Here is a 144,179-nt window from a genome sequence, read left to right as displayed (position 1 = left end):
AGTTTTTTAAAGCTGAAAATGGGGTGAAAGAGTGGTTGAAAATGGAGTTTCAGGAAGTCAGGTTAGCAGAGCCATGACTTACCTTATCACTTTTTTGAATTTTCTTTTCCTTTGTTCTATTTTGGTTTATTTGCAGATTAAAAAGTCAATTATTTATGTCATTTTGTTACTATAAATAAGTTAAAAAATTTTGAATTCTGAACGCTACTGTGGCGTCTGCTGCCCGTGGGGGTTAGGTGTCTCTTCCTACGTGTTTGGCCACCAGGGCACTTGTAAGGGAGACTGTCTTGGGCTTCAGCCCAGTGGGGCAGTGGAAGGTGAGCGTTGGTCTGGGCCAAGCTGTTTCTGTAACTTGTCTTCTCTTTCCTTTGGGAGTTTCACTTTCCCAGTGCACTCCCGTCACCTAGTTACCTCTGTGTCTCCCAATCTGGACCACAGGGACAGGCCATTCCACTTTTGAACTCTACCCCAACCTTGGCCAAAATCATCTCTCTTTGGCTCCCCAGGGCATTCATTCATTCATTTGATGATAATTACTTCAGCACATTTGCTGTGCTGGATCCTCTCCTAGGTCCTGAGTGGCAGAGATGAATGAAGCAGAGTCTCTCCCTAATGGAGCTGTCGTTTTAGCAGGAGAAGATACAATAAGCATATAAATAGAAAAGATGGTTATTGTTAGTGATAAGTACCGTGGAGAGACTGTTCAGTGGTTACAAGAAGAACTTGCATATGTTAAGGAAGAATAAGAAGAAAAAATTAAAGAAAATACAAACAACAAGGTATTTACGTATGAAGTTTTACAAAGCACAAGTCTTTTATTTTAAAATGACCATCCTTGGGGCGCCTGGGTGGCTCAGTCGATTAAGGGTCTGCCTTCGGCTCAGGTCATGATCTCAGGGTCCTGGGATTGAGTCGGGCATCAGGCTCCTGGCTCAGCGGGGAGTCTGCTTGTCCCTCTCTCTTTCCTTCTGTCCCTCTCCCCCACTCCTGCTCTCTCTCTCTCTCTCAAATACGTCTTAAAAAAAACATAAAATGGCCATCCTCTAGCTTCAAAGAGCTAACACTTTGCCACCAACCTGTCTTTCTAGTATTTGGTCTTAGCCACCTTGTTAGTTTAACCCTCAAAAGTTGTTCTAATGCTTGTTTTGTCTCCTAGACTCAACATTTTTCTCTTTTCAAACATCAAGAAGGCAAGAAGCCCTCGATTTCAAATAGGTCAATGACCCAGTAAATTACCTAATGCCGTCTAAAGCTCCCCCAATCACTGGTACAGTTTCAGAATGCCCAAGTGGAAAATGTTACGTGAGGCATGTCACCACCAAGGACTCAGAAATGAGGAGAATAGCAAATGAGGGAAAGAAAAAAAACTTCCAAGGGCCTGGCATAGAGATAGGCAAATCTCTTTGATGACCCTCAGGCTGTTAAAGACTCTAATAATACAATAGAAGATGTATTTGTTTGCTTCTCTAAACAATGTGTCACTCTACTGGAGGGGTTCGTTAGTAGAGAGGCCCAGAAAACAGCGGGCAGAAAGGCTGGTGCTGGCAGTGCTGTCCGTGGACAGGATGCAGAGTTTTGACCTGGCAGGTGTACCAATCAGTTATAAAAATGAAGGAACCAGGAATTAAATCCTTACATTTATTAAACATTGGAATCATAATCTCCCTGCCTCTGAATCTATGCTCAACAAAAAATATTCTGTGATTTGTTTTCCCAGATCCACAGAGGAAGTAAGATCTACGTGTACTCTGGGCCCACTTGTCAGTCATATTTCTTATTGAAATGAATAAATTGGAATTTTGGTTAACATAATTTAATGCCCTGTCAGTTTTCCCCCCAAGTCTGATCAAATTTGGACCACTGACCAAGTCTAGTGTCTAAGTTCCAAAGAGCTCTGGGCTGCACTGGAAATTCATTTGATCATTCCTTCATTCATCTGAATATTTTTGAAAGCTTCTTATAGCCCAAGCACTGAGTTTAGGAATATAGTGTTGAGCAAAAAATCGATGTGATCCTGACGGTCAGAGAGCTTTTAAGCCAATGGGGACAATAAAATATGACAAGGGTTTCTTGGCCATCGGTGTTTGGAAAAAAGAAAACTTTTGAGTCTAGAAGAAATGACTGGGTTCAGGGTGCTTTCTGGAGCCCACAGTATTTAAACAGAGACTGGAACCAGGAGTTTGGGCAGTGCACAGGGCAGGAAGGGGAAGAAGATAGCCAAAGAAGTGCAGGGCAGGAGGAGAGGCAGGACAGGATGAGGGCAACAGAGAGAAGCTCAGTTGGGCTGGCATTTTAAATGCTGGGAGGCTAACCCAGCGGGCAGACAAAGGGCCTTGTGTTCAAGGTTTAAGGGGTTTGGGCTTTACCCGTAAGGCAATAGGGAGCCATCGTGTACCTTAGCAGTGAGTCATAATCAGACTCGCGTTTTGGAAAAATCTCTGGCCATGTAGCAACTGAATTAGGGAAGAGCAAGGGGTGAGAGTAGACAAACCGAGTCAGGGAAGCCAATCTGAAGTCAACTGTTGTCATTTGTGTGAGAAAAGATGGTGGTCCAAGGTTAGAAACAGGGGCACCGAGGGAGAGGCACATGGATTTGGAAGACATTTCAGAAGTAGAGCTGAGCGGGCTGGGGGATGGATTGGCTGGGTGGGTGGGGAAGGAGATGGCGGAGCTGAGTCTGGGCAGGCTGCTGGCCTGGACAGCTGAGGGGATGGTAAGGGAACCCCCTGGCCTGGATGCTGGTCTTTTGTTTAGATTTTTTCTTTTTAAGATTTTATTTATTTATTTGACAGAGAGAGACACAGCGAGAGAGGGAACACAAGCAGGGGGAGAGGGAGAGGGAGAAGCAGGCTTCCCGGTGAGGAGGGAGCCCGATGCGGGGCTCAATCCCAGGACTCCGGGATCATGATCTGAGCTGAAGGTAGACACTTAACGACTGAGCCACCCAGGTGCCCCTGTTGAGACTTTTTTTGAACAAACACACAAGGACAAAGATGTGCACATCCGAAGAGAAGGGTCATCTCCCAGTAGAGAACACAGAGGGAGGAACAAAACTCAAGATGGAAATGACCAGCCCGTGGTAGGACTTGCCTAACCATAAACACAAAAGCCATTGATAAGCCACTGTTCAGAATGGAAGCATCTGGAAAAAGAGCACTTGCTGCTTCTCTCCCCGGGACTCCAGGAGACAGAAACTTCCTAAAAGTGAGAGGCCGGATGGTAAAATCAATGTTGGTACATTGAAGATATTTAATTTCTTAAACCTACTATCTTAATGTCTTCATTCATATTTTAAGATCTTCATTAATATAAGATATTGGTAAATATAAGATATTTAAGAAATTAAAGATCTTCAATGTACCTTTATTCCTTTATATTCCTATTCCTCCCAGAATGTTTGTCTTCAGCATTCACCATCTTCTCTCCTTGAGGATTTCGTTGCCTTTCTTACCATTCTCAGCCTTTGCCTGGCCTCCTACTGCCCTTTATTGTGTGTCTCATACAATCCTATTCAAGGTGACATAGCTACTTGGCTTTTGGACACTCAAATTCCTGGGTTTATTTAGTTTACTGAGCTTGGTTTTGCATACTATTTCCTTAATTTCATCTTAATAACCTCCTTTACTCCTCATGACTTAATGAATTCTGCGCATCCTTCACCACCCCCTCCACCCCAGCCCATCCTGCAAGGCCACTGTTTTCAGGCTACCATTATACATGTCCCCTCACCAGCATTCCAAATGCTAATTCTGAGATTAGTATCTCTGCTGGCTTCAAGGATTAGCTTTTCAGCCACTCTGGTATAAGTAGTTTTAAGTGTCAAGAAAAAAAATAATAATTAGATTCCGTTACTTCCACTCTTCCTCGTGGATTTGAACTTGATGTTGGAGAGTGATGAAAGAGAAATATAGACAATAAAATGTGGCTGGAAGAAAACAATTGATATGACGCTTTTGTCAAAAGTAATTGTCAAGAAGATGCCAACATTATTCACTAAACTTTTGGCAGTCTTTCCATTAGGGCGGCGAAAAGGGGTATTTCTAAACTAATGTCGCTGACTTCTCACAGACTCTCAGCACTGCCTGGAGGTCTTAATGACTCCGGGTTTGCTCCCTTTCCCTCTCCACTCAGCGATGGCTTTGAAATTTCCCACTTTCCTCAAACCTCTCATCCCTACATCTCCTTTCTTCACCTCAGCTTCTTCGAGTAAATTGAAGTCATCTGCCAAGACCTCTCTCAACTTGCTGTAAATTAATTACCTGGCACCGGAATGGAGCCTCTCGTAGCTTCTGTTACATAGGAGGTGTGCTTCCTTCCCGACCTGCAGACCTCCACCCCTACCACTTTCCCAATGATCCCTTTGCTCTTCTGTGGCTTCAACCTTCCCCTTTCAACTGGATTCTTCCCATGACACCCTTTCCCATCTTAAAGCATAACCAGAAAAAAACTATGCCTTGATCAGCCTTCCCTCCAACAACCACAATGTTCCTCTTCTCTCTTTTATAACCAAATTTTGATACATGTGTAGAGACTTGTTTTCTATTTCTTCGCCTCTCATCACTCAGCCTGCTCCCAGCACATCCGGGAAGGGCTCCAGTGCCCTTGGTATCAGTCCATGCTTGTTTGACCTGGTCACTGAGTACAGTAGCCATTTATTTTCCTTCTTGAAACTTTCATCCTTTGGCCTCTAAATATCAGGATTCTTTAGTGCTTTGTCCTAAACTCTGTTCCTCTTCTGTACCCTCCTTGGTAAACCTCCGCTCTGCCCATAGCGCCAATGACTATCTGTACACTAAGGGCTTCCAGGTTGACGTCTCCAAACTTCTCTTCTCTATTCTAGATCTTCCCTACTTTACTTCTCCACTTGAATGTTTCAAAAATTAGACAAGCTCAACATGTCCAAGACTGAATGTATTATCTTCTTGCTCAAAGCTGGCCCTGTTCCATTGTTCCTTAGCTCACTGACTGGAGCCATCAGGCCGGTGCAGAAGTGGGAACCTAGGTGTCAACCCCAATCTATTGCTTGTCTTCATCTTCCAAATTTAATACAACACAATTCTGCTGACTTAACCTCCTACGTAGGTTTTGATTTTTTCTCCATTGTCACATGTTAGTCTAAACAAATTCTTTTTTTTTTTTTTTTAAGATTTTATTTATTTATTTAAGATAGAGAGTGAGAGAGAGAGAGCACAGGCCGGGGGACAGAGGGAGAGGGAGAAGCAGACTCCCCACTGAGCAGGGACCTGGGATCATGACCTGAGCCGAAGACAGATGCTTAACCAACTGAACCACTCAGGCGCCCCTAGTCTAAACAAATTCTAAGGACTTCAATGAAACCAGGGTAGCATGTAGGTTTTCTGAGGCCCCCTTCTCTTGAAACTATCCTGCTACCCTCATATTTAGCTAGTACAAGTACCAGCAGTCATGGGTTTCCATAGCATCTAATAATGAGCCATGGGAAAACAGTAAAGTTAAGTGCCTCATGACTTTACATTATAAGCAAAAGGAATATTTATAAAAGTACAATACCTAATTCTTGTATTATTCATTGATTATGTTTTACTTAAATTGTATTCTGAATAAGGCTGACATTTAAAAAAATTCGTTGTGTATTTGACGGCAATTAATTATGTAGTGGCAGAATGAGGGCTGTAGAAGATTAAAAGATTAAAATAGGCTGAAAATTGTACGCAGAGCAGATTGTTAAAAAGAGAATGCACCAATAAACAAAGCATGAATGCAAAATCCTATCTTACCTAGTCTTAATTTAAAGCTAAGAGAAAAGTAAATAGTAAATCTACTGCAAAGGAGGAAAACCTAAAACAAAGCAGGTCCTCAAATGAAGAAATATGTACTATCAAAGGGGTCTTATCAAGCAATGCAGTCACAAATACAAGTAACACATAAAGTTGAATAGTCTTTTCATAGCTTCAAGTGCTCTCTTGGAGAGAGGTCATCAAGTGAGTAGGAGTGGTTTTAACATGAAAAAACTCTCTCTCCCAGCAGTACAGCCGGGCAGCCAAAAGCTCTTCATTATCACAACGAATGCCCAACTCCGAGTAACCATGACAACAGCCTGTACAATGGTTAGCAGTATGCCTATTAGAAAAAGAGAGGGTTCAAGGTCAAACTGCATTTGTGAAGAAGCCTCACCCTGTTTCTCTGCACAAACTTGTCGTTGAACAGCGGCCACAGTTTGAGGCTCCCTAAACTTTGAGTGTTGGTCAAATAGCCCTGCTAGCTTGCCTCCTGTGGGTCCTACCAGGACTTCCTGCTTCTGTCCTTTCTCTCTTGGACCATTGGGGTGCCTCCGTTTCCTGGAAAGTACTCTGTTGGGGCCAGAGTTGGGATGGCAGCCATGAAATCCACTCACTTAGTCTCTGCATCATTGAGCCCGTTGTGCCTGGTGGCTCCCGGTGTGGGACTCAGCCGGGAACAAGGCCTTGGTTGGATCCCCTCTTCCCAGAGCTGGGATCATGCTTACCAGGCACTGAGGAGGAATGACACCTTGGGATCCTTCCAGTTCATCTTCTATATCCGTGATCCCTAAATGTGTTGGACTGCACATCCCTATCAGTAAGCATTTGTGAGCATGTACCCCCAGTATAAAGATGAAGTCCAAGTTTCTTGACATGGGTTTTAAAGTCAGACTGGCTCTGAACTCACCATATTACCATCCCATAATTTAGAATCCTAGTGCTTGCATTCTCGCTATGCCATACATCTCCCTTCTAGGACTTTGCATACACTTTCTTTCTCTGTTGAAATCATTTCTCCCCATGCAGTCTTCCCCACTGCTATTTCCAGAAAATTCCCCAGGATCCATGCCTCCCGTAACTCCCACTTCATCAGGATTTGGAACCTGTCCATGCTTCTTCAACACAACACGGTTTATTTGACCTACATCATAGCCTATTGCATTTATGACCTTACTAGTGAGCTTAATAAAGGTTGAGATAGGTTTTTAACTAAAAGGCATGGGTTTAGCCAGGTGAAGAAAGTGACAAATCTCTTGGTTTGAGGTGGTGCTTCACACCAGCCCGGGGCTGGTTTTGAAAGATGGCCCCATCCTCATTCTTCACCAAACAGGTATTAGCTCTGGCCCCAAAACTGAAGGGAAAAAAGGATGTTCCTCCTCCTCTTCTCTTTGCCTTTTTCCTTCCCGTTATGTCTGGACCACACTGTGGCTAGCGACAGTGTTTTTTAGATTTCATGATTCATGGTTAGAAATTAATTTTATAGTAGACTTAGTGTACACACACACATATGCCTAAGTATGCACTTAAATATGCACATGTATTATTTATTTGTCACTTTCTCAAGGATGCCTAGTTCCCTTAATTACAATTGCAACTAAGCCCCCCATTTTGAACCCCTTTATGTTGCTCTACTTTTCCTTTTTCTATCAAACCTTGGAACATACCAAATAATTACTTTTATTATGTTTATTTTTATGGTCTGAATCTTTCCACTAAAGTGTAAGCTCCTAGAGCACATGATCTTTCTTTTGTTCACTTATGGATGCCAAATGTCTAAAATGGTGCCTGGCATACTGGAGGTCTTCAATAAATATTTAGGTGAATGAAGAAAGAATTGAGAGAAATATTTCATGAAACTTATCCTTACTATGTGGAATACATGTATATATTTTCTTATCTCATCTATTTGTAAAAAAAAAACTGGCCAAGATCCCCTAATGGGTCAAAAGCTGAAGTTTTGAAAGCAGTGGTTTAGATTGTTGGAAGGGTCTGTGTCAGGAGACCCTCATATGGCTGGAGGGAAAATACCGTTTGAGGCAGGAACCGCTTGGAGGTGATGTTGCAGAACTTCTCAGGAGATGGTGGGTGTGAAAGAGTCGGGAGCAGCCCCTGAAGAGGAGTATAGCCCACATATGTTGTAGTGGTTTTAAAATGTATCCTTCAGGGCACCTGGGTGGCCCAGTCATTAAGCGTCTGCCTTCAGCTCAGGTGATGATCCCAGAGTCCTGGGATCGAGCCCCACATCGGGCTCCCTGCTCAGCGGGAAGCCTGCTTCTTCCTCTCCCACTCCCCCTGCTTGTGTTCCCTCTCTCGCTGTGTCTCTCTCTGTCAAATAAATAAAATCTTTAAAAAAATAAAATAGAATAAAATGTATCCTTCAATTCTTTGACACGTGTTCCTTCAAGAGGTGGAGTCTAAGTTTCCTCTCCTTGAGTGTGGAGTGGGGCCGGACTTAATGACTCACTTCTAATGAGTAGAGTATGGTAAAACTGACTGGGTGGGGCTTCCAAGACTAGGTTAAAAAAGGTATTGTGGTTTTCTCCTTGCTGTCTTTTGGATCACTCAGTAGGGAGGAAGCCAACAGCCAAGTCTTGGAGGCACCCAAGCTTCCTGAAGGAGAGTGGCATTATTCCATAGTCTTCAGAGCTTGGTAGACTGTTGTCGTCAGACTGTTACTGCCGGCAGCTTGGGTAGGTTGAATTTAATTAGCACACATACTTTCTTGACCTCAGGTTGGAATTGCAGGGTCTTTCCATGTTCTCAGGCAATGATCTGACGTGGTGCCCCACTCTTCCTTCAAGAGGGGTGAATGTCTTTTCCTCCATCTCAGTGGACGGGAATCCAGGCATGCAATGCAGCCTGTAAAACACGATTGTTGGAGACCAGTGGGGTACACATAGGTGGCACAGAAGTGATGGGGGGTGGGCAGCAGGAGGAGGGGGTGGTTTTGAATTTAATATAACTAAAAGAGATGAACCGACCTCTATGAGGGTACCTCTGTGCATTGTAACTTTCCAGGTAGAGCTTGGTTCTTACCCAGAGTGTGGGCTCTGTAACATTATTATTGTTGTTGTTGTTATTTTTTATTTTTTATTTTTAATTATTATTTATTTATTTATTTATTTTTTAAGTAGGCTCCATGTCCAGCATGGAGCCCAATGTGGGGCTTGAACCCATGACTCTGAGATCAAGACCTGAGCTGAGATCAAGAGTCCCACACTCAACCAACTGAGACACTCAGGCGTCCCTTGTAATGTTATTAAACTGTGCAACTTGGGGAATCGTTTTGGTCTGGTTCTCTTTTAAAAACTGTCAGGCTATGGCTGGGAGCCCGCAGAAGGAGCTGTGCAAGCGTTGGTGGGTGTCGCACGGGGAGGGAGACTGAAGCACCACGTGGTCAGGGTTGTGACAGGCAGAGGGTTGCTCACACGGCTGCACGTGTGCCAACATGACCTTGTCTGGGGAGGAGCGGCACCCCCAAAGCCTCCAGGACTAGTGAACCACAGCCCTGACGGCCAAAGAAGACAGACCACCCCCAGGATGTCAACCTGAGGACCTTGAAGATGAGAGATAAATCTCTCACCCTTTCCACCAGAAGCTTCTCAGCTGGAACCAGGAGGACTCAAGGTTGTTTCAGGGTCTTTGGAGAAAGCTTTGCCTCTTTTCACTCTCCCCCAGATTCCTCTTTCACGATGGCCTCGTGTGAGCCGCCTCAAAGGCGTGTGTGGAGAGGCAGAGGGTGGTGGAGAAAGAGAAGGGACTCCTTGGCAGTCAGCAGCATTTGTGACAGAGCCCTCGAGTTCTCACTGAGATGTGTGTGAGGAATGTAGGAATGGGGACAGGCCATGGAAAGGGGTCTGTGAGCATGGAAACAGGACAATTTGGAGATGGGACCCACGGAGCTTACTTGAACAAAGACAATGAGAAACCAGCCTCCATGATGGTCTTGTCTCTCAAGCGACACTCCAACTTTCCATTTCTGACAAAAATACGGATTCCTGTAGAGCTAGCAGAGAAGATAAGGGTTCCGGTGCCGGCCTTGTCACCGCCTCTGTGACCACGTGGTCAAGTCACTTTCTGTCATGTTTGGCTCTCCTTCCTTTGCTGGACTATATTCTTAATAAAGTGAAGCCCAAACCTTAAGAAAAAAAAAGAGAAACAATTGTCTAGCGATTACTAATTCTTTTTCTGCTTACACATCACATATTTACCATGACTCACATTTCCAAGCCTGTATGAACAGGTTTCATCACTTCTGTGGTTATTCAGACTCAATGCACTGTCCTCAGACCAAAGAGAAGAAGGTTTAGCTCGCTTCTAGAGGCTGCCAGCTCATCTCACTATCCACAAGACAAAAGTATTCACTTGGGTTCACGTAAGAATTTAATATTGAACATTTTTCCCTCCTAATAAAAATATTTCATTTGTACTTGCGTATTGCTGAAGGCTCTCTAGTTGGTATCTATACAATTCCACCCTCAATCCTTTAGAACTGCGCTGTCCAATATGGTAGCCTAAGTAGCTTCATGTGGCTGTTGAGCAGTGGTAATGTGGCTGGTGAGTATGTGAGATGTGCTGAGAGTATAAATACACATCAGATTCTGGAGACTTAGTATTAAAAAAATGTTTTTTATATTGATTACATGAAGATTAAATATGTTGGATTAAATAAAATACATTATTAAAATTAATTTTACTTATTTCAACATGAAGCAGTGATATTTTGGATATACTGGATTACATAAAATATTTTATTAAAATTAATTTTACTTATTTCTTTGTATTTTTTCTTTTCTTTTTTTTTTAAAGATTTTATTTATTTATTTGACAGAGACAGACACAGCGAGAGAGGGAACACAAGCAGGGGGAGTGAGAGAGGGAGAAGCAGGCTTCCCACCGAGCAGGGAGCCCAATGCGGGGCTCAATCCCAGGACCCCGGGACCATGACCTGAGTTGAAGGCAGATGCCCAACGACTGAGCCACCCAGGCGCCCCTCTTTGTATTTTTTCAAATGTGGCTACCAGAAAATTTAAAATGACATTTGTGGCTCCCGTATACTTATGACACAGCACTGATCTAGAGGGCCGGCTTAGAGTCTCTTAGCACTAATTCCGTGCCCAGTTGCTTCAATTAGCACACTTGATGTCGTCCGCACTTGTGTGAGTCCTTCCACGTGGCTTAACCACCTCCCTTAAGCAGCATCCAAGCAAGCAATTGGGTGTTAGTAAGGATTATAGGGCTGGCTTCAGATTACAGCCTACCCTGGCATGGGAAGTCAGCTGCAAAGAGGTTATTGGACATACTGCAAGTTATTTGCTCCCTACCAGGGGAACGGAATTAAATTCCACAGCCTGTGCACATCGGAGGTCAAGGCCATAGACTGTACTCAATGAAATTATAACTCCTGCCTTGAACAGAAAATGTCTTTGTCTGAAGTAGCAGGATGAGGGGATCGACAGTGAAAAAAATCAACTAAAAACATTTTAATTTTCTGATTCCAGGGTTAAAGTTATATTTCCCTTGTCCCCATTTGGCTATGCAGTTGGTGTTCTCTGGGCTCTCAGTTATGACTTCTTTTGCCTGGCTTGATCCCTGGGAGTTTCTCTATACGTTGCCTTCCATTTAATCAGAGGGAATTTTGTTTTACTTTAGTCTTTTGGTGACTTGCAGAGTCATGAGTTCCTATCATATTTAAATCAGTTCGTTAGGGGCGCCTGGGTGGCTCAGTCAGTTAAGTGTCTGCCTTCGGCTCAGGTCATGATCCCAGGGTCCTGGGATCGAGCATCGGGCTCCCTGCTCGGCGGGAAGCCTGCTTCTCCCTCTCCCACTCCCCCTGCTTGTGTTCCCTCTCTCGCTGTGTCTCTCTCTGTCTAATAAATAAATAAAATCTTTAAAAAAAGCCAGTTCGTTAGCATCAAACTATCTCCCAAAGCAATGCAAAAGAATAATGTATAGGGAAATTTATGCTATTCCCCCCCATTCACTTTTTTTCCGTAATAAACCATGTACTTTTAAATTTTAATCTACCTCTATTTCCAAGGAAAGAAGTTTATTTTATTATTTAGCTTATTTATTATGGAAACATTCAAACATATGCAACAGAAAGGAGAATAGTATAATGAGTCCACATGTAGCCATCATGCAGTTTCAACGATTGTCAAAATAATCCCCATCTTATGTCACTTATTTCCCCAATATATGTCCTTCCTTCTTTTTTCTTGAGCATTTTGAAGCAAATCTCAGATAACAGGTCTCTTATAAACACTTCAGTGTGCATCTCTGAGTGATAATTAATAAGGGCTTTTTAAAAACATAACCACTCTGACCTTTATCACTTAAGAAGATTAATAACCACTTCTTAGGGAAAAAAATTCCATAACTGCATGTGGTGACAGATGTTAACTAGACTTAATGCGGTGATCACTTCACAATATATACAAGTATTGAATTCATACGTTGCATACCTGAAACTCTATAAGGCTGTATGTTGATTATATCTCAATTAAAAACCCATTCCTTAGTATAATCTAATATCCAGAGCATATTTGAAATGCCCCACTTTATCTGAAAAATGCCTTTCTTGCAGGTTATTTGTTTGAATCACGATCCAAACAAGTATCACAAATTACACTGGGTTGCCATGTCTCTTAAATATCCTTTATTCCCGAACGATCCCTTTTCTACATGCGACCGTTGTCTGTAGACTCTCCCACATCTGTATTGCTGATTGTGTCCTTGTGGTATTTATTCAACTTACTCTGCAAACTCCCTGTCTTTCTTGTAATTTGATAGTTAGACCTAGAGATCTAAATGACAAGCTCAGGTTCACTTTTAGGGTCAAAAATCTCTCCCATGAGGGGCTGTGTACTTCTGTTGGCATCACGTCATGTGATACCTAGTGGCTTATTGTCCTGCTTTTACAAAGTCCAGATTGACCAGTACGTACCACACGTGGTACATTATCGCCTCCATTATCAAGTTTCCCGCCAACCTTTCATCTAGCGGTTTCGGTCTTCATCAAAGAAAGATTATTTTATACTCAGGCTATGAGGACAGGCAGGGCCAGGAGTTTTGGCACAGAGCTACTTGAAGAAGTATAAAGGTGGCTACTGGAACATTCTCGGCTCAGACTTAGGCAACATCCCTTTCTCATGGCGCTGTTCATTCATACACCTCTAGGGGAGTATGCTTGTCAGAGAAGGCCACTTGCCTGTGAGAGTATCAGCAACGTTATTCCAGTGTAAGTCCTCACCAGAGGTCTTACAGGATTTTCAGTAAGGACAATGATGGTAGCACATGTGAGTGCTGTTGTGTGTGCAGGTAAAATGGGAAAAGACTCTTTTAGCCTGAGACGGGTCTTCCACTGTTTTGAGGGTTAAATATTCTTTATTTGATGAAATTATGTTTATCCCAATTGGTAAGTGGCCAAATACAAACTTAGCAACTGTATTTTCCTGCTCTGTAAAATCAGAAAGCTTCAGATAATTGGTTAAGATGATTCTCAACCGGGCGCCTGGGTGGCTCAGTTGGTTGAGCGACTGCCTTCGGCTCGGGTCATGATCCTGGAGTCCCAGGATCGAGTCCCATATCAGGCTCCCTGCTCAGCAGGGAGTCTGCTTCTCCCTCTGACCCTCCTCCCTCTCATGCTCTCTGTCTCTCATTCTCTCTCTCGCAAATAAATAAAATCTTAAAAAAAAAAAAAAAAAAAAAGATGATTCTCCACCTAGGAGGTATGTGAGAACTTCAGGATATCGTGAGTTTTCAATATTTCTCCAAGTGGAACATATTTTGGGGGAAAAAAAAGATTGAGAAATGTTCATCTTAAAAGACAATGGAATCAGCGTGGGGAACATCAGGTCTATCAGATGACAAAGGTAACCATAATAGGCCAAGTCTTCTTTTTTACCTATAATGGTCCACTTACTTTCAACAACTCATTAAAAATAGTCACAATCAGATACTGCCTCGTACCTACTGGGATGGCTATCATGCAAAAGAAATAGTACCAAGCGTTGGCAAAGAGGGAGAAAATTGGAGCCCTCCCACAACTACTGGAGGGAATGTAAAATGGCGCAGCCACCATGGAACACAGACTGGCAGGTCTTCAAAAGGTAAACAGAAAGGTACCATATGACCCAGCAATTCTGCTCTAAGGTATGGTAGTGCCCCCTTTTCCACGCTTTCAGTTACGCAAGGTCACTAGCGGTCTGGAAGGACATGATCTGCCTTCTGACCAAGGGTCAGGACGTGGACACTACCTTAGCGCTAGGTCACAACATCTACGTCATTCACCTCACTTCATCTTTTTTTTTTTTTTGACCATGGAATCTTTTTTTTTTAATTTTAATTTTTTTATTGTTATGTTAATCACCATACAGTACATCATTAGTTTTAGATGTAGTGTTCCATGATTCATTGTTTGTGCATAACACCCAGTGCTCCATGCAGAACATGCCCTCTCTAATACCCATCACCAGGCTAACCCATCCTCCCACCCCCCTCCCCTCTAGAACCCTCAGTTTGTTTTTCAGAATCCATAGTCTCTCATGGTTCTTCTCCCCCTCTGATTTCCCCCACTTCATTCTTCCATTCCTGCTATCTTCTTCTTCTTTTTTTTTTTTCTTAACATATATTGCATTATTTGTTTTAGAGGTACAGATCTGAGATTCAACAGTCTTGCACAATTCACAGCGCTTACCAGAGCACACACCCTCCCCAGTGTCTATCACCCAGCCACCCCATCCCTCCCACCCCACCCCCACTCCAGCAACCCTCAGTTTGTTTCCTGAGATTAAGAATTCCTCATCTCAGTGTCACCTCACTTCATCTTATAACGTAAGCATTTTATCATCTTAGGTCATCACAGAAAAAGAAGGGCGAGTACAGGATAAGGTATTTTGAGATAATTATTATAAGATTTTATAAGCGTGCATGAGAGACCACATTCACATAACTTTTATTACAATATATTGCTATAATTGTTCTATTTTATTATTAGTTGTTGTGAATCTCTTACTGTGCCAGATTTATAAAGTAAACTTTATCATAGTATGTATGTAAAAAAGAGAGCATATACAGAGTTGGTACTATCTACGGTTTCAGGCATCCACTGGGGTCTTGGAACGAATCTCGGGTGGGTAAGGGGAGACTACTGTATATACCCAAGAGAACTGTTCACACAAAAATTTGTACACAAATGTTCATAGCAGCATAATAATAAGAGCCAGAGAGTTTTAACACCCCAATGTCTATCAATTGGCAAATAGATTAATAAAATGTGGTATGTCCATACAATGGAATATGATTCAGGAATAAAAAGAAATAAAGTACTGACACATGCTGCAACATGAATGAACCTAGAAAACATTATGCTCAGTGAAAGAAATCTGTCACAAAGGAGCACATATTAAATTATTCCATTTAAGTGAAATGTCCAGAATAGTCAAATCCATTGAGAGACCAAGTCGATTGATGTCTGGAGCTGGGAGTGGGGGTCCTAGGGGTTAGGGAATGGGGAATGATGGCTAATGTATATGGGGTTTCTTTTGGGATGGTGAAATTTTCAAAAATTATTTAGTGATGGTTGCACAACTCTGTGCATATATGAAAAACCACTAAATCATATACTTTAAATGGGTGAATTACACAGACTATGAAATATATTTTAATTATTATTTAAAAACCCAGCTTTTTGAATAAGAGTTGCTTTAAAAACATGGCACATTCCACTCACCTCCTCTATAGAATCTTAAGGAATTAGAGAATGTCCAAGTCAGAATTGATTTTTTTAGTCATCTGGTCTTTTTATCTCGTTATTGTCCTTCTCATCTTCTTTATCTATTTCTTAAATTTTAATTAAAATTAGACAGCCCATTTATTAACTAACAAGGAAAAATGAATCTACTAATGAATCTACTAATGTACCTGGTATGAATAGATCCACCAAAATGATCAAATTAGATTAGAAGGTTGTTTAATGAGTCAAGGTTTAGAATAAATGGTGTTAGATCAACCCATTTCCTGAATTAAGAATAGAGAACATAAGATCTCCTAGGGCATAGAACAGTGAGTTATATTTTTAATTTTATGACCAGTTTTAAAAAAAAAAGAGTCAGAAGACGAGAAGGAGAGGCTGTGAACAGGAGGAAACAGAGAGACCCAGAGAAGTCTAGGGTCCTTTGAATCTTGGAGACCCAGTGTTACTTGGGCCTGAAAACACTCCTTAAAATATAATCAAGTCAGGGTGGAAGGAACACAAATCTGTGAAGAACAGCTCTCTTGAATTTCTAATCAGAGGTAGTGTATAAAGAAGGGAGACTATTCCACTAAATGACTCTATCCAGTGATTGATAACATAGGACCATGAGCATTTTAAACTACAGAAGGTGAGAATTTGAAATACAGAATATCAAATACTAAGACCTATGTCATGAATTCACAATGCAGAAGGATTGCTTGGATAAAAATAGACCTTAGGTCATTATTCAAAACACCAGCTGATTCAGAGGGAAAAATAAATAGGCAGAAGGTTCCACGCAGGCCCTTTCTGATTTAGGCAGCGTTCCTGGTGTTCCTATGACTCCTGAGTGTCATGAGGGGAAGCAGGGTAGCAGGATGAGGTACAAAGTCATTCTAAAGAGAGAACAAAAGTCCTCCCAAAAGTGAACCAAAACAAACAAACAAAAAAGACGGGAGGATGTTGGCTCTTCACTAATCTTGAATGGCTCATCACATAGAGAGCTCATGCCCTATTGACCTTGGATCAGGAGTCAAACACTGCTTGGAAAATAGCGATTCCTGAAAGATGGTTGGAGCTCCAGCTACTTCAAGAAGCAATTTCAAATGCTGCAATTTCCATTAGAGAAACACAAGAAAAAACTAGAGCTATTGAGAAAGACATTCACTAGCAATATTCTTTTTTTTTTTCTGCAGTGCTATTACAATACCATTGACTATATTCCCTATGCTGTACTTTTTATCCCCATGACTTATTCATTCCATAGCTGGAAGCCTGTACCTCCCACTCTGCTTCACTCACTAGCAATATTCTTAAAAAAAAAAAAAAAATTATTTATTTATTTTAGAGAGAGAGAGCAAGCGGGAGAGGGGAGGGGCAGCGGGAGAGGGAGAGAGGGAGAATCTCAGGCAGACTCCCCGCTGAGTGTGGAGCCTGACACAGGGCTCGATCTCACCACCCTGAGATCACGACCTAAGCCAAAATCAAGAGTTGGAGACTCAAACGACTGAGCCATTCGCACGCCCCACTAGGAATATTCTTAATTTGTGACCTTTTAAGATTATGCTCAAAAGATTTAAAAGCCCCATCGTGCTTTCATAAGTAAAGGCCTGTAATGCTTTGTACATGTCCTAAATGCTTAAATGAAGTTAAATTTAAGGCCCCAAATTCCCACCACTTTCTTACGGACTGCATGAGCTAATTTGTTCAAATCTCTTCCCTTGTTTTGGCTGAAGGCATGTGTTGGAGAACCTCTTCCGTCTCTCCTGCTAGCTGGTGCGAGACCATTTTGTACAGCCTCTGAAAGGCCTCTGTCCAGTCACTGGAGACTCCATTTAAATTTAACACGCTGCAATTAATTCTCCCAAAAGTTTGTGCCTGGCAGTTTAAACAGTGTTACGTAAGAAGATGGCGCTCAATTTGGTGTTGTATCAATTTACAGTTGAGTTAGCATATTTTCACATGGGCCATAAATCTTGTGGATCTGCCAGCTTTCAGCTGGATTTCTAAGCTTGTTTCCAGGCACATGGCCCACCACCCAAGCTTCACCTTTCCCCGGTGCTCTAATAGCTTCCCTCAGAGCCTCACTTCAGAATTTGACAACTCGTCAGGGAAGAGCAGTAGTAACTTATTAAAGGAGCATGAGAAGCAGGCTATTTATAACCTTGCCCTTCTTAATTGTTGCGTTCAGTATTGCAAGCATGGTCTTAACCTAAAGTTATTGATCTAAATGACCCAGTTCTGAAGTGAGAGTCTTCTGATTTTTAGAGTTAAATTATAATCTATAATAAGCCATGACTGCTTTAAAACCCAAATATGAAAAACTTTTCTGTCTCTCTTGATATGACTCACATATCATACAATCCATCCATTTAAAGTCTACGATTCAATGTTTTTTTCATACGTTAACCAGGTTGTGCAACCATCACCATAATCTGATTTTGATATGTTTTCGTCCTTTCTAAAAGGAAGCTTGTACTCATTAGATGTTGCTCCCCATTCACCCCATCCCATCCCCACTCCCCCACTTAAGCCCCCAGCGACCATAAGTCTACTTTCTGTCGATATAAATTTGTCCTTCTGAACATTTCATAGAAATGAAATCATACAATATGTGATCTTTTATGACTGACTTCTTTCACTGAATATAATGTTTTCAAGGTTCATCTACCTCATAGTAGGAATCAGTATTTCATTCATTTTTATTGCCAAGTGGATACCATTCCATTGTGTGAATAGACACATTGTATTTATCAATTCACCAGCTGGTGGACACTCAATACAAGACATTTATATAAGAAAAAGTCGTGTGTCCTCCATAACCATGGGAATTTATCTTGGTTGTTTGCTACACGTGTTCTGCAAGAATTTCTAAATTCTAGTTAAAGTGTAATTTACCTGGAAGACTGGCTATGAATTATGACACAGAGGATGAATTATAGAATGGGTAGTGTTTTATTCAGACCTTTCTGGATTAGTAGAGAGCCTTTCATCTGACGTTTGCGCACCACACTTCCAACAGTCTCTGGTCTGACTTTATACCCTGGATGAGCATGTCCTACAGAGCACTGCCATGGGGTTGACAAGCCTGTTTGTGATTCTTCAGCTAAGTCTGGGCAATTTTTACCTGGTGGTGCTTCAACAAGGGTGTTCTAAGTTTCCAGGAACTTCCAGACTATCCAAAAAGAAATCCACTCTCTAGACTCAGCTCTGAGGCTGACAAGGGGAGATGTGCCTGGAGTCTCAGGCTGCAGAGAGACGCAGGGTCTGAATTGGGCTCTTCCAGAAGCAATGACTCACTGTCTATAAAGGACACTTTGGGGCTCATTTGCAAACATAACCTCAACCAATTTTTGCAGGGTTGTGTAGCTTACCTGCCAGTAATCATTTTCACAAATGATGTTATTTCATCGCCTGAAGATTAGTACTTAGACTACTGGCTGTCGTGGCAACGGGAACAACGGAATAGCCACCATTCTGATCCCCAGGTGGATGGCATCGGCTGCTGCATGAAAGCAATGTGGTGAGAGACTGCCTGGACCAATTTGAGGGACTTATGAATAAAATATAATAGCCTAGGAGACGGAGGCAAGGGTGGGGGCAGCGCCGGGCCCCTCAGACCCAGGCAACGGATGCCCTGGAAACTCAAGCGTTCTCTTTCTATGCTTGTCCTGCTAATGACATGGTGACACAAAGCTGTCATGTCTGTTTACTCCCCTGTAAATGCAGATGGTGTGATGATCGTCAGCATGGCGGACTGAAGTAATGTATGTAAGAGTGCCTGAAATCTGGCAGGCGTTCTATAAACCATTAATGGGATCTGAGAAGAGCTCCGTGAGTCCAATTTGTTTCATGCCGAACGCCAGTAAGGCGTTCTCTATTTTACAAAATCATTTCTAAGTCCTGATTATGGCAACAGCTTTCAACAGAACAATTTCTGTACAACCCATCCTTGAGAGAGACCCGTGAACGTCACTAGATGATGATATGTATAGGACGGTGGGTTCAAATCAATGTGGTACTAGGGATACAGAGTAAACAATGCAGACACAATTCCTGTTCTCTAGAAGCTTCTAGTCTCATGGGAGGTCAGTGTTACCCCTACTATGTATGAGTTCTGGGCAAATATTTTTTTGCAAGTCCCTTGTCTATATAAACAATTTGATTGAAAGAATGTCTTTAAAAATTGAGGGAGGGCGCCTGGGTGGCTCAGTTGGTTAAGCGACTGCCTTCGGCTCAGGTCATGATCCTGGAGTCCCTGGATCGAGTCCCGCATCGGGCTCCCTGCTCAGCGGGGAGTCTGCTTCTCCCTCTGACCCTCCCCCCTCTCATGTGCTTGCTCTCTCTCATTCTCTCTCAAATAAATAAATAAATAAATCTTTAAAAAAAAAATTGAGGGAGCCACCTGAGGTACAGTGATTTGTTAATAAAAAATTAGAATAATGGTTAGGGAGGAGATATGGAAGCATGTGTTCATTGTTCAATCAGTGCATGTAAGGATTCATCTTGGTGTTCATGCACCGTCTCTTTTTGTTCATGCCCACGAATCATCTCTTTGTGTTCTTTATCGTCGATGCCCCGTTCCTGACTACACTGACTTCTCCCAACATAAGAGGTAGCAGCGCTGTTTACACGTGCAAAGCCATGGCTCGTCAGACCTTGTATGTGTATTGAAACAACGTAGATCTTGTCTCTGCAAATCCCCACGTCATTTATTTAATGCTGGTTGCATTGTTATTCATGACGCTGTATCATTCGCCGGGCTGCCCACAAACACTGGCTTCCAGGGACTCAAAGGTTGGTACCATGCTTCCTTGACCATGACCACAAATGCAAGTCTTACGCAAACTATGCAGGAAAATGTGAACAATAATTTCTTTTTTTTTTTTTTTAACAATAATTTCTTTTCTGGTCAGGTAAGCTTTTCTATTTGGAATGTTATGACTTAAACACAGAACAACACATCATCCAACTATGTCTTCTCTTCATTCTTTAGACGGCAATCGCTGCACCGTTAGAATGTGATCTCTTTGAATGTTGTCACACCCTTATCTTCCAGAAGCTGCCACCAGCAGGGAGCATAGAGGGGTATGAGTAGGAAGAGAAGAGCGGTCCAATTCGTGTAAGGAATGCCACTCCTTTATCTGGCAAAACAGGCTGCATATTGATTGGAAGCGTGAGAGGGCATTGATCAGAAGGGTTCACGGATTGGAAGGGCTCCTTGGCATTGCAGAGTAATAGTTCTGAAAGCCTGTGGAAGAGAGAGGCACAGCCATTTCTGGGGGGAAGACCGCCTGACGTGTGTCAGGCAGGAACCTATGGAGGAGGGGTGACGGTTCTAAGCAACAACCAGGGTGAGAGGGGGAGCCGAGGTACACTGGGCCAAGGATGCCTGCACCATCCCCAGTGGCCCTTGGGTGCTGTTGATGGGACGTGGCACTCCACTGGGACACGGGCAAGGGCAAGTGAAAGCCAGGGCTGGCTTCTCGAGCTTGTGACTTGGTTTCATAGGAATGAAATCACATGACAAGTGGTCTTTCGTGACTGGTTTCTTTCATGTAGCATGGGTGGTTTCACGCTCTGCTGTCCCCATCTTGAAATTCTTCATCATTTTATTTGTGAATTTGGGTCTTGTAAGTGAAGTCCTATGGAGTATGCATGTGAGCAGCAGAAATATGCCAGGGCCCAGGTGCCGAGTTTTTATGTGATGGCCAGGTACACACATGCGTATGCCTTGGGGACAGTCGGGGCCCTGTGGGGGGTCTCCAGGGGGCCAGGCCCTGGGCCTTGATCGGTAGTGATAATACTAGTAGCAGCTGCAGTCATGGGAGAAGAGTGTCTCCGTGTGGGGGTCGTGCCAGGCCCTGTCTCCAGAGCCCATCCCTGCAGTGTGTGCACAAATATTAACTCTCCGGCCTGAGCACCAGGACAGGAACTGCGGGTGCTTGGGCAGTAATGTCAGTAAATTACTACCAAAGAAAAGCATAAACATGGGAATTGCAATAAAGCCTATCAGGAAGTTACTAGAATTCTCAAAGAGTTTCGGATCTCCCATTTATAAAACTGTTGGAACACTGCAAAGCAGAGCAAATATCCGCAGGCTTGGAAATTAAATTTAAAGGTCATTGCTTTCAACCAAAAAGAACACTACTTTCATAAGAAGCTTCAAATGAACGAGTTATTAATGAGGGAGAAAATTTTTAAATTAAATTTTCCTTGTAATTGAAGATACAATTATTGAGTGCATAAACAAGTGTTTTAAGTTGTATAAAAATCATGAAGCCAATTTCAAACACCTCCACAAGTTAGAGGAAATGCCAGAGAAAACCTTTAAATGCCAGTGTGTAAATTTAATATTTAAGACTGAATCCAGATTTATACAAAATAGATTTGTATGAAGAATTAAGTCTTTTTTAGAAAAAATATTCCATGAGAATCATCTCTAGATGTGCTAAACTTTATATGTCAAAATAATTTGTCGGAAAGTTATCCCAACATTGTTTACAGACTGTAAATGCTCTTAAGAACTCTCAAAATTAAAAATTACCAAAAACTATGTGTGATCTTGCGTTTGCCAAGAGCGCCTGATGCTGCCTTTTCGATTATATCGATTGAAAATGAAATTGCTACAAGTATAATTTCTGATGATTCCATCAGAGGATATACAGAAAAGCAAGCGAGAAAAATCTTACGTTATGTCAAGATTTGGCGTATTACATAAAATTACGTCAGACAATGCGATGTTACTCAGCAGTGAAAATAAATGAGCCATTAAGCCATGAAAAGACATTGAGGAAACTTAAATGCATATTTACTAAATGAAAGAGGCCGATCTGAGAGGCTGCGTACATCCTGTGAACCTGAAACTGCCTAAAAAATAAAGTCTCTTTAAAAGAGGGGAAAATGGGCAGGGGCGCCTGGGTGGCTCAGTGGGTTAAGCATCTGCCTTCGGCTCAGGTCATGATCCCAGGGTCCTCCCTGATCTGCGGGGAGCCTGCTTCTCCCTCTCCCTCTCCCCACCCCCCCACCCCCGCTCGTTCTCTCTCTCTCTCTCTAATAAATAAATAAACAATCTTTAAAAAATATAAAAGAGGGGAAAATGGGCAAAAGATCTGAACACTTCACGGAAGACCTACAGATAGTGAATAAGCCTATGGAAAGGTAACCCTCATCAGGGCACATGCCTCATCAGGGAGATGCAAAATAAAACAGCGCTGAGATCCCAGCACCGGCCCATCAGAACGGTGACAGCCCAGAAGCCAGCAGGGACGTGGGGCACCAGGACCTCTCAGTCACTGCTGGTGCTGGGGCAAAATGGTGCAGCCACTCTGGAGACACTTCGGCAGTTTCTCACAAAGCCGGCCACCCTCTTACCCCGGGATCCAGCAGTCACGTTCCTCGGGATATACTCCAAGGACCTGAAGACGTCCGTCCACCCACAGATCTGCACTCGGTTGTGTATGCAGCTTTATTCGCAATTATTCAGAGTCACCCATGGTCCTCTAGGTTTTCTCTCATAGGATCTTCTAGAAGTTTATAGTTGTACATTTTACATGTAGGTCTTGCTCCATTTTGAATTTTTTGCGAAGGGTGTAAGGTCTGTGTCTAGAATCGTTTTTTTGGCACGTGGGTGTCTCCTTGTTCCCTCACTGTTTGTTGAAAGATACTCTGACAATTTTCACTGGTTGTCTCATTGCTTTTATAAAAGAAATCATTTTCAGAGGACTTGCTTTATTGTCTTTCTGAGGTCAACGCCCCGTAAAGAAGCACTGTTTTAGACGTCATCATATTCGCCCCTCGTTCGTGTTCATGTCAATGGTTTTAACATTTTGCATTAAGACCGTTCTGCTTTCCGGAAGCTTCCGTGGAGACCTCGAGCCCTGTGCCTCTGGCAACACGTTCAACACACTCGCCGCACGCATCTGGGAGCAAGCTCTTCGGGTTTCTTTTGGAAACTCCGGGCTGTAAAGCATCTTGGGGACAGCAGTCTGTCTTTAAGGGACCAAAACAAATCAATAAAAAAGCAAAATGATCTCTCAGCAGCTTTAATTAATTTTGTTTCATTAGTTCTGCACTGTTCATGCTCCTTCCTTTCACGTAATTATTTGTAAATTACAGTCATAACAGCTTCTTAATTTGTAGTAATTTTATCACTCAGAGGATAATTATTAATTATTTTCCCTATGATTATCAAGGAAGAAAAGCAAGACTTCTAAAAACTGTGAAATTAAATTGGATGAGAATTTCAAACAGGCACATTCCCCTTTGCTCTGACATCCCAGATGGTGTCTGTGGTTTGTATTCATAGTTATGCAAAATGACAGATGTCAGGAGCAAATATTTTCAGCATATTAATAAGTGCAATGCACTGGGCCCTTCTCTATTAGCAGGTATGGCAATGATCAAGAATGCAGAGGGGGACCTGGGAGGCTCAACTGGTTAAGCATCTGACTCTTGATCTCAACTCAGGTCTTGATCTCAAGGTCGTGAGTTTAGGCCCCGCATTGGGCTTCACGCTGGGCTTGGAGCCTACTTAAAGAAAAAAAAAAGGTTGTGGAGAACTCTCAGATACAGCAGGGAAAAAAAGGCTCATGCACCGTCTTTAACTTAGTGCCTGGATCAGTAAATGGACAATCAAAAAATTGAGGCAATGACCTCTACTCCCCAAATATTTCCTGTGTGACTCTGGCTATGTTCCTTTTGGAATGAGAGAGGGTTTTGAATTAATAAGTGGACCAGTAAGTCTAATAATAAGCAGATAGTAACAACTTGTTGTTACATTCAGCATTATAATCAGGGAATGAGATAGTGCACGTACTTTCCCAAATAACTGAAGTTTATTTCTTTAAGTTCTGAAATGTTGATTGTATCAATTTTTAAGGAAATTCCAGGAAAGCTTATGGTGCAGGTGAGGTCTGAAGGCAGTTTGCTGGATAATTCTTTTACTCGGGAGAAGGTTGATCTTTTTACTCTATCCAGACCTTCAAGTGATTGGACAAGGCCCACCCACATTGTGGGGGAAATCTGCTTTATTCTATCAATGAATATGTTATTCTCATTCAGAAACACCCTTGCAGAAACACCCAGAATAATGTTTGACCCAATATCTGGGTACCCCATGGCCCAGCCAATTGACATAAAATTAACCATCACAAAAATATATGAAACAGATGGGACAAATAGAAAGGTAGATTTAACCCCCGATATATCAGGAATTACATTACCCATAAATGGACTCTATGTTGTAGTGAAAGGAGATCCAGGTGGCCTGGAACTCCCTTCCTCACCTGACCACTTCCGAGGAGGCCTGCAAATGTTGGAGGTGGTAAACATGCACAGAGCCCTCCAGCCCCCTTGTCTCCCCCAGGATGAGATTCAGTAGGAAGAGTCGGAGTGCTGTTCCCGCAAGTGCCTTCCAGAATGTGCTGTTGCATGAGTTAGGCTCTCTCAACACACAAAAGCGATGCTTCAGCTCCAGCACCTTGTTTTAACTACTGCGACTCCCCGCTCCTGTTTCTGGTAGAATGGAAAACACATGATTGGTTTTCACGTATTTTGTGCCTCGGAAGCATTGGACAATAGCATCAGTCTCAGTTTGTTCAGTTTAGCTCCCTCTGCTGTTTCAGCAACATAGATCATTAAAAAAAGAAAATAACACACACACACACACACACCACATACACACACACAAAACCTAAGAACTCTTATGGAGAGGAAAGGAACAGAAATGGATTTGGGGACTGCTTTGGTCTGAATGTGCCCTCCCCTCACATCCATATGTTTGAATCCGAACCCCCAAGGTGATGATACTCGGAGGTGGGCCTTTGAGAGTGGTCAGGTCATGCGGGCAGGTGACCTCTGTTCTCATGGTGGGATTAGCGCCTTTATAAAAGAGGCCCGAGAGAGACCCTTCACCCCTTCCACCAGGTGAAGACATAGCAGATCCTCACCAGATACCCAGATTGGCTGGAACCATGATCTTGGACTTCCAGCCTCCAGAACTATGAGAAAGTAAATTTCTGTCGTCTATAAGCCCCTCAGCCAATGGGATTTTTTTTTTTTTATAGCCATCTGGACAGACGAAGACAGGGATGGTAAGGAATATTTCTTAGATTTAGATTTTATTTTTTTAAAGATTTTATTTATTTATTTGACAGAGAGAGACACAGCGAGAGAGGGAACACAAGCAGGGGGAGTGGGAGAGGGAGAAGCAGGCTCCCAGATGAGCAGGGAGCCCGGTGCGGGGCTCGATCCCAGGACCCCAGGATCATGACCTGAGCCGAAAGCAGACGCTTAACCACTGAGCCACCCAGGCGGTCCCCTTAGATTTAGATTTTAAAAAGAAGCAATCTTCATGTGAAAAAGTAAACAAAAAGTTACAGAATGTACTTTTTTTCCCCCTTTCCTAGTAATTTTTATTTGTCCGTATTTTCCTCAAAAGAAAATAAAGGCAAGCGGGTTGTAAAAATAGATACTTGGCTCTGTTAAGGTAGAAACTATTGTTTTTTTAATTTAATTTAATTTTATTATGTTATGTTAGTCACCATACATTACATCATTATTTTTTGATTTAGTGTTCCATGATTCATTGTTTGCGTAATGTACTTTTTAAAAATAGCTACTTTTTTCTCCCACTACTTCTTCCTTTCCATCATAACTAAAAATTTTGTTAGGAGCAATCAATATTGCCAATTTGGTCATCTTAATTTGTGGCTTGGAGTTATTTATTCTTCAACAAATATCACTGAATTCCCATTAGGCACGTGGTGCTGGCTGTCGAGGAAACAGTGGTGAGGAAGAGAGTTGTTTGTATCATGCTCTTTTATCTTCTAAATCTTCAAGGCTTTGTTCCTAATACCTCTCATTGTCATACCCATTCCCTGGATAATATAGGAAATCATTAATGAATATTAATGCCATTTACTGGATTTAGTTTTAAAACTAAGGCCCTCTAAAAGTCTTGTCTCCATCTGATCTTCAAACCCATCATTATGGGCAGTAGTGAGCAGCTTAAGAGCCCAGTTTTGGGCAAGGGACTTAAACTTTCTCTGCCTCAGTTTCCCCACAGTGTAATTGAGGTGATGATAAGCATAACACTACTTCAAATAGGATTGTTGGAAATAATAAATGAGTTCATATAAATAAAGTGCTTAGCATAGTGCCTGGTGTAGAGAAAACACAAAATAAATGTGAGCTATTATTTTCATTTGTGTGCAAGTTACCTGAGCACCTACCATGCATGTCTTTGTTTCCCTATGAACAAACATACAAACAAAGGCTTTATACTTTGCTGATAACTTATTGTTTCCATCCTGTAGGAGTGCTGACTCCATCTTTGGCCTGCCATCTTGATCCTGTCTGCGAGGTGACCCCGCCTCAGGGCTACTATATGTTGCGCGCCCCTTGGGGGTTAATGCATGCCCTGACAGGAATGTGGGAAGGCCTGTTCTGATCTTTCCTAAAGTTGTTTACATAACGAATAGAGATAACATCTTTTCTACCCCCACCACTGCGGGGCACACATGGCGCCATGAGGTCTGTTAAATATTAGACCCTTTGTCCTCACCACAGTGACCTCTGCTCATCCCCTCGCTCTGCAAAATCTGTGGACTAAGGTCCTGCTCTGTTTTTGGGTCTCAAAGTGCCTTCTCAGTTTGGAGGGTACTTTACTGCTGTCCCTCTTCTACCTTTTAACACTCTACCCCTTTCTCATTCTTTTCCACAGCAAACCGTCTGAAAGACAAGTCTTCCCATCATTGCCGTCTCTATTCCCTCACTGGTGGTCACACCCGAATCCTCTGCACTGTGGATCTTGACTCTGGTTCTCTTCAGATTTGTACTTCTGAAAGTCACTATATCCCTGAAGTCCAGTAAAAGATTTCCATGGAGCTTCTCCTTCTTGAAGTCTTGGAGGCATCTGGCCCCTGCTGTGTGTTGTTCCTGTGGTTTCTCTGACCCTGTGGTGCAGAGTTCTCCAATCTCTTCGGCCTTTTCTCTGTCTCTTTCGCCCTTTGTTTAGTCCCAAGTATGAAGATTCTTCAAAGTTCTGTACTTAACTAACTTCTCTTCTTCTTTACCTCTTCCTTGGGAGATGTCAGCCATTTTCCCAGGGTCAACCATGACTGCTGGGAGAGGAGTAAGAGAAGCTGAGAGCACCAACAACCCATTCTCTAGACACCAACCGGGGATCCAACAATTCAATTCAAGCTGGACACTAACTACCTGGAGTTAGTACCAGATTCACAGATTTAAGGATTCAGTCCTATAAGACTGCTCTCCCCTTAGCTGCCAGTCATAGCTCCTGGCTACCCATACTTCTGACCAACCACTATAAACCAGGGGTTCCTGTGACTCCCTTTTTGGGTTCAACAATTTGTTATAACAGTTCACAGAACTCAGAAAAACACTTCACTTAGGTCTACTGCTTTATTATAAAGGATATAACTCAGAACAGCAGACGAAAGACATGCAGAAGGCAAGGTGTGGGGGTTGGGGCCCAGAGTTTCTGGGCCACCTCTGGGCCACCATCCTCCCAGCATCAACCAGGAAGTATAACAAACCTTGTTATTTAAGAGTTTTTATAGACCTTAGTCTCTAGCCACCCTTCCCTTCCTAGAGAGGTGGGTGGATGGGACCCAAAGTTCCAACTTTCTATTAACTTGTTCTTTCTGGTGATCGGCCCCACCTGAGGCTCTGTAGGGGCTCTACCCTAAGTCGCCTCATTAGCATAAACTCAGATGTGGTCAAAAGAGGTTCATGATGAGTAACAAAAGACATCCCTATCACTCCGGAAATTCCAAGGGTTTTAGGAGCTCTGCGCCAGGAACCAGGGACAAAGGCCAAATATATTTCTTATGACACCACATCTTTAGAGCCAGACTGCCTGGGTTGAACCCAGGCACCATGATTTGTGAGCTATGTGACTTGGATGCATTAAGTAATCTCCATGTACTCCACTTTGTTCATTTGTTTTGTGGGGATAATCATAATAGAACCTAGCTCGTGGATTCATTGTGAGGTTTAAATGAGTTAACAAAAGCACTTAGAACAGTAGCTGATGCCCAGGAAGCAATCTGAAAGTGTTCAACCGCTATTCACTCCCAGGCTCACCCTGTGGTAAGATCAAATTCTAAGTCCTCTGTTACCTATAGGTTAGATTCCAAAGGGCATTCAAGGCTACCTATTTTGTAAAAGCATCAATGCTGTATTATCCACAGCACATAGTTTTAGTAAGTGTTAGACAGCGGTGAGTTTGGTTAGCAGTGTCCTTTATTCTAAACGGGGACCTTGGGGAGTGTTGCCTTTGCTTGTGTGTGTGCGTGCGTGTGTGTGTGTGTGTGTGTTTATGCAAGTGCACGAGTGACATTTAGAGAACTCCACCCTCTGGAATGCAAATATTTAGAAAAAGTACATCCAAGATTTCAGTTACACCTATCAGATAAGTTTCAAACCACTGCTCTTGATAAGAATGAAGCCAAAATATCTTTCCAAAGCAGAAGGTGAGGAGTGATTTTTGACTAAGATATTTTTAAAAATTATGGAAGAATGTCAGTTATTTCTGTTATAAAATGTTGATTCAAATCCAGGTACGACAGGGTGGCGCTCACTGTGTTGCATTAAAACCTTTGAATTCAAGGGTGCACGTGCCCTGATTCCTCCCAGGGATATTACACAATTTTCATTAAAACATGGATGAAAGGGGTTGATTCACTAAACCGATCATGAAATGACAGCATACAATAAATTCAATGACAAATCCATATGGCAAAGTCAGGTTGCAAAGCCAACTTACTCACCCATTTATCTTTCCTTTGCAGCTATTTCTGGGTGCACACTGCAGTTTAATCTATGAGGACTCATAGAATCTTTAAAAATCTGCTTGGAATTCGCTCTTTCGTGCCAACAAAATTGTATGCCTCCTCCAAGACCAGTTCAAGTCACACCTATGACAAATCTTCTCCAACTTTATTTAGCACAGCCCCACTATTCCTACTGGTTCATCACCATAATCACCTAATGACTTTTTTGGGGAAAAAAAAGCCCTAGGCCATACTTGTTGAGATTCCCATTGGGTAAATTTGGGGTGGGACCCAGCAATCTACAATTTTATAAGTTTCCTAGGGGATTATGATGATCAGACAGAATTAGAAGCCACAGGTCTATCTCAATGACCTGCTACTTGACCGAAGTGCAGTAGATGAGGTTTGGAATATCCAGGCTCCTTGAGACCGCCCTTTTGTGAGACCTTTCCCCTTTCCACAAGGGGTGGGTCCGGACAGTGCCTGGCTTTCTCCTAAGCCATAGTGATCTGACCAAGGGAAGGCATCTGGCATCAACTGGCCAGATTGTTTTTCTCTCGCTTTATTTCAACTGAGAGACACTGAGAATGCCAGAGATGAGGCTGCAGGACACAGAGGAGCACAACATTGAAGGTCCACACACTTGCAGCCAAGTCCCTGGGGCTTCCCCAGTTCCCACCTTTCCTGAGGCCCACAGTGTTCGTTCAACTTCTTGAATTCTGCAGAACACTCTGTATTCGTTTCCTAGGACTGCCATCATAAACTACCACCAACTGGGGAGCTTCGAAGGAGAGAAATCTATTCTCTCACAGTTCTGAAGTCCAGAAGTCGAAAATCAGGTGTCAGCAGGGTTGGTGTCTTCTGGAGGCTCTGAGGGAGAAACCATCCCCAGCGTCTCCTTGCTGCTGGTGGCTGCTGGCGATCCTTGGTGCTCCCTGCACGTAGATGGGTTGTTCCGGTGTCTGCCTCCATCCTGACACCGCCTTCTCCGTGTCTCTGTGTCTTCTCCTCTTCCTATTAGGACACTGACCACTGGATTTAGGGCCCACCCTAAACCCAGGGGGATTTCATCTCAAGATTTTTAACCAGTTGTACCTGCAAAGACCCTACTTCCAATTAAGGTTGCATTCTGAGGTTCCGGGTGGACATGAATTTGGGGGTAGAGGGGACACTATTCAACTCATGGCACAACTCATTTGCTAAGAAGCCAACGACAATATGCTCACAGTCCCAAAGAAGAGAGAGGACCTGTCTTCCTCAGCATTTATATCAGCGCCATAGAAGCGCTCAGGAGTCAGCTTAGGTCACATGACCTCTCCTGGACGAGTCACTGGGTCAAGGAAGGTGGGCATTCTGATTGGCCAGCCTGGGCCACACACCTGCCTGCACTGGAGAAAGAGGGTCCACGTGATTGACAGCCTCACACTCGGGTGGAGTCCACACACTCGGAATGGAAGGAAAGATCCCAACAGAGAGAGATGCTGGATAGATTATATATCTGCCATGTAACTCCAGCCACTCAACATCACTACCGTCCTTTGTGGTTCCAAATTTGAAAGAAAAATAAAAATTTAAATCAACGTTTCCATAGTTCATAAAATTTAGAGCCGAGTGGCTCCAAAAGCTATCTCTTTCCAGAGGCTTAGCAAGTTTTACTTAGAATTTCCACTGCCTATTAATTAAAGATAAAAAATGATCAGGTAGGTGATAGAAACCTTAGTTTCCCAATTGCAATGTTATCTTATTCATAAAACAACTGTCTCTATCCAAAGAACAATAGTTATTTGCATTTACATGGCACTTTGCACATTTATATATATTATCAAAATTAATAAGCACAATCATTCTGGGATGTAGGCATGTATTATTAACTCCATCTCAAGGATTTGGAAAACTGAGGGGAAGAACACTGAAGCAATTTGCTGGAGGTCACATGATCAGTTAGTGGCAGAACCAGAATTAGAATCCAGATGTACCTGATTCCTGATCCAGCGGTTTCTTTACTTATTATAATGGCCCAATTCTGGTGTCCCCTTGAAAGCTAGGACAGTGCTCTGGCAAACATTACACCTTCCCTTCAACCAGCCTCTCCATGATATATAATTACTTTTCTGCTGGGACGCTCTCTATTACACACTTTTAAGCTCACAAATGCATTTTTTTTCTTCCCCAGAGGCATGTATTTTCATTCAGAAGAAATGTAAAGCTCAGAGGTTGGTGGAGAGATCAATCTTTGTTCTCTCCTCCGGAAAAGGAAAAATAGAAAGCTTTGATATTTTCTTTTCTTCTTTTTAAAAAAAGATTTATTTATTTGAGAGAGAGAGAGAGAGAGACTGCAGGGGGAGGGGCAGAAGGAGAGGGTAAGAGAGAATCTCAAGCAGACTCCATGCTGAGCGCGGGAGTCCGATGTGGGGCTGGATCTCACGACCCTGAGAACACGACCTGAACTGAAATCAAGAGTCAGATGCTTAACCGACTGAGCCACCCAGGCGCCCCTCTTTTCTTCTTGCAAGAAGAACCACTGCAACAAAATAAAGAATGGCCCCTTTCTCCTTTGGAAGTGTGAGAACTGAGGCTTGAGGGTGACAGAGGGATTTGTCAGGAATCTGAACAGCATCTGAGTATAGACTGCCCTACTGGGCATATGGAATGAAGTAATAATGTTAATTTTTTCACAACATGATGGGTTCCCAATGCTTATGCTAATGCCGATTTTCCTCAGACCCAGGCAATGATGACCGAAACCAAATGGGATTTCTTCACTGCCCGGAACCACAGGAAATCCAGCCCTCCTCATCATCCCAGACCTCCTGACCAGCTGAGGAAGAACTCAGGAGAAAGCTGGATATGATGGTTGGTTTTACGTGTCAACTTCGCTAGGTCACGGTATTCAGATATTCAAAAACTGGTCTAGATGTCACTGTGAAGGTATTTTTTAGATGACATTAACATTTAACTCAGTAGGGGCTCCTGAGTGGTTCAGTTGGTTAAGTGTCTGACTCTTGATCTCAACTCGGGTCGTGATTCTAGGGTCTTGGGAGCTCACATCAGGCTCCACGCTGGGTGTGGAACCTACTTAAAAACAAAACAAAACAAAAAATATTTAACTCAGTAGATTTTGAGTAAAGCACATTAACTCTCCACAATGTGGTGGGCCTTGTCCAATCAGTTGAAGGCTTTAGGAGTAAACAGACTGAGATCCCCTAAAGAAGAAAGAATTCTGCCAGCAGTCTACCTACCTCTGGACTGGAGCTGCAACATCAACTCTACTCTGGGTCTCCAGACTGCTGGGTTATCCTTGATTCTCCACAATAGGGTGAATCAAGTCCTTGAAGTAAATCTGCTTGTATCTATCTCTCTGCACATGCCCTTGGTTCTGTTTCCCTGGAGAGCCTGATGAATGCAGTGAGGGTGGGGTAGCCTCAGTTTCCTACTGCAGGCACTTGCACACAGTCTTCTGGTAGCTCCCCCACCCTGCTCCTCACAACTGCTCCTGCTTTTGTTTCTCCTACCCCTCCCTGCCCCCCCGAGATGCACGGGGCCCGCAATGCTTCTCGATCCCTGTGTGGGTTGGGCCTGCGAGACATACAGGTCACTCTTGCATGTCTCTCTGTCCTCTGCTCTGACATGTTCTGCCCCTGGACCTGCGTCCCTTGTCCTGACCACCACCCAGCAGTGCTGACTTACCCTAGTCTTTTAGGGACTTTGGCATCATAGCCCCATTGGGGTTCCTGTCTCCTCTTCCAGGGCTTTGGAACACATTTCTAGGGGAAGCCATTGTTTCTAATTACTTTCAGAGGTATCAGAAAGATCTCCTTTTTGAAAAAAAAAATGGTGCATTTATATATTCAAATAAATTCCCTAAGACGCAGATTTGAAGACTCCATGGTGTAAATTCTCCTCAAGTCATTTCCCGAACACCTGGCTTTCAGTCATGTACCTTAGTTTTAATTTTTGATATTCTAATCCTGATGTCAAATTCAACATCATTTGTAAATTTAAGCAGTGAATCCTCTATCAGCAGCCCAGGGATGTTCGCATTTAATTAAAAATGACTGGGGAAGACATTTCTTTAATAACTTATTAGTCTATTATTAGCCACTTAAACATATAGGAGCGCTAGCCTTCAGGAATAAATGACTTTTATCTTCCTTCTTTTCTGAAAAATCCACAAATTTTCATTAGCTCTTCTTGGTATTTGAACTACTTTCCTTTGGTGGCGGGTGGAGGACATTCTATTCTTTTACTCCTCGACTTGAAAGCTTACCCTTGACAATGACCCCAGAGACCGGTGGGAAATGCGGAGCGAGCTTCCTCTGCAGAGGACACAGTTACTACTTGTCTTTATCTCCCCTCCCTCTCTCCTAAAATCCAATTAAAATGATACATAATATATTTCTTAAAAGAATAAATCTATAACTGAGCTGGAAAAGAATAAATCTATAACTGAGCTGGAAAAGAATCAGAATGTTTAGCGGTGGGGGGGTGCGGGTTCTGGAATATTGAAAGCAAAGGGCATCAGATTTAGGAAGAAGGCAGAGATACACCACTCAACACAGGTGCATGAGACGACTGTTGGCAAGGAAGCTGTTCTCCCAAGGGAGCCCCAGAGAAACTCTAAGCTTAGGATCCACGGTAACAAATGCAGACATCAGCTTAAAGACTGCAGGATAGAAAGACTGTAGATTGTCCTATCTCTCTGCCATTTAACACATAAAAACCTCCTGCATAGGGGTGCCTGGGTGGCTCAGTTGATTAAGCATCTGCCTTCCGCTCAGGTCAGGATCCTGGGGGGAGGGGGGATCCTGGGATCGAGCCCCGCATCTGGCTCCCTGCTCAGCGAGGAGCCTGCTTCTCCCTCTGCCCCTCTCCCCTGCTCGTGCTCTCTCTCAAATAAATAAATAAATAAAATCTTAAAAAAAATAAAAACCACCTCCTGCATATCAACAGGAAGAGGATACAAATCAAGTAAAAATATGTGCAAAAGGATACTAATATTCAAAAGAAATATAAATGGCCTTGAACTACATGAAGAGGTGCTCAAATTCACTAGGAGTCTGGTAAATGCAGACTCATTTAAAATTACTCATTTAAAAGCTGACACTTCTGCTTATGTAAGTGCGTGGGTGAATGGGTTCTGAACTCTGTTGGAAGGACTTTGAAGGTACAGTCTTGGGATAGCAATTTGTCAGCATCTAACAAAATGCCCCCCCCCCCTCCCCAGTACAGCAATTCCTCTTCTAGGGCTCTCTTACAGAAATACTGACACATGGGGGAAGATATACTATGAGATTATACCAGGCAATATCACTTGCAAGGGCTAATAATTAGAAACGATCAATAGGGGAGTGGATCAGTTGTGGTTTCTTCATACTCTGAAATACTCTGTTTACCAGAACTGACATGGAAAGATCCTTAAGACATATTATTAAATAAAAAATTTTGAAAAGCAATATGCAGAACAATATGCATACTATGATCCATTTATCTTTTTAAAACCCACATGTGTATAAATACATATATAAATGCATAGGAATGCCTCAGCTGCAAATAACTAGAAACTTGGCCACAGAGGCTGAAACCGAAAGGGGCTTACAGTTCTCACATGGCAAGCGCACAGAGGCGAGTGGTCCAGAGCTGGTCGGGCCGTTCAGTGTGGCCATCGGGAGGGACCCATAGTTCTCCTCTGTCGCCCTGGAGTGTTGGCTTTCATCCTCATTGCCTCATCATCACAAGAGGAAGGCTACTCTACCAACCTCATTTCCACCACTCAGGCTGGAAGAAAAGTAAGGGTAACAGTTGGAGGTGTCACTTGACAAGAAAGCAAAAGCTTTCCCACAAACTGTCAGCTTCCATCTGATTGCCCAGAACCGAATACCCTGCCGCAGCGGAGCCTGGGCTGGGTAAACACAGCCAGGGTTCTGTTGGGAAGAAAGAGCGGGGAAACAAACACGGCTGGGGGGTGCGTGGGTGGGGGAGCGTGTTATCTCCGGGGGAGGGAGTCCATTGCCCTCTTATTTGACATACTTCTTTTGTTGTTGATTTTGAAATAATTTCAAACATATGGAAACGTTTCAAGAACAGAAGATACTGTCCTGAACCATTTGAGAGTAAGTTGCTGCCCTGAGCTCTTCAGTTTGTAATTCCTACAAACGAGGACGTTCTCCTGCCTAAGCAAAACGAGCACCATCAAAATCAGGAAATTAACAATGACATCTTCTTACCATGGAATCCACAGTGATCTCAAAAGTGATTTTCTTTATGATAATACATTGAGTTCTCATGGATGATTTTCCTTGATGTCAGCTATTTGGGAGAAAATATAGATTGTTTTTATTAAAACTGTGTCCTTCGAAGGGCTTGAGCAAACAACGGTGAGAGTCAGGGCAGAACAGCACGGAAAAGCAGAGGCTGAGCAGACGCACCGTGTCCGATCTCAGCACCGTGTGGGTGGACGCGGGGCGAGGCCGCTGGGATTAATGTGGATCCGGACTCCAGAAGGACTCAGTCCCCCACCCCCACTCAGTTGCTTTCCCTTTTTAAAGAGTAAGCATGACAGTGGCCTTGCCAACTGGGACACGATGTCTGCTTGGGCATCGGGCAGCCTGCGGTTGGGTGGAAGCCGTACAGGGCGTCAGCTGCCGCGAGCACCTGTTGGCCTTGCAGGAAGTTGCCTTTGGGCACAGCCCCTCCTGCCGGGAGAGGAGGCTCGGGGCTCATCAGATTGTTGCCAGGCAACCGAAGTCTTCCGGGTCAGGCAACCCTGTTTGTCTTTCCACAAAGTATATAAACAATTCATAAATAAAGCATACTTAAGGAAAATTTAGACTGTTGAGGAAACAGAAAGTAAGATTTCTTTTTTTTTTTTTACCTCCCTCCTTCCATCAGTACCCCCCACCCCCTCACCCCCAGATACTACTGATTTGAAGTAACTTTTTGGTGATGTGGATGCACGGTCTCTATACCAAAGAACACGGGGACAAATATCCCATGGGCTGATGCTTTGATGATTTGTCTCAAATTAGGAGTTGCCTCAGTAAAGCATCGTGATTTTACAATCTACAATTTAAATAATGCATAAATACAACTGTTCTCAAGTTCTGAGTTCAATACCTCCAGAAAATTCTTTAATTGTTTAATCATTTAGTGCTGTGTTTTATCATTCTCCTCTAGTATATATATGTGTGTATATTTATGTGTATGTGTGTGTGTATATATATATACAGTTTAAAGATTTTATTTATTTATTTGAGAGAGAGACACAGAGAGAGCGCAAGCATGAGCGGAGGGTGGGGGAGGAGAGGAGCAGAGGGAGAGGGCGAAGCAGACTCCCTGCTGAGCAGGGAGCACAACACGGGGCTTGATCCCAGGACTCCAGGATCCTGATCTGAGCCGAAGGCAGATGCTTAACCGACTGAGCCACCCAGGCGCCCCTTCCCTCTAGTATATTTAAATCCATCCTCTATCAATGCCATAGGAAACCTTCCCTCTAGACTTGTGTCCAATATGGTAGCCACTAGCCACATGTGGTTATATAAATTAAAATTACAATGAACTGATTTATTTTTTTATTTTAAAAGATTTTTTATTTTACTTTTTATTTATTTATTTTTTTATATGTATTTTATTTTATTTTTTTATTTAAATTCAATTAATTAACATAGAGCGTATTATTAGTTTCAGAGGTAGAGGTCAGTGATTCATCAGTCTTAAATAATACTCAGTGCTCATTCCATCACATGCCCTCCTTAATGTCCATCACCCAGCTACCCCATCCCCCCACCCCTCCCCTCCAGCAACCCTGTTTTTTCCTATGCTTAAGAGACTCTTATGGTTTGTCTCCCTTTCTGATTTCGTCTTGTTTTATTTTTTCCTCTCTTCCCCTATGATCCTCTGTTTTGTTTCTTAAATTCCACATATGAGTGGAGATCATATGATAATTGTCTCTCTCTGACTGACGTATTTCACTTAGCATAATACCCTCTAGTTCCATTCATGTTGTTGCAAATGGCAAGATTTCATTTTTTTGATGGTTGAGTTGTATTCCATTGTGTATATATACCACATCTTCTTTATCCATTCATCTGTCGATGGACATCTGGGCTCTTCCCATAGTTTGGTTATTGTGGACATACACAATGAACAGATTTAAATGAAGAATTTAGTTTCTCGGTCACACTAGCCACATTTCAAGGCTCAGTAGCCACACATGGCTAGTGGCTACCTTCTTGGATAATGCAGATATGGGACATTTCCATCACTGCAGAAAGTTATATTGGACAGTGCTGCTGACCTTTGCCAGAAAACAAAATCTTGGATTGTCTGATGTCCAACTCTTATCAAAAGCCAGTTTAGAAGAAGCAGTATTTATAGGAGATGGGTGGTGGAGTGCCCATTCCTCTGGTTTCTTTGAGTTTTAGCCTGGAATCAAGCAAGACCATCAATAACGTTTTTGGATCACAGCAGCTTGGCTCTCTACAGAACTGCTTTCATTGAGCCACATTTTGGGATTTTGTCCAAGAACTCATTAAGAAATAACCTCGTGAATATCGCTGTGCCAGAAAATGAAGAATTGCTGGAGAATAATGGGGACCTGTCAAAAGGAGAGAGGTGCCAGTTTGGTGGGGTGTTCCCTGGGCAAATCTGAGAGTAATTGAGTAGTACAATAAATAATGATAAAATGGATTACAGAATAAATCCAGTATGGAAATGAGTCGGTGCTGATGTAAGTTAATGTGTGCAGGAGAATGCTGGGCCGTTAGAATGCCAACACAGAAATGCAGAAGGCATGATACAATTAGAACATCACCACTGGGACTTCTCCACAGTCAGTTATTTCGAGCAAGAATCAGCAATAGGATCTCTGGGTAAAACCTGGATATGGGACAAACCACTTGCACAATATCAAAGTATCTCCTTACAAAATTTTTGTGAATTATAAAGGTAAAAAAAGTTGTAACTTCACAGTGGAGAAACCTGGCAGACACTACCTTCGCCCAGTGTTCAAAGTTGACGTCACCAGGCACGAGGAGAGTAGCCGGCATGTGCCTCCTGATGGGACACACTGAGGACACAATATTACTCCTGAGACATTCTTGCCAAAACACGTGACCGGAGGCTAATCATGAGGAAACTATGGACAACCCCAGATTGAGGGACATCGTACAAATCTCTGGCCCGCACTGTTACAAAAAATGTCAAGGTCTTGCAAGGCAAAAAAAAAAAAAAAAAAAAAAGACTACGGAAGCATTCCAGATTAAAGAGCAAAGAGACATGACAACAAAGTGCAAGTGTAATTCTAGACTGGATCCTGGAAGAGAAAAAAAGGTTTTTGTTTTGGTTTGTTTTTTTGTTTGGGGGTTGGTTTGGTTTTGCTTTAAAGGACATTTGAGAAAAATGATAAAATCTGAAAGGGGATTAATTAGCATGTAGAAGTATATAATATTTTAGCAAATTTTAGCAAAACAAAGGGTAGTTTCCCTGAAATTTTTATAGAAATAGTTCAGACAGGAATGCCTGGGTGGCTCAGTTGGTTAAACGTCTGCCTTTTGGGTCAGGTCATGATCCTGGTGTCCTGGGACCGAGTTCTGCATCGGGCTCCTTGCTCAGCAGGGAGTCTGCTTCTCCCTCTGCCTGCCGCTCCCCCTGCTTGGGGTTTCTCTCTCTCTGTCTCTCTGTCTCTGACAAGTAAATAAAATCTTTTTTAAAAAAAGAAATATTTCAGACCAATTAGATTCATTTTTTTTTTTAAAAGATTTTATTTACTTGAGAGAGAGAGAGCACAGAGAGGGAGGAAGAAGCAGACCCCCGCCGAGCAGGGAGTCTGAGGCAGGGCTTGATCCCAGGAACCTGGGATCCTGACCTGAGCCACACAGGGGCCCCACCAATTACATTCATTGATGATACTTTCCTGTATGATGTTAGAGAAGAACTAGAAGGCTAGAAAAAAATTGCTAGAGAGTCACCAATATGTCAACGTATGTCACCGTGGGAGAACGGGTGGTCTGAAATTTTTAGCCCTTATTGTTGTTTGGGGGGAAAAAAGACTGATGACTTAAAACTATCTATCTGTAAGGCGAGAGGCTAAGGAGAGAACTGTGGTCTTTGGGCCAACCATTAGTACCTGCCAATGATAATTGAAAACGCAGGTGTATTTACTGGCCCCAGGCTATCCTACAGAGGAAGCTGCCTTCCCAGAACAAGGGTGGGTTGGGTGATCCAAGGGCTGCCTAAATGTACCTGGTTCTCTCTTCCAGGAATGCGGTTTCCCCACTGCCTGTCACCAAACTAGAGCGGGTCCCCCAAGGTCAACCTATCTCATAAAACCCTGTTTTTTTTCCCTTCATAAGATTTACTGTAAAAGTACTTCCATGTAACTTTCAACGTAAAAGTTGCACAGATGTAAATCAAGCTATGCTCAGAACCCCAGAAAATAACACCACGAGCAGAGACTGGGTACCATCACATAGAAGGCCACCAACGTGTGACTCCGGTTCTATTGCTGAAGGTCCCGCACAAGGAAGCCCTGCGGCAGCTTTACCATGATGCTGTTCATCTCTGCTGCACGTTCCCTGTTGGGACAAAGGGGCACTTCATGCAAATTAGGAAAGGGCACTCTTCCTTTAGGCAGACCAAGGAGGAAAGGGTTTGCCTTCTTCCCACTGAGGCGGTCTCCCGCCTGGGCATGCAGCTTGGTGAGTCGTGTGTGACACGGATTTTAGTCTACACTCGGGGCCCCTGTGCAAGGCACAAACACACATGATGGCCATGCTTCGCTGGGGGCACAAACTCATGACCCAGGGGCCTAGTCCACGGCTAGGTTTATTTGGCCTATTGTTTTTTTTTTAGATTTTATTTATTTATTAGATTGAGAGAGAGAGAGAGAGAGCACAAGCAGGGGCAGAGGGAGAGGGAGAAGCAGGCTCCCCGCTGAGCGGAATCCCGACGTGGGGCTCGATCCCAGAGTCCTGGGATCGTGACCTGAGCCGAAGGCAGACGCTTAACCGACTGAGCCACCTAGGCGTCCCTGAAGAGAGGCATTTAATCAGAGGCATGAACATGAGTTTTCATGGGGGCAGGGGACATGGAAGTTGGATATGATCGAGAGGGCCACTGGGGAAGAGGATGGGGCCAGGAAGCGGCCACTTTGGGGTTTCATGACAGCGTGTGGACTCTGTGTCTGTGGAACAGAAGAGCAGAGAACGGGAGAGAGGAATACCAGCAGAGAGGTGGGAAATGCAGTTCTCACTCTGGTGGTCTCACTGAGGCTGTCTACGGCCGTGCTCCACGGTTTCAGCAAATGAAGTTTCACCAGGATCTTTTCCCTAAGTGCCAACAAATTGTCTCTTCCTGATAGAAATTAGAAATCCTTGCAGCTACCAAATTCTGTCAAGTTAATTAATGAAGATCCAAAAAGTGTAGTACTCCAAAGAGACACCCAGATGGCCAACGGGTTCATGAAAAGTGCTCAAGATCACTCATTATCAGGGAAATGCAAGTTAAAACACCACGGAGCTATCACCTCGCCCGGGTGAGCCTGGCTTTCATCCAGGAGACAAGAGATAAGAGTCATCGAGGGTGCGGGAAGGGGAAGCCTGTGCACTGTGAGCGAGGATGTCCTCTGGTGGAGCCACCGTAGGAAACAGTACGAAACGTCCTCAGAAATTAAAAAATTAAACTACCATAAGATCCAGCAATCCCGCTTCTGGGATCTATCCAAAGGAAATTAAAATAGGATATCAAGAATAGGGTACTTGTCCTCCCATGTCTATTGTAGCATTATTCACAATAGCCAGGATATGGAAACAACATAAATGTCTGTCAATGGGTGAGTGGATAAAGAAGATGGTGTGTGGGGGTGCATATATATATATATATGAATATTATTCAGCCATGAGAAAGAGGGAGATCCGATCTTGCCGTTGTGACAAGATGAATGGATATTGAGGACATTATGCTTAGTGAGATAAGCCAGACAGAGAAAAACAAATAGCGTATGATATTACTTACATATGGAGTCTAAAAAAAGCCAGGGGCACCTGGGTGGCTCAGTCGTTAAGCGTCTGCCTTCAGCTCAGGTCATGATCCCAGGGTCCTGGGATCGAGTCCCGTATCGGGCTCCTGGCTCAGTGGGGAGTCTGCTTCTCTTTCTCCCACTCCCCCCGCTTGTGTTCCCTCTCTCGCTATGTTTCTGTCAAATAAATAAATAAAAATAAAATTTAAAAAAAATTTAAAAAAAAGCCAAACTGGTAGAGACAGAGTAGAACAGTGGTTACCAGGGGCTGGGGGAAATGGGGAGATGCTGTTAAAGGGTACAAACTTGCAACCAGAAAATGAATACGTTTTGGAAATCTAACACACGGCGCGGTGATTATAGTCAACCATACTGCATTCCATACTTCAAAACTGCTAATAGGAGACTAGACCTTAATTGTTCTCACTACAAAAAAAGAAGTGATAGGGGCGCCTGGGTGGCTCAGTCGGTTAAGCGTCTGCCTTCTGCTCAGGTCATGATCCCGGGGTCCTGGGATCGAGTCCCGCATTGGGCTTCCTGCTCAGCAGGGAGTCTGCTTCTCCCTCTGCCCCTCCCCCTGCTTGTGCTCTCTGGCTCTCTCTCTCTCTCTCAAGTAAATAAAATCTTTTTTTTTTTAAAGATTTTATTTATTTATTTAAGAGAGAGAGAGAATGAGATAGAGAGAGCATGAGGGGGGGAGGGTCAGAGGGAGAAGCAGACTCCCCGCTGAGCAGGGAGCCTGATGCGGGACTCGATCCCAGGACTCCAGGATCATGACCTGAGCCGAAGGCAGTCGCTTAACCAACTGAGCCACCCAGGTGCCCCTCAAGTAAATAAAATCTTAACAAGAGAGAGAGGGGAATGATAATTGTATGGCAATGATGGAGGTGTTAGCTGACACAACGGTGGTAATATTCCCGTATATAAATTTGTCAAATCAGCACTTTAAAACCTGTGCAATGTTATATGTCAATTATATCTCAATAAACATTTTTTTTAAAGCTCTAATAATTTTTTAAAAAGAAAAAAAGTGGAGTACTCACCAGGGAGAGCGGTAAGGAAATTGCTAGGGAAGGGGCCTTGGCCCAATGGCCTCAGCAGGGGGCGGGCGGGAGTCTGTGGGGCCAGATGCGGACACAGGTTCAAGTGCTTTGCAGCCAGACCTGGGCCCACCGTCTACGTGGAGATGCCCAACAGGTCTTTCCTACTAAGACACTGTCACTCAGCATTTCTTTCAATAATAAATAAAGTCACTGAATATGGAAAAGGGAACTTAGGTAAGGATCAAGTGGAGAAAGATGGAGAAAGAATTTTTAAGCTAATTATCAATCACTTCAGAAGGATATTCTCCTCGTGCTGAAAGAATCACAAGGTAGGTGTCAAAATTGGAGTATGTTTCCGTTTTAAATCACTGACTCAGCACAGTAGTAAAGTAGAAGTCTTGCCATAAAGCATGATCTGTTCGCATGACTCACAGGTACAGCTCAGGTGGGAAATAAACTAGTTCTGCAGCTTATAAAAAAAATGGGAGGTTTAAGGAAAATGAATGATTCTGCTCTAAATTAGAAGAAAACTAAAATTTTTAAAGCAAGAATCCATTTGCTGACGATAAATGTGTAGATTTTGTTTCTTGCAGTCTCTCCAAGTGAACTCCGGAGTGCTCAACATGTTAGATGGGCTGGTGTCAGGGATAATCCGTTCTGGACGCTCTCTGGTTGACTGGCTTTTAGAATTCACTCCTACTGACTTCCTGGCATCTTTGGTCCCATCGAAGGGCTTGTTCTGGTTACATACAAGATCAATTTGATCTGATTCCACTGAAACCCTCACAAATGTTCAAGCCAAGCAGCAGTTTAGAATTTAGAAAAGGAGTTTTCAATTTTCTAAAAAAAAAAATAGAACACACAGTCCCTTTGATACCTCACCTGCGTATGTAAACATACTGGTTCTAACAAACAAGCTGAAAACACTTCACAGGATGGTATCTACTCTGGAACTTACATTGTATTCTGATCTCTTATTCTACTCTGTTCATTTTTTCAAAAATGCCGCTAAAAGCCCACTAAATTGAATTTATATCCACTAATAGGTTACAAACCAGTTTGAAAAACACAGGTTTAGAAAATGTATTTTTCTCTAGTTATTTATAGTGGAATGATAGATAGCCAGGATTATAAACTAAAAAGCAGTTGCTGTTTGATATTCAGGGACATCTGATTTGAGGAACAAAGGTGACAAAGAAATTTATTAAAAAAATAGTCACTACCGGGAGCCTGGGTGGCTCAGTTGGTTGAGCAACTGCCTTCGGCTCAGGTCATGATCCTGGAGTCCCGGGATCGAGTCCCGCATTGGGCTCCCAGCTCAGTGGGGAGTCTGCTTCTCCCTCTGACCCTCCCCCCTCTCATGCTCTCTCTCTCTTTCTTTCTCTCAGATAAATAAATAAAATCTTTAAAAAAAAATAGTCACTACCACTTACTTCTTGCTCTGTACCCATTACAGCATTAGGCGCTTCACAAACATATTCTCTCATTTTCCTAACAACCTGGTGATTCAAGGTACTATTATTCTTTTTTTAAAAAAATATTTTTTTTATTTAGAGAGTGAGCGTGTGCAGTGTGGGGAGGGGCAGAGGGAGAGGGAGAGAGAATCTTGAGCAGACTCCGCACTGAGCACTGAGCCCTACACGGGGCTCGATCTCACGACCCTGAGATCATGACCTGAGCTGAAATCAACAGTCAGATGCTTTGCTGACTGAGCCACCCAGGCGCCCCTCAAGGTACTGTCATTCTTGCCAAGGGAAGAGCCCCAACCTCACAGAGGATGGCGAGAAGTAACAACATCCTGGAAGAGATGACCATGCAAGTGAGTTAATCAACCTGCCATGTTCTGTTGTTGCAGGAAGCAACCAAGACTGAATGGAATGGGCCAGAGTGACACCATTTGTTCCTCTCAGAGCCTCAAATGGAAGCAGCTCAACTTTCCCTGAGCCCACGTCCCATGGGCTGGGCTGGATGGCCCCTGGGTCCATGCTGGGTTGTGTGGTAGCTGAGGAACCCGGGCCAAGGGCTCAGTGCCCTTCATAGCAGGATCCTTCTGCTGGGGGCACAGCAGTCCTTAAGTGTTGAATTTCCTTAAATTCACACAAACAACGCCGAAGGGTATACATTCGAACACATCTGCCCGATTCCGATACAGAGGCTCTTTTCACTCTCCAACACAGCCTCTGACTGAGCCCAGACCCACCCCGCTGCCTTGCACTCAGGGAACATCTAAAGATACTGAAACTGGCTGGGAGTGAGTAATAATACAGGACATTGTCCCTGCACACGGGTCCTTTCGCACACGGACAAGTCTAGGAGGGGGAACAAGTTCTAGAAGTGGAATTTCTGCGCCAAACGCTTTTGTGATTTTGACAGATGTTGCTGAATTGTCTTCCATAAAGGTTGTATCAATTTACTCAAAAGAAGGTTGGAAGAGAGAACCTGTTTCCTCACACCTTCAGAAACGGTGTTACCAAACGTTTTGGTCTTTGCCAACCTCATGCAAGAATAGAATCTCACTGCAGTTTTAATGTCTCTTATTCTAGACTTCATATCTTTTTCACAGTCACTGATAGGTCCTTTTCTCAAACTGTCATATTCTTTGCTCGTTTTTCTGTTATTTTTCTTCTTGATAACTTCTAACAGCTTTTGATACATATGTATGTATATTGAAAGTAATCTCTTTTGAAAATTAAACTTTCTTTCAAAAGAAAGATGAAGTTATCTTTTTTTTTTTTTTAAAGGCTTATATATTTGTCAGAGAGAGAGACTGACCACAAGCAGGGGGAGCTGCAGAGGCAGAGGGAGAAGCAGGCTCCCAACTGAGCAGGGAGCCCGATGAGGGGCTCGATCCCAGGACCCTGAGATCATGACCTGAGCTGAAGGCAGACGCTTAACCGACTGAGCCACCCAGGTGCCCCAAAGTTAGTTATCTTCTTTATGGGAATTTTTCCATGCAGAACATTTTCACTTTTATGTCATCACACTTAGCATTTTCTTATGACTTTGGAGTTTTGTGTCCTACTTAAGGAACGTCATCTCATCCTGAAATGATGCATTCAAGAATCTCCAACATTTTCTTTTCTTTTGATGTATCTGGAAGTTACTAAGATGTGAAATGTGAGATAGGAATGCTTTTCCTTTTCTTCCCTATTGCTGGTTGTCTAGTTGTCCTCATGCCATCTATTGAAGAAATTACATTTTCTACAGATCTGTCATACATTGAATTCTTCTACACGTGTAGGTCTATTTCTGGGGTCTGTTTTATGTCACTGACAGAGGCAGGTGGTGCCGTTCCTTACCACTTGAATTCCTGTTGTTTGAAAGATGTTTTACTAACTGGTAGAACTAATCTCACTTTATTACCCTTCTTTTTCAGTATTTCTTCTGACTACCCTAGTATGTTAGTTTTCTGTAAGGACTTCACAATAAGCTTGTTTCTTTCTTTTAAAAATCCAGTTGCAATATCACTGAGATTACCTTAAATTTACAGAATTTAAGGAGAATTAACATCTGTATCAATGGATTTTTTTGCAACTGCTCAGGCCAAAAACTTAGAGGACTCGTGTTTGGTGCACGTCTATCTCTCCCACATCCTTCATCGATCTACCAGCAAATCCTGGTAGCAGTTCCTTCAATATATATCCAGAAACTGACCACTTCTCACCCACACACCCCCTAGTTCATGCAACCACCATTTTCCACCCACATTTCTGTGATAGTTTCCAAACTGGTCTCCCCGCCTTCCCTCTTGCTTCAGTCTATTCTCAACCCAGAAGCCAGAACAAACCATTCAAACCTAAGGCAGATCACCCCAATCCTCTGCTCCAAACCCTCGACACAATGGAATACTATGCAGCCACGAAAAAGGAAATCCTGCTGTTTGGGACAACATGAATTGACCCGGAGGGCATTATGCTAAGTGAGATAAGTCAGACAAAGAAAAGCAAATACTGTGTGATCTCACTTGCATGTAGACTCTGAGAGAGCTGACTTCACAGAAAGAAGCAGATTGGTGGTTGCCAGGGGCTTGGGGTGGGGGTGGGGGGATGCAGAGCTGCTGGTCAAAGGACACAAACTTCCAGCCATACGATGAGTGGGTTCTGGGGACCTGACGTACAGCCTGGTGACTATGGTTAACAATACTGTGTTATATACTTGAACGTTGCTAAATGAGTAGATCCTAAATATTCCCACCACACACACACACAAATAATGACGTGAGTTGGTGGAGGTGTTAACTGATCATATTGCGGTAATCATTTTGCAGTAGATAAGTGTCTCAAATCATCATGTTGTGCACTTAAAACTTCCACAATGTTATATGTCAATTATATCTCAATAAGGCTGGGGCTGGTGGTGGGGGGACCCTCTAGAGGCTTTCTACTTCACTCAAAGCAAAAAAAACAAACAACAAAAAAAAACCAGACTTGGAGCACAGATCCGAAGGTGAATGAGTTAACCACGTAACTATTTGAGGGAGAGAGTCCCAGGCAGAGGCAAGGGCCAGAGCAGGGGTTCCAAGGCAGGAATATGGCAGACAGTCTTGGAGCTGAGGTTACAGAGAGCAGGAGACCACCGACTGGGGTCCTGTGGGCCAGTTTAAGCTAAAAATTGTTGAAAGCAGTTACTTACAGGGGGTGGGAATTGGGATAGCAGGGGTGTGGCAGGGAGAATTACCTTTTACATTAAAAGCCTTGTGGAACTATTTGACTTCTTGAAGTATATGTATGACTTTGATAAAAATAAAGAATTAATAAAGAATTTTAAAACACTGACATACAAAAGAAAAATATAGAAACTAAGGGAAAATCTTAACAGATGGGATTTGTCAGCATGTAGTGGGAGTTATACTTTTCTTTTAGCAGATGGATGGACATTCTTATAACCAAACTCTGTGATTTCTCAGTTATCATGATTCTAAATAACACCCATCGATTTAAATTTTTATCTTTGAGCAGCCCCTGGAAGGTAAGGAATATTTAGTCAGTGTATTCGGTATTCAGCAAGTAAAATGGCAACCTGACAAATTCTAGATTTTGTGATCTTCAGAGACATAGAAACGGAAAGGGGGAGAAAGGTTTCAACAGCATTTCATTTCTTGCACTTTCGTGTTTAAAAAAATCATATTATTGGATAGAAGTGGAAAAAGTGTAATTTTATTTTATTTTATTTATTTGAGAGAGAGAGAATGGGGGGGGAGGGTCAGAGGGAGAAGCAGACTCCCCGCTGAGCAGGGAGCCCGATGCGGGACTCGATCCCCGAACCCTGGGATCATGACCTGAGCCGAAGGCAGATGCTTAACCCACTGAGCCACCCAGGCACCCAACTAGTGTGATTTTTAAGAATACAAAAACAGACCGTGAAAAGAATGTAGGAATTGATGAAGTGTTTGCTTCCACTGAAACCTCAGAGGGATTTACATCTCCCAGGACCCGGAGTCCAAGCCCGAGAATTTTCCTTCACAAACGGGGTGGGTTGTCAAGTGACTCAGAAGAGCGCTGTCCTCGGGAGAAACACGGAGTCTCACCTTGCATGCAATTCCATGCGTTAAATGCAAACCTCTCTCCTCACCTTTCTGTACTTGAAAAACTATCATCATAGGATGATGTTCAAGGTTAATTTCTAGCCACTTAATTACGAAGCAAAAAATGTTTTCATGTGCATTTTTTCCCCTGTGTGAAGTTTCCTTTTCCAAATTGCATTCTCTTTTGTTAACTAACGAAAGGACAGAACTGGACACGGAGATGGCTTGTTACCTAAAATACCAAGAATAGTGTCCCAACAGGCCAAAGCTTTGTGGGAGCCACGGGAAAGAAATGCTCCAGAAGGCCACAGAGAGACACGGGAGGTTACTTCCAACTTCCCACGTGCCACCGGCCAAAATAGGGGAGAACGGGCGAAGGTGCCAGTGTTTCCCGTCTGTTTTCTTACCACCACCAGCCCATGACAACAATTTTAGTGACTAGATTTATACAGGAAGCCTGGGAAGAAAATGATTCTTCCTTGAGAAATGGTGGGAGAATAGGACGCATTTTCTTACGTTGGGTTCTTATGAGTAAGAAGCTAAAACTGTTAAAGTTATTTACCATTGATTCAGGCATTAGTACTTGCAGTTCCTCATGCAAGGTGCTCAGTTCAAAAGCTGTCATGCGGATGGCAGGTGTCTTTGTGGTGAGCCCGCACAGCACGAAGGAGGATCACCACGCTGACCGCCTGCAAATAATGTCACATTGTGTGTCACCTGGATGCAGAGTTTTAAAAAAATTATTAAAATTTTTCAAAAAAAATTTTTTTTAAAGATTTTATTTATTTGAGAGAGAGAAATAGAGAGAGAGGGAGAACACAGAAGGAGAGTGAGAAGGAGAAGCAGACTCCCCGTGGAGCAGAGAGACCGATGTGGGACTTGATCCCAGGACCTTGAGATCATGACCTGAGCCAAAGGCAGACGCTTAACCAACCGAGCCACCCAGGCGGGGAAGCTGTTAGAACTCTCTCAGGGTGGGAGGGACTGGCACGCACCATAATAAATATATTTTTGAATCTGAAACTAATTTTAGACTTAAAAAAAATGTGCTGATATTATAGGTAAGTCCTACATACCTCTCACCCAGTTTCCCCTACTAACATCTTAACTTTATTATAATACATTTGTCAAAACTAAGAAAGCAGTATTGATACATTACTATTATCTAAAAACAAAAAAACAACCCTGTCATGCAAGAATTTTCATTATTATGAATTTACAAAGTCGGGGCGCCTGGGTGGCTCAGTCATTAAGCGTCTGCCTTCGGCTCAGGTCGTGATCCCAGGGTCCTGGGATCAAGCCCCACATCAGGCTCCCCGCTCCGCGGGAAGCCTGCTTCTCCCTCTCCCCCTCCCCCTGCTTGTGTTCCCTCTCTCACTGTGTCTCTCTCTGCCAAATAAATAAATAAAATCTTAAAAAAAAAAAAATTTACAAAGTCATTCAAAGATCCTACCCTAAATTAACATTTTGCTCCTCTTGCATTATACTATGCAATGCAGCTTTACTTCATCAGTCTTTTTTTTTTTTTAAATAATGCAAAATCAATGATAAATGTGTTTAGCACTTTGAGAGGCACATTTTTAAATTTTATTTATTTATTTATTAGACAGAGAGAGAGAGCGCACGAGACAGAGCACAAGCATGGGGAGGGGTGGAGGGAGAGAGAGAAGCAGACTCCCTGCAGAGCAGGGAGCCTGATGCCGGGTTCGATCCCAGGACCCTGGGATCATGACCTGAGCCGAAGGCAGACGCTGAACAGACTGAGCCACCCAGGCGCCCCCATTTTGTGCTTTTAAAAATGAAATCTTTATATGTAAAATTTGTCCCACATTTTGTATGCTCTGATCAGTGCCTTTCAAACTTTTTCGCCGTGATGCACTTTAAGAAATAAATTTTATACAGTACCGGCACATACATACCCCAAACCAAAACAACAGTCACACGCACTCAAAGACCCTTACAACATGTGATACACACCGGTATTTTCTGTTGAATTCTGTTCTCTTCCATTCCATTAGGAAAATTGCTGGTAAAGACCTTCGATGAGTTTCTTCATTAATGGATCACACACACAAAAACACTTCAGATCATTGATCAATTCCTGATTATTTTGTCACATAATAGAAACACAGAAATTTAGAATCATAGATTACCAGATAATTCCTACCAGGTAATGCCTTTTGTTCTGTTTTTATTCTGTGGACTATCCAATGACAAAACCTTATTACAGAGCGTAATTTCTAAATTTATTCTTTTTAAAGTTATCACAGACAACCCTCTGGAAACACTGGCCAAATCCTTGTCCTAACTGGTCTCTTCTGAAACAAGGTCCGGGGAGGTACACGTGCAGTTATCAAGCAGAACTTTTGGAAAGCTCAAATCATCCAGCTGACCTAAAATGGTGGGGCCTGTGAAGAAATAATGCAGAAAGATTCTAAGGTTGGGGTGCCTGGGTAGCTTGGTGGGTTGAGCATCTGCCTTCGGCTCAGGTCGTGATCCCAGGGTCCTGGGAACGAGCCCCGCATCTGGCTCCCTGCTCTGCGGATAGTCTGCTTCTCTCTCTCCCTCCGCCCCTCCGCGTGCTTGTGCTCTCTCTCGTGCGCTCTCTCTCTCTCCAATAAATAATCTAAAAAAAAGAAAGAAAGATTCTAAGGTTACAATCGAAAAAAGAAAATCCCAAAGTGCAAATTTAGTTCCGCCTTCATTCCACGGGATATTTATACTTCAGATTTGCCAAAGCACACGTGTCTTCATCTGTAACTTTAATTTCAATTATTTTACTTTTCAAGTTCTATTTGGTTCTTTTCCAAATCTGCTTGATGCATCTTAATAATTTCTTGTTCCTTACTCAATTTCTCTTAACATCTAAGAGTCTGTGTCGTAAGAATACATCCTTGAAGTGCTTCTTCCCCTAAGCTTCCCTGCAGGAGGCTGTCACAAGGTCCCGCTTCCGTGGACCGTGGCTTTGACCGTGAGTGCGCATTCCGAGCACTCTACGTGTGGGGCTTTCTTTGGAGGTCTGGCTTGAAGGTGGGTTCTTCCAGGGTCGATATGTGGTCATTTCTACTAGTTGCCCAGAGGCTCTACCCGGTTGGCACCACTTTTTAATTTTTATTTTTAAAATACTCTGTACACCCAACCTGGGACTTGAATTCACAATCCCTGAGATCAAGAGTCACCTACTCTACCGACTGAGCCGGCCAGGTGCCCGGATGGTACCACTTTAAACTAAAATCCTGGCTTGAGGGGTTGTTGTTTTTTAAGATCACTCATATGGGGCAGAATTTGGGCTGAAATCCAAGTGTGAGGAACCCTGTTGTAAGTCATCAGGAGAGTCCATGTCCGTCTGTTTACATTTTGCCCTTCCACGGAGAACCCAAGTTTAAGACAGGAATTTTCCCTCAGGGTCCCCCCGGGGGATAGGTCTCAGCGTCATGCATGCTCTGTGTACCTGTGTGTGACTCCTTAACCTGGGCTGATCCCAGACTTCATCTGTCTTCTGGCCCCTTGACGCTGTAAAAACTGAAGCTGTCCTTAACCTCAAGCTTCCAACTTTTGTTTAAATGTTTTAGACTCTGGGGGATGCCTGGGTGGCTCAGTGGTTAAGCGTCTGCCTTCGGCTCAGGCCAGAATCCCAGGGTCCTGGGATCGAGCCCCGCCTCGGGCTCCTTGCTCAGCAGGGAGTCTGCTTCTCCCTCTGCCTCCCCCAGCTTGTGCTGGTGCTCTCTCTCTTTCACTTTTAAACAGTTTCTAGTAGGAGGGTACATCTTACACCCTAAGTCTGTGCAAATTTGTAAAATCAACAATTCTCTCTCCATCGACTTGAAATAAAACACAGGGAAAACCACTGTGTGTAATTCTGGTTTTATTGCTTATTAAGGATGTCATTCCATACAGTTTCAGGGAGACAGACTTTGAGCAAATGTACGGGGGTGTTGAACAGCTGACGGCAATCCGGACGAGAATGTTTCGGTGTTTTACAGAAGGTGGTCAGAGGCGCCACGGCCACCATGACCCCCTACATGTGTACATTTCATATAAAAAGAGTAAAAACAGCTCATTGGCATTTAACTAGCATTATTCTTTGTCATCTCTGAACCACAAGAAGCCTGAACAATTTCAGAATCTTCAGAGCGAAACATGGTTTGTTCCACGAGCAGATGTTGTAGTTTCAGTTTCTTTAAAAACAAGCAAACAAATCAACACAACGAAAACCATGTACACACAACCCCCAGGACAAAAGTTGGCCGCATTCCGGTGGTCTTGAATTTTAATGATTCTGTTCTATTAGTTCAAGATATCAAATGTGATTCAGCTTTTGAAAATCAGATTACACTTCTTCACCATAATTGTATTTACTGTGTAATTCAAACGATTTAACTGAGCCTAATGTTAGCCCAGTAAAAGCCACGGACATAATTTAAACTGCTCGTATGCTAAGGACGTGTCTTTACAAGTTCATTATTCTTTAAAAACTCAGACCCGAGCTGCACAGCTGTCACTGGAGGAACACAGCCTCCCCTTCTAGAAATATTTATTTGTAGAAGGTTTTTCTAGGGTTTTCCAGCCGGGAAGCAAATGCAGTCACTGGAAATCACACAGACACATCAGTAACTTCCTGGTTACACGACACTAATAGGTACGGTACTCGTGATTAAAAAAAATAATCAAGCCTGTACTATGATTCAGCATTTGAAACACTTCTATGTCTATAACTAGGAAGATGCTCAGGCTGAGAAATCCATGTGGATACTTGAAAAGAAACAAGACTTGAGAGGTGGTTTTATGTTAAACCATTTAGGAGACCTGTTACCACACAACCAAAACCACACAGTAGCAGATAAACAGGAATTTATTAAAACCATTGTCTCCAACAATACAAAAATTAAATATTAAGGCATCTTTTACTCCCATCTTGGTATATGCAGCAAAGAGAAATGTTTTCAGTGGGAACCAGCACTTCTATTCAAATGCTTTTGAATGTATTTGGCAGATTTATTTTTATATTCTCCTATTCCACATACGGCTGAAAACTCTCACGGTCAAATATCATGACCCAAAGGAAGAGTATGAACAGATACTCATTTACTAAAAAGAAGCGGTTCACCCTTGAAAAATAAAAAGGAACTACAAAGAATATTATGTAAAAGTTCAAATATTAGTATTTAAATTTCTCTGGAGCAATTTATGCTTCAGTAATTAAGAGAAGGAAGAGATGAAGACTTTATTAAGACGAGAAGTCTATAATATGGATCATGCCACAGAGTAACTGTTTACTCAGTATTCTGATCCACTGGGATGAGAGTTTCAAAAGGGCTTCCTACTCCTTTAAAAAATATCACATCCACTAGAATAAGATCATATAAATTCACATTGATTATTTATTATTTCCCATTTTGTCCATTTACAAAGCTCAACCATCTTCATAAAGTATACTAAACAGTAACATTTCACCTTTTATTAAGGCAAGTTTGTGAAAATAATTTAATACAACCAGATCTCTTCATGAACTTTCAGCTTAAAATGTTTTTTACATAAGAAACATACAAAAAAATTCTGTTTTATAAAAAGCCACCTCAATACCAGAAAAGAGTAATGAAGGATTTTGAACCCAGTTTACTTCTTAAAGGATGTTCTTCCCTTGTCTTCAATTCCAAGTACTATTCATCATCTTTAGAGCCAGTTTTGCTTAACTATAAAAGACAAAAAAGGACATCATCAACAAGATTAAGCTATCACATTACTTGAGTTCACTGTTTCCATTTATTACCAGAAATAAATATTTATAATTGATAGAACAACAGACAACAAGGTTCATGTAACTTAATACCAGCTACAGCGTTCAACGTATTTAACTACTTTTCAACTTCAGGCTCAGCTACTTTAAACACGATTCTTTAAAAATACAACCTCAATAGAGAAGGGGGGAAAAAAAATCCCTTGAAGCTTTCCAAGAAATAAATTGGAACCAAGAACATACAAAAGGTGCCACTTATAAAATGAATGACATTCTTCTATTATTTTCACAATAAAGACTTCAAAAATTTTAAACATTGTGGTAAAAAAAACACATAAATTAAGTACAGTTTTAAAAATACGATAAAAATCTTAAATTGCAAGTCTTTTCTGATAAAAATCTATAGAATTTAGCAAATGGGGGAGAGGGTGGGGAGTTCCCAAAGAATACACAGACAATTCTGACCAGAATAAAGACCCAGCCACCAAGAAATCCCCAGTGAACCCAAACCCTGAGAACCCCAGAGAATGTGGGAAGCTGTGAAAAGCAGAAACTGTTAAGGGTAGCAGTTCTCAAACATTCTGGCCCCAGCTCCTCTTCCCACTTTGAGGATCTTAAAAGAGCTTTCTTTTAAATGTATATTAAACCTACAGTATTTGAAATTAAAACTGAGGAATTGAGTTCATGTAAAAATAACAACAGACTCACTCCATGATCACCGAATAACATTTCTTAAATGAAAAGCTGTGTCTTCTAAAACAAATAAAACTTAATGCGAAGAATAGTGTTGTTTTACATTTTTGTGAATTTCTTTATTACTGAGCTCAACAGAAGACAGCTGGGTTTTCACAAATCTGCTTCCACAGTAAGGCAGGTAAAATAGAAAACAGTGAACAGAAACACAGTACAAGTAACTAAGAACAAACTGAGTTTTTGTTTTGTTTTGTTTTTTTTGAAGATTTTATTTATTTATTTGAGAGAGAGAAGGAGAAACAGTGAGAGAGCACAAGCGGGGAGGAGAGGGAGAAGCAGGCTTCCCGCTGAGCAGGGAGCCCAATGCGGGGCTTGATCCCAGGACCCCGGGATCATGACCTGAGCCGAAGGTAGATGCTTAGCCGACTGAGCCACCCAGGCACCCGAACAAACTGAGTTAATATAAAAATGCACGTACTTAGATTCTAAACCTACTCACCACCTTAGAAAATTCTGGAAAACACAAGAATATAAAAGCACACATTCTATTAGTGCTCTAATAGAAGAGTATTAGTGATGGCATCATTACACTTCAGGAGCCCCTGGTAAACACCACTGTCCACTTGTGAGAGAACGAGGAAAAAAGACAAACACCACCTTAACATTAGGATGTAAATAGTTTTGACCTTGCAGATGCCCAGAGGCCTCCAGGACCTCCCAGGGATCCCAAGATCATATTTGGAAACTACTAGCTTCGGGTAACAGATTCTGAGTCCAGACCCGCCTACGTGGTAACCTCCCTCCTAAAAATATCTTCGCCTATCTCCCAAGATTACTGGATTATTTCAATCTCCATTTCCTTTATATGTGCTGAAATTCTAATTTATATTAACAAGGACTCTGAAAAACAAGCAGGAAACTAAATTTCTGGAGCTAGGCAAGGAGGAGCACTACCACCTTTGGATTAATCGGATTACTTTTTGAGCCCAATTTCTGCTGACGGCTACTGTCTGGGAAGGATGCACTCTCATTCTGAAGCCCGAAGCATTTTAAGGAGGGAAACGACTTAGCTGGTGAGGCACATACAAGCACACCTAGGACAGCGTGGAGTATCCATCAGGCATCAGTGGAGGGGGGCCTGGCTAAAGCAGAGAACGCGGAGAAGCCGCACCCACACAGACATCTTGTGTGCGGTCAGCCCCTTGCCCAGGAAGCGGACAAGAAATACTGCTGCTTTCTTCCGATCGCAGCTCACCTACTCCCAGGAAGTATTTCTGTACTAGGCACAAAGATTATTTTAAACAGTTTCTATAGCAAAGGTACCCCATGGCCCAAACAGCTGACTTGAACTCTAAGAATATACTGTTTATAAATTACCCGTATTTGTAGGTCCCCACTAAAATCCTAATCTTTAACTACCCTTGGATCATATTCATTACTTCTCACAGCAGTAGGGGCACTAATTGGCATGCAAAACTCATCTCATGAAGTCCTACAAAGAGGATTAACTAGGGGCGCCTGGGTGGCTCAGTTAAGCGTCTGCCTTCGGCTCAGGTCATGATCCCAGGGTCCTTGGATCGAGCCCCGCATTGGGCTCCCTGCTCAGCGGGAAGCCTGCTTCTCCCTCTCCCACTCCCCCTGCTTGTGTTCCCTCTCTCACTGTGTCTCTCTCTGTCAAACAAATAAATAAAATCTTAAAAAAAAAAAAGGATTAACTAAGCATCACTTTAATATATTGGAAGCTACCAATAAGAAAAATATTGAGAGAAGGTGGCAAAAAACTTCAAGGTGAAAAGTAAACAATTTTAAATAAGAAAAACAGAAAATCCTTCTTGACAATGATGGGAAACTCCATCTAGGGTTTGCCCTCAAAAAATATATATGAATTTCTACTAAGAAATCAAAGCATTCCTTTCGATGCCTTGTTTCTTGTTTCCACACTACCGCTAATCCAGAGTCATAGCTAGGCATGTTCGTTCTTCAGATGTACTTACATAAACAGTCATACTTCACTGTACTTATAGCTTAGTTCTACAGATTTTCCATTATTTAAATAAAGAAAATCTAAAACTGAAGGTGTAGGAAAGAAAAGAATGTGAAAGATATTTCAAAAATACTTACATGCTGAAGCAAAAAGGGAAACAGCCATTCCAGTAAAATTCAAAGGTTGAGGGGGGGAAAAATGAAGATATAAATTTCATTATTTGATGGCAGATTGATAACAATATTTTGAAGCCCAGAATATAAGTATTATATACCTTCACCACATCAACCCAGTTCCATCCTCGAGGCAGTTCTCCTTTGTGATCTAGAGGATAAAAATAGTAACTTTATGTCTAAGACCAAGCAGTAATTTTTAAAGCAATTAATACTCTAACAATAAGCTTTTGCATACCATTCTACACAACAATAGATTAAATACACAATAATAGATAGATCTACACAATAACAGATTAAAATTTTAAATCATGTATTATATTAAGCTGAAAAACCAGTTTATCATCATTGTGAACTGAAAGCACCGTTCTCAGGATACTTGCAAAGTAACTCAGACACACTCCCTTTCACATTTACCCTATTTCCATTCAAGACAAAACCATGATATTAAGACAAAAACATGGAGGTGAGTTGGAAACGCCAGGAAGAGGAATGAATCAATTTATTAGTTTCATGCACTTGTACAATTCTACCCTTTTTTATAAGGTTACGGCTTTTTTAAGTGAGATGTTGTGCTACTTTTCTGCTTCATGAGGCTTTTTAAACTACGAAGCTAGGCTCAAGACAAGAGTCCTTATAAATCAATGTCTGGCCTCGAAACTCAGAGGAGGCCTGGTCAACTTATTTATTAACTTTTGTGGTCTGATAAAATATTCATTATTTAGCCTAACATTGTTTAATCCGACAGGTCTTTAATCTGTTGGGAGTGCTTGAAAACAAGCTGAAACTTTATTTAAAAAATTATAGTTTACAAAGCGACTTCATTCTTGTAATAGAATATTCAAACTTGAAGAACAGTTTAATAAATATAAGCGTTTTAGTATAAAAAGGTGTGATTTCCTCTATGCTTGATATATCTCTATACATCTCATTTTATGAAATCATCAAAATCTGCATTTAAAACCAACACATTAATTTTACACAAGGGAAACAGAAACCAACCTCATGATTCTTACAGGATAGAAGCAGCATCACTAGACCTCAATCTTAGATGCTAATGGCTCTTTTCTCCTTTATGCCAATAAGAATCTTATCCCACTGTTTATTGGTTGTCAGGGGTGTGGGGGCAGATCACCGATTTTGTTAACTAAAACTTACCCACGGTCCTTTTAAAGTTTTATTTAGAACGCAAGCTCCAAGTCACAAACTCCTAGACCGTTAAGTACAGAAAATGGTGCCTCTTAGGTGGGCATCATCACAACGATGGAGGTGGGGAAACCATAATGAAAGGGAATGATCATAGGTCATTATGTACGAAAGCAACAGGGAATGAACTGACAGAGATGCTACAGCATTAAAAAAGAGATTAACCAAAATTCTAGAAAACAGATTGCAATGACTAATAATTCACTGCTTCGGTTGTTCATGCTTTAATATTAGGTATAATGGATTCCCAGATTTGTTATTTCACAAACTATTGTGACTTCAAGAATGTATCTTGAGGGCCAACAAAGGGCTGCAATCTTTTCATTCTGCCACACAGGACGTTAAACAAAACATAAGCAAAAAACCTGCCATCCCTTTATAAAAGGGCATTATTTTAAACTTCCTCACCAGAGTAAAAGGGTCAGTTCTTTTCAATAAAGGGCAGCTTGTAACCTTATACCAAGAACACACACACGTACAGACGTAAGTATACGGGGACACACTTGTGTATATGTATATAAATATATACATTTCCTTAACTGGAAAAAAAGTTTACAGACTGATATCAATTTGCAAATTTTCAGGTTAAATAAAGAGATCAAATATTATTGGTGATGTGAGGTGGAATTTATAATTCTCTTCTAAAGGTCCATAAAATGACTGGTTTAGGAGACACAGAAATTCTATTCTTAAATCTTATTCTAATTGTATAAATAAATCAACTACAGACAAAAACATTATTATTTTTTTAAAACATTATATTATTTATTGTGCTAACATCTAATGGTATACCAGACTTCATTTCAAATGAAAGCTACAGTTCAAAAAATATTTAGTAATACACATATCTGCCAGAAAGGTAAACAAATAAGAAAATCCCAAACATGTCAGAAAGGGTACAAGTAGGATACACTTTTGTATGCTATTCTGTTTCTCAACCTCGAGACTCATTTATAGTTATTTTGCCACTTACTTACCTTCCCCTCAAACGGTGATCTCTTGTGGTAAAGTAGTAAATATTTTCAATATACATCTGTGACCCAAGACAGCGTCTGATCCAAATGTTCCAAGGATGAAGAAGAGAGAACTACTCTTCTAAATCGAAATATACTTATTAAGCACTCATATCACACTAAAAAGCAACCCATTTATCTGCGTTATAAAAAATAAATAAATAAACACAAACCTGTTTTATCTGCCAGCTTACGTTTCTGTGCTTTTGAAAGCTGTTCTTTTTTTTCTTTTTTCTTACTCGATGGGGCTGTATTAGGAGTTTCAACGGAGATGATACTGCTTATGGGTATCTAGAAAAAAAACAAATAATTCCTATACTAATGCCTTAAAACTTATTGAATTACACTAAATATGGCTACATCCTCAAACAAGTTGATAATTTTTAGGTCTGTGAAGTAAAAAAATCCTATATTATACTCTCCATTTATTAGATCAGGTGCCATTAGCACATTGCTTTCATTCTTCTAAAAATTCCCATAGAGGGACTTACATAATGTTAGTTCCATTGTTATTAACCAGGTCTCTGAAAAAGAAGACCTGATACCAACATTGTGTTGAAGCTCTGAAGTTCTAAGGTAATTTTATAATTCAGGTAATTTGCTTGATTTGGAAATTTAAATATGTCTTTAAGAAAAATCACACGTGCCTACCTAGAAAACCCTGATTCCCTGAAGAAATGAAGAAAATCTTCATGAATGAAGAAAGATATTTTAAGGGTGCCTGGGTGGCTCAGTCAGTTAAGTGTCTGACTGCTGATTTTGGCTCAGGTCATGATCCCAGGGTTGTGAGATTGAGCCCTGCGTTGGGCTCCGTGCTCAGCGCAGTCTGCTTGAGATTCTCTCTCCCTCTCCCTCTGCTCCTCCCCCCGCTCTCTCTCTCAATAAATAAATAAAATCTTCAAAAAAAAAAAAAAAAAGAGAAAAATATTTTAATTTGGATTCATGTAATCAGAGTGTGGTAGGCAAAATTTAAAATGCTTACTAGGTGCCAAGCATTGCTGTAAAGGTTGTTCATATACTACTCATTTGATCCTTACTACAATCTTATGAGGTAGATACTATTATAATCCCTGTTTTACAAAAGAAGAAACTGAGCACAGTGAGATTAAGACATTGGTCCCCTTTCCCCCATCAAAAAAAGTCACATGGTGAGTGGTGCAGTGAGGATTTTCAGGGCCACCTGGTGTGGCCCACAGTCCACCAGCTCTGCTACCACCTTCTACCGCTAGAGAGCTGCCCTCAGTGTTCTTCCGTGTTCTGTTAGGAATGTGGAAGGCAGACCTGCTCAAGTAGAAGACAACAGAGCCGCTGCTCTCAGAAAGCCACTGGCCTGGTTCACAGAACTCAACGGACTCTGACCACGGAAAGTCTTTTAGCACATGACTGGGTGCAGCTCTAAAAAGAGATGCCTGCGGTCATAAAAGGTGATGATTTCCTAAAATACTGTTAGAAATAAAATAATTTTTTTCCTATTAATAAAGTCTCTTCAAGCTTGCACCAAGTTCAAAGTGAACTGGGGCAAGACTACTGACAACTAAAGAAGGCTCATGAAGAAAGTAATTTCAAATGTATTTTAGCACCACATCAGAAATCCTCAATCTGAGCTTTATGAAGACATTAAATACATTTAAACAAATATTTGGTTCAACACCACCTTAGTTTTTGGTGGGCACATGAAGTATTCTAGTCTTATATGAAGGGTAAGATCTAAAGGATATGATTTCATTTTTAAAGTTAAATAGACACTAAGAAACCTAAAATTTACTATTCTTATTTAACTCAGATGTAACCTATTTATCTTTTTAAAGATTTTATTTATTTATTTGAGAGAGCAAGAGAGAGCATGAGCTGGGGGAGAGGCAGAGGGAGAGGGAGAGGCAGAGTCCCCATTGACCAGGGAGCCTGATGGGGGTGCTCCATCCAAGGACCCTGGGATCATGACCTGAGCCGAAGGCAGGCAGTTAACTAAGCCACGCCACGCCCCTAACTATTTTCAATCTAACACAAAATCTCCTTCCAATTAAAAAAAAATAATAACTAGCAAAGATGAATTAGTAGCAGAGTGAAACCAAAACGAAGCACGAGCTTACCGTAGAATTCACGGGCTGGTGATTCTCCATGAACTGCTCCTTATTGTCCTTGGCATATTCAAACAATGTGTAGGTCATGGCGGTCCCGAGATTGACCTCCACTGCTTCCTGTAACTTGGCTAATATGCTCTGCTTTACAGCCGATGATCTATAATGCACAAGAAATATATTGCTGAGAGAAAAGTAAGAGACAGCATTACAAAAAAACAATGAAAACGGAACACTACTCACATGGTGTTGTTAAAAAAAGCGTTCATAGATATAATTGGAGGTGTTTGGGGATATGTTTCTGTCCAGGAAATCTCTATTAAGAAGGCTTTGGGATCACCATTTTCACCTATCTGAAGAAAAGGGAAATCTTAGGCTTGTAAAAAGTGATACAAAGACAGAATATTTAATTATGACTTTTAAAATGATGAATTACTGCCGATGCTCATGATCAGATCAGAAACGTAGTATTCTGAAAAGTTCTGGGGTACCGGCTGAGACTTGGCAGGGGGTGACGGCCGTATTAATAGAACCTGACTTGATGTCCATGGCCTGTCTCTCCAACCAGCCCTCCAGCTTTTTCTAGTATCAAGACTGTCTTATATAAATTTTTGTTTTCATCAGAGCTTTCTGGGGACAAAGATAAGACATCAACTGCGGGGGACAGGAAGAGAATGGACAAAAATAATAATCCACCAACTTGAAAGACCTAATCTTTGCCCTAAGTTTTCTAATTGCCAAATCAGACGAGGCGTTAAAAACAAGTGATTGATATGCATTAGCACAATCCCAAGACCAGAAAAGGAAATGTAAAATTTAGAGAAAAAAGGAAAAGGTAAAGAGATAAGGTTTAGGAATGCCTTAGGCTGGGTGAGAACTTTCAAGATCTACTGGCTAAGCAACCTTCAAATATGCGATACAATGTTACTAACTATAGTCACCATGCTGTACATTACATCCCTAACTTTTTTTTATAACCTGAAGTTTGTAACTTTCGACCCCCTTCACCTGGAGAATTTAAAGATGTCTTTTCTGTTTCTTTTTCTATCCCCAACTTTGTATTTGAAACATTTTAATCTCATAGAGAAACATTTTAATCTCATAGAGTGTCAATGAACACTCATTGACATGTATCTTATTCACCAAATACCTTTGCCTCCTTCCACTTCTCTTTCTTTCTATTACAGAATCGCCCCCTCCCCCAATGGGGGTGACCTTTTTTTTTTCCTTTGGTTTTTGTTGAACTATTTGAAAGTAAGTTGCAGACATGATGAAACATCCTTAAAGATTTACAGGGTAAAGTATCCTAAGAATAAGGACATTCTCCTCTAGAACTACACTACCATTGTCACACCCAAGAAATTCAACATTGACACAGAGATATTATCTAATTCGTAATCCATCTAAAAAGTTCCCCATTCATATCCAAAGTGTCCTTTAATAAACCACCTTCTCAACCCACAAATCCATAATCCACTGAGGATCATGGATTACATTTGGTTGTCAAATTTCTTTACTCTGCTTTTATTTAGAACAGTCCCCAGCCACCCTGCCTGCCTTTTAAATATCTTTCATGACAAAAAGAATCTAAAGCCAGTTTTCTTGTATAATGTCCCCAGATCAGGACTGTCTGTTTCCTGCATCCAATTCAGATTAAATATTCTGGTAGGGATACTACACAGGTGATGTGGCATATTCCCATAGCATCATATAAGGAGGCACATAAGATCTTCTGGAATCATCACTGGTGATACTAAGCTTGATCAGTTTGGTTAAGGTGATATTCTTCAAATCTCTTCAATGTAAAGGTACCTTTTCCATTTTGTAATTAACAAGTAATCTGTGGAGTGACACTACAAAACCATGTGAATATACTGCTTCTCAACAACTTTTCAGTCCAAGGTTTTAGCATCCATTAATGAGCCTTGCCTGAAATGATCCTCATGTTGGTGGTTCCAAAATGGTGATTTTTCTAATAAAACTATGGAATGATTCATGAGTCAGCATCTCATCCTTGCATAGGGCTATGCTGATCTCCTCTGTAATATTTTTAGTATATGTGCTGCTTTTTAAAAAATATTTATTTTTAGACAACAGCAATAGATTTAAAAATTTTTCACCCCAAATTGTCACTTGATTCACCTTTACTCTCTGACCACTAATTTTTTATTCCCTTCCCCTCACCCTCAATCACAAGACACACCAATATAAGGTGAGGCTTAGACATTATGTCAGATAGGGGCCCCTGGGTGGCTCAGTCGGTTAAGCGGCTGCCCTCGGCTCAGGTCATGATCCTGGGGTCCTGGGATCGAGCCCCACGTCCAGCTCCCTGCTCAGCGGAGAGCCTGCTTCTCCCTCTCCCTCTGCCTGCCACTCTGCCTACTTGCGCTCTCTCTCTCTGTCGAATAAATAAATAAAATCTTAAAAAAAAAATTATGTCAGATAAACTTAGGGACCTGCTGATATACGCCTGTGTAAGTTGATGACATCACCGGTTTATGCTTGTGTTTCAAATACAGAGATAGTGAAAAAGTGGTAAAAGTTACTTGCTCTATGCAATTACTAAGTCCTTACTCAAAGTGTGTGTAGGAACAAGGTGCCATGTGTCTCCTACAGTCCTAGGTACAGAAAATACAAAAATAGAGGTAAGATCATTCCTGTCTTCAAGGGAGCAGACATTTAGGTAACTCACGAAACCGCAGCACGATTAAAAGTTTAAAAGAGACAGAACAAAGTATGAAGAAATAGGGAATGGTCAATTCTGCTTTGAAGTCAAGGGAAAGCTAGGAGACAAGGCCCAAATACAGAGGAGCTTGAGTTAGGCATTAAAGGAGAAGTAGCTGGATGAGGGACGTGAGGTGAGGGCAAGAGCAAATGGCATGTCCACAGGCACCATATTAAAAAAATGCAGGGAGGGGCGCCTGGGTGGCTCAGTCGTTAAGCATCTGCCTTCAGCTCAGGTCATGATCCCGGGGTCCTGGGATCGAGCCCCGCATCGGGCTCCCTGCTCGGCGGGGAGCCTGCTTCTCCCTCTTCCACTCCCCCTGCTTGTGTTCCCTCTCTTGCTGTCGCTCTCTGTGTGTCAAATAAATAAAATCTTAAAAAAATGCAGGGAAATGTTCCACAGGCTACTGTGTCTCATGAATGGTAGTGGCTGGGAAAGTCTGGAGAGGCAATCTGAATCAAACAGAAGGGCCTTGAGTGTCAAGCTAAGGAATTTAATCCCTATTCTATAGGCAGGAGAAACCCATGGGGAAACCCTTCTAAACGAAGCAATGGGGTAACTAATTATGCGTTTCAGAGAACTACCTAGACGTCTGCAGGAGGACTACTGGTGAGGTGTGGGGGGAAGCTTCCGACCGAACTGAAAGGGGAGAATCGTTCAGGAGGTTACCAAGCCAGTCTGCTAAAGAGGAACTGAGGGGTCTGACCAGGACCCAGGCAGACCTGTACCCTAGGTCCTCTGGCTCTCAACACAAACAAGCTTTCCAAACCTCACGTTTTATACCCTTGAAATCCATCCTGCAGTCACAGCAGAGCATCCCTCCTGTAGGACTTACACACGTCCTACTACGTTCTGTATACTGTGCTCAACAGGTAACCGCTGCTGTTAATACAGATACTTAGGGAAGTATGGGGCAGTTCTCGATCTCCCACTTGGTAAGGGGTAAGTGGCAGTGTCTGGGGAAGTCTGGGGAGGCAGCTGGATTCAAATCAAAGGGCCTAGGACTTAACCCCAGTGTTAACCTTGGCCATTAAGTTTTTTTATTGTTCTATCCATGGAGTAGTGTAAAGACTGTTGAGCTTGAAAGGGAATTGAGAGGAGCTAAACAGAGAAGAGAGTCTCTAAAGAAAGTAATGATAAAGAATTCATCTTCTGTAACAGTCTATAATAATGACACATAAGGATCACTTATCACATAATTTATTTTAAATGATGATGTAAATAACTAAGTCTTATACAAAAAAACTTTCTCACACCACTACTACTTATAATCATCTGGAAAAATGCTTTATGTTATTTATTTACGAAACAAGATACTGGTACTGTTTCATGTTGAGAACAGTTATGAGCAAACTCCCTTTTAAAGAATATGTAAAAAATATTCACACATATTGATTATATGGAATTAGGAAAATACCAACTTTTCTTGACTATATCATGGTGGGGGGGAGAGGAATAATACTAGACTTGGAATAGAGACCTGGATTTTAATTCTAGTATTTATCAGCATTAGCTGGGAAAGCTTGGGAAGTTATGACTGAGAGACGCTATCTTTAAAGTTAGAAGGCAAGACCATATAATTTCTAAGGTTTCTCCCACTTCTAACATTTGATAATTCTGACACAACAAAAACAAGTTTATCTTAATTTTTCAAAGTTTCTGAATTGTTTGCAAAAGCTACAAATAACTGATGTCACGGTGATGAGCTTTTGTTCAAAGGCTTCAGAAAATCCAAAGATGTAACAAATTTAAACCGTTAAATTGAAAAAACAAAATCATTTAAAAAATGAAAGCATCTTTAGCAACCTTCAATCTTTTCTAGCAAAGTGGCAAGGGCTCCTAGTCATGTCACATCTTACCCTGTATTGAAATGACACTGGACTTAATTCCCGGAAGCTTTCATCTCCTTCATAAATAGAACGTAGAGCTTCCAGTTCCATCTGAAAAAAGAATGATTCAAATGAGTTTTGTTTAGTGGTATAAGTGGATTAGAAATAGAGGGTCTTTAGTTTCTGATTCAAGCCCACTCAACTATGTAAAACTTAGCTACTCTAGATGGCCTTTGATGTTTGTAATATGTGTATATAACATATATATGTGAGTGTAGCAACACAGTATTAATACTAATACTTACTTTAAAATTACGTGCCAGGCACTCCTAAGCATTTTACAGTGCACTATCTCACTAAATCTCACATTAATCCTGAGAAGAATATCTTATTTTCTCCTTTCTAGCAAGGAGGAAAATAAGTCAGTTTAAAGCAACTCCAGAGCATGTGTCCTAGGCTGGGGTAGAAAGAGCGTCATACTTGGAGATGAGAAATACAAAGCACAATAATTCCCCACTGTTTACGTGTATTATTTGTATTTGTAATCCTTCCCACAGAATGATATGAAACTTGAAAAACCACTTACAGATAATAAAAAGAACTTAAAAAAAAAAAAAAGATGGTTAGAAAAAGGTTTGACAAGGATCTATCCAAGATGGAAAAAAGGACTGCAAGAGAAAATGTAACTAATAATCCTTGCCTGGAAATATTTCTTAGAACACTGTGGGCTGACAAATGAGAAGACTCAATCACTGTTGTGATTACTGATGAACAGGTGAAGAAGAGAAGCAAAGAAAGACAGTACTTTGGTACATCTTTTAGTTTTCAAAAAGATGCATGTCATGAAAGCTACAGACTAAAGACAGATAAAATTTTAGAATAGATTATTAAAGAAATAGTTTGTGGGGGCCTAGGGGACTAAAGAGTAGCAGTCTGTAAGCCTTGGCAAGCATACGAAAAACAAGATAAATGCAAGCAACCCTTATTAGAGAGGATAACTTGATTGGTACATCAAGGAAAGGCACAGAACAGTCTACCTGGGTTTCTCTTTCTACCTTCACGTGAAAAAAATACAGGAGTTCAACTGGATTTAAGAACAACCAAGATTAGATTAGAAAGAACCACCTTACTCAAAATATAGTGCTACTCCTCCTGCCCTTAATCCTTTCCTGTATTTTAACTAAAGAGTAGGTCAGGAACAAAAATTGAAGGCAGCCTTATGAAATTGATGAATGACAATTTGATGGAACAGTGAATCATGCTGGTGGCTGAATATGAATTCAAAATGCCCTTGAAAAACCATCTAACGAGACGAAATTTTATAGGGTAAGTGGAAGAACTTGTCTTTAGATCCCTAAACATACAAGTAGAGGATGAAAGACAAATTGCTTTGTACAGAAACTCAAAGGGTTGTAATTGAGAGTAACTAACTGTAGAAAACGGTGATGCCACAATTTTAAAACAGGACATAAGTAAACTTAATCTGTCCACAGACACACAATTTCAAGACAATGAAGGAACAAAAAGAATGGACATATGGAAAAAAGCTAAAAGGAATCATTTAGTATAAGAAGAGGACATCTGAAAAACGGGGCAGAAAACTGATTTCAAAGATCTGAAAATCAGTCATGTGGAAGAAGAATGGAATTCTATTGTTAAAATGGAGATCCTTGGGCCCCCCAGGAATTCCAATTCAGTAAATCTGAGATACAGTGCAGGCACCTGTTTTTCTAACAACCACCCCGATGATTCTAAGGCAGTGCTCCATGGGCCAAACTTCGAGAAATATATGATAGGCTCCATGCTTCACAGTAAGAATTTGTTGGTGCCTCGACTTAGAAACTCACTTGGCAAGAACAGTTTAGAAGGGATTTCAGCAGCTTGGTGGACTTTGGGTCCTTTTAAGGTAACTTCCATTCCAGGGATTCTATCACATTTACCTTGTAAAAGTGCTAACTTTCGACAAATATATTTTAAATGAAGAGTGAATTACTTATCTAAGAGACTCGGATTCTAGTTCTGATTCTACCCACATGTTCACTGTGCAGCCCTGGGGCATCCACTTTACCTTTGCAAACTCTTCTCCTCATCTGGACACATTACACAATGAGACGGCTCCCCTAGAGATGACCTGTTATCATTCCCTGATCATATGATTCAATGTCAAAGTGGCATTTCATGAGAAAATAGCTGAGCATAAACTCTACGATTCAGGTGGTACATGCATGCTCAAAATAGCCTTAATTTCTATTGGACAACTACCAGATGGATAAATGATTCCACCAAACAGAAAGGCCAGAAATCGGAGACAGTGTCATTATTTTCCTCCACGGGAAATTTAACTAACTCAATTAAGTCTCTCCCTACCAGCCAAGAAATTTTAAAATTTTAAGGTAATCAGATTCCAAACAGCTTAACTCCGTACACAAGCGCTAAACAAGAACACTGGGGATTTAAGGCGAGGCAAGAGCACTGGGTCGCCTACCAAGGACACGCATCCTTATTATTAAGGAGGCGTGGGGCCACTCCCGGGCTTGCAAAACTGAAAACTACAGCGGGAGCGGAGGCAGAGGCGGACCTTTCCCGTTCCCGGGTGCTTGGCCTCTCCTCGCAGGACACCCGTAAACTTGGGGCACCCTAGCCGGGCTCTGTCCGCTGTAGGGGCGAAGGCACGTGCGGGGCCGCTCGTCCCGGCGCCGGGTCCCAGCAGGGCCCCGGGGGCTCAGCCGCCGTCCCTCGGAGCCGAGGCACCGCGCCGGCGCGGGGAAGGGGCGTCCAGCCAGCGGGACTCACCTCTTGGTCCTCGTTGGCACTCATCGCGCCGGCTGCGGGACGCCCCCCGGGAGGGCGTCTACGACAACGAGAAAGGGAGAGCAGTGGCCCCGGGCCCGGGGCGTCCCCCTTCAGAGCCCTGGGCTGCGGGAGGCACACCCCTCGCACCGCGGACGAGAGTCACGCGCGCCCCCGGCCTCCGGGCAGCGCGAAGCCGCCTGTGGGGGTCTGTGGGCGGGGAGCCCGAGGCCGCCGAGGGTGGGGCGCCGGGGCGACTAGGGAGACGCTGCAGGGCGGTAGCGGCAGAGGCTCCGCCTCCTCCTCCTTCTCGCTTCTCCTATTGGCTCCTTTTCTCCCCACCCCTAATGGAGCGTCTTCCTACGTTTTGTGGAGCCGCGTTAAGTTTCGGGACAGCGGTTGGCGTAGAGCGCTGTCACTCAGGTGCCCAAAGTGCTTCCTGTGCCTGCGCAGGCGAGTACCGGGAAGTCTCGCTTGCGGGCCCCGGCTCTGGGGCGGTGGCGGTAGGGACGGCCCCCGGCGTTCTGTGACACCCTACCTGCTTCCCCGCGCCGTCCCCCGGCTTGCGGCGACCGGCCACAGCTGCAGCGGGCCCGGGGCGTGCGGCCTGGGTGAGTCCGGCCCCGGAGACCCGCGGGGCCAGGCGAGGCCGCCGAGGGAGAGCGCTAGCTCTGAACAATGCTGGTTTTGCGGGGGAGCGGGCTGCGTTTTCCTTCGGCGTCTGCGGGTGCAGTCCTGGCATTTCTCTTCCAGCCCCTAGGGCCTTCAGGCTTAAAGGGGAGGGGGAGGAGAGGGGGAAGGTAGCGTCTGCCTTGAGGGCTGCGGCGTTATTTCCCTTTCCTCATTGGATCTCCCTGGGCAGAATGCTGAGACCCTGGGGATGGTGTCTTTCTAAGTAAAGTGGGTGCTTCGCGTTCTCAACATCTGTTCCCCGCCCCCGCCCCCGCTCCATCCCGGCCCCAAATTGTCATTCCCCTTAGAATCGTCTTGTAGTCCTTAGTAGCCTTGTGTACTACGCCCTGAACCTGCATGAATTAAAAAATAGTGACCACATTGTGTTTTTTAACCTGCCGCTTTGATTAGGTCGCCTTTCTTTGCAGTATGTCATCCTTTTCAAGAACCTTCCTTAGTATTTTCCACGCCAGCTTCCAGATTACTTCCCCTTGCGTTACGTGATCTCCCTTCCAGCGTGTTCACTTATGACTTTTGCACCTCCTTGCATGTCATACTTTGTTAGTTGTTTCATTGGCTTCTTCTAGGAGATCTGGAAATTTCTATAGACTGTCATTAAGATCCACACAACCTCTGCACCTGTCCTTTGCCCGTGTTTTTCCCATTCCCATCCCTTTGCTGTAGAATAAGCAGTACTGTCTCAGGTGCCAAAAGCTTTTAATAGTATGTGGCAAGAATTTCTGATACAGTTTTCATACGTTAATTTTTGGGGACAGAATGACAATAATTTAATCTGGGCTGTCCATTATGATAGCCAGTAGCCATATGTGGCTATTGAGCATGTGAAATTGGCTAGCCTGAATTGAGATGTGCTGTGAGTGTACAATGCACATCAGATAATGAAGACTTGGTACAGAAAAGTGAAATATCTCAGTAACTTATATTTGTGTCGAAGTATTAACATTTTGGACATATTGGTTAAATAGAATATTAAAATTCCACCTGTTTTTATTTTTTAATATGACTAGAAAATTTTAAATTATGTAGCTCATATTTCTTTTGGACAGCACTGTGATTTAAAGCTTTGTAAGTCATTTCTAGATCCCTTATTTCCACTCCATATTCAAAGACCACAGCTAATTCTCTTGAGCCTCTGGGGTTTTTAAATGAAGAAATGGACCTTTAGGGCTCTAATCTAGATTCTTTGGTATAAAGCAAAGGCCCCTGTATAATGTGTTTTGACCATCTCTTCTTAATTTTCAACCCCAAATTCCCTAGAACTAGAGTTTTTCTTTCTCTGAACTGGTGATGCTTTGCCCTCATAGCTTAATCCTGTCTGGAAAATATCTGCTTAAATCTAAAATTTCTATGTCTTGTAGAAATTTATCATTTCTGGCAAGCTTTCCAAATCATTTATTCAATACCCATTATTCCTTCAGTACTTAAGTGTGAGAAGCCTAATGATCTTTTTTAAATTCACTTTTCGGCTAAAAATATTTGGTTATCAAGTAGTGGTACAGTGCTTTTCACTTTTCACAAAAATTGCATTTGAGGTCTGTAAGATATACTGGTGAAGATCACCTTTGAAAAGGAACTCTTGATACATGATTTTGGAAATGAGAAATGGTCTTTAAAATATAATGGCAATTTTCTTTGGAATAAACACAGTTTTATGTAATTGCTTTTCTATGATTAGTGTGTGGTAGGATTTATTATAGACTGATTCTCAGCTGAAGGACACAGTGGAAACTTGTACCTCCTAGACATTTTCATTGTTAGTTTATCTCTTCTAGATTTTCCTTTAAATAGTACACTTTACATTAATTATGGAGAAGTGAGAAATCATAGCTATTTAGATAAGTAGTATATTATTTTAATAATTTCCCAGGAATTCAGAAATTAGATGTTAGCAATAAGAAGAAATTAGATAGTTGTATTTATTATATGTAAGTCAGCAGTTATTTTTCTTTATGTCAGAAATGAGTCATGAGACCTATTTTAATTTGATCACCTTCCTGCAGACACTCGAAAAGATTCAGTCTCTTGCCTTTTTGTAATGTTTTATAAATGGTGGAGGCTCATAGATGAGACATGGATATGGGCTTTTAAGACATTTTGAATGTATTTACATTTGTATTTCAGATTTTTCCTGACACCTTGAACATGAGCCCCACACAGTGGGACTTCCCTGTGGAATTATGTTGTCGGCCTATGGCTTTTGTTACCCTTACGGGCCTGGATGTAGTTTATAATGCTGTCCATCGAGCTGTCTGGGACGCTTTCTGTGCCAATCGGAGGGCTGATCGGGTACCAATATCTTTCAAGGTGCTCCCAGGTGACCATGAGTATCCCAAATGTAGGCCTAAGGTAATGACATGATTGCATGGGGCCTTTTCCTTCTCTCCCTCTCTTCCTCTTTATGCGTGTATACCTTTTTTGTTCCTAATGTCTGTGCTGGAAAACCCCTGAGTTTATCAAAGCCATGGTTATAGTGATGCATTAAGAAAACCCAAGGCTTTTTCATGTATGTAATACACTATAGGTATGTTTAATGATAGCTACTTTTTTTTTTAACCCCAGAGGAATAATTACTTTATAATTATTAAGCTTTCTATCCTGGGTTTTCTTTTTTTGCATTTGCTTAAAGCCCTCTCTAAAAGGAAGTCTCAGGGCGCCTGGGTGGCTCAGTTGTTAAGCATCTGCCTTCGGCTCAGGTCATGATCCCAGCGTGCTGGGATCGAGCCCCGCATCGGGCTCCCTGTTCGGCGGGAAGCCTGCTTCTCCCTCTTCCACTCCCCCCACTTGTGTTCCCTCTCTCGCTGTGTCTCTCTCTGTCAAATAAATAAATAAAAGAAAAAAGAAGTAAAGGGAAGGTCTCACATTCCCCATTTATCATTACCCAGTATCATTATAGAATCCACGGTCTTTGCAGTTTGGTTCAATTTCCCACATACCTTTTGAGCACTTGCTTTGGGTTAGGTACTAGGAAGTATGCAATAGGCTGGTGATAGAAATTTAAATAAGACAAGCTCTCTGTCCCTGGGGAGTTGTACATAAACTAAAACAGTTTATTTAGTGTGGAGGGAGGAAAGGTATTAAGTTCAAAACTGACTTTTAGGTTGAACATAGAAGAGACGGATTTACCTACAAAAATCAGAGAATGATGTTAATAATAGCAGCTAATAAATAAAAAGTGCTTACTTTGCTTTTTAAAGAAAATCATGTATATTGATTTGTTGTTTATCATAATCTTATGAGTTGGTCTGAAAGTCGGTTAACAAGACACACTGATCAAAATAGGCCACCTGCTCTTTTTTTTATTTTATTTTTATTTTTTGCCCTGGAGCAATGTTTCTGACAGACCGGTCTTTGGACCAAGGATATCATCATCACTGGTGATGTTTATGAAAAGTGTAAATGCAAGGCCTTCTCAGTGAAACTCTGGAAGGGTAGGACCTGTGGATTTGGTGGCTGGCTGATCCTTCTGCTCATGTGGGGCAGACCAGTAGAGATGCGGTTTCATATCCCTGGTTGTCGAAGCTGCGTGCTCTCTGGAACTGTGCGAGGGAGAGTACCCTGGCCGTTACGTGTTTGTTCTTAGTGTGGAGGTTGTGTGTAGGAGGTCCAGTGCCCAGCACAGCCCTCCGCCTTTTGTCCTGGATCCATTCTGCAGCACGGGAGCTCTTCATGTGCCCATTCCTTATTCTTTCCTGAGTCCCTCAGTTTTTTGTGTCTGATTGCCTTACCGTCCTTATTGTCTTTCCTCACTTGAAGAGACTGTTGGGAGTAGTCTGAGTTGGGACCGGCGCTTTGGAAGCAATTTGAGGTCTCAGCAAGTTTCTTCAGGGCTAGCATTCACACCAACCCGTGTCCCTCCCACGGTGTGGCACTTAGCCACTTAGTGCTGACCCCCGAGTGACTGCTACCGCACTTCTGTACTTAAGAGTTGTCCTTCATTTTTTTCCTCCATCCACAAGTAAGGTAAAATGCCATCCTGGCAACATGTCTTTGAAACAAATGAAGCCATGTTGGGTTTTAGATCATATTTTATTTGAGCTGCTTTGACAAGAACGGAAACTGGAATGGTGAGGAATAGAATTCACCTGGAAAGGGCCTAATGATTTCCAGGATATTTGAGAGCCTGGACATTATTAGAAGCGCTTTGGCTTTGATTATTCTTTCTTTTTTCTTTTTAAAGATTTTATTCATTTGAGAGAGAGACAGAGAGCACAAGCAGGGGGAGAGGCAGAGGCAGAGGGAGAAGCAGGTTCCCCGCTGAGCTGGGAGCCTGACGCAGGGCTTGATCCCAGGACCCTGGGATCATGACCTGAGCTGAAGGCAGACACTTAACTGCTTAACCGACTGAGCCCCCCAGGCGCCCCCGGTTATTCCTTCAATGGAAACTGTAGCAGACTCACTGTTGTGATTCTGTCTCCAGTACTTGTTAGCTCTTGTGTGATCTCTGTAGGCCTGAATTTCCTCATCTTAAAAATGTGTCGTGTGTATGTGGAATGAGATGAATGCACAGGAAGTGCATCCCACTCAGTAACAGGTGGCTTCTGCTGTTACCAAATCAGTGTCTTCTGCTTTTGCCAATGTTCGCAGAGAACTTCCTATGAATGGTACATTCCTAAGGGGATCTTGAAGACCGGCTGGATGAATAAACATCTGAATCTGGTGCCGGCCCTGGTGGTTGTGTTCTATGAACTGGACTGGGATGAGCCCCAGTGGAAAGAAAAGCAGTCCGAGTGCGCTACCAGAGTGGAAATCGTCAGGTACAGTCTTCTCCGTGTATCGGATGGACCACGGGAGGTTGTACAATTTCCCACCGTTTATTCAAGGCAGCCAAGTGCTGTTGAGACTGCAGCGCTCATTCGGGGATTGCCGACCTCCAGTGACACTTGTCTGGTTCCTGACAGGTAGCTTAACGTGAATGCTTAACTTCTACAGTGCTAAGGTGTGTGAAGAAATGTAGAAGACACATTAGTCTGAATTTCCAAATGGTTTTTTTTCTCGCCTTTATAAATTGGGGGAGAAGTATAGTAATTTGCTATTTAGTCTCATAAGACACTTGTTTTATCACCATTCCGGTTGCAAAATGATTCTTTTGGATGACCAGTCTGTAACATATCACCATCAAGAAATAAGTTGCCTTATAACTTCTACATGAAATTATATATTTAAAGCAGATTTTTGTCAGGATTAGAAGCTTGATATGAGAGTATACTTTTAAAACTGAAATCACTGTAGCATACAAGTTTCTTTGTATGCAGGAAGATTTCCTCTAATCTTGGGGTTTTTAGTTGAAATTTTTCTTTCTTCAATTGAATCATCAAGCTTGTACTTTATGTAAAGTCTTTTTTTTTCTTTTAAAGATTTTATTCATCTATTAGCACGAGTGGAGGTGGGGGGGGACAGAGGGAGAGGGAGAAGCTGACTCCCCACAGAGCAGGGAGCCCAATGTGGGGCTCGATCACAAGACCCCGATATCATGACCTGAGCCGAAGGCAGGTGCTTAACTCACTCGGCCACCCAGGTGCCCCTATGTAGAGTCTTGAATACATTTTTTAAAAGTCAAAACAATTTAGGTATATTTAATTAATTTTATTATTTTTCCATTGCAGGCAAAGTTTGCAAGGGAGAAACACAAAAGTTGCAGTGGTTCTGATTCAGAAGAAAACTCCTTTGCCACCAGGTATCACAAGGTTAATTGATAATGAATTAATTGCTTTATACTTCTCATTCTTATTATCAGGAGGTATAGTTTTTGATGTTAAAATCTTTTATGCATTCAATTATAGGAAAGATGGTGTGTTCACTTTAAAAAGTACTAATAATGCATGAATAAGTGCCTATCGTAAAAAATAAAATGCTAAAATTAAAATATTAATAAAAATTAATATTAAAATATTCTTCCCCCCCCCCCCAGTTCCACTTACCTCACTATATAGGCATACATCAATTGACAAAACATTTCATCACTTGATTTTTTTTTTTTTTTTAATTTATTCATGAGAGACAGAGAGAGAGAGAGGCAGAGGGAGAAGCAGGCTCCCAAGGAGCAGGGAGCCCGATGCGGGGCTCGATCCCAGGACCCTGGGATCATGACCTGAGCCGAAGGCAGACCCTTAACTGACTGAGCCACCCAGGCGCCCCTTATCACTTGATTTTTTTTTTTTTTTTAAAGATTTTATTTATTTATTTGACAGAGAGAGACACAGCGAGAGAGGGAACACAAGCAGGGGGAGTAGAAGAGGGAGAAGCAGGCTTCCCGCAGAGCAGGGAGCCCGATGCGGGGCTCGATCCCAGGACCCTGGGATCATGACCTGAGCTGAAGGCAGACGCTTAACGACTGAGCCACCCAGGCACCCCTCATCACTTGATTCTTTAAAAAAGAATGTTATTTACTTATCTGAAGTCAGTTTGAAATTCTTTCTGTGATTTTTTTTTCTTAATTTGCTATAGGACAAAGAGAAGTACAATAGGATTTCTAGTTTCTTATAAGAAAATGTCTTAGCTTCAAATGCTTATTTCTCCTACATTCTAAGACTTTGAGAGGCCAAAATGTTTGTTTCTCTTTTGAAACTAGTGGGATCCGAGTTTTAGAAACCACTTTCATGGATTATTGCTTCTGTTTTTAGTTACAGTTTTGAAACAGTTATGTGGCATATCTATTGGCATTACTTGGCCTGTCTATCTTGGCTCAGTAGAAAATTCCACAGGGTTTTCCTAACAGATATGTACTGTGGGACTTCTGAGAACTGCACCCTCCCCCCCCCGCCAGACCTCTCAAGGATCCCAGGAGGCCTTCTGCTGACATGGTGAAAGGGGGTTTGGTTTTTCTTCCTAATTATATTGTTTGGATTTGGGGAACCATTCATTTAGAAAAATACATAAATCATTTTATTTCTCTCTTCACCTTTATGGGATTTGTCAACAGGAGAAGATGTTACTGCATCAGAAAGAGCCGCAGCTTTATGTAATGCCTGTGAACTCTCAGGAAAATCTTTGTTTGTACTGCCCCATACTGACCACCTGGTGGGTTACATTATAAGGTAAATAAAGATCTTAAACATTTTTTTTCTTTAGATTATTCAGAGGCATTAGAAAATTGGTTGCTTAGACTCATTTAATTAAAAAAAATACATGTTCATGGGAAAAAATGCAAAGGGTATAGAGGCTAGGAGGTGAAAACACAAGGCCCCCTTTTCAGCTCCTTAACCTTCTCCAGTCCCTTATTGGAACCACTATCAATAATTTCTTAAGTTTCTGTCCAAATATTTCTTTTAGTGTAAAAATAGATGTAATCATACAACACATGCTGAACTGCCACATAGCATTACCTCATTGACACCAAATATATATCTAAGTCAACTTCCATTTTTAAAAAAAATATTTACCTGTTTTTCCATTGTATTTTTCAGTAAGCACCATATGTCCTTTCATGACCTGTTTGTCCTTTCATATGATAGTGTCTTCATTTCTGGCCTTCATTGCTTCATTTTCGATATGGTGATGTATTATTTAAATAATTTTTAAGAAGGGTCTGAGGCCGACCGTATCTTAAATATCTTTATAAAGCCCTCATGTATGAAAGGCATCTGACTTGGGACACAACCATATCTCACAAAATATGTGACCACAGTCCCTCGTTTTCTAGCATTTAGTGTTGCAGAGAAGTTGTTTATTTTTTTTAAGATTTTATTTATTTATTCACTCATCGAGAGTGAGAGCAGAGGGAGAGGGACAAGCAGACTCCATGCTGACTGTGGAGCTGGCCTTTGACCACCTCTTGAGGCCCTTGATTTTGCGCTGCATCATTTCCCCGTTCATGGTGTGGCTTCCTGTCAGTGTGCTTTCCTTCCAGCTCCCCTTTCTGGGCTTTCTGGCTCAACTTTTAAGGCTGAGTTCACATGCAGCCTTCTTTTTAGCCATTGTCCTCCATCCAGTCCCTGAATCCAGTGATTCTTAACTGTGGTGATTTGGGCCTCTAGGGAGCACTGGGTAATGCCGGGGACATTTATCATGGCCGCCGCGGAGACTTCCTTCCCAATACTGGCATCTGGTGGGGAGAGTTCAGGGATGCTGCTCTCTATCCTTCCAGGCACAGGAAAGCCCCACACAACAAAGAAACACCCGTGGGGTTGAGGTTGAGAAACCCTGCCTTAAGGTCCTCTTCAGCTAAGAGAAGCAGGAATTGTGGCTTCTGCCCTTCCTGGGAATAATGCCACATTTAAATAAGGAGTACAGTGTCAAAATGACTGATGTAAAAAGCAAGTGCTCTGGACCTGGGACCCCAAACTCTGGATGTGAGCACCAGGGGTGAGACAGTCCACAGGAGATGAGGGAAGACAGTATTAGACCCTTTCTTCATATTTGCGTTTTATCTTAAGAGAGAGGGTAAAGCTGAATATCAGTAAATCTTCACATTCAGTGTCTGACCTGGGGGGGAATTAGCAGAGTTACTGGTGGCACCCTCACTCATTCGTGTGCTTTCAGAACATTTTGATGTATTTAGTTTACAGGCTACAAGACGTCAGTGATTTAGTTAATTTTTTTTAAGTGTCAAAGCAATAGAATGTGTATAAAACTTCTGTGTGTTGTGTTGAGTGATTGTGAGAATCTTTTGTGCTTTAGAGGTTCACTGATCATTTTGAGTCAAAATACTTTTAAAAGAATTGTCAAATTTGTGATGAGTTAAGGATTTTTCTTTTTTAAAAATCTGTGTTCCAAATCCCCAGACCTTTCTTCTTAGAGCAATAGACTATCAGTGTCGTGCTAACCAGCAGATTTTTTTTTTTAGTATCATATTTTGCCTTTCAAAACAAAGGTCACCCATTTATAAAACTTAATAGTTCAGCTTAGGTTAATATATTCTTTCAAACAGTGTATGGTTCAAAGTAGGAATGTAATTTTAATTATTTTCATGTTTTAACATTTTAAAAACTGTAGTTTTAAAAATAGAAAATCTTGGGGCACCTGGGTGGCTCAGTCGGTGGAGTGTCTATCTTCGGCTCAGGAGTCCTGGGATCGAGCCCCGTGTTGGGCTCCCTGCTCAGCAGGAGTCTGTTTCTCCCACTCCTTCTCCCTCTGCCCCCGCTCCTGTGCTCTCTCTCTGTCTCTCACTCTCTCAAATAAATAAATAAAATCTTAAAAAAAATAAAAATAGAAAATCTTACCTTAGGAAGTATATCAAATATTTAAAGTTTTTGGCTTATCCATTTTTTTTTAAGATTTTATTTATTTATTTCACAGAGAGAGACACAGTGAGAGAGGGAACACAAGCAGGGGGAGCGGGAGAGGGAGAAGCAGGCCTCCCGCCGAGCAGGGAGCCCAATGCGGGGCTCGATCCCAGGACTCTGGGGTCATGACCTGAGCCAAAGGCAGACGCTTAACGACTGAGCCACCCAGGCGCCCCTCCATTTTTTTTCTTAGCATTTCCTTAGATATGTCTAAACTCTTTGAATATAGTTTCAAAATTCTGTTTTATTCTGAGGAGGAAAAACCTTGAAGTCCAGCCTTATCTAACTATGAATTTAGCTTTCTTTCATGCCCCAGGCAGATATTTGTAATACATACTTATTTTCACAAAAGGAGCTTTGAGTTGTCTATCTATCTGTGGTCAAATTTTCTTTGTTCCTATGTTATCTCAAAGTTAGGGAGTGAAGCAGGATTTGAATCCTATAAATGCTACTTTCCTCTCACTTGCCAGTATTTTTTTTTTTTAAAGATTTTATTTATTTCCTTGATAGAGAGAGAGCACAAGTGGTGGGGGGGCGGTGGGAGAGGGAGAAGCAGACTCCCTGCTGAGCAGGGAGCCAGACACGGGGCTCGATCCCAGGATCCTGGGATCATGACCTGAGCTGAAGGCAGATGCTTAACCATCTGAGTTACCCAGGCGCCCCTCATTTGCTAGTTTTTATTTTTGGTGCTTTTTCCATTAGCTTTCTTATCCTCTAACCTTAAATATTAATAGCACAAAAAATAGTCAAATTAAGTGAATACTGGAAATCTTTTTCTTTCATACTTCTTATAAAATGAAAGGGGTGGAAGTAATCTTAGAGAACACCTAATGTCTACAAATTACAAAAAAGTTATTTTTATTAGTTATTTCTTAGACTGTAAATAAATCAAAATGGTTTTTGGGGTCTTATCTAGTACATTTTTTATTTAGAAATTTAGTATATTTTGCTTTACTTTTTGTCTTTACCATGAAGTAAGCTAGACATCATCTCTGTCAGGATTTTACTTTCAGGTCTTACAAAGGTGATTCTTGAGAACAGTTTGGTTTAAAATAACTTTAGTGTTTGAATGTTGATTTTTTTTTTTTAAACAGATTAGAAAATGCCTTTTATGAACATGCACAGACTTATTACTACACTGAGATCAGAAGAGTGAAATCTCATAAAGAATTTTTGAATAAAACAACACACCAGGTAAATTATTTTTCCTAAAGAAGGAAATAATGGAAGCATTCTAAGAGCAGATTATTATCATTGGTTATTTTCAAAGAGATTATTAAATATCTGTAATGCTTTGATGTTTTTAATTGGCTTCTGTGCTTTTGAAGTTTTTTTTTTTTAGCTTTTTAAAAACTAGTTTGTTTCTCTACTTTTTGCCCTTAAAGTTCTTATAGATTTTTTAGCTTCCTTAACAATGCTTGTTGGAATAATTCTTGGTCTTTAATTTTGAGTATTTTCCTTCGTACTTTGATGTCTCCTCTTAATGTTATCCTAATTTTTACATTTTAAGAGAATGTGTGTAATAATGATAACTTTTTTCTATTCTTTTTTTCAGCTTTTATTTGTTAGACATCAGTTCAAAATAGCTTTCTTCAGTGAATTGAAACAAGATACACAAAATGCTCTGAAGTAAGTTTTTAGCAGTTGTCAAACTAAATTTTTCTTACCTTTGTGTTAACAGTAACATATTAAAGGCAACTTCTGAATCTCAACCAAACTTTAATTTTAAAATGCTTATGTTGGTTAGACTCAGTCAGGTATGTAATATTTAATTTGTTTAGAGATGAATGGAATATAATATTTTTGAGATTTAAAAAAATTTTTCATTTTATTATCAGAAGTAAATTTCATAGTCATTAAGTTTTCTGGTTTAATTTAATTAAATTTCATGATCTAAAGAAACATATTAAAATTCTTCTCATCCTGTTGACTATTTGTGTATTCAGTGAAATTTTCGTATTGACTGATTTCCACAGTTAAGTGTATATTAAACATTATCTTGTCTAATGGTATGAATTTCTTAATCTGCATAGAGCATTTATTTAATTCAATTATGATTTTATTTTTAATTAAAAAAATTTGTTTAAGTTTATAATAGCGCTCAGCCTCATTTTTACTACGAAGGCTCTGCTTAGAAGCTTTGAAGAGTAGTTATATGTGTGTTGGCAGTGGTCACGCATTTTATTCCTTTGCTTTTACTTATGAGCATAATTTAATTAAACATTTTTTTCTAGCTTTCACTCAATTTTTTGAAGATTGACAGTGGCAGTAAAAGATAGAGATAAAAAAACAGCGGTCTATCCTAAAACTGAAGAGAGGCTAAGCGTACAGGGCAGAAAAATAAGAAAAAAAATAAAAATAAATCTGTTGTTCAGAGGAATATTGCAGAAACGTCTCCTTTTTTGTTATCGTGGAGGTGGTGAACACCAGATTATGTTCTGTCAATCTCAGCGACTCCATATGATTATAACTGGCTTTAACGTAGTTCGTTCCTTACCCATGGTATTAGTTAAAAACCTTCACTTCTAGTTCTGCTCAAAAATAATTCTGGAAAGAAAAATTTTACCTGAGGAAGTTGGGAGCAAGGAGTTATCTTTGGAGGAGACTGAGATTTCCTCATTGCCTTCCCTCCTCAGGGTAGGCCTCCTTCTAGCAGGCTCTCCTTTCCCACCCCACTCCCCCATCTCCAGCCCATGCCGGAGATCAGCAGTGTCCTCTGAACTTGCAGGGATACTGGGCCTTAAAACCCGTTGACCTGTGCTCGGTCTTGATAGCACCTTCTTCGCTAATACAATTTCTGTTTGTTGGAGAAGCTCGTAATGGTGCTTTTAAAAAAGCTTTTTTTTTTAGACAGAATGCTAACTTTTTAACGTAATTCTGGACAATTGTCCACTTCCATTTTCAACTTATTTTCTGTCTGTTATCGGCAGATGTTAGCCAGAGAACAATGTACGTGTGATGGTTCTGTTCTCAGTGAAACGTCATTGATTCCTCCCACATACTATTAATCAATAGATCATTTCTCAGGAAATCAGAGATCGAAGTGTGTAAGTTACTCCTGAGCTGTTGAGTGCTGAGAAATGTTGACTAAATATTGTCTCTTATTTCTAATAATTTGTTCTGGGGAATCTTTTCTTAAAATTAATAATTAACCATGTTCCACATGTTTATATTAGGAATTATAGGACCGCCTATAATCTTGTACATGAATTGCGAGCCCATGAAACTAATATTCTGGAAATAAAGACTATGGCAGGATTCATAAACTACAAGGTAATGGTTCTACTTCAAATAAAGGAAACTCGTCTTTAAATATTAGATTATCTTTTTGAAATTGAAAACCAAAGTTAGTTACTTGCTCTGAAAAATATTTGATTAATTATGTTCTCCTCTTTTATATCCCTTATTTCAAATAGCACCCTGGTTCTTAGCAGCCTACTTGTAATGCTTCGTTTTGAGTTCATGGGTCTCAGAGTTCTCTCTTAGAGCAGTTTTACTTTTGTAAAACTCCTTTAAGAGGGTCTTCTGTTTTTAAGTGGGAGCAGAAGAGTGAGAAGAAAGCTACTTGTGTTACTGAATTTTATAAGATGCAACAAATCGGAACTATGTAGGCTTCCTTGGTTTAATGGCACCATCAAGCAAAATGTGTAGCTGATCACCTGAGAGGAAACTTTCATACCTGTTAGTTAAGCATTTGAAGATGGTACATGGTAGAAATAGATGCCCCCAGAAGGCAGGTGGGGCTTTTTGTTTTGCTTTTAATCTTTCCACACTCATCTTTTAAAGATGGCTGGCACTGGGATGGTGGCCTGAGGGCACATAGACACTGGGATTCACTGTGTAAACGTAAATAGGTTCAACGTCTGTAGAGAATATTTTTGTGATGACTGCACACATTTAGAGTGGGTGTTCCCTTTGATCTGGCAATTCCATTTCAGGAAATTTATCTGATATATGTGCCAAGACTTGCAAATCACATACGTACGGATATTTATTGCATCTTGTAATAGGAGAGGGTTGGAAACAACCCAGCAATAAGTGACTGGTTAATATAAAGTATAACCCCAGACAATGGAATATTCTACAACCATTAAGAATGAGACAGCTCTACTTACTGATATGGAATATTAGGTGAAAAAGTAAGGTACAAAACAGCATATTTAGTGTGATGCTCTTTGTTTAAAAAGTATAGTTGATCTATAAATGCACATACACTTGTCCGTGCATAGACTGTGTCATGGAACATGCTGGGAGCTGGTTGCCTCTGGAACAGGAAATTGGATGGCTGAGGGACAGGGATGGATGAGAGACTTAACTTTTCATGTATTCCTTGTACCTAAAATATAAAACTGGTGATAAGCATATGGATATAAATTTAGGCTTCGTTTCTTCTGTTTGTCCTTTTACTTACGTAGATACAGATGATTACTGTTTTGAGATAGCATTCCAGATAAAAAGTTTTCAAGAATGATATGGAGGCCACTATGCTGTAATGGTGGTACAGAAAATCTTTAGCTTTCTGCCAATTCTAAAACAACGTGAATCTGTCCTGGAGGAAGTAGTATTTTATTTTCGTCCATCCTTATGTTCTTCATTGGGTATAATTTTTTGTATTCTATTCTATACTTTGAATAAGCTTTTCTAAGGTATACAGTAGACTCAGTACAGATATGGATAAATTTATTTCCTTTATCCAGGGGATATAACTGCTGATTTTAGCATAGCCATTATAGTAGAGAAAATCCATCCTATTACCAAGAATTTAAGAGAGGAAGTGTCATAGTCTTTTTAAAGTTAGTCTCACATTTTACATATTTTTAAATGAATATGCCTTTTGACTCTCTTTTCTTCTTTATTTTGGGGATTTTACATTTTGCAGATCTGTAGGCTGTGTTTTCAGCACAACACCCCATTGGATGCAATTGCTCAGTTCCGAAAACACATTGACTTGTGTAAGAAAAAAATCGGAAGTGCAGAGTTGTCTTTTGAGCATGCTGCATGGATGTCTAAACAGTATGTTTTAAATTATACTTCTAGAATTTTTTTTCTTAAGTACTTGGGGTTTGGAGGAATGGAATTAGCATGGACTTTGGTTCTCAGTTGAGCTAAGCTTTTTGTCAGTAAGTAGGCTTTTAGAGATCTAGCTAGCATAGGGTGTGTTTCCAGCAATGCTAGATATTGATTCATAGAGTTCCTTAATGGAAATCACTTAATTCATGGTACCATCTCTTTTATTCAGCGTGTATTTACGGTACTGAGAATATAGCCAGGAATAAAACAAAATCCCTGCTGGCATGGTACTTGCTATTCAAGCCTGATGTTTAAAAATTCTAAAATGAAATTGTTTCCAGAAGCATGGATGTATTTGAGGGGTGGGGACTGTGTTGACATACACTTTGATGGTATATCTGTAACGCTTTGTCAGTACAGAAGAGTCGACTTCAATGCAGAAGTTATCTGTAACCCGTGATTAGTGTGTGTAGTATTTACCAAGAAACCCAACAATTTACAGTTCATCAGTAGCATTATTTTAACACAGTCTGCTGAGGTTATGTTTCCAGGATGAATAATTATTAGAAGTAAGCTTCTTTTTCTTTCCTTTTTCTTTTTCATCCTTTTTTTATTTCTTGATTTTTTTTTTTTTCTTTAAGATTCCAGGCCTTTGGAGATTTATTTGATGAAGCTATTAAGTTAGGGTTGACAGCTATTCAGACTCAGAATCCTGGTTTCTATTACCAGCAGGCAGCGTACTATGCCCAGGAGCGGAAGCAGCTTGCAAAAACCCTCTGTAGCCATGAAGTAAGTTACCGACTCCAGTATTATCTGGTGCTTAGGAAATGTATTAATCTTCTCTCAAAAGAAGATCAGACTAATTAATGTTCATAATTTTTTTCCAAGCCTTTGAATAGAATCAGTTTTTATCTTCTATATTTTCAGGAGTTACGGTTATTTTCAGTTTTAGCCTGAGTTACTGCATTTCCACCTGTGGATTAAGCAGAAGTTTTTCTGTGAAGAACTGACTTATGATTGGCAATAAGACAAGGGCAAATTACTTTAAAATAAAAGTCACAGTTTAGTCTGAGCCATGCTGTTACTCCTGTTGATCACTGCCATAGGAGTTTGAAGGACTTTGGAGGAATATGCTTTCTTTTGACCCATCAGAGAGGATAACTTCAGACTTCTTTTTCTTCCTGGGGTTTTCCTCTGTGGAAAATTCTTAAGAATCTGTTCGAGGCATAATGTTAATTGCAGTTTCTTAACTTGACATTTCATTTTGCCTTCCTCGTGGGTGATTATAGTTAGATACCAGTTTCTCCATAAGCACCTTTAAAATTTAAAGAACGTGGAATGTAGATGTATAAATACATTTACATTTGTACAGTTCTATCAGTTTATTTTCCTTTAAAATCTGCAGTTTTCTTCTCTGAAGACAGGTGAACATTATCAACAGTGCAACTTGAAAAACGGTTCCAAAAACAGTTTGCATGTTAGTACTTAAAATGTTGGATTTTTTTTCCCTTAAATCATGATATAACTACACTGTTTTCTACCACGTTACTTGTGTATGATTTATAACTTCATTGCATGTTTTGTATTTAAAAATTAAGCATATTAAAATTTGAGCACAGTATTTTAAAAAGTGATTAAAACTATGTTTTATAAGAATATAAGGAAATGGGATTAATAAATATCCTTAGTTGGAGTGTAAAATAATATTTCTGTCAAATAATAATTTGAGAAGCCTCAAAATCATGCATATCTTTGGACGCAGAATTCTGTTTTCGGGAAGTCTCAGGCAGATAAGAGATCCTAAGGGAGAAGTACTAAGATTTACTTATGAAGTTCTTGGGGCAGACTTATTAATTGTAAAGTAAAAAATAAATAACACGATGAACAACATAGGGAATTTGTTAAAATGTGGGACAGTAGGCAGCCATGACAAATAATGTTTCAGAAGAATATTTAATGATGTGAAATTTACAGAATATATTTAAATGAAAAAAGCAGGTTGAAAAATTATTCCGATTGGCAACAAATATTTGCATAGAAAATCTGGAAGCCTAATGTATACACTGTTAATAGTGGTAATAGATTTATAGGTGATTTAAATTTTTGTCCTTTTCCTTTTGGATGTTTTCTGTATTTCTCAACAATGTACTTGCATTATATTTTGGTTTCAGAGGGAAAAAATTATGAGAAAGAAAAATAAAGCAGTGTAAATTTAAAAATTCTGGTGCCAAAAATATCCCTCCCCAACCAATACCAGGACTTAATACACAAGTGATAAAGAAGGAAAATAGTGTCTTCTTTTTAAAACTCCTTATCACATTATTTTCATTTGCACAAAAAGCACTTACACATTTGGAATAAACATCAAACATAATTGTCAACATTTTTACTGGTTTATTATAGCAAAGATGAAAAGAAAATTAAGGCGTTAGTTACTATGAAATCATTTGTCAGAATCAGGTTGATTTATTCAATTTAATTTTTGTGAAACTGCCTAGGTATTAAATGGAACTTTTTTTCATGTTTGTGAAAATTTAATGTACGTTAAAATATTCACAACTTTGATATCTGGACATATGTTTAGTATGTGTATTTATGAAAATATTTTTATTCTGTCAAAATTTGAAGGTGAGTTGGTTTGTGATAGGTTCATAAACTCTTATTTAGGGCTATGTTTTATTTTACAGGCTTCTGTAACATACCCCAATCCTGATCCATTAGAAACACAAACAGGCGTTCTTGACTTTTATGGACAAAGATCATGGCGACAAGGAATACTAAGTAAATAATTTTTCCCTCCTCCCTTTTCTCTCCACCTCAGAAGGCACAGATTGCTATCACAGTTTTTCCATTGGCTACATAGGCTGTAACAAATTATGTTGAGGTAAAAATGTGTGTTTTTTAAACATCTTTTTATTTTTTAATTAATTAATTTTAATTTTTTTTTTTTTTTAAAGATTTTATTTATTTGACAGAGAGAGAGACAGCCAGAGAGGGAACACAAGCTGGGGGAGTGGGAGAGGGAGAAGCAGGCTTCCCGCGGAGCAGGGAGCCTGATGTGGGGCTCGATCCCAGGACCCCGGGATCATGACCTGAGCCGAAGGCAGGCACTTAACGGCTGAACCACCCAGGCACCACTAAACATCTTTTTAAAGATTCCTCACTTCTTTAGTTTTTAGGATGTTTTATTTGTATCACTACATCTTAGAATAACTTGTAATTAAACATGAGTGTGATTAAAACATTTGGACATCTCTTGTCTTAAATGACACAATTAACCAACCACTTTGGTCTATTTAAATATTTTAATTCTGGTTAACTTTGACAATTTATTATGTTAGATCTTTTTTTTTTTTTTTTTTTTAAAGATTTTATTTATTTATTTGAGAGAGAGAGAATGAGAGAAAGCACATGAGAGGGGGGAGGGTCAGAGGGAGAAGCAGACTCCCTGCCGAGCAGGGAGCCTGATGCGGGACTCGATCCAGGGACTCCAGGATCATGACCTGAGCCGAAGGCAGTCGCTTAACCAACTGAGCCACCCAGGCGCCCTATGTTAGATCTTTTAAAACAGTATTAACTTGTATCACCTTAGAAATTTCTCTACATCTTTTTTGGGTTTGATAAACACTTAATTTCAGCAATTTCTGTGACAGTCAAACCTTAATTGTTAAGAAATTATTTACTTTAATCTCCAGAAAGTGTATTCTATATTGAGAATGATGTTGGTATTATTCTTCAGGTGGTTGATGCCACTAGGCAAGAGAATGCTGAGTTCAATAATGTTCTCTTCAGAATAGAGATCACAGAGAAGTTGCCATGCCAATAAAACAGTCTCTTAGAATCTTTAAAATTCTAGAATGTTTAAGAATCTGAAATACATTATATTTAAGTAAAGGATTCAAGGAGTGTACACATCCAATGTTCATGTGAAGGATTTATGTTAAATGAGCTATCTAAAATGGGTTGCGTCTTATCTTACACAGGTTTTGATCTTTCTGATCCTGAAAAAGAGAAGGTGGGAATTCTTGCCATTCAGCTGAAGGAGAGAAGTGTTGTTCACTCTGTAAGTTTGTTGTTGTTTTTTTCCCCCAATAGAAACTATTTTTTGCAGTATTCAAGGAATACCTGAGATTATTTTTATTGGAATGTTTCACACTTTCTCTCATCTAACAGGAAATAATAATAACTCTTCTGAGCAATGCTGTTGCACAATTTAAGAAGTATAAATGTCCAAGAATGAAAAGTCATCTAAGTATGTATTCATAATATGCCACAGTTTCATGCAACTTTGAATAATTTAGAATTATGTACATAAGATCTTTTTCCCTTTACAGTGGTTCAAATGGGAGAGGAGTATTACTATGCAAAGGATTATACCAAAGCTTTGAAGTGAGTCCTGTTCCCCATTTATTTTTATAAGTAATCTGATTATCTTACAGCAAAATGAGAATAGAAATGTGTTTTGAAGGATTTATTATTTCCATACTTATTTCTATTTCTATGAAACTCCATTTCTGCGGTATTTTTTTCAAGTACTCTCTGCTGGTACAGTCGTTCTCAAAGTCTTAGGAAACCACGTTTAGCTAAACGTGAAATTACCTGTTAAACTATTTCAGTAAGTGTTTCTGACGTGTATATAAAATGAGTCAAGCATGTTATCTCCTCCAAGAAGTCTTCAGGGCCTTTCTTGTGAAGCTGTTTGAGCGTGTCTGATGACATCTTGCCTTCCGTCAGGTTGCTGGATTACGTGATGTGTGATTATCGGAGTGAAGGATGGTGGACCCTGCTCACGTCCATATTGACTACAGCTCTGAAGTGCTCCTACCTCATGGCCCAATTAAAAGATTACATTACTTACTCCCTAGAACTCCTTGGAAGAGGTAACTTGTTCTTTCAGTAAAATTCCGAATCTTTAAAATTATGTAGCATCTTTTAGCTTCTTAAAACTGAAAGAATAATTCTCGAGTCTTTGACCGTAATTTCACCCTGTGTAGATTGGTTTGCCAAGTGAAGGGACTCATACTTCCATGGAACTTACTATAGTCGAGGTGTCATGATAGTTGAGAAGAACAAAATTCTTTTTCCTTCCTTTTTTTTTTTTTTTAATATGTCATGAAATGATTTTTCCCATCAAGTTCAAATGCGAGTATCTAGAGCATTGGGGCTCACGTAGGAAGCTGTGTTGTTGTACGTTGTCTGGAATTGTGCTTAGCCGTCTTAGAAGAGGTATTTATTCTGTAGTACTTTAATACCTTCCGTGGGGGTAGTCGCTTTACTGGCCATCTTACAGTGACAGTTTTTTTCGTACTTCCTTCATGTTAGCTTCAACTCTGAAAGATGACCAGAAATCTCGGATCGAAAAGAACCTCATAAACGTTCTGATGGTAAGTCGGAGTTCTTTCTATAAAATGCACCCTGGGGATATCTAGACCTGCATCTGTGTATTTTTATTACTAGCTGAAGGAACTGTACTCTGTGTTGGTGCAGAATGAGAGTCCTGATCCGGAACCCGACTGTGATGTCTTAGCCGTGAAAACGGCTCAGAAGCTGTGGTCGGACCGAGTCTCCCTGGCCGGCAGCAATGTCTTCACGATAGGGGTGCAGGACTTCGTGCCATTCGGTGGGTAGCCAGCGCCTGTAGTGTTATTTCAGAGAAATCATCCTTTTTGCTACGAAATGAACAGACATGGAACCATAAATATAAAAGTCAAAGAAAGAATGTTCAAAATATGTCATCCTGCAGATGAAATTTTAGTTTTTTTTCTTTCTCCCCATTGACTTAGAAAGATTTTCAAAATTTTAAATCCTTAGCTTATGTATTAAAATTTACTTTGTTCGTTTGTAGTTTAAGTGTGATTTGAAATACATTTGAAAAGACTGTCTTTTAAAAAGCTTATTCTGTAATGCCTAGACAGGTATTTTGAAATAAGTTAAAAATAAAATGATTTTTTTCCCTTTAAACTCCTATGTTAGTTACGTTTCAGGAGAAACTGTGTTTTTAGAATTAAAGGTGGTTTTGAAGTTACACTTCTTGAAATTTGTTTTGTTTTTTTTTTTGAAAATGAGCTACATTTATGTGTGTTGAAATGCTTTAAGGGCAGAATTCAGTAAGACTATCCAGGGTAGATGTTTCCTTCCTGAAGAGTGAGTGTGGATCAGAGAATCATGGGTGTGTGTCTTGAGGATCCTGTAGTGTGTGACTCTCTTTGTTTCATTTCTAGTACAATGCAAAGCCAAGTTTCACGCCCCGAGTTTTCATGTTGATGTTCCTGTGCGGTTTGATATCTATCTGAAGGCTGACTGTCCACATCCCATTCGGTTTTCCAAGCTCTGTGTCAGCTTTAATAATCAGGTAACAGTACCTCTTATTGTGTTTTTACCATGTGTGTATCTTACTGTAGCTTGCATTAAATTAGATGAAATGAACTTAGTGAATTCTAGGTCTTAATGGTTGCATAGTAACAAATGGACTTCAGTAAAGTCTATTTGAAAATAAGTGGATCAACTTCTGTACTAGCCATTCAAGTTTTACACTTTTCCCTCTCTGTTTTGTTTTTATTCCATCCTATGAAATGTAGGAACTTTTATTTTTTGTAATATATGACTTGAATTTCAAATGAGGTCTATCAAATATAATCTAATTTTCAGAATCATTTGTTTTACATTCTAACACTGGTATTAGTTTTTTTATGATAAAACTGTTAAATATTTGATGTTAAAGAAATTGAAGTGGAATAGATGGATATAAAATGAAAAGTGTGTGCCCTCCGATTTCATTACCTGGAAGTCATCACTATTAACTTCCTGAGCAGTAGAGACATTTTCTGTGTATGCACATAGAAGCAGCTTTTTCTTTCTGCAGAACTGGGATTATATACATCTGTACATTTCTTTAATGTATTAGAGTGTTGTCAAGTACTTGATTACATTCCAGATATTTCAGTTACAAGCTTATTTCAGGGATAATTATCTTCTGGTCACCCAGAAAGTATATTGAGTCGTTAACCAGCAAGCATTTAACCAGCAAGTATTCTTAGCATCGTGGTGAACCTCAAAGCATTTAGCATATGTCAGCCCCATTGAAATGGAAGCATTCTGGGGGCAGGGACCAGGACTGACCCACAAATTGCCCTAGTAGGTAGTGAGGACTAAGTTATATGATAGCTAGAAATACAGTTATAGTAGACATGCCAAAGAAAAGGGAGGAGGTTTCCAGGATAAAGAGGAAATGAAGATACTATAAAGCGATGAAAAAGGAGGAACATGTTTGGCAAGAGGAAATGCCCAACAGAAGCAGAAGTGTACATTCTGGGTTTGTGGGCAGCGGGGACCCCAGCCTCCCAAGAGCAGAGGGGCTGTGAGCCGGGCCAGGGGGACATGAGGCTGCGTGGCTTGAAGGAGCTTGAAGAGTTCAGCAGGGATCGGCTAGTAGGAGAAGTATTTGAAGATTTATTTATCCATTCATTTATTCATGTTCTATTTATTGGATGGTGGTAAAGAAAGAGCTTTACTTATCTTAATTGTTTTTTTCGGTTTTTTTTTTTTTTGACTCTTCACAACTGAGAAATAACCCTGGAATAGGATCGGTTCAATGAACCAGGGTCACCTGAAGATCAGTGTGTTTTATTCAACTTTGAACCATTACCCGATGATTCCTTCTGATTAGTTTGAAAGTTTTAAAGCAAGAGCATGATATTTAGAATTTAAGAAACTTTATTCCAGTGATGAAATAGAGTGAAAGAAATGCTCTTATGGAAACCAACCAGAGCCTCTTCATATGAACCCAAGTACTAAAGTGTGAGGATTTGCATTAGGATGGTAGTGGTGGCAATGGAAAGAAAGGGCTACAAGAGGCATTTACAAATAGAGAAGTCTGGATTGCTGAGTGTTGGTTGTAGAAGATAAAGAAGGGGGATAGGATGAATAAAGGACCGCCCTCCCTCCCCCCACCAATAACTACTTGTTTATTTTATAGTGTACCTACAACATGATGATTTGAAACATACATATATTGCAAAATGGTGATCACAGTAAGGTTCCTTAATATCCATCACCTCACATAATTACCTTTTTTTTGTGGTGGGAACATGTAGGATCTACTCTCTTAGCAACTTTTGAGTATATAATACAGTTTGATTAATTATAGTTGCATGCTGCACATTAGATCCCCAGAGCCTTTTTGTCTCATAACTGCAAGTTTGTGCCCTTGGCTCAGCATCTCCCATTTTCCCCACCCCTTGGCATCCACCATTTTACTGTTTCTATGGGTTATAGATTCCACATGTAAGTGAGATCACTCAGTAGTATGACAGGGGATTTTGTACGTGATGTTACTTCTTCTTGGATTGGTCGTCCCTCTTCTTACAATTCCTTCTCATGTTTTATGCCCTTAAAAGCCTCACTTCCTCAGGGACACCTTCCCTGCCTACCTCATCGATTTTCTTAGCCATAACCCACCATAGTACTTATCACAGCTGTGCTTTCACTTTTGTCTCTATGGTTTTTTGGTAAATTATTTTCTTTATTAAAATATAAGCTCTCCTAGGACAGATAATTTTTTTTTGCTCAACTATGAAATTTTTTTTGGAAATATTTTAAATCTGGAATTAGAGGATAAATAGATTCTTTTTTTACTTTTCTTATATCCTACTATCCCATTTCTTTCTCCCCTCTTTTCTTAACAACTTCTATAATTAAAAACTAATTTAAAATGTTAATATAAAATGTAAAGCAATTAGTTTTTAAAGTTAGATTATATTCTGCATATGTGTTATTTGAAATCCAAGATACAAATCATAAGAAAAAAAGTAGTACTTAGGTTTCAGAAGCATGGAATAGAAATGAAAATTAGAGGGAAAGTATTAAACTTAACTAGTAAGAATTTTCTGTGAAGATAATTCATTTGCTAGGATAGAAGGTGGCTCTTGGAAAGTCCTTGAATGGATGAGAATGGTGATTGCCTAGATGTACACAGGAAGGATGTCTCCCTTTATTCATCTGTAAGGAATGTGCCCTTCTGGGACGGTAGATGTACATCCAGTTTGGGACATGCTCAATTTGAGTGGTAGTGGAATTCTCCTCTAGACAGTTGTGGATATGAACTTTCAGCCCAGGAAATAGGACAGAATTAGTTTTTAATGTGGGAAATATTAGCATAGAGGTGCGGAATATATAGAAATGAATAAACTTTGCAATGAAATGAACATAAAGGGAAAACAACTGAAAGCCAAGGAATGAAGCCCGTGGAGCCTCTGAATTAAGGGGACAAGAAGAAGAAAAAAAGATCTTTGAGGGAAAAACAGGAAGTAGTCAGGAAGGATGATATTTTAGGGTCACAGAAGCCAAGTAAAAAGAAAGCCCTTTAAGAAAAGGGGATGATAGACAGTAGCGTCCAATGAAACAAAGAGTAAATCTTTGTTTCTCCCCAGGAAAGGGATGTGTAAATGTTTGCAGAAATCAGCTTGTACACGGTGAACTGTCTTTACCTTGTGGTAGCTCGGAGCGGATGAGCTTCCATTGGGCATAAGGTACTTCTCATTAATCACCCTTCATGAGGCTTTAGTTTTTAAGCAGTTAAACTTACCTCACTCCAAATCATTTGGTGTTCAGTGTCAGCAAAGCATACGACATTTGATGTTTATAAACTGTGACCCTTGCTCTGACCTCTTTTACAGGAGTATAACCAGTTCTGTGTAATCGAAGAAGCAACCAAAGCAAGTGAAGTTTTAGAAAATTTGACTCAGGGAAAGATGTGCTTAGTTCCTGGTAAAACAAGGAAGTTTTTATTTAAATTTGTTGCAAAAACTGAAGACGTGGGAAAGAAAATTGAGGTTAGTTATGAAATTTGTTTAAAACATACTTTAAGTGACAAAAGTATATGTGTATGTCAGAAAAAATTTCAAATAGTACACAAGTTTGTTGAGTAAAAAATGAACATCGTCCACTTGGACTTCCCAAGGGCAGTCATTCATGGTTTGGTGGGTTTTCTTTTATTGAGACTAATCTATACATAATATTCTATCGTTGATTTTTTTCACTTACCAGTGGATATTAGGCATCATTTCCTGTTAGTGCATAAGACCAACCTCATTTTTGATGGCTACATAATCAGTTAAAGACTTCTAAACAAAATATATATATTAAGTACTGTAGCAATTATATTTTGTATAATATGACATAATTCAGGCTAGAGAGCTATATCATTTTGATGTTTAAACATTTCTGATTGCATTTTTTTAAAGAAAAAAATGAAGACATATATATTTTAAAGGATTCATTTAATATTCATAATTAAAATCCCTTTTAGAAATATATGATGAAAATATTATTTTTATTGAGCATAAACTCTGAACCAAACTACATGGGTTTAAATTCCGCCTCTCCAGCTTACTAGCGTGTGCCCCTGGCCAGTTACTTGACCTCTTTGTATCTCAGTTTACTCATCTGTGAAGTGGGGATAATAATGGTACCTACCTCTTAGTGTTTCGTGAGGATTAAATCAGTTAGTTGATGTAAATTGCTTGGAATAGTGATTAATACATAGTAAGCTTTCATTAAGTGCTTGTTTTCTATGGCTTGAAAACCATGGTGATATTTGGCTGATCTAAACTTAGGACCATTTCTAAGATAGAAACTGAAGACTGTACTACCAGTATTCCCATAACACTTTCTGTGAACCTGTCCATTTTATTATTAACCAAAATCCAGAGTTTTTTGCTTATTCACTAAAAAAAAAAATTCTTTATGATTTTGACTAAATCCCTAATTACATATTTTATTTTTGCAAGGTACCTAAGGAAGCTTACCAGATGGAAATCATAATTAATAACACTATTTTGAGTACATTTGTTAATGGATTTAGTTGAAAGGGACATTTATTCAGTTAATAATATTATAGATGTCTTCGGGAGAAGTATGTTTGGAATTAGGAATTAGGTTATGAGTATGCTAATGGTCATCAAACCATTGATGTATTTCACTCAGCAACCACTAACTGAGCATCTGTTATGTCAGGTTCTTATCTCCGTTTAAAGGTGAACCTAGTCAGTGTCACAGCTAATAGATGACCAGGACAACTGTCCCAGCAGGTGTTCTGACCTCATCACCCTGTGGGTCTCTAGAGGAACTCGACAGACCAGCAGTCACTATGTCATTTGTCGTGAGGGGATGGTGGCAAGTATGAGGTGGCATTTCTGACAGCCCTCCATCTTTCAGATTACTTCGGTAGATCTGGTTCTGGGCCACGAGACAGGAAGATGTGTGGTTTTAAATTGGCAAGGAGGAGGAGGGGACGCCGCTTCCTCCCAAGAAGCCTTGCAGGCCTCGCGTTCTTTCAAAAGACGGCCTAAGCTCCCTGACAATGAACTTCACTGGGACAGCATAGTCATTCAGGCAAGCACAATGTACGTCCACCTCGCTAGGCAGATCGTGGAAGGCCACCTTGTTTCTTCTAAATACTTTGAATAACTTGTTTTCTTAAGAATCGGTTACTTGGCTAAGGTTTTTTTTTTCCCCCAAAGGATCATCTCCAGAGTTCCAAACATTTCTGTGCATCTGCGACATGACCCTCCTGCCCTGACCAATGAAATGTATTGTTTGGTTGTGACCATTGAGTCCCACGAGAAGACCCGAATCAGAGACGTGAAGCTCACCGCTGGTTTAAAACCCGGTAAACATTCCTTTTTAAAAACTGGTCAGTGTTCATTCAACATAAAATAAATATCAGTGGTGTCAACTACAGGAAGTGTATTTAAAATATAGTTATGAAGTAGTTATGAAATGGTCTGTGCAGTATGAATTATTAGGATAAAGTTTGAATTCTCTGTATTTAAAACACCGATATTAACACTTTTAGGACAGGATGCCAATTTAACTCAGAAAACGCACGTGTCTCTTCATGGAACAGAACTGTGTGATGAATCCTACCCGGCTTTACTCACTGACATTCCTGTGGGAGACTTACATCCGGGGGAACAGGTGAACCTTGGTCAACTACGATGGGAGAGGAAATCAACTAGATTGCAGTTTTAAATATGTAGTGAGTCTTAAATAGTTCTAGAGCATTTTAACAGCATATCCTGAGACTAAAAATGGGATTTAACTAATGCACATTTTATACACATTTTACATATTTAAATGTGTAAAATGTTGTAAGCAGTTTTTATACGAGTGATTTTAGAGCAAATGATCCTAATATGGAGAACTAGTTGCCTTGATAAAATACCTAAATAACATTAAGTGTGTAACTTAGTGGAATAACCCCTCAGGCAGCTTTTATTTCCGAACTAAACACAAACAATCTTGGGAAGTTGCCAGTGATAGTAAGAACAGGTGGAATAGTAATGATCCCACTCTTATACTGAGGCAGGAACAGCCTGTAAAAAGTGTTCAAGAATTTAGTCAGTTGGTACAATAAACTTTTAAAAGGTGGGGAACATTATCCTAGAGTATGTGTCAGGAGGAAATCTCTGAATTATTAAAGTACTTTTATTTTGTTACAGCTGGAAAAAATGTTATACGTTCGCTGTGGAACAGTGGGTTCAAGAATGTTTCTCGTGTATGTTTCTTACCTGATCAATACAACTATTGAAGACAAAGAAATTGTTTGCAAGTGTCACAAGGTAGAATTTTTCATAGCTACTTCAGCAAGGATCCTGGGTGGAGTGTTCCCTATTTTGTGTTTCTTAGTTTACCTGTAACAAGATGAGCAGCTTAGGTGCTTGTAATCTATAACAATTTTTTTTTAATTTACAAATTTTAATTAAACATTTCTTGTTTTTTTTCAATCATTTATAACTATTATAAATGATATACTATGGCTGTCATTGCTCAAACTTCAGAAAATTGGCCTCCATGGCTTTTTGTATGGTCAGGGGATTTGGGATCTTTTGCAAAAAGTTTAAGACTCTAAACCTATGTGTTTCCTTATAAAATCACACATTGGACAAAATCTGTAAGTTATACACTGAAGATTTTGGAGGATGGGAGGTCTCCCTTTATGAAATCTTTGTTCTGTTAGAAAGGACTATGGAAATTGTTGCTGCTAAGTGCAGACAGAGGGTAGAAATAAGGCCAGCGTGGTCATAGTTGGCCACTTGGAGGCCACTGCTGTCACCTCGTTGGTGTATTTTCTGTTGGTCTCTTCTCTATTTACAGCGGTTTGGGGGAGCCATGTTTTTATTTAGATTTAACCATATTGTCTGTAATTGCTTGTATCTTCTTTTAGTAATGGAAAATCACGATATCTACTGTCTTGTTAGTTTTACCTGTGTTGTTTTGGCCTGTTCTCAGGAAGTGGGCCCTCAGCCAGCAGAGGAGAAGGCTAGTCAGTTTGGCCATTTGTAGGAAGGTTATAGCGCAGATTCTGGGCCATCGGCTGTTTCGTGAGTCAGTGAGAGGCAACCCCATCCTAAGAGAGTTAGAAGTATGTCCCAAGTGGAAGGAGGGAATGCATTGAATATATCAAAGACTTCACCTAGCCCAATGGACTGGAATGAATCCTGGGGGGCGGAGGAGGAGGTGAGAGTTCCAGTCTCAGCGTGGCCTCCTAACCTGGTGCTCAGGCTAGCCACGGAAACCTCTGGCCTCCATTTCCTCATCTCCAAAACAAGAACAGTACTGTTCTGTGCAGCTTTAGAGTCCTCAGCCTTGGGTGTCATTTCTACTTCGGATAATGACGCTTCTAGTAGACTTGGAACATACCTTTTTAAAATAATTGTCTGCTCTGTAGTAATGATCCCGGAATCACACTACAGTGGTGTGCAGTGCTCTCTTCTCCTCAGGACGTGATATTACTGAGGTGCATGCCGCTTGTTCTTAATCCCCTTCCCCTATTTCTGTCATCCCCTCACCGCCCTCCCTTCTGGTAACCATCAGTATGTTCTCTATAGTTAAGAGTCTTTTGGTTTGTCTCTTCCTTTCTTCATTTGTTTTGTTTCTTAAATTCCACACATGAGTGAAATCATATGGTATTTGTCTTTCTCTGACTGACTTATTTCACCTAGCATCACACTCTCGCTCCATCCGTGTCATTGCAAATGGCAAGATTTCGTGCTTTTTGATGGCTTAATAGTATGCCACCGTGTGGGTGTAGGTGTACCTCTCATCTTTTTTATCCATTCATCTGTTGACGGACATTTGGTTTGCTTCCACAGTTCGGCTATTGTAAGTAATGCAGTAAACATAGGGATGCATATACCCTTTTGAATTCGTGTTTTCATATTCTTTGGGTACATACTCAGTAGTGGAATTACTGGATCGCCTGGTAATTCAATTGTTAATTTTTTGAGGAACCTCCATACTGTTGTCCACAGAAAATGTCATCCGCCCATTTTTTAAATTGGATTATTTGATTTTTTTTTTTTTGGTGTTGGGTTGTATAAGTACTTTATATATTTTGGATACTAACCCTTTATTGGATATGTCATTTGCAGACATTTTCTCCTATTCAGTAGGTTGTCTTTTAGTTTTTTAAAGAAGCTATTTATTCTTCTATCAGCCAGTCCATTCCCAAGATAAGCTTTTAAGGGACACTAATTCTGAGGGACAGAAATAGATGTTACACAAAAGAATGAATTGGTCAAATATGTTCGGTTAAAAGGTATTAAACAGATATTTGGACTTCAGGGTTTAGCACAGCATTGAATTTGCTAATGTGTGTTGAGAATTTCACAAAAGGCTGTGGTGGTTATCTTTCAAAATCATTTTACTAAGAAGGGCTTTTCTCATGGAATGTCTGTCTTACAGGTCCTAGTGTTACTTGCAAGACATTTTGGAAATTTAAATGTAATTTCTTTTCCCTTCATTGGATTAAATCTCATTTTTACCTGCATGTGTGTCTGCTTCGTAGGCCATGTGGAAATTTAAAGTAGGCCACATCGAAGCTACTCATTGAGTTGCTTCTTCATTTCCATATATCTTTTCGGTGGGGGAATATGAGGCCCTAGGCTTTAGATCATGGAACCCCTGCATCCGTTTTCAACCATCAATATCCTACTTACTACACGTTCTTAAAAAGTTAGCTTGGTGGTATTGAGAGGAAATATTTGAAGCATATAGTAATAATAAACATGGTTTAGGCATTCCATTGGTCCTGCATATGCATCGTCTCACTTCATTGTCAACAGCCCTGTAAGGATCGTGGAACTGAGACTCAGAGACCATGTCCCCTCCCCACGGTCACCTCACTGTGCCCAAAGTCCTCAGGGTTATAAGTATGTGTCCTCAAGGATTAAAACCCACATCTACCTGGCATTTGTACAGCCTTGAGTTTTTAATCAACATGACTTTTTTATTTTAAAGGGTTCTCACCAATGGGATGGGTGGTTTGGTTCCAAAGCCATAGTAACCCCATTGTTTAGTGAATAGACTCAGGGAGGAGACGTAGCACGTTGGTTAAGAGTACAGGCTTAAGGGTGAAATCTGCCTTTGTCACTTACTAGCTATGTGTGACCACTTCATCTTAAAATGATGAGTATAGGGGCGCCTGGGTGGCTCAGTCAGTTAAGCGTCTTGCCTTCGGCTCAGGTCGTGATCTCAGGGTCCTGGGATTGAGTCTCGTGTCGGGCTCCCTGCTCAGTGGGGAGTCTGCTTCTCCTTCTCCCTCTGCCCTGTCCCCCCCGACCACTGCGTGTGTGCGCGTGCCCGTGTGCGTGCCCTCGCACATGCGTGCGAGCTCTTTTCCTCTCTCTCAAATAAATAAATAAAATCTTAAATTCTTAAAAAAAATGGCAAGTATAATGGCATCTGTTTCCTTGAGTTATTACGAACATTACGTAATGCTTGTATAGTGATTACAGCACTGTCATATTTTATTATTGTTACTATCATTATTATTAGTCATCTTGTGTTGAGTCAAGGTAAAGAACTTAGACAAAAAGAAGACTCAGATTCTAGGCTTGGCGCCACCAGCTTTGTGGGCTGAGGCCAATCATTTAACCTTCCTTAACCTCTGGTTCCTCTTCTGTAAAATGGTGACAGTGCCTGTCTTGCTCACTTTTACTAGATCCTGAGATAATTAATGTGTTAGAAAGCACTTTGCCATGTGAACTGTTACAAAACCATAAGATAATTTATTAGAAATAGCAGTCTGGTCTCTCTACATAGGTTTTTACAAATATTATCTGAGGGGAAGATCCTAGCTTCTTAATATATAAATTGGGATTATTTATTATCAGTTACAGATTGTGTCTTATACACCTTCTATTTTTAAAACTATTTTTAAGTTTAGAAAAGCCATTGAATGTGCCCTTTAAATTTTCTTGCAGGATGAAACTGTAACTATAGAAACTGTCTTTCCATTTGATGTTGCGGTTAAATTTGTCTCTACAAAGGTATGTTCCTGTGAAGCATTTTGGAAATCATTTCAGTTATAGAAGTTAACAGAAAAAGAAAATGGATTACTGTAGTTCCAGACAGACCTTTTGTCTTCATTTGTGACAGTTTGAACACCTGGAAAGGGTCTATGCGGACATCCCCTTTCTATTGATGACCGACCTTTTAAGTGCCTCACCTTGGGCCCTCACTATTGTATCCAGTGAGCTCCAGCTTGCTCCTTCTATGACTCCTGTGGATCAGCTAGAGTCCCAAGTGGACAAAGGTGAGAATGTGGATCATCCCACTTAATTAGAAGACAGATGTGTGTGTGTGTGTGTGTGTGTGTGTGTGTGTGTGTGTGTGTGTGTAGGTTACCAGTGTAAGAGTTAGCTTTTTGCTAAGGGAGGGTAATTGAGACTGACACTCACTAAAGTGAATAAATTTAGAATTAAGGTAGAATTAGTATCACTTACAGTTTGCTTGAGTATACCTTGTTTTAAAAGATAAGATTTTTGCTACTATAAGGAAGTTACTCTTGAAAAATGTACTTGACAATAAAATATTTTTTCATATTTGGATTTTTTATAGATTATTTTTTTCTTATTTTTGTTTACTATAATGTATAACTTGAAATGGTAAAAGATGGTTATTGAAAAAACTTGGGGGAAATATAAAAGAGTAGACAATACGTTTTCTAAATCAACTAAAACAGTATAGAGAAGAGATTTAAACCCAGGATATTACTTTTCTGGTGCATCATACTTTGGGCTTGTATACTTCTTGAGCTGTTAGGGAGAAAAAAATGAGTTTGAATGTTAACCCAAGCAAAATTGTGCTCAGCTATATTATAAGGGTAAATATTATATGCAAAAAAATCATGATATACTCTTAAAATCAAATATAAATGAGTCATTTGCTCTATTTGTTTATCTATCTACTACTGGACTTCAGTGTTACAAGTCATATAGTTGATTTGCAATACAGATTAAAATTAGCAGAGTAGTTTTAGAATTCCAGTGTATTTTTTTTGCATCTGGCCTATAAATAAGTTTTAATATCTATCAATAAATAATCAACAGATATTTATCGAGTTCGCTGTATGGCACCATGCTAAGTTCTCAAGACACCAAAAGAGCAAGCAGGCTTCATAGTCACTTCTGTGCATTTTAGGAAAGTCATCATAAAGGAGGATAGGTAAAGTAGGTAGGCAAACGGACAGACAGATAGATAAAATCAAACATGTCCCTAAACCTCTCTGTTTAAATGCTACAAATAGGTCCCACAGTCTGTGAAGTAATAATAATAAAAAACCCATTTTTGCTTTCAGAATGCCTTCATAAGTTTTGTTTCTCTGTCTTTGGAAACTTGGTTTTCTCCTGTGGTTTTGGAAGTCATTGTCTCTGGTTCTACTTTGTTTCTGTGTCCTCTTCTTCCTTTACTCCTCCCTGTGCCAACTTGGAACAATCACGAGATTTAGAGTCACACTGAACGAGATTCAGTTCTCAGTCCTACTGCTTGCTCTTTTGTTATGTTGGACTGTTCATTGGGTTTTATCATTTCTTAGAGTTAAAGAAGATCACGTGTATGAGATAGTCTGGATGAGATAATCTATATGAAAATCTCAGCCCAGTGCTTGTCTCCTTACAGCTCAACACAAGCTAGTTATTTGTCCATTCTTTGCTGACTCCTTTTCTTGCCCCTTCAATGTTGGTCATTTCCAGGATCCTGACTTTGGCTCCCTTACGTTTTCTACAAGTCCTCACCTGCCACACAACCTTGGGCCGCCTGCATTCCACGGTCCAGCTAGAGGAATCTGTGCGCGCTTGTTTCCAGCGAGGGCCCATGGACACAAACTAGATGCCCTCCATGCGTGCACATCCAGCCCAGCCCCACGTTCTGCCTTCTCCGTGTGTCTTGAATCCAGAGACTGTCACCATCTCTCCTCTGGCCTTCAGGAATACCTCCTTAGCTGGTTTCCTCTTTGCCATTCTCTCCCCTACTCTGCCTTTCCTATTGCTGCCAGAGTTTGATTTCTCAAGAAACTATTCTGAGCGTGTTATTCCCACTTAAAAAGCTTCATGACCTTCCAGATCTTTCCCAGCGCAGCTTCCCTTTCCAGCTTCTTCTGCATCACCCTCTCTTCTTCCCCTTCCTCTTTCCCAGACTTCGACCAAGCCAAACTTTACAGTCAGCAAACATCGCCTCCCTCTGGTTTTGAACATGGTAGTACCTTGGCCCAAAACCCTTTCCTTTTTCTTTCAACCTGTTGAACTCTGGTGTGCTCTTCAGGACTCCTATAAGCTTTGACTTTTTGATCTTCCCAAGCAGGGCTAGGTCGTCTTCCTTCTTTACTCCCTGAATATCTTGTACATGTGATAACACTTAACCATTCTATCGTAATTATTTATTTGCAGTTATGGCACCTCCACTACGCTGTGTGCTCTTGAAGAGCTGGAGCCATGACGTCATCCTCTTTGTATTGCCAGCCTCATAGTAGTTGGCATTTAATAAGTGTTTATTAAATTAATGAATAATGTCCACCTTGAATTTCCCATTACTAGTTTTCTATTGCTGCTGTAACAAATTACCAAGTTAGTGGCTTAAAACAACACAGATTTATCTGAAAGTTCTAGAGGTCAAAGGTCCTAAAATCAAGGTGTTGGCAGGGCTGCATTCCTTCTGGGCTCTAGGGAAAATCCTTGCCTTTGCCCTTTTCAGCTTGCAGAGGCCAGTTGGATTCCTTGGCTCCCGGCTCCCTCCTCCGTCTTCAAAACCAGCAGCGTAGCATCTTCCCATGTTTCTTTTCTTGCCCCTGCTTCCATTGTCCTCTTTTTCTCAGACTCCCTCTTGCCTCCCTCTTTCCCTCATAACCCTCGTGATTACATTGGACCCAACTGGGTAATCCAGTAAAATCTTCCTATTTTAAGATCCTTATCTTAATCACAGCCGTAAAGTCCTTTCTGCCAGGTTAGGCAACATTCTGGGAACTATGATGTGGATATCTTTGGGGAAGGGGGTGGCATGGCATTATTCTGTCTCCCACCTCTAAGAACACCGGAACTCATGCATTACAAAATTTATGTTTGACATATTAAAAATAACAACTTTACTAGGTCATAAAGTTGACCCTAATGTTAATTGTTAATAAAGGTTATATCATTTTGGTTAACTTCCTAGAATTAAGGAGGACTTGGTGGAGCAAGGTGGGGCAGGGGGGAGGCAATATGAATGTCCCAGGTTCTAAAAAAAGGTATCTTAAGAGGTTTGAATTAATGTGTTTGGTTTTTTTTTTTTTAAATATTTTATTTATTTATTTGACAGAGAGACAGCGAGAGCAGGAACACAAGCAGGGGGAGTGGGAGAAGGAGAAGCAGGCTTCCCGCTGAGCAGGGAGCCAGATGCAGGGCTCGATCCCAGGACCCTGGGATCATGACCTAAGCCGAAGGCAGAGGCTTAATGACTGAGCCACCCAGGCGCCCCTAATGTGTGTTTTATTTACCGGGCTACAGTATCATTTCCTAGGCCTTAAAAATTATTTAAAAGTAGTTAATTAAAGTAGAAATTGGCCCAGCTTTTTTCCCTTTCTACCCACAACATAACTATTAATTTCTCACAGCCTTCTTCATTGGAGAACCATAAAAACAATTAGTTAATATTTAAAGACTTTGTTATTATCGTTTGAAAGTTTCACTCACAGATGTGCTAACATCGGCCCTCCATGGGCCCTGTTGCTGGCTTGCATTAAAAGAGGGGCCCCCCAGGGTGCGAAGGGCTGACAGGCAGGGAGACCTCGGGTCAGATGAGCTTTTGTCTTGTCATCAGGAGTTTAGGCTAAATTTGGCAAGAGGACAGCATCCTTGTGTAAGAGGTAAATAACCAAATTAGGCAATAACGAGGCACCATGTAAGGTGTTTCCATTTGATGGTGTCAGTAATGTGCATGTCAGAGAAAGCCCGAGTTGGCTGGAATGACATTTTGAGTACCTTAAGGGTTAACTAAAAATTTCTTTTTCCCTACCGTGAAATGTTTTCTTTGGAGACATGAAATAATGGGGAGAAAGAAAAATAATCACCAAATAGTATTATCCTGACTCTAGACTTTTCCTTTTCATTAGTTCCCCTAGGAACTTGTCACAGACCTACAGCTGCTTCGCCTCTTTTTATTATAACGGAATATTGAGGACCTGGACAGGGACTTTGTGACCTTGAAAAAGTCACTTAACATCTCTGAGCCTTAGCTTTTAAGTCTCTATAAATAATGTATAACTGATAAAGTATTCTTTTTTTGTTCCACTACCGGAGGTAAAACTCTCCTTTCATAGGGAAAATCCTTGCATAAGGATTATAAAAACTATTTCTTGTAGTTGTTTTACAGACTGGAGAGAGTGCTAGTGAATGCTTTTGTCTTCGGTGCCCATCTGTTGGAAATGTTGAAGGTGGAGTAGCAACTGGGCATTATATTATCTCCTGGAAGAGGTAAGTTATATCAGCCCTGTCTTTTTTTCCTTGTATGTGCTATTCTCATGCCTTTATTATTTGTCATTGTCATTTAATATTTGAAAGCTTCTTTCAGTCCTAGGGTGAAGACTAGAAGTCATGTGCTATCACTAACCATTTGTCAAAAACACAAAGATTAAAAAGGATCATTAAACTTTCATTTGTATTTGTCACAATTTGTGACCTTATATACTGATGAAATTTTAGCCAAATGAATTCTTATGACAGGACCATTAAAAACATTAGGAGAAACTTCTCTTACTTACAGTCAGTAGGATTGTTTACATAGAAAACCCAAGTGAATCAACAAATTATTTGCATTATTAAGAGTTCCAGCAAGGTTGCTGGATATAACATTCAATATACAAAATCCAGTTGGCTTTCTATATCAGTAATAAACCTCCAGCAATGTACTTTTAAAATAGGTATCATTTAGATGACAACAATAATTATAAGGTAAGTAAGAGTATATCAGATAGAAAACATGTGTCACCATTATGGAGAAAATTATAAAACTTTAAAACATTAAAGGAAGTTCTTAAATAAATGGGGAAATATACAAAATGGTCTCGGGTAGGATTTGGATAGGTCTAATATTGTTTGTTCTATAGAACCAGTGCAGTTTCCTTCAAAATCCCAATAGCTTATTTTGGTTTGTTTTTGTAGAACCTGACACTCTTGATCATAAAGTTTCTATGGAAAGGCGAAACCTCAGAAATAGTCAAGATACTCCAGAAGAAAAGCTAGGCAAGGGTACTTGCTCTTCTAAATTCGCAGACATACTGTAAAGCTACAGTAGTCATTGCTATGGTATTGGCTTGGGGATTTGTAAATAAGCCAGTGGAAGAGAAGAGGGAGTCTAGAAATAGATCCACAGATCCACACATATGGAAATTATATTTGAGAGAGGTAACATTTCAGAGCAGTGGGGAAAGGATGAACTGTTTTACAATTAGTGGTGAACAATTGGGTGTCCATTTGGGAAAAAATTGGATCTCTACAATGTATATAAAAATCACTTCCAGGTATCCTAAAGTTCTAATTGTGGAAAGCAAAACTTGATTACTTTTAGTAAAAAATAAGAGAATTGTTTAAGACTTTGGAATAGGGAGGGTTCCTTCAAACAAGACATAAATGTATAAGCCACTAAAATTGATGAATTTGATTTGTTACAATTAAATTTCTTAGTTCATTTAAAAATGCCATGTAGAAAGTGAAAAGACAAAATACAAATTGGGAAAAGCTATTTACAATATGTAAAACTGATAATGTATTAGAATTCATATCAAGAACTTCTACAAATCATAAGAAAAACAAGTCTCCTAACAGAAAGTTGAGCAAAATCTTGAGTATGCGGTGTAAGGGAAAGAGAAGAAGCCAATGGCTAGTAAACATAGGTAGAGAAGCTTGACCTCACTAAGAATCTGAGATTCCGATGTGCTCCCACTAATTTGGAAAAATAAAAAGATTTAACAGTGCATGGTTTGTCAAAAGTTACTGTGGAAGTCTATGCAGCAGGACCAGGTAAAATTGAAGAAGTCTATACCCTATAGTCATAGAAAAGTCTTAAACATGCACACAAAGGATATATGTAAGAATGTTCATAGCACCTCTGATTATCATAGTCAGCAGTTAGAAACTAAATATCCATCAACAGGAAAATGGGTAAATCGTGGCATAGTCATACAATGGAATGTTGTGTTACCAGTGAAAATGAATTAACCAGAGCTACACCTGGTAACTTAATAGTAAGTGAACAAAGCAACTGCAGATATTCAGAATATGAACAGATTGCATGTATATAATATTGGAAAACATGTGAAACACTGTGTACTTCTTAGGGCTACACACATAATTTGGAAAAGTGTAAAGAAACGCATAGCAATGATAGATACCAAATTCAGGATAGTAGTTACTTCTGGGGAGTGCAAGCAGGAAGGGGTAGGTAGGAAGATTCAGCTACATTGTTATGTTTTCTTAGGCTGGGAGGTAGATACGTGATATTTTATGTTATTTTCTTAGCATGACTCTGTTTTTTTCCCATAAATTTTAGAACAGTGGATAAGATATATTAAAAATGAGAACGGAAAAATAATGTAATTTTGTTTTTAAAAAACTTTCTTTTCCCCACTTCTGAATTTACTAAACATTGAAGTTCAGTTTAATTTATGTTTCTAGGAATTAAAGTGGTATTGTGAAGGCGCTGCTTACTTATCCCCTCATGCCACTGTAGTACCGTAGAGACGTAGTTCTTAGTGATGAAGCGTTAGATGGGTTTTCCTGTTGCTTCTGCTGTATGATAACTTGCACAGAGTGTTGGCTGTTCTGCCTCTAGTTACAGACTCTCCCCAAGGGCTCTCCTTGGTCAGGTAGCAGCCAGCTGGCCCTGTAGTTCCCATTCTAACTGTAACAGAGGGAAAGATACTGACAGTTTCCTAATGGTGCGCACTTCTTCTCGGTAGTGCTGGAATGGCACTCTGTTGATTGATTATAACGTATTTTTAGTTCCTCGGTTTCTACTGTGTACTTCTAGAGTCGTTGTAGTGGTCCGCTTGCAAGTGGTCCCTGCTCAGCTGTGAGCCGGCTGCAGGGTGAGAAGGAGGTCTCTGTCACAGTGTCGGTCACCGTGTGGCCACCCACACTGAGAGCCTTTTGCTACCAAACACTGTGTTCGGCGGTGCGCCCCCTGGCGTGCTCGATTCACCCTCCGCCACTGGGGCCAAGCGGCAGCCGTGGGTTATGGCATTTGTGGATTGGAAACGTTCAAACCACAAACAGGATTCCAAAAGCTTTTCACGAAACAACTTCCATTAGTAAAGTTCTAGAAAATGTAGAAGTAATTTCTGTTTCCTTTGGAACACGTTGGTGCACATACACATTTCCTGTTTTTAACTTTTCGCGGGAAGCCTGGGTTTGAAAGCTGCCCTTTTCTGCCGCAGGACCTCAGCCGTGGGGAATGTCCCTGTCATCAGTACTGCCATCACTCTGCCACACGTGATCGTAGAAAACATTCCTCTCCACGTGAACGCAGGTAACGGTATCAGATTGTACTTGAGGAAAAGAATCCAGGAAGAATACCTATTTTAGCTTCTAAGGTTTAAAAAATTCTATTGTAAAAAATGCCCAGCATTTACAGAAGTAGATTCTGATCAGTCCTGTTTCATCCGTACCTCTACATATGCCTCCGACTCCCCTTATTTTAAAGCAGATCCCAGCTATTACTTCATCTATACATATTTCTGTCTGCATCTTTAATGTTAGTGGTTATTTTTCTAAACATAACACAATTCTATTATCATCACTGACCCTCTCCCCTCTCATACTGTTTCTCTCTCTCGCTCTCAAATAACCAAATACATACATAAATAAAATCTTTAAAAATTAGGGATAATTTCTTAATATTATCAAATTCCAGTGTCGCAATTTCCCTGGTCGACTCTGAAGGTTCTTTAGATTGTTTTAAGGTCCCGCGTTGCAGCTGATGGATGTCTTGTACTTTTGAAATCTGTACTCGGGAAGACCCCCCTCTCTACTCCATCACGTCCTTCACCACCACTGCCTGCCCCTCTTCCCTGCTGTTCATCTGTTAAAGAAATGGAGTCGGGTGTCCTGTAGAGCTTCCCATAGTCTGGATTTTGCTGATTGCGTTGTAATCATTTTTGAGGGTCCCTGGAAGTTGGTGGTGAGATCTATAGTCTTGATCAGATTCAGGTTCAAGTTTTTGGCAAGAATACTTCATAGCTAATGGTGTGTGCTCCCATCAGGAGGCACATGATGCCTATCATTCCTTCTTGAACCATGATGGATATTTAGGGAAATGTTTTATAGACTTGAAAAATTCCTAAAATATAATTCACCTCCTGATAGCCACGACTCTTTCTAGGTCAATCAGCTTTAGAAGGAGACTTGATTCTTTTGGGCCTGTTTTATCTAATCCCATGGGCTGTTGTCCAATCAAAGAATTTTCTTATTTATCGAGAGTGCAGTATTATCACTAATTTAAATAATCCTATGTCTACGGAATGAGATTCATTTACAAAAAGAACTCATAAATGGTGAACTATTTTTTTAACCAAAAGAAATGTGTCCTCTTTCTCTGCAGATCTGCCATCATTTGGGCGTGTCAGAGAATCCTTACCTGTCAAGTATCACCTACAGAACAAGACTAACTTAGTTCAAGATGTAGAGATTTCTGTGGAGCCCAGTGATGCCTTCATGTTCTCAGGTCTTAAACAGGTATAGGTCATATCTCATTGGGTTGCTTATGTAGATAGAGAAGTGTGGTCAGGAAGTGGAGAGCTACATATAAGTTTTTACAAACAAACTGATAAGGCTGATTGTGGTCCCTATTATTTTGATAGGAAATTTTTAGCCACTTTTAGTATATGTACTGCCAAAGTGAGCACTTTTAGCCACTTTTAAAGATTAAGTATAATTCATATAGAGGTGGATTAAGTGGGTAACCCTTTTCACATTGAGATCATACGTGTAAGTTCTTTCTTTTTATAAAACAAGAATTTACAAATCCTTGGACTGTAATAGGATTCCTGAAAATTTTAGACTTCCCTTTTATTACTACTGAGTGTATGTGTGTGTGTGTGTGAGTGTGTGTATTTGTGTCTTTTAACTGGAGGCCTAGAGGCCTTACTACCCATATTAAAAGCCTGATTCTCTGGGGCGCCTGGCTGGCTCAGTCAGAAGAGCATGCATCTCTTGATCTTGGGGTCATGAGTTCAAGCCCCATGTTGGGTGTGGAGCCTACTTAGAAAAAAAAAAAAAAAAGCCTGATTTCTCTTCTGAACTATCAGTGAACCTTTTTAGAGATTTTTGATCTTGCCCAGAATTTACTCATCTTTGGCACATTTAGACACGATTTTATATTTAAAATAAAAAATCGTTCAGGTGTTTTGATTCACTCATTCAAATCAGAGGTGGAAAAGTTCCTCACGTTTTTGAATGGAACATACACTTTCAGGCAAAACCGTATTTCAGTGAGAATTCTGTCTTCTGCTGTCAAAGTGGATAACAGACACCCCTCAATAGTCAGTAAATACTTTTCATCAACGAGGACATAACTAGAAGAACAAATGTGTCCTGATACTCAGAAGTGTCTACCCTGACTAGTCATCTGTGCTGTACATATTCTGAATGCTATGTTTGTTGTTAAATGTAAAATAGAATTATATATGAAACATACTGTAAGTCCATTCACTAATTTAAGTTTATAACGTAGACTACATATCATATTAGCTATTATATATTGGTACACGACATATATTATCTTTGACGCATGTACATACTGTATGTACTCATTTGCAAATGAGGAAGCTTCTCTAGAGTGTCCTGATCTTTTTCACATATTGATTTATAAAAATATATGATGACAAACATCTTTTTTTCCCCTGACATCATTTACCTCGCCACAAAGATCCCCTAAAAGAAAACACCAGAAACAACTAGTTTGTCTTATGTTGACGTAATGTATACAAAGATACCTTTCTACCAGTTATCTCATAACATACTGTGACTGTAAAAAATCTACCTGGTCTCAGACACAGAAAATCTTGATCCATGTCGTGTTCCCCTTTTTAAGCTGGTGCAAGTTGCCGTTCAGATCTTGGTAGAAATCACGCACATTTTTTTAATGCATTCATTATCTGTGTAGTCCCCATGTCATACTGATTCAGCCCTGTATTTTAGAATCTGTCTGGAAGGTGGAATTAGGAGAGAGAGAACATTTCACCAGAAAGATTTGGGTGTCCAGTCACTTGTGAATAATTAAGGGGTGACACTGTGAAGATGCTGTAAGCGTGTACATTTGATTGTCTTTCTCTACAACTTGTTATGCTATAGATTCGATTACGGATCCTCCCTGGCACCGAACAGGAAATGTTATATAATTTCTACCCTCTGATGGCCGGATACCAGCAACTGCCGTCTCTCAACGTCAACCTGCTTAGATTTCCTCACTTCACAAATCAACTGCTCAGGCGTTTTATACCTACCAGTATTTTTGTAAAGGTAAGGCTTAGAAATTGTCTGCTTTTTAAGTCTCCTATCTTGAAAACAAACCAGAGGTATTTCTTTCACGTAAGCTTCACTAAACAGTATTTTGAGACTGATAGCTTTGATTGTTCCGATATGAGTTTGGCAGTATTGCTGTTCCATTTCTGTAAAGTTGCTATTATTTCACAGAATCTAATTTCAAAGGTTTTCATTCCCTTAGGTGGATAATGATTTACCTCCTCAGGATCCTTTGACCTGTTTTTTCTTTGGCTTAGTAAAGTATGTTTTGTTTTTTTTTTAAAGATTTTATTTATTCATTTGAGACACAGAGATACAGAGAGAGAGAGAAAGCATGAGCAGGGAGAGAGGCAGAGGGAGAGGGAGAAGCAGGCTCCTCGCTGAGCCAGGAGCCCGATGTGGGGCTTGATCCCAGGACCCTGGGACCATGACCTGAGCCGAAGGCAGACGTTTAACCATCTGAGCCACCCAGGTGCCCCAGTAAAGTATGTTTTTACATTGTAGTTAGTTTGTAACTAGCTTTTAGTCAGAATGGATCAGCTTTCTAAACATGATCCTTGAATGTTCCTAATTCTCTGTGTAATACTGGACTGGGGCCTTTTCTGAAAATGATCCTGTGTCGGAAGCTGTACTCGGGTTGAATGTTTTGATGTTTTACATGGGGACCATGTCCAGGTTCCTGGGGTAAAGGAATGTGTAGGATGGTCATGGTCGGTGTGGGAGAGAGTGAACCGGGCTGCGCGGGAGGTTCATTCAGCACAGCGCTCACCTCCACTGAAGCTGTTCTCGCTGCCTAACATTAAGGCTTCCCTCCAGCTGGTTGTGGGTTCCTCTAACTCAGGTATACGTGGATATATATGCGTCCTGTGCACCGTCTTCTGTTTTAACTTTATACTCACTTTTGGAAGGACATGTCACATTGCTTCCTCTTGCCTCTTTTGTGTCTGTCTTATTCAAGTTTGGAGGAACTGTCCCTTCTTTACATAATCTGGGATGGGGTAAATGATAAATTAGTCTGTGTTAATGTATCCTTTATAATCTTCCTAGCTTTTATCTTTCCATCTGCAAAACAATAATTTATTAACGTTTCCAAGCACCATACTTGTAAATTGTAAAAGAAAAATCTCATACTTACAGATCTCCTGTGTTTAAACAGTGGCTTTTTAAAAAGACTTATTTTTTTTAGAGCAGTTTTAAGTTCATAGTAAAATTGAGAGGAAAGTACAGAGATGTCCCACATAACCTCTGCCCACCCCAACAGCAGTTTATTTTTATTTTTTAATATTTTTAATTTTTAATTTAATTTAATTTAATTTTTTAAATTTTTTAAAAAGATTCTATTTATTAGAGAGAGAGTGCGTGCACACAAGCAGGGGGTGGGAGAAGGGGCAGAGGGAGAAGCAGACTCCCCGCTGAGCAGGGAGCCCGACTTGGGGCTCGATCCTGGGATCATGATCTGAGCCGAAGGCAGACGCTTAACCCACTGAGCCACCCAGGCGCCCCAGCAGTGGCTTTTTAAACATTTCCACCTGTTCACATTCACAAGCCACGTCTGTTGCTGTTCCTCCTGTCATGTCTGAGGTCACCCTGCAGGGGAAAAGTCTTAAGACCCGGGTGGGGAGCAGTGGTGGCATGGGTGACCTTCTGAAGCGTGCTATTCCCAAATTCAGAAGTACAGCTTTAGTTAGCGTGGGAGTAGGTGTCCGCATAGACAGAGCTGCACAAACATCGCCTGTTTGAGATGTGAGAGTTGATCATTTTGGGGAATCAGGATTTCGGGTCCGCCGATGAATCTCTTTCATTCCTTTCCCTGTAGGGCTCGGTACACCCAACCTTTATCCCAGCTCGTGCTAGTTCAGTCTTCTGACGTTCTTCCACAGTAAACCTCTTCTGGGTGGTGCTTAAATCCGTTAGGAAAGGTTCCAGGAAGATAAACATTTGTAAGTTTTAGCATAGCTAGCATGCCCTTTCCTAACTGCCATGCTCTTTTTTCTAAATACAAGTACTACCTTCTAGTAACTTGACTGCTGCCGAAAAAGTTGGCTGGGATCCTCAGAGCCGGCTCCTTTATCAGCTGGGAAATCTTAGAGTGACAGTTGTTTGACCTGTCATGCTAAGGACAGTGACTGAGGATTACCCTTTTCCCACTTAGTGAAGTCTTACTGACTCAAGTTGTACATCCCTTCACACCTTTACTAAACTCTAGAGCTGTGCTATTCCAGTACGGTAGCCACTACTCATGTGAGCCCTACTGAGATGTAAATTACAGTTAGTTAGAATTTAATTTAAGAGTTAGTTAGTTGCACTAGCCGCACTTGAAGTGCCCAGTAAATCAGTGTGACAGGTGGTTCCCATGTTGGACAGCACTAACTAACGCTTTTCCATCATCACAGAAAGTTCTCTTGGACAGCGCTGCCCTACTTCAAGGCTGGATTAATATTTTTATTCCTTTGAAAAGTAGATTCCAGTTTTCTAATTGCATGATGTTCTTGTGTTCTGTCCCTGTTTGTAAAGCTGTGTTTGGTAAGGATATAATCAGGTTGAGCCATTACTCCGTTTCTTTTTTTAAGATTTTATTTTATTTATTAGAGAGAGAGAGAGCACAAGCAGGGAGAGGGGCAGAGGAAGAGGGAAAAGCAGACTCCCCGCTGAGCAGGGAGCCAGACGTGGGGCTCGGTCTCAGGACCCGGGGATCATGACCTGAGCTGAAGGCAGACGCTGAACCGACTGAGCCACGCAGGTGCCCCCATTATTCCGTTTCTGAAACTGAACACCCTCTATCAGTACTAAAGATTATGTGAAGTACAAAAGACCAAGCACCTGTTCTTTAGTTCATTCCGTTCCTGCCTTGAATGTCAGAGGCCTAACTTACACACGTATGCATGCATACACACACACGTATATGTATGTACACACACATACACACTCACACACATACATGCGTAAAACATACAGCAATACAACTGAAAGCAGGAGTGCTCCCTCCCTGTCTCAGGGAGTCTCACCCGAACCATTCTGCTTCAAGCCCAGCCAGTGGCTTTTGGTGATGATGTTGTAACACTGTTCTATTCTATGTCCTGAATACCATCTCATGCTTTTCCCACAAAGGTCTGCTAATGTACATCTGCTTAGTAAGATTATTTGCAAGAATTTCATTTTTTCAGTTCCTTGATGACTCCCTGAGGTATTGCTAACCTGTCAGAAGTTTTACCCCTAAGTACAGTCACGATAACTTTTATTCATTCGTAGCCTTTACTCTTGTGATATGATGTTTTAAGTTTTTTTTCAGTGACCTTAGGGAAAGGGAAATTTTTGTTTTTATCTGCTGCTTCCATCCTTGTAGTGTTCATTGTTAGATATTCTAGTTCATTGTGAATTGCTCTTTCTTACAAACAGGAGATTGGGAGACCTTGAATCCCCAAGGAACTTGTCTGTTAGCTCAGGTTTGTGGCCTTCTTCAAGCGTGGGATGCAGGAGGGCCCTGAGCAAGAGAGAAAATAAAACTATCCCTGAAGCAGGAATGGCAAATGGGTTCCCTTTCACACGCTCCCGGCGCGCGATCAGTAGCTGCTCGGACCCAGGGTGGAGAGAATTAGTGACTAGTGTAAATGAGGCGGATGCAGCCAGTGGAGGTATGCGGTCGTCTGGCAGGGTCGGTGTCTGGGGGCAGAGGGGACGGGGGCAGCACCTTGGCCCTGCAGCTTGCCCCCCAGCCCCCAGGTTCAAGTGAAGCGAGAAGGTGGGGTGAAAGAAGGAGAGAAACAACTGTGATTTTGATACTTGTACACGTTTAGTCCATTTTTATGAAACAGTTCCAAGAATTTCGGAATCTTTTCAATTAATAGAGCTTTTGTTGTTACTGTCTTATAAACCCGTCTTGTTTCCCCTCTTTCAAGCCACAGGGCCGGCTCGTGGATGATACCTCTATTGCTGCCGCATGAAGTTCAAGACTGGCCCTCGGCTGTTCTTACAGAGAAGGTGGATGGAGCTATAGAAGTTTTTCATTGTGAACTGTAGCTTTGATCATGGTAAAAGTTAATCTTTTCTATTTTTTAATGGATGTTATACCAACTCTTCAGAGGAACTCATGCTTAAAATACTAGGAAAATCTATCCTCTCTTATAGTTTCACTAATAAATATTTGAAATCGCTCAGTGTGACATGGAAGGATGTCTGACCATTGTTATTGTTGGAAGTCGTTTTATGAATAGTAGGTTCTTAAAGTAAGTGATTCGCATGTGCGGTATCAGAGGAAAAGGGAGCCTCCCAAACAGGACTGGCCGTGGGGAGGAAAGTGCACCTAAGCTGCCCCAGGGAAGTTCCGAATCCCAGTGCGTCGCTTTCAGAGTTGGCTGAACCGGAGATCAGCCCGTCCTCGTACATTGAATTGAGTGCTCAGAATCCATGCATCCCAACTCGTAAGCAGTTGTGTGACTGATCCAGAAGATTTCCAGAAAGTTTTAATCAAAGCAATTTAATGTGTCTAAAAAAATCTCTGCTTAGTGTCAAAACATGTGAAAGAGGTTCAGTTTGCAGCCAAAACGTGGATCATTTATGAAGCAGGTTTGTATTTGTAAGTGTGTTGACAGATCTTCGTCTCTAAGAATCCAAGCTATGGGGAGGTGATTATAAGCTTAATTTCTTAAACTAAAAGTTTTGGAAAAGGATGCAAGTTCTAAATGAGAGCTTTTAGTTATATTGTGCCGTTTCAAAAGGAACTATTTAAAACTCTTGGAAATTCATGTAAATAAAAATCATATTGTGATAATTTTCTTCTGTTAAAATATCTTAATTTAAAGCTTACCGGATTTCATGGAAATTTTTATTATTTAAAAGTGTAGGAGTTGTAAAAAGGAAATAGTGATGTAAATAAATATGTTCTCTTTCAAGGACACTTACATGTATCTTTCATTTATTTTGAACTTGTTTGATTTCAGCTTCACAAAGCCGCTTTTACTAAGAATACTGTTGTATGAGGTCTAGGGAGAGCATAGGATTGGAAATTGGGAGATCTGCGTTCTAGAACAGGCTCTCCTAGCCTTCGGGGAGACTTGGACAGTGGAACGGGCGCTCTGTCTCAGGAGGACACAGGTTCCCTTCATTCTCGGCTTTTCAGGTAGAGACCACAGGAGCTTGTCTCCACAGTCAGATTGTGCAGGATCAGATCCCAGCTCTGCTGCTTGCCGGGGACGTGCTGTTCAAGTCAGCCCCCCTCTGCATACCTCGGTCTTCTTGTCCGTAAGGTGTAGCTGATGGTAACACCCGTCCCCGAGCCTTATTAGGAGGAGGATAACAATACAGGAGGAGAGCTTGGGAACAGCGGCTGACCCACAGTAGTGCTCAGCCAGGGACAGCTGTATTATTATTAGTATTATTATTTTTAATGGGAAGGCTGAAAAGAATATGCCTGCATCTACCAGAGGGTCTGTGTTAGCAGAATGTCAGTGTTTGTATAGTTGAGTACATACATGAGTACAGATATGTGTATATGTGTAAATGTCTAAAACTGAAACAAGATCATGAAATACTTACATATGCTCATATGCTCTTATATTTTATATCCTCTTCTGTTTTGTTACAAAACATCCCTAGTGTAACCTACCAAAGTGACTTCCTGACCCACTGATGGGATATAATCTGCAGCTTGAAAAATTCACAGGTTCCTTTGAATGTGAAGATGGTCTGGTGCAGGGCTCATGTAATAAAGATCGCAGATGTTCACACTGCCATCGTCAGACACGAAGTAGGTGTTAGAATGAATCAATCACCGGCATGCACCTTAAAATTATTAGCATTGACGTCCGTGTGGTCTGTGTAACTCTGCTACTCTAAATACACCAAATAAACAGCTCTGTGCTTTCCCTCGACCATCCTCAGAGTTGGCAATAGAACATCCCTTTCCCAACCGGGACTTCTCCCATATCATGAATTCTACTGTGAATATATTCTGTTTTCTTATTTTTAAATTGAAAATTTTAATTCAAAAATACATGAAATCATCATCTTCCTTGGGTCCAACAAATCAAAACTGTCACCGTGTTGCAGGAGCTGTTAATGAACTCAGGTTACAGGTGTTGGGGAGAACCTCCCGGCCTTTCCCTTCCTGCCTCTGGGCCATCAGCCGCCATCATTGTCCGCATGAAAGTCTCTTACCTTCTGTTTTTTACTGCATGCCATCTGGTTCTCAATATTGCTCTCTACCAGCCTAACACACCACTCGGGGATATGTTTTTAATAAAGCATTATAAATCTGGGGGAGGGATACACTGAAGTTTGACCTCCTATATCATGAAGGTAAGCACTCGATAATCAGAGATGAGATTATCGAGTGTCAAGTGTGAGGAAGAGGAGGATGATAATATCCGGGGGAGAAAAAATTCTTAATTTGCCTAATTTTGTATTTTATGGTCCTAAAAGTTGTATTTGCAATTTCAACTCAGTTTTCCTCATAAAGTCTTAGGTTCCTTATCCTTGAATTCTTTAAAAGGTTTTATGGAGCATGACTCCTAGAGTGGATTTTTTAAAAAATGTTTTCCATGTTACTTGAAGGAAGGATTCTTTTGTTTTAATTCAGTCCTTTCTCTTATGGCCCATATTGTATCTCCACCCAGAATATAAAACGTCTTCCAGTCGATACTGTCCCTGATAATAGCTGTTAAGAATTCTGAGTTGGGATTCCCACGTTGGCACTGTAATGAGTGACAGGCCGCTTTTCAGTGGAAAAGTCAGGCTTACCCTTCTAATGGGGAGGGCTCATGTCCCAGCAAATACCTTTCTGAAGCTCCCCCTCTTGACCTAAAACCCCTGAAAAGGCACCTTAAGTGTCCCAACTCCTAGTGTAGAAAATACTTAGGGATGAGTTGTATTAATGGTACAGTAAATACATAGCTGTGACTATAATTTTCAAGAAGCAGTGATGTGCAGCATTAGTGATGAGAGAGTGTTAAATGAGTACGTGACACCAGGTAGGGATGTGCACTTTCTCCTGTCCCCCTCCCCTTTTTCTCATGCTGTAAATCCTCTCTAACTGAAGTGTTATGAATGGATGCTAAGTTAAAAATCATGGATCCTGTGCATTAAGATATATAAGAAAACAAATTCACATTTTATTTTATTATCCTGGCATTTCAGATGCCTTTTTTTCCCATGCATATGGATTTGTTTTGAAACATTTTTCACAAATGATACTCATGCCATCCTTTGGTGAGCTCCAAAAATATCTTCCTTTTATTTTAGCAAACAATGCCATTCTCAGACACATCTGAGCCCCATAAGACTCCCTAAATGAGTATAAAATCCCATGTTTTCGTGAAAAATAAATTCATTGTTTAATTATACTCAGGTTTTCTCAAAGATCCCATTTGTGAGAAACTTTCTCTTCCACTCAATTTCCTCATGCCTGTGTCTGCTTTCTGAAGCATGTTTTACCAGACAGGGAAGTAGAAGCGAAGTCAAAGCATTTTTAAAAAATTCTGTTTTCTCTCCAATTACTGAAAGAACTCCTAGCAACGTTGAAGTTTATTTTTTATTTATGTAATTACAACCCTTATTCAAGGTATCAGCATGCGTGGCAAATGGGATCTTGCAAATATTATCTTTATTAGGTTGGGCAAGATTTCTAAACTATGTGTGTTTCCCAAGTGATGATTGCCAACATTTATTCAGTGCTGTCATGTGCCAGTGATGTTCTTACCTTACCTCTTTAATACCCCCAATAGCCTAATGTGTAGGAAACATTTTAAAGATGTGTAAACTGAGGCACAGAGAGCCAGTGGTCTGGTTTTCTCTTGCTGCAGAACAGATCACCCCAATAGTTGACGGTTTAAAACAACAGTCATGATCTTTCACGGTCATAGTGGGTCAGGGATTCGGGAGGGGCGTGGCTGTGCAGTTCTGGCTTGGGGTCACTCAGGCGATTGTGGTCCGACCGTAACCGGTTAGAATAGGCGGGAATGGAACCAGGAGCTGAAGCGGGCGGGGGCTAGCTGGGAGTCTGTGCTCATCGAGTCTCGGGACCTTTCCAGGGGTCTGGGGGCTCCAGCGTGAGGGCCCCAGGCAGCAAGGTGGAAACCACCCTGCCTTTTGTGACCTCAGCTGGGCTACCACGTAACAGCACTTCCACTGTGGCCACAAGCCCACCCGGTTTCAAGAGGAGGGAACATAAACTCCACCTCCAGATGGCGAAACGGGAAGAACACTGTGGGACAGGAGAAACTGCCACCGGCTCCGGAACATACAGTCCGTCATACCAGCGACACCGCAAGTGGGGGCAGAGCTGGGATTCAAGTCGAGGCACTGCACGCGGCCACCATTCTAACGCTGCAGGTGCTTGGTCCTAAATAATGAGTCTTGGGCTGAGCATGTTTTTGATGACTGAGGCATTGTGCATTCTGTGAGTTAAGACCTATGTTCTTTTTTTTTTTTTTTTTTTTAAGATTTTATTCATCTATTTGACAGCACAAGCAGGGGGAGCAGGAGAGGGAGAAGCAGGCTCCCCCCTGAGCAGGGAGGCCAACACGGGGCTTGATCCCAGGACCCCAGGAGCATGACCTGAGCCAAAGGCAGACGCTTAACCCATTGAGCCACCCAGGTGCCCCAAGACCTATGTTCTTAAGTCTATGGCAATAAAGCAGCTGCCCTTACTCACACATTTGAATTCCAAGTGTTTCCTGACCACCTACCATGGGCCAGTTTCCGTGCTGGTTGCTAAAGCCATAAAGGACACCCCATTCTTGCAGACCAACGGGGGAAAATGCCATTGCAAATAAATTCCACTACAAGGTGATAAATGCAGAAGTGGGTGTAAGACTGGTGAACTGATGGGTGTCTGGGATTTGTTTTAAAATGTTCCGGGGTGGGGGTGGGGGGCTGGAAAGAAACAAACTAGGTCAGAGAGAAATAAGATTTGAAAAGTGTTGGTAATTGCTAAAGGTGGGTAAAGGGGTGCCTGGGGGGCCCATTTCTTTCTATTTTTGGATATGTCTGAAAATGCACGCGATTAAAGAAATACTAAAAATACAAGGGAGAAAGGAACCACAGTGGAGGTGAGCATAAGGTGGAGGTGAGGAAGCTGCAGGGAGGCCAGGGCTCCTCCAGGAGCAACATCGGAGTTGCTTTCATATTTGTAATAAAATGATTGTGCTTCTCTTGTATGGAAATGCATTTCCATTATCCTTGAACAGATACTGTTAGGTGAGTTGAGTTTGGGAGGACATATAAAAGTTGGTAAAATAAAGCAGGGAAGAGCTTTGCAGGTGATGAAGGGTATGCTGGCTGGCATCCACTCCTTCCAGCACCGTGGCATGCCAAGTGCTTTGAGCGTAGGCTTGTCAGTTATTGAGTCAGCTAGCGATGTTTTCCTACCTGCGAGGTTCACATTCAGTGATAAGAGAATTGGAGGGGAGAGAATGAAACTCACCACTGCTCCTGGGGAACAGGGCTTTTTCCATTGGCATTCAAGGACTTTGGGGATGAAGCTTGTCTTCTTTTCAGTTTTAAAATGCTCATCAGATTGAAGAACTGTATCGTTTGAAAACTGATCTTGGGTGATCATCAACAACCATTGCCTCAGCAAAGGACTGAATCTCAAGTGCCAAATTTAACTGGAAGGAATAAGCAGCTCTATCTTCAAGATGAAATATGGAATTATTTAAATACAAGATGGGAGGAGCTCTGTGATAGCCCATGTTTATCAGAGGTGATCAGGAACCCCAGGTACTCAGAAGACATTTACAATATTTTCTTCACTTCTGATTACCCTCCCTTTATTTCATCTTCTTTATCATGAAAATAACCAAACAGGGCACCTGGGTGGCTCAGTTGGTTAAGTGACTGCCTTCGGCTCAGGTCATGGTCCTGGAGTCCCAGGATCGAGTCCCACATCAGGCTCCCTGCTCAGCGGGGAGTCTGCTTCTCCCTCTGACCCTCTCTCCTCTCATGCTCTCTCTTAAATAAAAATCTTTAAAAAAAAAAAAACAAACCAAACATCCACAAAAATAGAGGCTATAACACATATCCATGCTTGTACTCAGCTTCAATCCCTATCAATACTTGGCTATGTATTTTTAATTCTCTTAGATAATTTCACCCAGAAATAAAAGGACTTTTTAAAAAAACCACAATGCGTTATTACATCTAAAAAATTACCAAAAATTCCCTATGATTGTCTAATACACAATACGTATTCAATTTTCCCTGACTGACCAAGAAGTCTTTTTATAGTTTAATCAGCATCCTAACGAGGTCCTCCATTATGTTACATCTCTTCACTAACCTATAATGTTATTCAAGAACTTTGGTTTTTGTTTTGGTTTGTCCTCTCCTTCCCCCTCTATTCTATGTAAAAATCTTCTAAATGGAAAGCTGGAAGACAGGAATGTCAGGTTGGTGTGATGGCTTTATGACATTTTTCGTAGCAGCTTTCATCTTCTCTAAAGGAGACCCAGCACCCTCCATCTGAACAGAGGGATATTTGTGCCTATGTTCACCTGTTTAAAGCTTCTGCTTTGAAGAATAAAGTTTACAAGGAATCTTCAGCTGTATGGATAAAATCAGTGAGATAACTTCAAACTGATACTGATACCAGACATTCGTTCCTGAGAACCTTTTTCAACCATACACTTAAAATCAGCATTATAGATGTTCTAAATGATTACCTTGGGAAATTAGCGTGTGAGCCTGACAGGGAAGAAAGATGAAATTGTTTAATGAATGTATTTCATACTGATTATTTAAAAACAAGTAATCATTACATGATGGATCTTTCACCACACACACCCACACATGCACACACATACCATCAGAAACTGCTAAAAAATTATTCAGAACACTTGTTCAATAAAGACAGTAAGGCAGCCTTTATTCAAGAGGGGCTACTGCAATGGGGCTTTGTAGGGGAAAGAGGTTGGACTCAAGGAAGTTGGACTCTAATAAGGACAAATGGGGATGTACGGGCAAGGCACAGGGTGGGGGTCAGTGGATGGAAAATCGCCAAGAAGTAAGGGTGAGGGGGATTCTTGCTAGACCAACTCCACAGAATTCTGCAGGCAGCCCAGGGGATCAGATACCAGGGTGGAGGATTTCCCCTAAACTGATTTAGCAGCATTCTTGCTCAAACAGGATTCTCCAAGGTCAGAGAGAAGCCCAGGGGCAGACCTAGAGTGCTCACAAGAACCAGAAGAAAGTTTGGCCAGAGCACAGTCTTTGTCGATGCACACTTGGCTTACAACTACTTCCCACCAAATGTTAATTTCAGGTTAATAATCCCCCCACCCGTCCAATAGTCAAGTGTTTACTGTTCTTAAAGGTTGAGCGCACTGGGTAAGCAGAACCCTTCTTTTCAAGCGTTGCATCCCCCGCCTCACAGAAAATTAAACCAGGGTTGCCCCTTCCCAGAGAGCTTCGCCGGGTAAAGCTCTTGCATTAATAATCCTGTGACCCGTGGGACCACTGACTCCAAGTTCCGCGGAGCATAAAGAAACTTCCAAAGTGGTCAGACAGGCTGGGTGACTTCAGGACAATGAGCCTTTCTGCTCTAAAATCGGAACCCAGCTGCGACGAACGCAGGTTTCCGGGCACTTAGCAGACCGGAGCTGCGGACTCCGTGCGGGCGGACCGCATCTCTGGGCCGCGGGTGCAGTCGTTCCCGCCTGCCCCCCGCCGCGCACGCGCACGCGCCGCACCCCCCCGCCGCGCACGCGCACGCGCCGCGCCCCCCCCCCCGCCGCGCACGCGCACGCGCACGCGCGGTCCAGGTGTGGGCTTCACGTTCCCGCCGCCGGTGCCCGCTTCCGTCCGAAAGACGGTGCAGCAGCTGGCAGCAAGCCCCCCGCCCCGCGCTGCGATTCCGAAGCATAGCGCAGAATGCCTTGTAAGGATTTTGCAAAGCCCACCTAGGAGGTGAAGCGGTGTTAAGTCGACCTTTTCTTTCCAGGGGGCGGCAGGGTCCGGAAAGAGAAAGGACGCGTCCGGCTTAGACTGCCCCCCCCCGGAACAGACTGCCCCCCTCCCCCGGCACACACACACCGCCTCGCCCGCCCCAGGTGCTCACCCCCACCTCAGAAGTCCAGTGGAAGAAAAGTGGAGAAACTCCGCCTTCCAGGGCCCAGCGACTAGTGTCTGAAAGGGAGGCCTGGGGATGAGCGCGGCAAGGCGGCCGCAAGGCCTCCGGGGCTGACTCAGGTGGGTGCTGCGGGGATTTCTGCTCCGCGCTGCCCCCCAGGCCTCCTTCATCCTTCCCGTCTGTTTGGTTTGGCAGATGTGCGGAGCCCCCCGTGACCCCGGGCGCCCAGCCCAGCGCGGCCGGAGCCTCGACAGACAAATCCTTCTTTGTGAGAAGGGCCCGCCTCCCTGGTGAAACCACCTGTACTCCGGATATATAGGTCTGGTCCTAGAGAAATAGTTAATCGGGAAATGGCCACTCGATATTGTCGAGGAAGAAAGCAAGTTACGAAACAGCACGTGTGATACGATCTTGTTGGAGAGGACAAAACCAACACTAGGCACACATACCCTGAGGTTTCGAAATGACCAGAAGTATACACCCCAGACTCTATTTTTGGATTACTGGATTATAGGTGATTTTCATTTTCTTTATTTTATTAATCTGTTTTAAGTGTTTTCAACAGTAAATGGCTTTTTCTTCTAACGAGAATAAATGATAAATGTTATTTTTAAAAGGAAAGTTTCACAGCCACCAGTGGGAGGAGAGTCAGTGGATGGATCCTGGGCATGACCTTGCTCCTTAGTGACCCATGACAGTCACCCTGGAGGTAAGGTGTGTGAAGGCTGCGTAATATTCTAGGATGAGGATATGATTAAGCAGTTTATATCCCCACCCAGAACTCTCTCTTCCTATTTGAGAAGTTCTGCTCACAGGAGTAGTAGGTGGATCTTTGGCAATATGATTTGGGAGAAGGTAAAAGGTTCTACATGTCTCCGTGTAACCCCGAAATTCCCTTTGGGTGAAAGAATTGTTAGGTGTCTGAGACAAGGAACCTTCTACTCAACTCTGAGGCACAGATATGTCTGCTTGTGAACCGTGACTGCAGACACCCACCTGAGAAGCATCCTGCCCAGAGGCACAGGCCTGGCTGTAGGAGCTCCGAGGGGCCAGAGCATGAAGGGAGGGAGACCAGCAAGGTAAAGACACAAAGATACATTTTTGAGGGGTCATTATTTTCCCCCTAAAAGGCCAGACCTGGAATGTTCACACAGACATTCCAGTGGCCAGAGGAAGTAAGGAAATGCCATCTCCCTAGGTGCCCAGGAAGTGGAAATGGTAGACAGAGCGTCATCTCTGCCACAGGAACCCTTCAGCTGTATCACTACCTCCTCCACAAGGGTCCTTCCATAGCCCTCCAGAATCCTCTAGCATTTCCTGTGCATACTGCCCATCTTGTGACTTTTTAGAGGATGCATTCTGTCCCCTGACTGGACAGGAGCTCCTTATTATTTTTTTTTTTTTTAAAGATTTTATTTATTTATTTGAGAGAGAGAGAGAGAGCACATGAGAGGGGGGAGGGTCAGAGGGAGAAGCAGACTCCCTGCTGAGCAGGGAGCCCGATGCGGGACTTGATCCCAGGACTCCAGGATCATGACCTGAGCCGAAGGCAGTCGCTTAACCAACTGAGCCACCCAGGCGCCCCATGGAGCTCCTTATTTTTCACCTCTTTGCTCTCCAGTGCCTGGTACAGGGCTCCGGAGGGCGTAGGACACCACCGTAAATGGCCAGGAGGTGACTGAGGTGCTCAGAAGTGTGTCACCTGTGCTGTCCTAGTGCATTACTGAGAACAGTTCTGTGGATGGAATACCAAAGTTAACAGCCAGTTGCTCTCTGCTCGGTTACTGAACTGGACAGAGAAGAAAGAGAATCCAAAACTGAGGTCAGCTGCCTTACTGATTTAGTCAGGAGGGAGAAAGTTCTCCCAGCCAGAGCACCCAGGAGGTCCAGCTGGCTGCCTTCAGAAACTTACGTCCTGGGAAGCAATGGGTCAACAAACACCTAGCTTTACTTGTTGAAGTTGAACAAGGATTTATTTACTGATCAGACAGAATTTTTTTTAAATGTGTATTTCCTGCTAAGAATGGAATTAAAAGGCAGCTAATCCTGGCAGAAATTGCTGATTCCATGTCTGAAGACAAGAAATGTAAAGATGAGTTCAGAACGCTTTGTCATACCAGAAAGCAGGGAAAAAATAGCCCAATATTGCTAGCGTCATGCCGGAATGACCTTGGAGCCAAGCCGAAGAGGCTCCCAGTGGATCTATAAATTCACAGTGGCACTCAAAAGAAACAAACTTCGTAGGCCATGTTGGAATATGTTAAAGAACCGTCTTATTTTGAGAACTGACAAAGAAAAAAAATCGTGTATTTTGCTGTTCCTAAATGAATTGTACTTTAGAGTAACCAAATAGCTGATGGAATAATTTTTCTTTATGGGAGTATTCCAGCTAATAATAACTCTTGGTAATGATTACCAACAGCTTGTGATACCACAAAAAGAGACAAGCTGACACTGTATGCCTCCTGATGGAAATACACAGTCCTATGAAATCATGTTGGCCAAAATTTGAACCTGATCCTGATCGTGCTTCTAGATGTAACTAGCAATTTTCAGAAAATACAGTGAAGTATTAAGTGGCACTGTAAGGACCTAAGCAGCAAAATCCAAGCTATAGGGGACAAAAGCTCTTCTGACAAATAAATTTTAAAGAACAAAGCGAGTGGTAGGAGAAGAGGGAACCTATACATTGAAAGGTACTTGAGATATGTATTATTTAATTCCAGGGGATCTAGTTGGTTCTTTTTTGAAATCTCCTTGCAGCCACTAGACTATAACCTCCATAAAGGCAGGGCATTTTGCCCATTTTGTACATTGCTTTATTCCTCTTCCCTAGAACTGGAATAATATTTGTTCACGGACAAATACATGACTTCATCTCCCTGCTGTAGCTAATGAGATAAGGAATAAATGGCTGACTTAGTTAAGACTCTTTGGGAGCAAATGAGAGCTGACGGTTCTTCTGTTCCCTCCAATGTTTGATGATCTCAAAGTCTGCTGATTCTTCCCCTGAAAATCTATCTTTAGGACAGTTACCGACTGCTTTAGTTTGGGTTCCAAAGAGGCAGACCCTGAGAACCCTGAGAAAAGTATTCAAGTGCAAGGAGTTTGTTTATTTTGGAAAGGATCCCAAGAAACATCTATGGGTAAGTTGGGAACTGAGAGAGGAACAGAATGGCAGCCAATACAGGGTGTATTATAAAGCACATCTCTTTGTGGACATCTGGAGCTTAATGCCAGTGGGGAGTTCTGGGAGTCAGTGTAGGGTTATCCCACGTTAGGGGCGAGGGAGCTTTGGTCTTTGTACACCACTTGCATCAGTCATTGAATGAGGACTGCTGGGGTTGGGGTGAGGGGTTTATTCAGTTCAGAGCCACAGGTGGGGCACCTTCATCAATTACTACCCTGATAAACTTACTGACTCTGACAGTATATATCTAATAAGAGAAATACTTAATACAGTGCTAGGCTCACATAGATATTAGCCTGGGGTAGTAGATAAATCAGATTCTGGAGTCAACCCAACTTGGGTTCAGCAATAACTTCTTCTATTTACCTGCTTTGTGACCCTGAAAAAAATCACTCAGCGTCTCTGCGCTTCAGTTCCCTCGTATATAAAAAGGGTCTGAGGCATAAGATTGATATGGAGAATAAATAAGATCGTACCTGGCAAACAGCGCTAGAAAAGAAATTTACATCTTTTCCCTTCTCTTGGATTTAAGCCAAAACAATAAATTATGAAATTTCAGGCATCGGCGAACCAGGAGAAATCTGCTTGGAGAGGAAGAGGAGAAGGGAAGACAACTTTCTGGTATTCCTGAGTTGCAATATGGAGGAAACACTGCCACCCTGCTTCCTAGTTTGGAGCTGGGGTGTCCACGAGAGTGCAGTACCACTGACAGAAATGGAGACGATGGAGACAGAGGTTGTTTCAGTGTGAGGATGACTAATGAAGCCATTCAGGCAAATATTTGGACCTTTAGTCCCTGAGAGGTCAGAGATCTGAATGCCATCCTAGACTTTGACAACCTACTAGCTCAACTTAAGCATACTTAGCAAATGTATATACACTTTGATATAGATCACTTGATTTGAGTTAGAAAACACCATCTAGAGTTTTCACTGGGGCAAGGGACATAGAAACACAACTTGGTGAGAGACAGAAGGATTGGGGCAAAGGGAGAGAAGGTCAGTCGGCCTGTGGTGCCTACAGTGTCTGAGAAGACTTCTCATTCTCATGTGTGGAAAAAAACCATTGCTATCACTAATGCACATGACCGTATGTCCCAGTCTCTCTCAAATTTATATGGAGCTGGGAATGAAAAGGGCACAGTTGGAATCGTTTGGGTTTTGGTGTTTCCTCCTAAATGCTTCAGGACTTTGTTGTGAAGCTTCCAGGGATCATACCTGCTTGTGGTTTGTGGTTCCAGTTGTCATTCAGATGGGCCAATTTTTTAATGAGTGACTAGAATGGTAGTAGGCAAATGAGAAATGGGCAGGGGTGGGGTGAGGGAGGAGTTCTCAAGTATAGATGTAAAAATGAGAAAGAATGAGGAGGAGGAGGGGAGGGAGAAAGGACAAGAAATAAGAAAGAACAGGAAGAACTCCACAAAGGACTGGGATATAAAAATTTCCAAAGAGTAATTCTGTAGTTTACCCATATATATGCAATAAACGTTTGCCAGTCCCTTCTAATGTGTCAGGGATGGTTCTAGGAGCTGGAGACACATCAATGAATCAAACATGCCTTTCTGGCACTTACATTCTAGTGGTCCTGCTGGAGGGCCCATTTAGGAAGTTGTGGCAAGACTGAAGTCCGGTTTAGTTAAGACTTTGTAGCTCTTTGGGTCCCTTGGCATCATCCCTTAGGTCAGAGATCTAAATTGAGATCTGCCTTTTACAATCTAAAAGCCAAGACACAGCAGAGTGTCTGCTGTGAGAATTCTCCCTGGCCAGATAGGATTGGAAATTGGAAGAGAACCGACTCAGTGAGAATGTTGCCAAGCAACAGATCAGAGTCACCAAATCCTCGGAAACCTGGGTAAGAGAAAAGCAGCATGGTTGTAATTACAGTGTGGTTCATCTGCCTCTTCCTTGAGTAGCCGTGGGGCAGGAGCAGATGTTTATCTTCAGCGGGGGCAGAATCTCTCCACATGGAATCCCCATGGGGTGCTTCCAGTTGACGTATTGGTATCCTGGTTACTAGGCCTTCCTTTGCAGAGCAGAGTATGCCCCAGAAGTTTTGTAACAATCATCTAGAAATCACCAGATGAGTAGATGAGTAGCTAGCAAAGAGCAGATAGCTGACACACTACCTTCTTGCCAAGTGGGCAGCAAGATATATACTAAAATGCACTGGTAGTTCCAAGACAACCAACAATCCCACACAGAAAGCTGCATTCGTAGATGGCAGTAGGACACCAAGAGACCCAAGGGGAGGAGTCGTGCAGTAAGCAGGAGATCGATGGTAAGGTGTGAAAAATGGGTTCTCACCTGGCTCTGCCGCAGACTAGCTGTGTGATCTCGGACAGGTCACTTCAGTTCTGCCCAGAATCTGATTCCTTCTCACCATCCCGCTGCTACTACTCTCCAGCCACCGGGATCATTGCAACATCTGCTGCGTATCTTCACACCCCAATGGTCTAGAATCGACACAGCAGCCAGAACAAGCCTGGAAAAGCTCTCAGATCTTGTCACTCTTTTGCTCCATCTCCCCAGTGGTTCCTCTTTCCTTCAGAGGAAAAACCAAGTCCATGCAATGACCTGGAAGGTTCTACAAGATCAGACCGCCTACTACTGATCTCCTCTCCTACTACTCGAGCCCCTCTTCACCCTGCTCCCCATGCTGTCTTGACAGTCCTTGAACCTGCCGTGTACTGCTAGTGCAGAATATTGGAATTAGCTCTTCTCTTCTCTGTGCCTGGAACCCTGTCTCTCCAACTAGCTCAAATCCAACCTCCTCTTCTACCCCAACTCTGCTTACATGCTGCTTTCTCAGTGAGCCCCATTCTGACTTCCTATTTGAAACTGCAGCCCCTCAGTCACTTAACCTGCTCTATTTCTTTTTCTAGAGCATTTATTACCTTCTAAAATACTTAATAATATACTTCTTGATTATCTTTATAGTTGATTATCTGCATTCCTCTAAGACCCATGAGGATAGGCATCTTGCTATATTTTTTCACCGATGTACCTGAACTGGCTTAAAAGAACACCTGACACATAGTTAGTGTTCAACAAATATCTGTTAAATGAACAACTCAGAGTACAATGAAAATCTCCATTCACAGGCAGATGGGACTCGAGGCTGAAATGACTGGAATATCCAGCAGGTTTCTTGCTTTGTTGTCTTCCCAAGGGGTGGGAAGGGATACTTGGGTAGAAACACTACCCTGTCGACTTCCAGGGAAGTAAAGAGTGGTTCTTTCTTGAGCTTCTTCTACCAGCTTGCTCCACCAAGTTCCTACCTATCCCCATGGGATTTGTGCTTGACTCAGAGATGAAGGACCAGACTGCTGTCTATCACAGAGTGTCTAAACTGGAAGGGATCCCCTCCCTCTTACACACAGTTCGGAGGCATTCATTTCTGCCATGCCCCTTGTATTGAAAGGAATCCAGTGCAGGGTTGTGCAGAAGACAGGATCCACTACTAAGTGGCCAGATGGTTTTCTTATCATTGGCTGAATCAAGTGCCCTTACACATTAAGCTGTGTTGAGATCCAGGACCTCTGCCAAATCATGTTACAAATAGAAAAAGGCAAGTCAAGTCCTGACTGTCTCCTGGTAGGAGGTTAAGTTCCTTCTAGGTAGCACACTCTACAGAATTGTGACCAATGTTACCCCAGCATATTCATCCTGGGTGGAATAGAATGAGGGGTAATAAAATAATCTCTTTCAAGGAGGCCCTATGCCCCCCCCCCCCCAGGGACAACAGATAGCAAAATGCAAAAATAGAAGAGAAATTAATTGTGATTATTTTACTGTTTATAGAAATCACTAAGAGTTTAGCTGCCCTTTTTACACTAAAAATATTTTACCAAAAAATCAAAATAACACTGCAGTGTCTCTGTGCCCATCGTGCAACTTCAGTGACTCGTTCAAAGCCAACCGTATTTCATTTACCACTCACCAAATAGCAAATACGCTATTTCAAAATAAGGCCATATTTCCAGATTCTGGGTGGACAAGAATTTTGGGGGAGACACTATTCAACCCAGTATAGACCTCAACCAGCCACATCTCGTGACAACTTGCTGGAGATAGTCAAGTTTCTATTTTTCTTGAACCCCTTTGGACAAAATATTTTAAACTCCCTTTGCTTACTTTTCAACATTTTAAGTCAAATGTACAGATTCCAATTGTGTTTTTTTTTGGTAGACTTTGGCTATCAAATGTGCATCACAGGGGTCTGTGATGAGGTTTGAAGTCTGCTGTGCTCTCTGGTACTTGGGTTGGCACTAGAGAGTTTGTCTTTTTTTCTTTCCTTCTATAGTTATTACCTGCCACTTCTTGCTGTTGTTAGCATTTGTGTTTGGGTAAATAGATCCTCTGTCATTTCTAATTTCTGTCAGTTAGAAAGCCACAACTCTAAGTTTGCTGTAACTGTCCAATTTAGCCTGAAATAGTCTTAATAACAGGCCGAGGAGCTTCCCTTGACTAGAATAAAGTGTATTGAATGCAAATGTCACATGCAGCACACACAGAAATAAGCCAGAATTCTAGAGGTTTCCTCACTTGGAACTTGTCGAGAAAGCTTGACCTCAATGAGATAATATTATAGCTCATTTAGACAGGAATATAAACAATTCTAGGTGTTGATATTGATTTCCTCTTCCTTGTAATTAGAGGTCAGCTGATAACATTTTGGCCTCACAGCCAGGGGCAAGGGACCCTGTCCCAGCCATCCAGAGCAATGTCCCTGTGTATGGCTCTTCTTTTCTGTGTTGAGTCCCTCCTTTTTTTCACCCCCCCAGCCTTGCATCACTAATCATGGATCAGTGCACTTGTTCAAAGCAAAGTCTTGAAGCATGCAAGTTTCATTAATTGATTTCTTTAGAAGACTTTGCTTCCCTCCAGTATACTCTACAAAATGTGGGTTAATAGGAACAGCTGCAGAGTGCTGTCAGTCCGTCTGTCTCTCTCTCTGTCTACCCCAGGCATTGTTTTCTGATGCCCGTAATTTCCACCCCATCACGAGGCCCTCTTCTGCTTTCCTGGCTCCCACTGATGCATTTGCTATATAGTTGGATTGTCGATGCGTGGGGTGTGACTGTACTTACTCAGTCTGATAACGTGTAGAAGCTCAAGTGATAATGGAACATGCAGTTCTTGTATCACTGAGCCTTGGATTCCCAAGCGCATTAACCTCTGGCCCCTTTTCTGCCAGGATTCGACAAAGAAGTCAAAAGTTTAACTCCAGGGTAGGAGAAAATTGACTGTGTAAATGCAGATTTTTCTAGGCATTAAAATGAAAGCTCAAATACTGACCCCATGGTCTCCTGCAATCGTTTCTTCTGAGAAAAGGGTCAGTAGACTGTTTTCAGTGAGCGTATTTTTAGATGGTTTGCCATTAAATCCAGTTTTGTAGGTATATGGCTGGCTCTGGGTAAAACATGGCCAACTTTGACTTTGCTCCCTCTGCAGCTCCTGTCTGAGTCCTCCTCCTGTCTGATAGTCCCTTCTCTGTCCCAGGTCCCCCACTGCATCTCCCTTCCTTAGGCAGCACCCTATGCTCCAGAACATCCCATTTCTAAAAGCATAGTCCTGTCCTGGGGTCTGTTTCCTCAGGGTTCAGCTAGATACTGACTAACGCAACACGGAATCCTGGAATTTCAAGCTAAAAGAACTTTAGAGGTAAATTAGATGGATTAATTTTAGTAAAGAGCTGGACAAAGGGTATATGCATATGCATATATGTGTGTGTGTGTGTGTGTGTGTGTGTGTGTGTGTGTGTGTAGGTAGGTGTATGTGTATACATGTATATATATATACCCACACAGATACAAAAGAAGTATAGTGTCATACTGGGGTGCTGTGGGGGGAGTCCTCCCAATTACTCCACAACCAAGGTTTATTCCCCCAAAAGACCTGCCCAGTAAATGACACGCAGCTGAAATGATCTTCTCGCTTTTGTTCACTGAGCCACGTAAGACATAGTGTTACACCAAGTAGGAGACATTGGTGAGCCATTATCTTCCTGAGGAATTGCTGCTATGAGAGTTCACTCTTTTTTTACGAGGACACAAGTTTCTTTAAAAATCTTGGAATTCAGCAATTTTTTTTTTGAATTAGAATTTTTATTTTGCGATAATGAGCGAATCATGTGCAGTTGCAAGAAATGCATTTGGTACTTTCAGTTGAGGGAACAATTTCATAATGCCTTACATACTGTAGGCATGTTCAGTATGTAATGCTTGATGGATAGATGGATAAAATAACTATAATTCATGCCTCACAGAGGTCTGTTGAGGGAGATATGTTCAGAAGTTACTGGGCCCAAGGCTAGAAAGTGAATCTCTTAGATCATTTGGTGGCTCTGTGTTTTGTTTTCTTATACATTTCTCATTTGTAACGTAGTTTTATTTAGTTTTTACACATGCAGTATGCACTTAGTCGCATCATGTTTTGCTGTTGTTAATTGGCAAACATGATGAAATCTAACTTGTGAAATGCTAGTCTTTTCTCCACTGAGCTGGTCAGGGGTGAGAAGTAAGCCGAGGAGAACAGCGGCTGGGGAGAGCCGAGGACTGGATGGCATCTTTCTGAAGGCTCCGGGCTTCTCTGGTTATGTGCCTCCGATGAGCAGCATGGCTCACGGGTCACTTTCCCACAGCACAAACGGAACATCATTTCCTTTAGACCAAACTCACCCACAGTGGCTTCTACTTATCATTCTTCCATCTCCCTCTAGAATCCTGACAGACAAGAATGCTGCCTCAGGCCTGCCTGCCGTGCTGCAAAGTATGACAGCCTGCTCTCAGGGAACCATAAATATTTGGAATTTGAAGTGGATTCGGGACTTAAAAAAAAAAAACAAAATAACAAAACACCTTAAGAAACTAAAGTTTGAGAACAAGTTAGCCAAACCCTGGATTCCTTGAAATGCATTTGAGAAGCATTGCATTAAAGCTGACCTTTTTGCAAGAGTTTCTGGAGAATGATGTTTAGTGGGTTTTTTTTTCTTTTAATGTGATAAAAATTCACTCTGCCAGCTGAGCATGTGCTACGGGGCGAGAGCAGGTTGCTTTCTCTGCGGGGGAGAGAAGTGTTCGAGTGAGGCCCTTTGGGCTACTTCCTGATGCTGGTTACAGCTTTGATGAAGGTTTAAGCTGAAAGATACATCAAGTTTGAAATACATATTTTACAAGGGGAAGGCGTGGGACGGTGTCCTGGATTCCATCAGGCATGCACAGAGCCTCCTGTCACGCAAGGCAGAGAAGGGGGTTGAGCTTGCTGCTCAAATCCCTGAGGAGACGAGGTCCTCTTACTCACCCTCAGGAACAGTCATATAACTTCTCCGGAGACCTGTCTAAACGAAGAAAATACAGTTCTCTAATTGTGAGGAAGGCCAAGAGTAACGTTGCACAGAGAAAGAACAAAACAGAGTAATCATCTGGTTAAGTTGTTTGGTGAAATTTTAATGCTTCCTCCTCCGTAGTCCTAGTAGGAATATCTTGGAGATAGTGGTTTACCATGCATAGACCAGAGTTCTCGAGGCCATGAATGCAACGGACTATCAGGGTCAAAGGCAGGGCCTGCATCTTAAATCACCACGTACTTGCTGGTAGCTCTCATAGGCGGTGGCAGGAATCAGGGCTGGGGGGGTTTGGGACTGGAATCTGGGAGGTGTGGGGAGAGCAGTGTCGGCAGATACGAAATCGGGCCCTTCAGACTTGCACAGTAGGACTGTTTTCAAATCATATCCCTCCTCCTACCCCAAGACCACTCACTTTCCCTGGCAGGGCTAGCCCGACCTTCAGCTTGTAGGTTAACCCCCTTGTGTTATTTATCCTTCCTCTCAAATCTCACAAAGGGAGAATCTGGTGACAACCATCATCAAGGGGAGAGCTAAACAGAAAGAAGGACAGAAGGCCTCATCAAAGGCCCAGAGGTGTGGAAGGCAGACACCCAGCTCTGACCTCCCCCCACCTTGTATTTGTGGATGACCAGCTCAGGCCCTTTTGACCACCAACTAGAGCACTAGCTCCTTCTCCATCCTATACCTCAGACCCCTGGCAACTTCTCCAACTGCCCCAATCCTGTTACTTGGAACCTAGTTCTTTCTGACCCCAGGTCTCCAAATCCAGAATGGCAAATTCTGAGAGTTCAAAGGAGACATGAGAATTTGATAGAGTAGCTCCAGGGATCAGTTTGGATAGGAGTCTGGTAGTAAAGAATAGTTTTTCACCTTATCCTAGGCAAAATGGTTCTATTCCATATTGCCTTAGGATTAATGTTGCCAGATTAAGAAATAAAAATACAGATGCATTGATAATATGCCACAACGTGGATGGACCTTGAAATCAGGCTAAGTGAAAGAAGCTAGGCACAGAAGACCACATGTTGTGCGAGTCCATATAGGTCAAATGTTGAAAATGGGCAAATCTATAAAGATAGAAAGTAAATTCATGGTTGCCTAGGCCTGCAGAATAAGGGGGGCCCTGGGATGGGAAGTGACTGATAATGGCTACAGGGTTTCTTTCTGGGATGATAACCATGTTTTAAAATCAGATGGTGATAATGGCTGAACAACTCTGAATAAACTAAAATCCATTGCCTTATATACTTAAAGTGGTGGAATTTTATGATACATGAATATCTTAATAAAGCTTAATAAAGTTTTTAGTAATATAGGATGGTAATTTAAATTTGAATTTCAGATTAACTATGAAAATAAATTTAGGGTAAGTATATGCTATGCAATATTTGGGACATATTTCTACTGAAAACATTTTCATTATTTATTTGAAATTCACATTTAACTGGATTCCTGTATTTTATCTGGCAACCCTACTTAGGATTCGATTAAATGTCTCAGCACCAATCAACAGCAAGAGTAAGAAGAACTAGTTCATGAGATGTCATTTAAAAGAGATTTATGGGGACCCCCTACATCTTTTGGGCATCAAAATTCTTAACAATTCATCAAGACCAAGAACTTCTTAATTTAATGATAATCATTTTTTAAAAATCGAATTGTAGCTGCCACGGCAGAGAAATCCAAGAAGAAAAGAAATAGTATTGAAATTCTTCATTAAAAATGTCCAAAAATTATAGAAAATGTCTAGGAGTGAGAAGAACTGGATATTTTATAAGAACCTACTAATCTTGGGGCACCTGGGTGGCTCAGTCGGCTAAGCGTCTGCCTTCAGCTCAGGTCATGATCCCAGAGTCCTGGGATCGAGCCCCACATCGGGCTCCTTGCTCAGCGGGGAGCCTGCTTCTCCTTCGCCCTCTGTCCTTTCCCCGACTCTTGCTCTCTCTTTATCTCTCTCTCTCTTAAATAAATAAAATCTTAAAAAAAGAACTTACTAATCTTTACATTTCATGAATCTTACCATTGAATTAGACACATTTTAGGGGAAGTTCAGGAGTGTGGATCTAAAAATTTTTGACTTGTTTACTTAGATGAAAAATTATTTTAACCTATTTACTATATATAGTGAGATTTGCTATAAAGTAAATATTGTCATGCTTATGGAAGAACATGAAGGCAGCACCTGTGAGAAAAGGTGATACATGTGTATGTGTCACACACACACACACACACACTCACCCTCGCTCAAGATATATACATTCTTTGGATGTTTCGTATTTGTTTTAAGGGGATGTCTCAGGTTGCAAATTCTAGTAAGCAGAATTGTTTAAGTTTGCACTTGCATAATGGTCATCTTTAAAAAATGATTATACCCCTGCTTCGATACTGGAAAATCTAGCATAAAATTGTTACAGTGGCATAAATCAGAATAGCAATTTTTAGCTAGTTGTGCCTGCAAAGCTCTGTTCAGGCTCTTAGGCAGCAGTAACAGTAGACAATATTATTTTTCTCATCTTACAATTGGGAAAACATAAAACTGCAATACATTTCTCTGAATTTAATAATTTTATAAATTGAAATTCAAATATGTTGGGGTTACATGGTATAGCATTTAACCAAATCTTAGATTTTTGATTACGTATTTTGAATGAATAATGGGTGTTGAGCTAACCATTACACTGCAATAGCTCAACTTTCCTGCTGGTATTGGTGCAGTAAAGAAAAAATTTTCTAAACAAAAATATAATTATAGATTAAGATATATTAAAATTAAATTAAATTGGTAGGTTCCACGTAAGTTCAGAGAAAGAGACCAGTCTTGCCCCTTGAATAATTTCAAGAAGCGTAAGTGATATCAACATACGTGGATGTTATACGTGATCTCCACAGTGGGCAATGATTTTCAGAACACTTTTCCTCTTCCTACTTACACCCATAGTTTTAAAAAATCATTCATTTAGGTCACACATTGGGATTTAGATTACTAAGAGGCCACTGCATAACTGTTTTCTTGTTAAAATATTCCTTTTAAGGGCTAAGGTCTTTATATAAGAAAGAGGTTTTTTTGTTTTTTGTTTTTTTTAAAAAGAGAGTGTTTTTTTGTTTTGTTTTTTCCAAAATAAGAAGCAGAATTTAAGAATACAAAGAGTATTTGGGGATTGAATCTGCTTAAAAGAAGAAAAATCCAGGCAGCTAACTTTATTCCTTAGATTCAGGAGCATTCTTTCTGCTGAAACTCTTCAGGACTGGAGTATTTCTGGGGGCAGGAGCAGGGTGAGTGCAGAAATAGGTTAAGTATTTTGCCCTAGGTCCTACAGCTCATAAGTACCGGATCCAAGTTCTGGACCAGGGCAGTTGGCATCAAAGCTCACAGCAGTAACTACTACTCTGTTTTATTTATTCTGCGTAAAGCCTTCCCCAGACACTCAAACTGCACACGTCTTTCAGGTCATATCACAGATTTTAGCAGTTTATTGCATTCATACTGTTTTGTCCTGTAACTCATTGATAATGATCTGCAGCTGGACATCAAACTGCTATGTGCCATGAATTTTATTTTTGCATGCTGGCTCAGCTGCTCATAGCGTGCGTTCAGCCGGCACCTGTAACTTCTTCTTGGCCTTGACATAACGCCTCTGATGGTAAGAGCAAGGTGTGTGAACCTGTGGCCTGAGCCACACCAAATCGGAAAGAAATCTTTTCTCAATTGCTTTTGTCAATTCTTTGAAATGTGCCAAAGAAAAGAGAAAACGGTCGGGGCTCCTTCAAGGATTCCCCCGTGTGCTGGTCTTATGATAATCACATAATCCGGACAAGTCGGGGCAAGAGAACAGTCAGGGAAGAATGAGGGGGTCACTGCTGAAGCTGGTCAGGTGCTGCTCTGGGCTTCCATCTTCTCTGAACAAGGATCATTCCACAGGATTATTAAACGAATTCCTGTAGCTCACTCAGCCGACGGAAGGTCTCAGAGACTTGAAACTTCAGGACCAGGCCCTGCATTTTTGTATGTCCCAGAATGAAAAGGACCTTTGTTGACTTTCATTTGATTTATTTAACAGTCGGCCCACAGAGAACGGAAGGCCGCATGTGACATTGAGGGGAAAGAGGCCCCCACCCACCTCCCATCATTTGGGCATCGGCTGTTATTGGCTGTTATCCGTGAAAACATTGGAAGGGAATTTGTTTTGTGGTTGGGTTTCCTTTTTAACATCATTACAGTTATATCTGCAGTATTTCCTCAAATATGTAAGGGGAAGGGAGCGGTGACTTCCTAAAGGAAAGTATTTATATTTTTAGGCTGAAATATGCTTTTACAAAGCTTCTCCCAAAAAACACATCAAAAAAAAAGAGAGCTTTGAACAACCAGAAAAACACGGCTTCAGCTGCAGCCAAGGCAGCGTGGCTTATGAAATACAGTCTAATGTAATGAGAAAGAGATGAGCAGTTTTGTTTTATTTTAAAGGGTGACCAAAAAAGAAAATACTTCTGGACTGTGGAGTATCTGCCTCGACTCCACCTTCTTCTGAGTTCTCTTGCTTGAGGCTCACAGGTCAGCAGAGTTGGGAGAGCCATTCCCTGTGGGCTGATAAGATCCAGCTCCGGGGTGTGAGTTGGGGGGCGGGCAGGAGAGGAGGCGTGGGAGAGACGCTCTCTCGTGAGGACACAGCCCACCCTGTTTTGTCATAAACGTCAGCGTGTTGTAGCTCAAGAGAGTTGTGCAGGGCACCCAGGGCAGTGTTTGGTAGGCTGTTGACCCCGGAGGGGGCCCCGGCATCCCCATGCTTTAACAAGCAGCCCAGGGGAGCTAGTCCTGTACCCAGCTGGTGCAATGGCCTTATTTTTCAAATGAGCAGTCGGTGCTCTAGAGGGCTAAGGGAACTCAGCACAGCATCCAATTTAAAGCCAATTTAAAGCAGAACCCACTTGAGACATGTGGCTTCAAGAGCGTTACTGTGCCGTGCAGGCGTGGGTGTAGACGGGCTATAGGCGTGGGTGTAGACCGGCGGACATAGCCTCGACGGTATGCGTTAAGGGGCTCTGGGAAGACAGCCTCCCTGGCCCTCCAATCCTCTCTCACGCGCTCATCCTGAAATCCTTTAAAGAACACACAAAACCTTTATGTCACAGTTAGAGATAACACGGGAATGCTCTTTAAAAAAATAAGAACTTAGCATAAGTATGCACGAAGCGAAGGAGAGGTGATAATGGGTAACTATCCATTTCTGAGCAGATTTTGATATGGGAGGAAGGGGTGGTACGAAATTGCTTGGGAGCAGGAAGGGTGCCCCGAACTGAGGGAAAGTCACAGGTCACAGACGGAAGGCAGCTGGAAGGTAGGAATTTTGTTTGCTAAATTTTTGTTATGAAAGTTTCAAACATTCAGAAAAATTAAAAGAATAGCATAGTGATCGTCCAGAAACCTACAATTTGTATTAAAAAATGTAAACATATCCCCACATTTGTATCACCTATCCATGCATATACGTGTGTGTGTGTGTGTGCACGTGTGCTTGGGGATGAGCATGTGTCTAAGAATACGGAGTGCAAGATGCAGGAAAATGCCAACATGCACTGCAGAGACATTCAGCATTTAGTCTGGGGCACAGTCAGAGGGAGGAACTAGACCTAAGGTTCCTGGGATCTCAGCCTCTGCTCTTTCCTCTACAAAACATCCTATTATTAATCATGATGATTCATACCCACCCTTTTGATCTCACTTTAGAGCCTTCAAGTTGCTTTCTCATAATGCATATTCTGCTCAGTGCCCCTGAACCTAGTGCCAAGGGAAGAGGAAAATAGGAGGGGAAGGGGGACGACACAGGGTGTGGAACGTCCTGAAAGCCTGGTCTCTCCAAGGAGTGACAGCTCAAAAGATGAGGCGCTGTTTTTCTCGTATTGGTTCTCTTGAAGTTTTGAACAGGAAAAGTAGGAAAAACTAACTGAGGGCTGTCAACCCGTAAGAAAGAGGTCTGGCTTTGTAGGAAACAGATGAGGCGGTGACTGTGGGATTTTGGGGACACACACCTGCTTACTTCGGGTGTCAGCATCTGTCTCTGCTGTAAGCTTCTCTCCTGAGGCTTCCTCCTTCTGGGATGCCCTCCTTCCCATCTCTTCAACTGGGTTGGGTGAGGGGCCCCAGCCCACCCTCCCAGCAGGTGCTTACTCCCACGGTTGCATTTTCACCCTGGGCTGTCATTTCCTGTTTATTTATTTGTTTCCCGCGCTGAGCCACAGGTCACAATGACTGAAATCGTCCTCCTTGCCCTTGTCAAGCTCCATCCCTGGCACTCGCGACCATACAGTAACATTCATTGAACGATGGACCGGAGACCATCAGCTTGCAAAGATCTGAACTTTAACTCCATGGAGTAAGGTTTAACTGCACGTGGAACAAAGTGGAGCGGGGTTTGTTTTTACTGCATTTTACGATTTGTTTTTCAAGAGGGAGAGCGTTTGGCAAGCATCGGAGGAAGAGAGGAAACAGACTTCAATGCAGTTAGGATAGAGGTTTAAGCAGCTTGGAACGTAGCCCAAGGGAATATTTGAGGAGCTAATGACCCATTCTTGGGGACAGAAAATATGGATTTTTTTTTCCGGACAAAGAGTTTATCGAGCCCGTGCTGGAGTCAGCAGGGATGGAGGCTGCAAGCCGGCAGGTGGAGGAAAACCCTGGGGCCAAGAGAAGAACGTGGGCATGGCGGGCAGCTGGCCCCGGCGAGCAGCCCCTGCGTGGCTGGGTTTTAACAAAGGGCAAAGGTGATCAGCTCAACGTGAGCTCAGACTCTGTGGACAGCCTGAGCAGGTCTTTTCTAGTCTCCAAAGGAAGAGATTTAAGTTTCCCGAAAAACTGTAAAATGTATATTTCCATTTAAAACATACATAATAGGAACGCCTGGCTGTGGAGTTTGGGAAGATGACAAAAGTTCCGGAGCTACATGGCGGTGTTGGCTGCCCGACACTGTGAATGAACTTAATGCCATCGAACTGTGTGCTTTCAGGTGATGAAAATGGTAAATTTATGTTATTTGTATTTTACCACAATTTTTAAAACATATTTTACAGAGTTAAAATAATACATTTTATATTATGTATATTTTATTTTATTTTTAAAAAAGATTTTATTTATTTATTTGAGAGAGAGAGAGAGAGCACGAGGGGGGCTCAGGGGCAGAGGCAGAGGGAGAAGCAGACTCTCTGCGGAGCAAGGAGCCCGACACGGGACTTGATCCCAGGACCCTGAGATCAGGGCCTGCGCTGAAATCACGAGTTGGACGCTTAACCGACTGAGCCACCCAGGCACCCCTAAATCTACTCATTTTCAAATCAGGTTGTTGTTATTGTTTAATTGTGGGGGTTCTTTATATTCTCTACGTTAGGTTTACAGAAGTTTTAACCAGTGTCGTCTTAGAATTGGGCAAGGGTTGATCTTGATCAGATGTACTCATTTCTGCTTTTTGCGTAAGGACAAGTCTAGGCTCATCAGAGGGAGAGATTAGGCCCTCCGTGCACACTCCAGTTACACCAGCTCCCCACAGATTTCCAAATATGCCTGCATTTTCATTTCTCCAAGACTCTGGAGGGCAGTCCTCTACCCGGACCTCCCTTCCCCAACACGTCCACCCTGCAATATTCAACTTGCTTTTCAAGGTCCATTTCACATGCAAGTCTTCTTTTAGTTTCTGGAGTAGCTGGCCTTCAAACTTTTTGGTCAATACCCCCTGAAAAGATTTTGGAAGATCACTTAACCCTTGTAGATGATCAGTTTGGTGATACTCCCAATTTTTTAAATCATAAGTTGAAATACATTTAAATGAGATTTAATTTCCAGAGTCTTATAAAACTAATAGTTTAAAATACAATTATTGTATGTCTCTTTTCAACGGATCCAGGGGTGGTGCAGTATTTCTTCCAGAGGCTTTTTCTGTGCTGACCAGGTCCTGGGGCATCCCGCAGGTATGCAAACCTCCTGTTCCTCTCAGCATTGCCATTTGACCTCCACAAGTTTTTTCTTGGTAAGAGTAGAATGAAAGTGATAGAAGGCAGTAAGAGTGGCGATGTTGGTGGGTTCCAGGAGGACGAGCCCAGCATCTGCTTCTCCGATCATGGTTTGGGGCAGCCGCAAAACCACGGACAGGTTTGTGTGTCCGAGAGCGGACAAAGTGTGTGTTCCCCGCCCTTCTCGGGCCCCGGGAGGCCACCGGATCCTGGAGAAGAGGTGGCTATGGGATGGATTAGACACCCTGCCCCTCCTCACGTCCCAGAAACAGCAGGACCCCAGGATTCAGGGAGAGGACCCTTAAAACTTGAAAGGGCAAGTGGCTTGAAAGGCATCTATCTCTGTGATCATATCTGTAGACCAAATACCAAGGACCAGGCGCATAATGGGTGTCCAAGTGGACTGAGGACAGTGAGGGCCTGGCTGACTCTTCCACCCTTCTGGACACCTTGGCATGACATACGACCCCTGCTACCACCACCCAAAACCTAGATACAACCCCAGGTAAAGGGTTGGATGAGATTTAGTTTCTACCACACTGATGAAATGGTAATGATGTACTGGTGGCTTGAAAGATAAAATGGTATGAGTTAAAGAAAAGTAGAGCTATAATTCTTACACATCTGGGGGTGCAAGAAAAATACACTGAGACATAGAGGAGCCACAAACATATAGAACATATTATTCTTGCTCCTCTAAATATACGGTCTGAAAACGGGGATTGTATCTGCTTTACATTTAGCGTTGGCATACTTGTGTTTCTGGAACGTGTGTGTGTGTGTGTGTGTGTGTGTGTGTGTGTGTGTGTGTGTGTGTGTGGTCATGGCAACTGTGGTCTATGAGGAAGAACCATCGTGATTCCAAACAACTCAACCAATATTTCCACCATTCGATTTGATTGATTTATGCCTTTTTTGGTCTCATTTTGGAAGCACAAAATCTCTCATGAGTGTTGGGAAGTAAGCATTTTCACCAAGGACAAAAGAACTTAGAAAGCAAAAGCAAATTAAAACTGGAAATTGGAGAAGGTAGAAAAGTCTTAACGAGAATGAAGGAAATTGTGAGAAGAATTTCTCCCTGTAGGGGAACCAGAAAGAAGCAATAGGTCAGCTCAAGTTCATTGGACCATCACATAGCAGCCCAGAGGGGCCTCCAACTAAGCACAGGATGGGAGTCTAAGGTTCTCAGATTTAAATCCATTTCATCAATGGGCCTTCAAATCCAGTTAAATGGGGCCAGAGTTATGATAGCTTCAATTAAGTTGTTAGCTGAAATCTGAGGCTGGGAAGTTGACTTATTCCTGTACTTTTGATCAAAGCAACAAATAGTTGGCTAGACAAAGCAAAAGCAATAATAAAGCAATTTTATGTCTTTAGAATCGGTGAGCAGACGAGCTTGCTGTTTACAACACACCAACCTTGGTGTGAAATAAGGTCTTGGATTAATAAGGTGCCTTGTGTTGGAAAGGTGCGTGGGCATTGTAAGCACCGTAAGAAAGCACATCTCGGGCTTGATGTTAGCATGTCAATGGGGAAGAGATGCTGATTTAGAGTTTCCTCCACTGGGGCAGGCAGGCGAGGTACTTAAAAGATATAAATGGTGCTTCTGCAAATGTTTGAATGGAAAGCATGTTACAAAAAAGAGGTACCCTTCTGTGCATGCGCCTGCTTGTATTTAATTACCAAAGTAACACCTACTCATTTTTAAATATATAAAATATTACAGAGCAGGATAAAATAAAATGTTAAATGGTTTATCAGTTCCTCCTAATTCTACTCACCAATGGTAACTCTTATTAACTGCTTGGATTGTGGCGGGAAACAGACAACACTCTCAAAAGCGGGGATTGAAGAAAGTTTTATGAAGGGAATATTAACAAAGGAGTGGGTAGGGTTATGGGAATCTAACAAGGGGTAGTGAAGCATCCTTGGGCTAGCTGCAGCAGGGACTCTTTGCTACTCTCCTAGGCCTGAGGAGCAAGCTAAGGAAGTGGTTGCCAGCCCTGCAAGACCTGCCATTATAGAACAGGGCCCTGGAGAGGAACTATTAGTCTTGGGTAGAGGACCACCTATGGCCAACCCGGGTGTCTGACCAGGGACAGCTGGGAAATAAATACCCCATTGTCTCTCTCCCCCTGGCCCCCCACGTCTTGCCAATTTCTGTTCATTGGCCCGATCTAACTGGAAGTAAGAGGGCAAGAGAGCCCCGTTGGTGCAATCCATGGCAGCTCATGTCTCCTGGTGGAGAGCAGGAGAGAGGAAGATGGAGAAGGAGTCTGAAAGGGAAATGGAAAAAAATCCAGCAGGTAGCTTGCCCACAGCCTCAGTGACTCCCAGTCCCTAAAAGTCTCTCCACAGCCCATGAATGGAGATTTCCCTGGGTTTCTCCTTGGGGCGGAGGCAACCTCCGTGGAGGATGATCTCTTAGAGAGGAGGGCTGTTGGGGTGGGTAAGAGCCTGGGGACCTGAGCCTCCCAAATGGTGATGTTTTAATATTTAGAGTCTGACTCATCAAATCCAGGTGGTAATCATTTAGATCCTTGGGCCACCCAGCAAAGATTTATGAAAGAGTACTTAGCTCTTAATTAATGCATAACAAAGCATAGAAGCATTTTCCCTTTCTGGGAATACAACGCCAGGGCTGGTCTGACCACAGCATCATGGGTTTTGTTTAGCGGCAATACGTTCTCTGGCTTGCACTCTGGTGTGATAGTAGACGGTAGGCAATTCTGTATAGATGCCGAATTATATCAAAATTATGACTAAGTAAGTTTATTTTTATTTTCAATATATTGTTCTTTAATTTACCCATGGAATTGATTAGGAGAAACTTAAAGGGGTTAAGGATAATATAAAATGGACCATAAGTTGAGTTGTAGGAGTTAGGAGCTGTGACTAGAGGAACGTGTCCGTGAGCTTCACCGAACAACATGCGTTGAAGTCTGGGCTAGGAGAGGAACAGTGATGGGAGCCTTCTGGAGAAAATGGGGAAGCAAACTGTAATTTGTTCTCAGCTCAGAGTCTGTACTTTCCTGCACAGTGACTAGCAGAACCGCGGTGTGAAAGAGAACCTTAAGCACTTTGAAGGAGTAAGGTATAAGGCAGCTTCCGTCAGCACGACTAGAACTTTCTAAATCCCCACGGATTTTCCGCACTCTCTTTGGCATGGTCCTCAAGCTAGTCACCCACTTCTTGGGGCTTGGTTCCTAATGTGAACACAGCACTGGGTGCCTCATCTCACTAGTGTGACTAACACAAATCGAGACCCACTTACCACATGTTTAAATAATCCAGTTTTAAGTCAAGCTCACAAACTATATGTTCTGAGAACGTGCTGTATTTGATTAGTTGATTAATTTTACTTTGTTTTTTAATTTTAATTGCTTTACTGAGACATAGTTTACATACAGCATAACATTCATCTGTGTTAGGTGTACCGTTCAAAGAATTTCAGTATATTTACGGAGATGTATCCTTATTACCACAATCTGATTTTAGAACGTTTCCATCACCCCTAAAAAGAAACTTCCTGCCCATTAGCAGTCACTCCCCACATCTGCTCCAGCCCTAGGGAACTACTACCAGTCTACTTTTTTGCCTCTATGATGTTCTTTTTTTCAGACATTTCATGCAAATAAAAATGTGCAGTCAGTGGTATTTTGTGTCTGGCTTGCTTCACTGAGCATCATGGTTTTGAGGTTCTCCCACTTTTTCACATGGCTTAGT

At 41.4% G+C, this 144,179-nt stretch overlaps 2 protein-coding genes, 1 long non-coding RNA gene and 1 other non-coding gene across 10 annotated transcripts; 2 read left to right on the top strand and 2 right to left on the bottom strand.

The window, feature by feature from the left end:
* Positions 1 to 51,722: 51,722 nt before the first annotated feature.
* RWDD4 (RWD domain containing 4) lies at positions 51,723 to 68,382 on the bottom strand. Of its 2 annotated transcripts, none has more exons than XM_036071337.2 (7): positions 68,106 to 68,382; positions 65,343 to 65,423; positions 61,002 to 61,111; positions 60,771 to 60,918; positions 58,854 to 58,971; positions 56,563 to 56,612; positions 51,723 to 53,567 (listed from the first exon to the last, which is right to left on the bottom strand). In XM_036071337.2, the coding sequence occupies exons 1-7, from the start codon at positions 68,127 to 68,129 to the stop codon at positions 53,535 to 53,537; spliced, it is 564 nt and encodes a 187-aa protein (XP_035927230.1). In that variant the 5' UTR covers positions 68,130 to 68,382; the 3' UTR covers positions 51,723 to 53,534. The 2 variants fall into 2 exon arrangements, 1 of the variants encoding a protein (XP_035927230.1); XR_013446666.1 differs by lacking the exon at positions 51,723 to 53,567 and adding an exon at positions 58,645 to 58,762 and having other exon boundaries at positions 56,572 to 56,612.
* On the bottom strand, positions 62,736 to 62,836 carry LOC118522367 (U6 spliceosomal RNA). Its single transcript, XR_004910594.1, has one exon. It is a non-coding gene; the product is annotated as a U6 spliceosomal RNA (small nuclear RNA).
* A 151-nt stretch (positions 68,383 to 68,533) lies between the features above and the next one.
* On the top strand, positions 68,534 to 114,754 carry TRAPPC11 (trafficking protein particle complex subunit 11). 2 transcript variants are annotated; one of them, XM_078069845.1, is made up of 30 exons: positions 68,534 to 68,713; positions 70,917 to 71,141; positions 73,380 to 73,549; positions 74,399 to 74,469; positions 75,715 to 75,829; positions 79,111 to 79,210; positions 79,572 to 79,645; positions 81,193 to 81,289; positions 82,896 to 83,029; positions 83,668 to 83,815; positions 85,714 to 85,807; positions 87,010 to 87,089; positions 87,200 to 87,278; positions 87,361 to 87,415; positions 87,761 to 87,906; positions 88,349 to 88,410; positions 88,490 to 88,646; positions 89,248 to 89,378; positions 92,701 to 92,856; positions 94,241 to 94,428; positions 94,546 to 94,694; positions 94,881 to 95,002; positions 95,527 to 95,646; positions 99,292 to 99,357; positions 99,467 to 99,623; positions 103,704 to 103,815; positions 106,776 to 106,867; positions 107,939 to 108,072; positions 109,690 to 109,857; positions 113,757 to 114,754. In XM_078069845.1, the coding sequence occupies exons 2-30, from the start codon at positions 70,938 to 70,940 to the stop codon at positions 113,799 to 113,801; spliced, it is 3,426 nt and encodes a 1,141-aa protein (XP_077925971.1). In that variant the 5' UTR covers positions 68,534 to 68,713; positions 70,917 to 70,937; the 3' UTR covers positions 113,802 to 114,754. The 2 variants fall into 2 exon arrangements, with proteins under 2 accessions (XP_077925971.1, XP_077925972.1); XM_078069846.1 differs by having other exon boundaries at positions 68,535 to 68,713; positions 88,514 to 88,646.
* A 6,859-nt stretch (positions 114,755 to 121,613) lies between these two features.
* LOC118522350 (uncharacterized) lies at positions 121,614 to 132,702 on the top strand. Of its 5 annotated transcripts, none has more exons than XR_004910579.2 (4): positions 121,614 to 121,758; positions 122,117 to 122,435; positions 122,539 to 122,630; positions 131,832 to 132,702. It is a non-coding gene; the product is annotated as an uncharacterized LOC118522350 (long non-coding RNA). The 5 variants fall into 5 exon arrangements; XR_013446662.1 differs by having other exon boundaries at positions 121,617 to 121,729; XR_013446663.1 differs by lacking the exon at positions 131,832 to 132,702 and adding an exon at positions 127,453 to 130,407 and having other exon boundaries at positions 121,617 to 121,729.
* Positions 132,703 to 144,179: the final 11,477 nt, after the last annotated feature.

Source organism: Halichoerus grypus, chromosome 3 (assembly GCF_964656455.1).
Source record: "Halichoerus grypus chromosome 3, mHalGry1.hap1.1, whole genome shotgun sequence".
Classification (NCBI taxonomy): domain Eukaryota; kingdom Metazoa; phylum Chordata; class Mammalia; order Carnivora; family Phocidae; genus Halichoerus; species Halichoerus grypus.
This window is presented reverse-complemented; position numbering and strand designations above follow the sequence as displayed.

Excerpts from the sequence above, each read along its gene's own strand:
- RWDD4 (XM_036071337.2), bottom strand. The coding sequence starts at position 68,129 with ATGAGTGCCAACGAGGACCAAGAG. Across the intron at positions 56,613-58,853 it reads TAAGCTGGCAGATAAAACAG|ATCACAAAGGAGAACTGCCT; the intron begins GTTTGTGTTTAT and ends TTTATCCTCTAG. Across the intron at positions 53,568-56,562 it reads ACTGGGTTGATGTGGTGAAG|TTAAGCAAAACTGGCTCTAA; the intron begins GTATATAATACT and ends TGTCTTTTATAG.
- TRAPPC11 (XM_078069845.1), top strand. The coding sequence starts at position 70,938 with ATGAGCCCCACACAGTGGGACTTCCCTGTGGAATTATGTTGTCGGCCT. Across the intron at positions 71,142-73,379 it reads ATCCCAAATGTAGGCCTAAG|AGAACTTCCTATGAATGGTA; the intron begins GTAATGACATGA and ends CAATGTTCGCAG. Across the intron at positions 103,816-106,775 it reads TATATTATCTCCTGGAAGAG|GACCTCAGCCGTGGGGAATG; the intron begins GTAAGTTATATC and ends TTTCTGCCGCAG.